Source organism: Patagioenas fasciata, chromosome 2 (genome assembly GCF_037038585.1).
Source record: "Patagioenas fasciata isolate bPatFas1 chromosome 2, bPatFas1.hap1, whole genome shotgun sequence".
Taxonomy (NCBI): domain Eukaryota; kingdom Metazoa; phylum Chordata; class Aves; order Columbiformes; family Columbidae; genus Patagioenas; species Patagioenas fasciata.
The window spans coordinates 127,382,554-127,497,746 of NC_092521.1; the positions used below are offsets into that span (position 1 = coordinate 127,382,554).

At 38.3% G+C, this 115,193-nt stretch overlaps 1 protein-coding gene across 8 annotated transcripts; it reads left to right on the top strand.

Annotated features, from left to right (window-relative positions):
- The first annotated feature begins 15,489 nt into the window (after positions 1-15,489).
- Positions 15,490-110,720, top strand: SLC4A7 (solute carrier family 4 member 7). 8 transcript variants are annotated; one of them, XM_071804937.1, is made up of 27 exons: positions 15,490-15,687; positions 53,470-53,551; positions 66,574-66,717; positions 69,017-69,152; positions 70,149-70,309; positions 72,320-72,508; positions 75,297-75,665; positions 81,041-81,156; positions 81,954-82,013; positions 82,600-82,757; positions 84,629-84,716; positions 86,306-86,452; positions 87,662-87,765; positions 89,306-89,480; positions 91,808-91,941; positions 92,492-92,737; positions 96,142-96,247; positions 97,042-97,203; positions 98,206-98,319; positions 98,772-98,933; positions 99,196-99,447; positions 101,028-101,096; positions 101,540-101,713; positions 102,060-102,191; positions 102,912-103,009; positions 104,777-104,884; positions 106,337-110,720. In XM_071804937.1, exons 1-27 carry the CDS (start codon positions 15,640-15,642, stop codon positions 106,416-106,418), a joined length of 3,816 nt encoding a protein of 1,271 aa, XP_071661038.1. In that variant the 5' UTR covers positions 15,490-15,639; the 3' UTR covers positions 106,419-110,720. The 8 variants fall into 8 exon arrangements, with proteins under 8 accessions (XP_071661038.1, XP_065686859.1, XP_071661035.1 ...); XM_065830785.2 differs by lacking the exon at positions 81,954-82,013 and having other exon boundaries at positions 15,491-15,687; XM_065830786.2 differs by lacking the exons at positions 15,490-15,687; positions 81,954-82,013 and adding an exon at positions 43,974-44,131.
- Positions 110,721-115,193: the final 4,473 nt, after the last annotated feature.

The following is a 115,193-nucleotide window of genomic DNA, read 5'->3' on the forward strand; positions in this document are numbered from 1 at the left end:
CAATGTATATTTGCCATCAGGGACAATCCTTCAAATCCATTCTTGGTGGGCGCTGGCAACAGTTCTCTTCCTGGGTTTTATGATGCACGAGTGACAAGACTGGGACAGCATCATTGCCAGGTTTGTCAAGGACTTTTCTATTTTGGAGGAGAGTAGCCTGGATTGTGTGTTCTCCTCACTTCTCAGTCAGACTCTTGCTGTACCTTTGCCTGCTGTGTTTCTCAGCAGAGTCCACTTTTGGTTTCCATGCTGCACCAGCCGTGTAAACATGTTCCGCAGTGGGGTGTAAGAGGCACTGCAAGACCACAGGCCTAAGAGAGCCAAGAATCCTTTCCCAGGCAGCAATACAGTTTTGAACTGAAGATTTTTATGTGGCAAGGTGGACTAGGTAACTGGGCTTTGCAGAAAAGAGTGACAGCTGTGGTGTCTGAGTTCCTGGGTGGTGGAGTTCTAGCAACTGACTGAGGCAGACGCTACCTGGAAAACAAAGACACTGTGGGATAGTTCCTGGAGGATTGTTCTTATAAGCACCAGTCAGGTAGCACCTGTGCTGGCAATCTGCTGTCCAAGCATGTCTGAAGAGTACTTGGTTTCTGCTATTTTATTTTAGTAACACAGTCTAGACTTTGTTACCAGGAATCATGTTTGGGCCTGTTAATAAAGGTAATTTGGGCTGCCAAAGATTGCATCTTGCTTGACAACTGTAGGAAGGATAGAAGGAATGGTCTTTTATTTGTCCCTACCTTATTGCTGAAAAAAAACCTCATGCTCGCAGTGCTGAGTTACCACTTTTTCATCCCAACAGCTTGGTGTTCTTGAGAAATCTCTACATCTGAAATACCATGGGAAACAGTGAGTCATCTGGTGTCAGCAGCATGCAGATGACACGCAGGGCTCTTTCACCAAAGCCAGAAAGTGTGGATTTGCTTTGCTAGAATTGGGCTGAAAGTGGGCTGGCTGCTTGTTGTTGTTGTTGTTGTTGTTTTTGCTATGTATCAGTCATAGTAATGGCAACAGCAATAGGTATCACCACTGGAAGTATTGCCACTGATACACACATCACATAGTCTGGGAATGAGTGCTTATAGGATCTAGAGTATGTCATTTTTGTTGCCTTGTGTCTCCAGCTGAAATGTTTGTTCTGTATTTGTACGGTATCTAGCACACACATAGCTAGCACAGTCACATAAACAAGTCTTACAAATGAGCAGGGTAAGTAAACAAGAGGGATACTTTTGATCTCTGTTTACAGGAAGTTGCCACTGTAGGTCAGCAATTTCACTCAAGTAAAGTGCAAGGAGATTGGAAGGGGAAGAATACGGTAGCTCAGGGGATGCTTATGGAGAGCTTTGGCTAACTGCGAGAAAGTGCAAGAAGTTCTGGATTGAAAATCTAATTGAAGGAATGGAAGAGTCTGATGTACTGGGCAAACCCGAGATGAAAATAAAGGTGCAGTATTGCAGCAACTGTAGTTGAACTACTGGGGGCTGCCATGGTCCTCTCTCCTTCAAGGGCTGAGCCAGCCAAAAATGAATCCCTTTTTTTAAGGTTAGTTTTCAGCTGGCTCACCTCTCTTAATTGCAGAAGCAGCAGTGCAAGCACAAGAGAGGTAAATGGTAGCATGCAGAGGAGAGCAGGACTGCAGCAGCCCAGATTCAGATTAAATTATAGAGCTACACGACCACAGGCCAGCCTTCTGACATCGAGTGAGAAATAATAGGTGCAAAGGAAGGATTTTCCCTAGTCATGAGTTGATTTTCCTTACTGCTGTGAGCTCTGCAAATAGCTAACATGTTCTCGCTCTCAGGGACTGTTTGAACAGAGCATTTCAGTGGTAGAAATAAATTGTGGGACATATTTCCTTGTATGGAACAACGTGCAAAACTCAAAACTTGGTAGTACCAATAAGCACTACGATTTTAACTTGTCTCTGGGCTAGACATCTTGAAAGGGCAGTGATATAATAAAACACTTGAGATATTTTGGGTGTAGCTTCTCACACGGGAAAATCTTTTCCCTCTGTAGCCAGAGGGAATCTATAGTAGCTAGAAATGTCTGATTACTGTTGCTCCTGCTCTAAGACATAACGGAATTTATCATCTCTGCTGCAAAGCTGTCCTGTTTTGATGGAATCATTTTTAGCCACTCTGGATCTTCTCCAAAAATACTATTGGCAAAATAATTTTGCTTTAAGTAAAAACTGATATGAGGGAAAGCCAGATGTGCTCTTGAAAGCTAATCATTCTGGCTCTAGAAGGAATTGTTTTCTAAATTACATTAGCCTTTGCAGTCTCTTCCTAGTATTTCCAGAGTTCTTTGAGGAGTTATTGTAAACTCTAGTCCACAGCAAAGTAAGCCTTCCTGTAGCCAAGTGTTAGAATTAACCTCAAAGATTTATTTTTATCTACAGTTTTCTTGGCAAATTATGAAGCTTATATTTGGCATTTTATTTCCTTCTACAATCTTCTATCCTTGGTTCGTATTACACTTTGCAGAGCTTATTGTTTATACAGGGTTTTGGGTGGATGATATAAATTCTAATAAGTTTCTATAAAACCTAAGTTAGAAGCTTCAACAAAGAAAGCCATACTCTGTACTGGAAGATTTGTGCAGAGCTTTGCTGAACAGATGTTAGTGTTGAATGAACAACTATGTTCAGTAGTGTTTTGTTTTTCTTTCAAATGAAACTGTAATGGAGAAGAAGGTGGAGAGTAAATTTCTTACTGAAATGCAATATAACAGTAACACATGTCTCGGAGGATCTGAGACTAGAGGCCAAACTAGGGGCCCTAACATTGTCAATATTGTGTATTTTCTTTGAGAAATCAAATCCTAGCGACTTTGTTTTTACAGACAATTTTGTTATTATAGATTTTTGGAATGTATTTCTCTACAGCTACCATAGTAATTTTATATGACATAGAGCTACATAGAGAAAAAGTGTGTATAATGATTGCAAGACTGTATGTTATTGTACCTTGCAATTAGGGAACAAAAAGTATGTTACAACCACTACTTGGCCTAAGAACTGAATGTGTAAACCCAGTTTCTGTATCTGCTGGTATAAATGGATGTTCTGTTCACAGCTGAAGCAGGACTGATCATAAATGAAATTGCCAGAAATGCTCCAAATCACACCACACAGCTGAAGATAAAAAGTTGTCTCTGTATGTTTTTACTTTGACAGAACAATATAAATAAAAGCTTAAGACAAACACTGATGGGGAGATGAGGTGGAACGGCAAACCATTGACAGTGCCCGTTGCCTTCAAAGTTCAGCAGGGTGGTGGCAGGTTTAAACTGGGAAGTCTCATACGGGTTTGTTAAACAGACTTCTAGTACTGGTTTAGAGCCAGAAATTGGGAAGGAATAAAATAAGAACTGTTTCTTGGCTATAAATGGCAGCTCCCATAAGAGGCAAAAGAGAGTCATTAAATGTCAGCAGCTCTCTGAGGGTATGCCTATATGAACTATTTCTCACCAGGGTGATTAGCTCCAGTAGATGCCATGCTAACGTGCCAGCTTGGTTCTCAGTTCAGAATGGCCTCGTGTCTGGTAAGCTTTTTACCCTCATTTCCCCCTGCACACTTTCAAGATGATATACAGCTATTGCTTAAGCTGTTCATGGACTGCTTGACACAGATGCTGTCAAGCCAGGGTAGCCAAAATGATCTATATGAGCTGCAAATCTTTAGTAAGGAAGACTTTTGCTCAGAGTATATCTTGTCTAGGGAAGAATGAAACAGCAGAGGCTGTATTTGGCTTTTTCTACCCCTTCTACATCCAGGCCAAGATGTTCTGCTGTTTGACTATTTAGTATGGGTCTTCATGTTCAAATAGTTTTGGACTATTAGAACTATAGATGTGGGGGAAAAAATAAAGAAAAGGAAAAAAAAAAAACACCAAACCACTTTCTAATCTCAAATAAAACAGATAAACAGGCTGAAGGAGAGTTAAGGGCTATAAATGTGATCTTGAAAGTGGGTATATATTAATTATAAGTGCAAACATGGGTTGAGATCACTGGTAGAAATCACCAAAGTGATTCTTCCTTTGGTGCCATAGGAATTTCAATTGTCTCGGAGGTGGTGATAACATTTGTTTAAAAAATCCTCTTATTTTAATTGATAAAATGCTTAAATCAGGATAGTGACTATTATTTTTTTAAAATAAGAGAGAATCTGAAGGTTAACAGAAGGCTAACAGAAATTCTGTGCAACTCTTCACAAAATATTAGTGAGTCTGCTTATGTATCTCAGAGCTACTGCTTTTAGTTAACATTACTATTAGGGAAAAAATACTCATGTCACTATGAATAATCCTGTGAAAAAGTGAGCTCAGTGTTTGGGGTAGGCAAAATAGCCAGCAGAAGGTTAGAAATTATTACAAAATGAATAGTAAATAAAAAGAAGGTACCGTTATGTTAGTATTATATTAGAAACCTGCTGTACACAGCTGTGCCTCAGAGTACAGCAGAGCTGGAGATGGGAACTTGGGTTCAGTGGTACAAATTGGCTTTTGTGCCACAAGACCACAGTGACCTGGACCCACTGGCCACCTCTGTCCTCAGGAAAAGATAGCACCTTTCTCAGAGACATAAAATGGCAGAAATTTACAAAATCATATGATACTGGGATTTTTTTTCTTTTTCTTTTTTTTTTTTTTGCTAAGCCTTTGCTGTGGGTCAGTGTCAAAAGAAGAACATAGAGAACATAAAGAGCTATGATTCAATCCAGTACAGTGTTTCTTACCATTTTACATTTCTTCTTGCGGGTACACTGAACAATGAGCCCAAATGAGATGTGTGTCCTACATGATACCACAGCTAAGGGAGTAATGCTAAGGATCTTTGCTTTGTTTTGCACTTTAGAATGGGAATACTTTAGCAGATACAACAGACACCAAAGTCAGCAAGCATTTTGTAACTAGGAGCTAACTTAAAATGAGAGTTGAATTAGGTTCAAGATTTCTACCTATTTTCTGTTTGTGTTTTTTTTTTTTTTTCCACAAGTTCAAATTGTTGCATGTGCACTAAGTAAAGAAACTAGATTTTCTTAAATTTTAGAGTAACTGCTATAACCCATTTGGCATATGTGGCAATTTAGTAACTAATATGGACATCTGGTCACAGATGTAAAGCATTTCAGGTTAGGCAGCCTGGTTTAAAAGACATAAGTAATTTTTTGTGTCTTGTAAATCTCTTTCCCAAATAATCCACTTCCATATTTTGTTTCCACGTATTTTCTCTTGCCTTGTTATTCATTTTAGGTTAATTTCTCTAGCTATTGATTCTATCTTAAGTTTTTAAAAAAGGAAATCTAACATCCTAGAACTACATTTGCACACAGAAACTTGCCAGAAAAATAGTCAGTAAACAGTATTCCATAAATAGCAATTCAAAAGTATTTCATAAGTATCTAATATCTGATTTTACTAAAGTCACTTTGAATGAATTCCTGAGTGAATGTTGTGTGTAAAACTTTCTGCTATGGTAGATCAGCTGCATGATCACAAAGTTTTGTCTTTCAAGAAACATGACTTTCCTTTTATCAGACAGGAATTTGAGACCTTTCAACTATGGTGCACCTTTAAAACAGACCATAGTAAAGAAGCAGAACTGTGAAGAGTATAAAGAGCATTTTAGCAGCACAAAGATAGTATGTTGTATCCCATGTACTTGTAAAGCTGTGCAGGACAACTTTTAAAAATAAGAAATAAACAAGAAATGAAACTTATAGTACAAAGAAATTTTGAAGGAACCTATGTGGAAGCTGAATGTGTAAGAACAACCAGGTGATTTTTGGAGATGGGGAGACAGGACAAAATTTTTATTTTTCAAATTCAGAGGAAGAAAACCCAAGAAGCTCTTTACCTTTTATGTCTGAATTTTGATATGTATAGACTCCAACTTGCCTTCTCACCTCTTCTGCTACTAATATTAATCAATTAAAAAAAGAAAAGACACTTTTGAGAAAAAATAATTATATTTTACTGAAACTGAAAATCCATGTGGTCTGGCTATAGGCATTTTAATCCTTTGCTAGACAAATGCAAGTATATCAGTAAGCTTTTGCTGATCTTCTAGAATTTATTTTCCCAGATTGGCCTGTGACTTGACAGGCAAATTGTTTCACAATAGCTGCTGAATTAAGGTGAGGTCCATAATTCAGATGTGAAACTCTTACATGCCACTTCTCCATAATTGGAAATTCAGTGCCTCGATGTCTGTCAGGGACACAGCTATTTCTATATTGCCAAAAACAACTTGGTGGTTCGTAATCACAAGGGAAAACTTAGCTTCTCAGTTGGCTGATGGGTTGTAATCTGACTCCTGCTCAGTTACCAGAGTGCTACAGAAACATGTTCCATTTGTTGACAGAACAGTTGTCCTGGATAGCATTTACTTACAATTCAGTACTTTCATAAATATTATAAGAAACTATGTTGTATAGCAGGTAGCAGTTTCCATTTTCCCTGCAATGGCTTGGGGCCATCACTTCTGAGCATGCTGCCAGCTCACTCAGTAAATCCTCTAGACAGGAGTACCGGCAATTTAGGAATTGAGACAGATCATACTGTACCTTTCTTTCCTTAGCTGGCCGTTCTCACTTCTGGCTGCGTTATTCTTGCTCTAATTCTCATACCTTCCTTGCTCAAAATTGCCTAATGGGTGGGATTTGTGCCACGGCAATATCTAAACTGGAAATAAAGTCGTTAGAACAGGAAGCACATGTGTGGAAGAGTCCTGAATGACAAGAACAAGCGTGTACCTTGACAGTGGCTCAGGAAAATATTCAACTGTGATCTGATTTTTCTAGACACTTTCGTGGACGTAGCACCTCTTAGAGCAATCGAATGACCCTTCTTCATTAGGAAAATGATACAAGAATAAGTCATATTACAAGGACCTGGGAAGTATTGCTATGTTTTGTGTTATCTATTGGTGATTTGAGAGGAGTCATCCTTGCTAAGAAAAATATTCAGAGGGACAGTAATCTCTGGATTTGTGCTGTAATTGCTTTATCTCCTGAACAATGCAGCCAAATTTGCCATTGGTTCTTTTCCCTTTCAGGTGGGAATCTTAGGGTTGTATGGCATTATGGTATTTACTCTATTCTTTAGAAGTCTCAGATGGGAGACTTGAACTTTGCAGAAGTCGCATTTACACAAGAGACTTCAACGACAGTCCCCTCATGAGGAGGCTATAAAGTTAATAATTCCTAATCTGATTTGCATTAGGGAATAACTACAGCTTATTAACAGCACTGTTGGCTTAAAGTTAATTACAACATAACAATATGTGGGACATGAATTTGACTTGTAAATAATGGTTCCTTACATCCATCCTCCTCTGTCAGTGCCAGAAAACCAGAAATAGTGGGAATGATGATCTATGCAGTAAGTATTTCTCTTTAAGTGAGGGAGGAAGCAAAGTAGGCCACCCACTTCCTCCCCCAAAATATCATAAAGCTTTGCCTAGTGGGATGCGTAACCTCATTTACATCAGTCATGTTCTTCAGCAACAAACACATTTTTCACTATCCTTTCCACGCTCTGTTAGAAAAAACATTTAAAAACATTCTCTCTCAGGAGGCCAGGAGTGAAAGAGTTGCCTCCCTGTCTTATTGATATATTCTTGCTAACTCCAATCTTGCATAATTCCCCTTTTAAAGTAAGGGTTTCGTAACTCTTGTGGAGGAAAGAGAAATATTAATATATAGGATTATGCTTGAACATAAGAGTTGGAAAAGACAATGTTTAATAAGTTTGATAATAGTCAGTAATTAGATAATATTTTATTGTGATTTGATTTATTATAATGATTTATTTAAATAATAAAGGCCTATGACTTTGTTATGTTGCTGTTTTCTGTCCCTAAGTACCTTACTTCTCAAGAGCTGAAACTTCTGAAATACAGAAGAAGGGTACCTGAAGTTAGACATGCTTTTTGGCTAAGTTGTTGGTCAGAAAGCAAAGACCAGCAAATTGAAAATTTAGTACTCAGTAAAGATACTTGATTTGGAAAGGCAGTGACTGCATAGTCTCTATTTTTGCTATTATTTTTTTTAGCCTGGTTACACAGTTTCATAAACAAAAATTAAGCTACTGATAGCATACTGAGTAAAGAATGGTTCTACTGATAAAAACTCCCCACTTTTATGTTTAAGCTGATTATTGAAAGGTGAATTATGTTAACATAGACGTTGTTAACAACTGTTTTTAAAGGTATAGTCACCAGATCTTGGATGAAGACCTTTGGTGAGACATTGTGAAATAGCAATGCCAACTCTGAAGGCATTTTGTATGTAGATAATTGGCATGTAGTTAATTGGGTGTTTTGGAACTGAGTCCAGAGGGTGTCCAGACTCATTTAGAAGTTGACTTTTCATCACAACAGGTATGATTAAACTCCCTGGGGTGATGGAAGAGAAGTTGTGTGGGAAGAATATGATCACCTAAAGAGCCGTATGGGAAAAGAGATTTGGTGTCCCATATTGCGCAATTTACCTCAGCTACCTGTAACCCAGGATATATGAATATCTTCAGTGTTTGTTTTCTATCTTCCTTCTGTGCGTGTGAAAAAATTTTACAGAAGTTGACTAACCTTCAATATTCTTCCTTGGCTGACAAACTGGTTAAAGGTTAAACTTGGGACTTCAGGTTAAGTAATGTTGTAATAAAGGGTGCTGATTGTTTTGATGATCTGAAGGCCTGCATAGGTGAGGTTAAAATACTACACTGAGAGCCTGTATAGGTAACAAGGAACAAGTGCAGATGTGAAATGTGTGATACCACAAGACTGGAAAGAACTTCTTGAAAGCATTTCATGAAAGAGTCCTCTCCTACTGCAGGCATTTACATGCTAAAATCCTTTATGACCACTTCAAGGTCTTTCTTACACTAAGCAGTTTCTTGCTTTCCCAAGGTTGCCCTAGACTTGTCTTCAAAGGGTTCCTTAGACCTTCCTTCTTCTGGTGTCTAGAAACATTTTCTAGCCTAAATTGTGTCAATGTTGTCTTTTAAGTTAAACAACTGTTCCTTTGTCTATTCTAGCGAAAAAATAAGTATGTTGGCTACCACAGAGCTAAACAATATGAAGGCAGAATGTCAGGAAGGCCTCTGCTTGTAGGAAGACAGCCATGGTGATGCTGAGTTGGTGCCCTGATCCAGTAAGCATTAGACGTATATTAAGTCCGAGGATGGATTTCAATGCTTTTCTATATACAGGGCTGAAATTTCTTACATTTTAATTATTACACACCAGCTGGAGGGGAGAAGAAATACAAATTTGTGTTAAAAATCAGCTGTATATATTTTCACATGTATGGAAATGTAACTGAAAATTTTCTTTGAAATCTGTTACTGCCACTTGGTTGCCAAATTCCGTCTTCGTGTTACCATACTCGGACAAGGTAAGTATTGTGTATAAGTAAAGCTGGTACTAAAGAGGGATAAATAGCAACAGATGGACACACAATCAAGACAGCTAGCAGTTTGTTTTAGACCTTTCATACTATCTGACCATGCCTTCTAAAATGGCCAGGTTCTATACACTGATGCTAGTAAATGTTTTCCTTCTGTCAGAGGTCTATGCTGATATCAGTACTGCGACGTACCAGAAAATGATTAAGCAGTAGATTTTTCTTTTTTATTTTAAAGACAAACTGAAACCAATTTTCCTAGACTAAAAGCTCTTTTTGAACTGTGTAACAACTCAAACACATATCCATTTTAAAATCTGTATTTTTTCTTTATGTGCAAGAAAAAAGAAACTTAAAGACAATTGATCTTGTAAAAGACAGGAGAACTGAGGAGTGAAAATGAAGTGGAAGTGATTTTATTTCCTAAGTAACCTGTCTTGACTTGCTATATATACCTTGAAATCTAATTTATTCATCTGAACCTGTGCTCGTTCAAGCTAGTGACTGTAATGATGGTGACATCACTGTTTTGTTTACACTGAAATCTCTTTTGAAGGCATCACAACACAGGTGGTTTTAGGAGAGGTATTGATTACGCCTCAACTTTGGAACTGGTAATTTTGGTGTACCTCAAAAATCCTGCACTTGTCCTCTAGTCTGCTTTTTTCCTTATCTTTAGATTATGAACTCCCCAGGCCTGTGATTATTTCTTCATAAGCATTTAAAAACCACACAGAACAATAAATCTGCTGGAAAGAAACAAGAATAACTTTGATCCCTGACCATATAAATATACAAGAAATATTTAGTCACAATTCTGTATTTAATATTACACCCACAAACTGTGCAGAGAAAAGAACTCAATGCTTGTAAATCTTAGTCTAGGATCTGCCAGAATGCAGGTTGCTATTAGTTTTGATTTGACCCTGATGTTCTTGTGCCTTATGAGATGGCCTTCAGTTACACAGCTGCTTGAGTTATTTTTTTTCAAGATGATTCTTAATGCATTCAGCATAAAAAAAAAAAAAAAAATGACAGCATTCACTTAATGAACCAACCTCTCAATGTTTTTTCTTAGTCATGAAGACTTAGGATGTATTTATTACTTTATTATTTACTGCTTTGGGAGTTGAATAATCCTTTTTCTTTTGTGCTTTTTACAAGTACTCAGCTGTATATGTCTGGTTGCTTTATAAGCATTGACTTTCATAACACAAGTAAGGGAAGGGGTATTTATCCTTTTACAGATGGCTAGCCAAACAATGTCAAGAGCTTCAACTAATCTTCCGTACCCAATTTTAGACACGTGCAACTGGTAATTATTTAAAGTGTTAAGTATTGTATGAAACTCATCTTCAAAATGCAACATCCTCTGGCTTTATTTGCAAATGTCTTTGGCTTCTTTGCAGTCTGAACCCAGCAAACAGGTACCTAGAATGTAAAGAATGCACAGTTTAGTTGATCATGTAGGAGAAAGTGTCATTTTTTAAAATTGTGATGTAGAAAATACATTGGCGGGGATCCTGAGACTCTCCATTTTTTCTGCTATACTCAGCCTCCTAGCACAGAACTCTTCTCTCCCTAGACCTTGGTCTTTCAGAAGCACTAGGCCAGAATGCTTCTTTTGCCTTTTGCAGCTCTAGTTTGTGTGTTTCTTTCCTCACTCCTTCTCCCCCACACCTCCTTATTTTAACATCTGATCCTTACCTTTCTGGTCCTCAAGAGATTACCATCTTTCTCCCCAAACTTACTCCACTTCTTTACTTAGAGTCAGTCTTTTACCCTACCCAGGTGTTTCTCTTGACTGTTTCCTTCTGTACCTGTGATTGTTTGCACTAGAATTTGTGTCTATTTGCTCTTATCCCTTTTGTTTGACTTTTGTTCATTTGATTAAAAGATTTGTCCTAGTGCAGCTATAGGAACCAGCTGTTTGCATATTGTATCCCTCTTCTCCACAGACAGTGATTTCATTTCTTGAATTTCTGTTTGCTTCTGCCAGCATCAGATGCTCTAATGAGAAAGAAGGGCCAGTCCCCTTATCTTTTCCCTGCTCACCCCCCCACCCCCAGCCCCTCTCTCCTTTTTTGTTTCCACTGATGGTTCCTCAGTCTAAGACACTGTTCTAGCCATGGAAATGATTTTTACTTTTTCTGTGGAGAAAATGTAACAAGGACTATGGAATACTGACTCCTAGCATTTTCTTCCTTCACCATTCTTAGGGCTCTTCTTAGGGGCACTGCTGTTGCCAAAATAATCTCCTCCTGTGATTACCTGCACCAGGTACTCCCCACCAAAAGTTGGCAATGCTTTTATTAATTGTATTGTGTCAGCCTGTAAGAACAGCCAGTAGTAACAGACAAAACCCTGAGAAAGAATCTACTGTGGTAGAGATAATGGATATTGCAGTTATCCTATCAAACACCATCTTTTCATCCTGTTTGGGAGGTCTGTGGTGACTTCCTCCCAGGGGTCATACTTGCCAGAGCAGCTTATGACTGGAATGGATCGGATGCTGGTGTCAGACTGGATGGAAGGTGCTTTTATCAGCCCCTAACTTGACTTCCTTTGAGCCCTATGAATGCCTGATAATTGGCAAGAAATTAAACAGCGGGAGAGTAAAGTGTAAAGCTGACACTGATGGCTCTGTCTTGAGGAGACAGGCAGTTTCCTAATCAGAGATCTGGCTTATCCAGTAATTTCTGCTTTTTCCATCTGTGTCCAAAAATTTGTGGGTGGGTGAAGGGAGGAAAGGGAGGAAGAGGAGTGGAGGAAAAGCACCATCAGGCCACTTGTTGTGGACCAGGTACATTGTCTTACTAAAAAGACTGATGATCCACTTCTTCAGTGCCACACAAGCTCTATCCATCTCGTTTCATATGTCACCTGTTGTGTCAGTGACAGCTGTGCTTATGCTCATAAGCAGAAAGCTGGTCTGTTTCTATTTCAATAATGGCTTTTGGAAAAGGTAGGTTTTGAACACTATGAATTTCTGGTCAACTTGATGAGGACAGAGGCATCACTTTCTTTTCACTCAGGCAGCACAGCATGGGGAAGCTAGGTTGGCCTTTTCTGCTATAGTGATACATACAGTGACCAGATGGAATGCAGTGAGCAAACAAGTTTTTCAGCTCAGCAAATGACTGGGTGTTCACCTGGAGATATTGTTCTCAGTACAGTGTGCCAAAAGAAGTATGATAAATGAATGCTGGGCCCTACTGCCCTACTGTGCCTTGATCTGTCTGTCTGATGCCAGGGAAAAGAGTGTTAGAGCATCTCATCAGAGATGCCTCATCAGAGCCCCTCTTCAGAGATCAAGAAGAAAACGGAAAAAGAACATCCTTTAATGCCAAAACTTAAGTGGAATTCATGTCAGTAGGCTCCTTTCTGATGGACTAAACATTCTTCACACTGTGGATGAGTTTTTAGAAACACTCTGTCTGCTGTCCCCTGAGGAACATCACCAAATACTGTAGTTCACTGCACATTACAGGAAGTCCTTACTTTAGATATAATTGTTCTCTGGGCTGAGTCCCCAGAGAATGGAGAAGTTCTGTGTTGATGAAGATGGGTTGTGTTCATCCCAATATCAAAGGAGGACCTCCATGACCTGCCTCGCAAGATACCTACTCAGCACTAATTATGTGTGATGCAAAGTTACTATCCATCCCTGCTATACCTGTGCTGTCTACTGCCAGATAACTTTCAGTGGTTTATCCGAGTTGAAACTCTGCCAGTCCTGGTCCTGGAAGAGGAAGGGACAGAACAGGTCACAGTTATACTGCAGGTGTATCAAGGCACTTTATATCAAGGTTATTATTTTTGTGGTAGTTGTGCACAGTGCTTTATTTCTGTCTGTTATCAGTTCAAACTCAGCTGAAACCCGATCCAGGTCATAACCTTTGATGGAAGAGTGTGTTAAGACTGCTCCCTGTTCAATCAGTCCCATACAGCTTGCCTTACTTCACCTGTTCAGTACAACTAGGCAGGTGTAGCTTAAACTAATGATATGTTCCTCAAAATACAGGTTATAGTGACCTGGTGCAGACTCATGCCAAGTCATTCACTTGAAAGCTTCCTCCAAGTTGTATGGGTCAGGATCTCTGGCCTTATGGCCTGAATTGCATCTGTGCCCAGTGTCATCCAACAGTCTGTGCACCTGCTCTTCCTTCCAGGACGTCTGCTTCTGTTCAGAGAAATAATGAACTATTTTCATCTGCAGAAAGATCTGTCTCTGCCAGTGCCTTTCCTGAAAAGCACAGAGAGGACTACTGGTCACGAGCCAGCTGTTCTTGCCCATACTCCAGCCAAGGTTCAGAGCCCTTGGCTAGCCTGTGGCTAGTGGGTCTCTATGGTTGAGCTAAGCCTCCTGCTGGTAGGCAGTAGGAAAGGCCTGGTTTGTCTCTACAGCTGGGTTTACATTTTTGTCTGCAGGCCCTGCAGAGCCTCCTTTTATAGTGTTCTTAGTCCAGCACGGTGTTTGCTGATTCACATGTTCCTTTCATTTGCTGCTTCTAAAGCTACTGATAAGACCAGCAGCTCTCTTATCTCCAGGGCTTGTTTGAGACCCAGTCTAATTCGCATCCTCTTGTCTTGATCTATCTTCATCATGTTGTATCTGCATCAGTCAGCCTGCCTTCTCTGTTACACTGTGTCTCCTGTGATCCCACGCTCATCCTGAAATCTGCCTCTCTTTAAATGGCCCATCCAGACTTCATTTTCAGAAGACAAACTGGGACTGCACCTGCAGTCTGAAGTTACTGGTATTTTCCTCCTGATACTTCTGAGCCAGAGTTCACATGCTGCATGTAACAAATAAACACTAAGCCTAAAGCACCTCAAAAGTGGGTACTGGCTGTATTGCACATGTTGTGGAGCCATGTGGCATCTCTGTCCCCCTGGTGCAACTTGTTGCATTCATGGTATTAGAGCTTCAGTGACAATTCAGTCCAGAAGTCCTGGGCGAATAAAAGCTGCCTACCAGTCTGGCCAGGCAGGGTTTCAGCGTGGAAAAAGAGGCCATAGCAGAGTCCCACCCCCAGCTGCAGTGGGTGTAGTTGGGAGCCCCAGCATGATGTAAGCACACCATCAAGCACAGGAAGCGTGAAGGGACAGGGCTCTGAGCAACCTGATCTAGCTGAAGATGTCCCTGCTCATTGCAGGGGCATTGGACTAGATGACCTTTGAAGGTCCCTTCCAACCCAAAATATTCTGTGATTCTATGATTCATCTGCTGTGTATGTCCATCTTCAGTCATGTTGGTTCAAGGTGTTTCAGAAGTGAATGGCTCCCAGGAGGGTGTCATCTTTGCGGAGGCAAACAAAGTAAAGTTATCTCTACTAGACAAGTGTAAACAGCTGCTTCTTTCTAAAAACTTTCATGAGAGCAAAGCTTTAGAGAGGCAGCCAAAAGTACAATCGTAACACTACCCGCCCCCAGCCTTTTGAATAAAGGATTGTTGGAATATTTATACAAGGGCAAATAATATTATTTTTGGAAATAAGTGGATTATTTGGTTACTTAAAAAAAAAAAAAAAATCAGCCTGAGGCAAGCACCTGGCGTGGAAAATTTCAGCTTGCGTGGTAAAAGCTTGTCAGTAGTTACCAGCCAGCGAGAAGGGGTGCTATGCGAGGCAAGCGTCAAACACCCGTGGTCACCGGCAGCGCTGCCGCTCTCCATCCGCCGCCGCCGGGCAGCGCCGAGAGCTCCCTGCTCTCCCGCGCGGGGGTCGCGGCGCTGCTGGGGCGCCGTTCCCGCCGCGCCGGCCCCACCAACCCGGGACTTGACCGTTTCCGTCAGGCGGAGCTCGCCCGCGGGGCGCGAGTAGCCGCGCCGGGAACGCGTCCCAGGCGAGCCACGGCCGCCCGCCACGCGGCTCCGCGTGGGACGCCGCTCGCCACCGCCCCCTCCCGCGCCGCGCTCCGCCCCGCAGCGCCGCGCCAGCCCCCCGGGGGGCCGCGGCGGGCGGGGGCGCCGACGCGCCAGGCGCTGCGCTCCCTGCCATTGGCTGGCGGCGCTGCCGGTCGCACGCGGGGCGGGGGAGGCGGGCGCGCCGGGTCGGTCTGGGCTCAGCCCCCGGTGCGGCGGAGTAGTCGCGGCCGGCCCGTCCTGAGGGCACCAGCGCTGCCCGCCTCTGCCAGGCAGCCAGCCGTGCGGCCGCAGCCCGCCGTCCGCCTCCCGCTCCGCGTCCCCCTCCCGGGCGATCTCGGCGGGGCCGCGATGGAAGAGGAGCGAGCGGGCGAGCAGATGAGACCGTTGCTCACCACGGTAACGCGGGGGTGGGGTGCGGTGAGGGGGAGCACAAAGGGCCGCCGCGGGGCAGCAGCTCCCGTGTGGAGCCGTCCTACTCCCCTTTTGTCGGGGGGCATACACGACAGGGTGCGGCGGGGGACCCTCCTCTGGCTGCCCAGCCCCCGACGGCGGCAGGACGCGGAAACCGCGCCGCCGGTACCTCAGCGCTCCGGGGCTCGCCGGCCCCTCTGTCCGCGGGGCGGGAGCGCGCAGGTGTGCCCGCGTGCCGGCCTCGTGTGCGCGGCCGTGCTCCCTCTTTCCCCCCCGCGGCGGGCGGGCGGCGGGGCCGCAGTCTTTGTTCCGCCGCCGGCTCCGGGCGCCGCCGCGGCGTGCGCTGGGCGGCTGCGGCTGCCCCGTCCCCCCCTTCCTTTGTGAGATTCCCCGCGGGGCTTGTGCCGGCGGCGGTGGGCGGTGCGGCCGCCCCTGGCCTCGCTGTTCTCCCGGTCCCGTTCGCTGACGAGTTCCTGGGCGAGGGAGAAGTGCGCACACATGGCAAGCAGCGAGCTTCCCCTTGTCCTCATGTTGCACGGCCGCGTAGTCGGGTCAGGTGATGGATACGAATCCCTGGCGGATTTCTAGTCTTTGGCTGGAGGGGAGAAGGGAGGCGGGAGTGATGGTGGGGGGAGATTAATAAAACTACGGCGCTTGGGTTCATTTCCTTCCCGGGCCGGTGGCTAAGTAAAGCAGACATGTGTTGCCTTACTTCCTGTGCTACTGAAAAATGCATGTGGTTCCACAGTTGTAATTTCCCCTCCCTTCAGATGACTCAAGGTCTGGATTTTGTTAATGAGCCTCTGAGCCCTTACTCTGGTACTGCCCTTCAAGGCCTTTTCCTAAAAGGTGTCACATAGCAACTTGTTTTCAGTGCCTGAAGAGAAGGGATATGTAGTTTGTGGCACAAAGAGTCCTGTGACGGACAGAGAAATAACACTGAAAACATGTGAGTTATCATCCTCTTTCCGCTGCTCTTCGAGGAGAGACTGGAGTCACGTTTGATAAAATTGGCAATCTAATGAAGTGCTAGCTTCCTGTGACATCAGGATGTTTAGTGTGCCTTTCCTTTGTTATAACAGGAGTGTTGATAACTTAGTGGTTCACAGGTCCATGAATTTTGCCAACTCCTTGGATTGTTACAGTCTTTATATGTTGGCTTCGGAAATTAATGTATGTGCTCTCCTCTAAAGGTTTTGTAGATTTCCTCTAGACTGCTTCTCCACTTTGTCTCTGTCCTGAAAGGGTGTATTCCTAATTCCTGTTAGCTTGTTCAACATAGTTTCTTGGTAAGAGCAAGACTGCTTTATAGGTTTAATTCTTTAATTCTACCTTGTCTCTCTGTAGGAGTTATTTCTTAGCTGGCAGGAGAATACTCCTATCTAGTAAAGAGATGTTAGGCTGTATGGAAAAAGTTGCAAAAGCTTTGGGCTTCAAGTTCATGGGTTTAAAGTGGAAGATGCTAATGACTACCCTCAGGTGAATCCAAGTGAAGAGCATTGCAGGCTTCCTGAAAGTTGGTGTGCCCTGAGCACATCTTTGTCAGGCCTAGCAGGTGTCATTTAGGTTCTTTTGTAACAAAAATTAACTAGGAGCTTTTGGGACAGACACATAAGCTGCTGTGCTACTCCATGGTCATTTTTAATGTAGGTGTTTCAAACAGAGGTGCTCAGTGAAGTGGTCCAAGTTGATTTCATTGCAACAGCAAGGCCTAGTCAGGAGCCAGATGAAACTGAAATAGTTAGAAAAGTGAAAGAGCAGAAATATTGGTAGGAAGTAGAAAAAAGGAGTTTCTAGGGAAAACCCTTCAAGTAAATGGCTTAAGGAAAAGCCAGGACATGCTGATTTTTGGGCAGTTACATAGAACTGTAGAATCATAGAATGTCTTGAGTTGGAAGGGACCCAGAAGGATCATTGGGTCCCACTCCTGTCCCTGTATATGACAACCCCACAGTTCACACCATGTGTCTGAGGGCATTGTCCAGTCTCTTCTTGAACACTGTCAGGCTTGGGGCCGTGACACCTCCCTGGGGAGCCTGTTCCAGTGCTCCACCACCCTCTGGGTGAAGAACCTTTTCCTAATGTCCAACCTAAACCTCCCCTGGCGTATCTTCCTGCCATTCCTTTGGGTTCTGTTGTTGGTCACCAGAGAGAAGAGATCCGTGCTTGCCCCGCTTCCTCTTGTGAGGAAGCTGTAGCTGCCATGGTGAAGTTGCCCCTCAGTCTCCTCCAGGCTGAATAAACTAAATGACTTTAGCTGCTCCTCATATGGCTTCCCCTCCAAACCCTTCACCAACTTCATGGCCTCTTCTGGACACTCTCCAGTATCTTTATATCCTTTTTATCTTGCGTTGCCCAGAACTGCACATAGTGCTCCAGGTGAGGCTGCACCAATGCAGAGCAGAGCGGTACAATCACCTCCCTCGCCCAGCTGGCAATGCTGTGCTTGATGCACCCAGGACGCGGTTGCCCTCTTGGCTGCCAGGGCATACTGTTGGCTCATGTTCAACTTGCTGTCAACCAGAATGCCCAGATCCCTCTCTGCAGAGCTGCTTCCCAGCATCTCGTTTCCCAGTCTCTGTGTACAGCCAGGGTTGCTGTGTCCCAGGTGCAAAATCCAGCAGTTGCCCTTGTTAAACTTTGTGTGGATGGTGATTGCCAACATGGTATAGCAGTGTTGGATTTGTTGTCATTTTTGTATGCAAGAGGTGTAATTTTATGTACATGAAAACTACTTAATCCAAAATATGAGTATTTTTGACAGCACAGCTTGACTTAATTTTTCTAATCCTGTGCTTCTGGTAGTGCAGGCCACCTTCCTGCTAGCAGAGCTTGCTGAAACTACTTACATGTGCATAGCTTTTTTGGAAACAAACATGTCAGTAAGATGAAAAGACTTTGTCAAAAGTGTGAATCCAATCAAACTTAAGTGCTGCAGTTTAAAAATGCTGAAGCATAATCAAAGAATTTCCTAACACTTCCTTCTTCCATTATTTGTAAATCAAGTGATTCTGTGTTTCTGTAGTATTAGATATGTAAGTAAGCAAGCTCTGGTGGTGTGCTTCTTGTATGGAGGAGTGCCCCTGTCAGTCAACACCCCTCTTCCCCCTGGATTTATTTCATCAAAAGTATAAAGTACCCTTTAACCTTGCATGTTTTGTATTTTAGGTCCAGACTTAAAGAAGAGAATCATGAAATTTTAGCACATTGATATTTTGAGGAGACTGCTTGGTGGCAATGTGTACAAGAAAGTTAGAAGGGGGAAGTGAAACAATGCCTGATATAGTTATTCCGACCAGAAAGCAACTGATGGTCAGAACATCTAGGATGAGTGGACAGTACAACAGGAAAAAGATATATAACTGCATAAATCCATGGTTCTTTCATACCTTATGTACTCTAAGCTATCCTGCCCCTTATCTTAGAAAAGGTGTGTTGTTATTGGAAAAGGTTCACAGAGTGGAAACAAAATGTGAATTAGTTCCTAGATGAGAAATGATTGAGCAGGCTTGTCAGCCTAGCAGAGCTAACTTGGAGGTAGGACAAGGATATGGTAAAGCTATAAACTCCTGTGGAGAGAGCAGATGAAGATGGAAGAAGAGGCACACAGTCAAATCAGAGGTAGGTGCTAGGTTCAGAACAAACAAAAAGGATGTGGTTCTTCACTCAGTGCAGGGAAATCATAGTTGTACTTGCTATACGATGTATGCACAAGAAGCTTTTGTGGACTGGAGGGGAGATTACTCAAGTATTGGATGACGGTTACATCGATGTTAGTAAATGGATGAGCAACAGCCTCAGGAAGTCTGAGTTGAAAATAACTGCAGGTTGTGAGAGTGTACGGAGGAGTTGTTGTTGTATGCTTGTCTTGTTTTTCCTCTTCCCTCAACAGCTACTTACGGTCATTCTTTTTTTGGTTTGTTTAAATACAAGTGGAGTGTGTTAGGAGGTTGCTTTCTATACAGCGATGAGTTTTGACAGTTACAGTGATGGTATTAAAATGCTTGATACTGTGTACCAGGGATCTCAGTTCTAGCTTTTGTCATTATGGTGTTCATTAGTGGATAGTTTGGGTTTCTTTGAACAGCTGCAAGTAGCATCTAAAATAATGTATATTGTAGTTCTGTCTCTAGGTATTTTGCAGGTAATGTTTTCAAAATGATTTATGTTAAAAAAAGTAGATGGAAACTTCTTTACTATTTGATACTACTTGATGTATATCATAAAATGTTCACGAGGCTGTAGACTGTGCAGGATGGTTAAGTAATGGGTTTATGTTTCTTTATGTCTTGTTTCTTTCAATGAAACAAATCTGTGTTTATCACTATTCTCTGTAGATGGTGATAGAACTGAAAGTGGCTCTTGTTGGAGAAGGTTATACTTCCAGGCTTCTCCTTCCGGCTTTCCTTATCAAAGCATTACAGTAATGTGGTCTGCCATATCTCACTGAAGAGGGCATTAGTGTCCCTGTGCTTTTTCTGAAGCGGCTACGTGGTTTGCTACCACTTCTGTAACAGCTATGTGTGCAGGTTATCAGGTGGGTTTTAGACTTTCCTGCTCAACAGTGGTTGTGTTTCAATGACAGCTTTGGGCTTTCACTTCAGGCTTAATTTGAAGGCTCCCTCAGGTACAGCCCACTTCACCAACATACATCATTGCCTCACTGGGGTTTCTCCATTCCTTTATACCGATGCATTTTCTTAATGCAACAGGGTAGTGTCTTGTACTCCCAACATCTCAAATTTGTAACAAAACCCAGGAAGGCTGGAAGGAATATAAGGTAACAGATGTCAGAGCTACTCAAAATAAAAAAAATATACACAAATAGATCAGAAGTATCCTAGCTATCAGTGTCTGCTGGTAGTTACAACTTCAACAGTTTAATAATCAAAAATACAAAGTACTTTTTCTTATCAAGAAAAATTTTAAACTATAACCGTTAATTTTCATGAATGGATTTTGAGGGAGAACCAGGTATTTGTTGGGAGCTAGATTGGAATACAGGATTTCTGAACCAAGCTTTGGTCTGGTTACTGGATTTTGGATGGCTTGGTAACTTTGTCTATCTATGTAGTACTTCTCTTAGGTGACTATTGAAACACTTTATTTCAAAATATGTTCTGAGTCTTGATTTACCTAGGTGGTACTTCATATGTAAGAATGTGAGTAGTATCAGTACAATAAGAGTTTTACAGAATAGACTACTTCATATATTTGCACGTATCTTGAATGACTTACTGGTTTAGAAATATTATCAGCCATCTTATTCGACATGTGGCTTTTGCGATGGTAAGTCATATGACAGATCTCTGGAGACTATTATGCTGGTACATATAAATTTTTTTGATATTAATATAGTAAGCTCAGACTGGTGTGTTCCCTTTGTGGCTGGACAAGGGTAACTGAGGGTATGTTTGTACTACGTAACAGGGCTGTGCAGGAAACTGTCCTCCCACATGAGTTCGTGGCATCTGGCCCAACACATGCTCTCCACAAGTTAAAGCTGTACAGTTATTGCGCTGGCTAAATAGCCCTGATGAGAGAGAATTTTACTAGCTGCACAAGCTTGCAGGTGTGGATCTATGACTTTTGAGACACAAGTTGCTTTTCTGCGTGGTGCTGTTTGGGTAGGGTGCGTACCTCATACAGCTTACACCCTGCAGTGGGCCATGGACAATATCTCTGGTCGCCTCTGGGTTAAAGTGCTGTAAGGTGCTATTAACTGTGTGTGCCGGCAGCCTTTTTCAGTTCTTTCAAAGTTACCATGGCTGTCAAAAACTTGATGTGTTAGTTAAAACTTTCATTAGGCTTCATTGCAATAGTTTTATTTGCTGTCAAAAATAATCTGTAAGGTGTACTGCTTATGTAGGTGACTTCTGATATGTCACCATGATTGTTTTTGGATTTAGAATGTTGATATCCTTTACACAAGGATATCTGTTACACAAGATATTTAGTGTCCCTAAAGTAGTACTTAGTAAATAGAACTGCTCTGTAACTAGTGGTTGATAAAATACAGAGTATAACTTGAATGTACTTGAACTTAGCGAGAGAAGGTCTCCAAAGAATACTGTCATGCATTTGCTTTAGCATATTCTGGAATGATGAAGTTCAGGGGCATTTCAGATTTTTTGCTAAAATTGAGGTAGCTGCCTGGCTAATGTTTTGGAATAGTGATATGAATAATGAGATTCAAACGAGGTTTTTGTAAATAAGCACAAACTACTTAACTCTGTAGATCAGTAAACGTCTGAATGCAAAAATGAGACTATTCTTCTACAGATGATCTTAAAATTTTCTCAAATATGTATTTTTACATTTGTATTTGCACAATCAGCAGTAGGTGAAAATATTACAACATTATTTTTAAAAAAGCACAACATTTACATTTAAATAGTTAGTCCTGACATCTTAGAAGCCTCTTTCTTTGTATCTGAGAATAAACATCAGTTATGCAAGCATCCCAAATCTACCATGCCAGCATATCCCAGTTGTTATTAGAAGGGATTATCTGTTTAAGAGTCTGTGTTAGTTTGCACTTGGCACCCTCCAAGCTTCTTGTTTAACTGGGAGTTAAATTTGCTACAGTAGAGAGAGCATGTCATGATAACAGAAATGTATATTTTAACCAGTAGATGGAGCCATTTTAATTACATATCAGCATGCCTATTTATGTTTTTGAAAACTTTGTTTCTCAAAGTCTTTTCAGTCATTTTGTTGTTACAGTATGGCTCGTACTTATTTTATAATTTCTTTATCTACAGATAAGACTAAAAGTTTTATTCTTCCAATAACAGTGCCAGGATTGTACAGCAGGAAGATTATTCCATGTTCATAATTGTAATTCCCATAAAGCAAAAGCATTCACTCTTTTTTTGTACATTTATCTCTGTAGATTGTCCAGCATCACTTGTTTAGAGCTCTACAGACTTTGTACACCTTGTTTTGATTGAAGTAACATTTCGGAATATTGATCCCTGGTGTAGTATCTGACAATCTGGATTCTCTTGTGACTTCCATCCAGGAAAGTCTGCTTAGCTTGAACTGAGATTTTTGTTTTTCCTACTCCAGTGCCTTAGACTAAACTGACTCAAAGCTATGTAATGGAATGGTTGTCCTATTTGGGTATACTGGCACAAGTTGTCTTGTTTCAGCAATGCTGGAGTGCTTCATAACCTTGAAACACCCCTGACTTATTAATTCTAGCAAGTCCCATTTTAGCAGAAGTATTTGCAATGTGTTACTTGTATCATCTTGTATCGTGCTTCAGCATCCACTTTTCTAAAAGGTATATTTATGTTTTTGTTAGAGTTTGACTCTTTGCCCCTGCATTTGTACTTAGTAATGTACCTGATAGACCTTCCGTCCTCCCTCTCTTTCAAATATTTGGCACTGAAGATTATTTTTGGCAAACTCAATAATGAACTCGAGGAGTAGGACCTAATTAAAATCTTTGTTTGGAACTCTCTCAATATATGGTATTTTGAGAGATACAGGTGTCTCATTTTCTTCCGTAGATTGCTGTGAGAGATTTTGCAATTTCCTGTGGCTGTGGGTTGTTTGTTTGTTTGTTTTTGTGTGTGTGTGTTGTTTTTTTCTTTTTTCCCCTCTGGTCTACTACTTCTTCAGTCCCATTGGAAGTTTAAATTTTCTACGAATGACATGAGTGTTAATATTTTTCATAAGACCTAGCTGTGCTGGAAGGCATCTAGACTTGTCTGGCAGTATAGCTAAGACAGGATCCTGGAATACCAAAATATTTTTAAAGTTTAGAATAGGCTTGAAGATTTTTTAACCAAAAGAAAGTCTTCGTTAGAAGTTTCCAGATTGGACAACTGTTGTCAATCTGTTACCCCAGTTTGTATAGAATTTCTGGTGTCTGCCTCCGAACAAACTGGAGCTTCTTGTGAGTGAGGCCTGTGGGCAGAGGCTGTAGAGAGGAAGGAGGAATTACAGACCAGTGTCCCCCGTTCCCCCACCATCTGATGTATGTTGGAATTCTGCTGTTTGACCTACTCTGCCTTCTGCTGCTGTTCCTTCTACAGCACTGCTGTACTACTGAGGATCTGTTAGTTGAGGTTTGCATTTAGGTGGGGAGAACTGAACTTTACTTGACTGTTTTTTTTCCATCATTATCTTTTCACTAGGCTGATTCCTCTGCATTTTCCATTACTAATGTCTACTAAATATATGCTGGCTGTGTCTTGACTGGGATCTATTTTGAGATGAAGAGAAAGACAGCTAAGTGATTGTAAATAGCTAGGCTACAGCAAGAGTAATGACATCAATTACTCCTTGCTAGAAAAAGCTAAGAATTTGCTTCAATGAAAGGTGCCACTTCTGAAAACCACAACTGCTTCACTAGCAGAGTATAATCAGAAGACAAGAGAATCTCAAATCAGTCTTGTTTGTCTTGTATTGTTTATGTATCTTTGTTACCAAAGAGCACAAAGAGGTTAAAGCAAACGTGTTCATAGAGTTGTTGTAATAAAATGGTGTCCATTTCTGGAATGGGATTACTTCTCAGTGCAGACGTTTTCTTAGCATGTCAAGAGATCAAGAGATGCGGGCTGCTGTGTTCTGGATCTCAAAAGTTACACCAAGAGAAAGCATATGTATGTTTTTTTTTTGTGTGTTTTTTTTTTTAAGACGGTTATGAGCAAGCTATAGTACAGCTGGTAAAACATGTTTATTGCTGACTGATCAGACTTCAAGTTAACATTTAGAACCCTGATTCCTCAGATTTTTCTCTTAGATTTGTAAGAAAAGGGTGTGTAGCAGATGCTAATGTGTGTAACACCTTGTTGTACAAAGATATATTTTCTGTTTCTGTTGTATAACTTAAATTTTGGAGAAAAAAATTAAAATGTGTTTTCTCCCCTTTGTACTACCCTCTACATCCATTGATAGTTTCAACTCCAACAGAGCTTTGGCTTATCTAACTCCAACCCTGCACAATTACATAATATCTGTATATTCTTCCCACCCCTGCTTTCATCTTCCATGTACTCTGCTTTGCATTTGAGCTCAGCCACAGTTTCCCTTTTCTTACATGACGGTCCATTGTCAGGCCTGCTTGAATTCCTGTGTGAAGAAATGGTCTTGTGCTTTCAGGAGGTTGTCCTTGAAGATAAACCAGCTCTCACAGGCTTTCCTTTCACCCTCCATGGTCATTTTCTGTGAGATTCTACCAAGAAGATCTCTGAACAAGCTGAAATGTGCTCTCCTAAATGCAATGTTGTAACTGTGGGTACTGGGTCTTACACTATACACTGTACTATTTGTCTTTTTCACTTCTGTCAGGATTTTAAACTCCAGTTTCACAGTTGCTGTGGCCAAGGCTGCTCTTGATTTCCACATCTCTGTCTAGTTCTTCCTTGTTTGTGAGCAACAGATCCAACAGAGCATCATCACTAATTGACTTATTGATCACTTACACCGAGAAATCATTTTCAATACACTCAAGAAATCTCCTGAAGTGCTTGTGCCTGGCCACAACCTACCAGCAGATACCAGTGGTTTTAGGCCCCAATGTGTACCAGGGTCTGCAGCCATGAAGCTTCCTCCAGCATCTGAATGAAGGCTTCTTCTACTTCCCGTTCTTGTTTTGTAGCAGGCATGTCTTACGGCATCACTCATGTTGAACTGATTCTTACCTGTAAAGGTCTTTACTGTCTTGCCACTCGTTCCAAGCAAAGCAGTGTGTGTGTTGTAGTCAGTCCTCTGCATAGATTAAAACCCATACTTCATAACTTCCTAGCCTGGCTTTTCTCAAGAGCTTGTCTCCATTCATTGCAGCACTCTGACCATGTGAGCTGTCCCACTGTCACTCTGTAATTCCTGTGAGGCTGTAGCTCTGCAACTGTGCATGGGGTAAGTCCTGCTGTTGCTTTCCATGCTGTGTGCACTGGTGTGCAAGGCTAGAAGTGGGCCCCCAGACATGGCTCTTTCACAAGCAAAGTGTGAAAGCCTTCCCTGTCATGTGTTCCCCTTGTCTTCTCTTAAGTGTGACAACCTTTTTCCACCATGCCTAGTTTGAAGTCTGATGCATAAGTTTAGTGAGCTTGGTGGCAAAGATACTCTTGCCACACTTGGTAAGGTGAATCCTTGCTTCTGAAAGAGATTCCTGGGTCACAGCAGTAAAAACTCTACTAATAACCAGATATTGACCCTCTGGGTGCATCTGCTGTGCCCTGAGCCTTTTTCTTCTTTCTGGAGAGCCTGAGAAACACCACCTGGGCCTCTCCACCATTGCCCTCAGTGCTCTTGATTTGCTCAGTAATTGCTTTGACAGTGTCACTGGTGTCCACGTGGATAAGCAGGAAAATGCAGTAGTTTAAGAAGCCTCAGTCTTTCCAAAACTGTATTCAACAAGCAGCAGACCTCCCAGGACCTCGTGTTTATCTTCCCTGTTGTGTGGTGTGCTTATCCCCTCCTGCAGTGCTCTCAGCTGGCCACTCAGTGCCTCAAGATAACGCACCACCCTCAGATGAGGCCGTTGCTATCAAAGCACCAGGGAGGAGCAGTGGGAGATCACTGCATCCTGTCACCTGAATGATGACATCCTCCCTGTGCAGTTCTTGGGGTTGGGGTCTCTAATGTGCGAAGGACAGTTGCTTGAGCTGTTGGAGACTTCATCCTGTAACATGTTGTGCAATCTTGAACAGTGTTTCGCAACCCTTTGTAGCTTTGTTGTGTGAACTGCTGCGACATCTCTTACCTGTCTCTGTTGACTGGGCCTTGAGAGGTGTGATGTGCCCATGTTTGTTGTTGAACTATTATATAAAATTTTACCATCTAGTTTTGTTCACAATATAGATTTAAAACGCACATTTATATGAATGTTTTGTTCTACTTGCAGTTGGTTTCTGTTAGACATATCAAGTCAGTGCAGTAATACCTGCTCTGAATTGCCTGCTGACCATTTCCCCTGGAGAGCTGTGTTCTGCTTGTAACCTTTTGTATTTTGACTTACCACTACTGAGTTATCCAATTATGCTTAGAATGCTCCAATTAATAAATTACATCCTCTTTCTATATGCGGGATGAGAACTGGACATTCTTTGGTCATTATCTGAGGTCTCATTTAATTCTTAGGGTGTTGTCTGTTAATGGGTTTCATTTTTATTATTTATAGGCAAAATAAAGCTAACATTCCATTTTCCAGAAGATCTGAGAGGTGCTGGAAGTGGTGATGTCTGTTGTAAATGTCTTTGGCGCAAGTCACTTTTGTGCTTCAGTGTGCCTGATTGTTAAAAATGTTAAGACGTTTGAAGAGTACAGATTTTACAAGCCTTCAAAGCAAACTAATGGAAATCTACTTAAGAATGCAGTAGAAAGCACTGTAACTCTTCAGATCCTTGGTAAAGTTGTATTTGGTGAAGCAGGTGGAACAGGTGAAAGCTGCTTTGTATACCTGACTTTTTTATGCAATTGTGACAGTTACTATGTGAAGCTTAGAGTTTGACAGGTCATGGCATTTCGGGGGTATTGAGTTTCTTTTGTGCAAACCTGGATACAAAACCTTGTAATTTTCACCAATAGCCTAGTCTTTCATGAACATTCATTTTATGCTTTGGTTTTCTGTTTTCTGTAAAGACTCTGTAGCAGTCTGTCTTGCTACTGTTACAGTTGAAAAGCTACTGCCAGCTTTTGTTTTTCTTTTATATTTTGCCACCTTATTGTATGGCTATGTTAAAGTTATCGTAGCTTATGAGCCTTACTTGGACATAACTTTAGCTTATGAAAGATGCTTTCTTCTCCCTAATAACTTGTCATACCCTGTTTTATAGGTGTGCTGATTTATCTTTTGGCACTTTATCTTTTCAGAGGAGTGGTATGCATTTGATTTGAGATTCAGATGCAATGTCTACTGAGTCTTCAAGTTACCTGCAAACATATGGTTTCATAAAAGGGAACTTCAGTAAAGAAAAAAAGGAGGAAGTCTATGAAAAATCAACTCTTCTCAAAAGAGCATCAGGAGTGGTTTTTTTTTTTTTTGGTTAATGGAATGATGATGAGTATGTACGTGGTATAAAAATGTTGTTGGGCAGTAATGTTATGAACTAGCTTCTCAGCACTGCTCTAGACCAAATCAAGAATAACTTAGACTTCTAGTTCTCTGACTAACTTATGAAGTCAAAGAACTGATTGCAAGCTCTTTAATTAGCATTCTAAACAGTAAGGTAGGATTATTTAGACTACTGCTAGATTTATTGCTTCTTTGTTGCTCTTAAAAAAACCCCCAAACTATTGGAGATAGTATTTAAACTACTGCTTGTTTTAGGGCTAGTAATTTTTGCGTTTTTTTTTCTTTGACTTGTACAGCACTATTGTGGGGATATACTATTATGTAAGCACATGCATTTCTTTAACATATCAAACATATTTCCAGACAGACTTGCATACAAAAAAGGAAATGAGAAACTTCTTAGTGAATAGCCACAGTTGGTATTACTGTTGGTGGTAAATTCTTCATTTTGTTTGTCAAATGACTACACCCTAAAACTGTTTGTCTAAAATCAAACAGATAGCATCTAAAGATTGTTATGACTCATTTAAGGAAGTCATAAAACCCAAGAGCAGCAGAGATCCTTTCCTTTTTCAACTTGATTTTTATTAACATTGCTGCACTTGCCTGCCATGGAGAAATATCAAACAGGAAGTGAAGGAGGCAGATACCTTTGTAATTAATATTTGGTTGAATTGCAGGTAGCTAGATAATGATAGGATGGAGAAACACTTTTCAGTTTATAAATTAAGTGTACAAAACCAGTTATTGGACTGTTTTAATTTTAGGTTATAAATACAAGCAAATGTTTTAAGCTTTTCTGGCCAATTTTTGTGGAAATTTTTCAGTTTTGAAAACTGCTGATGTTTGCCAATCAAAAAAGGAAGAACAGAAATAATTTTTGTGCGCCTTTTTTTTTTTTTTTACATTAATGTTGCCAAATGGTGTTCTTCAGGGCTCAGTATCAGGGCCAGGTCTGTTTAACATCTTTATAAGTTATCTGGGCAAGGTCATCAAGTGAACCCTCAGTAACTTTGCAGATGACACCAGGTTGGGTGGGAGTGTTGATCCGCTGGAGGGTAGGAAGGCCATACAGAGGGATCTGGATGGGCTGTATTGTTAAGCTGAAGCCAGTTGTATGGGGATTAACAAGGCCAAGTGCCAGGTCCTGCACTTGGGTCACAACCACCCCAGGCAGCCCTACGGGCTTGGGAAAGAGTGGCTGGAAAGCTGCCTGGCAGAGAGAGACCTGGGGGTGTTGACTGACAGTGGCTGAACATGAGCCAGCAGTGTGCTCAGGTGGCCAAAAAGGCCAACAGCATCCTGGCTTGTGTCAGAAACAGTGTGGCCAGCAGGACTAGGGAAGTGATGGTCATCTTGTACTCAGCCGTCGTGAGGCCCCACCTGAAATCCTGTGTCCAGTTTTGGACCTCTCACTACAATAAAGTGATTGAGGTGCTGGACAGAGTTCAGAGAAGGGCAATAAAGCTGGTGAGGGGTCTGGAGCACAAGTCTGATGAGGAGTGGCTGAGGGAGATGGGGCTGTTTAGCCTGGAGAAAAGAAGGCTGAGGGGAGGCCTTATCACTGTCTACAACGACCTGAAAGAATTTACCATGGAGGGTGTTGGTCTCTTTTCCCCAGTAGCAAGTGACAGGACAAGGGGAAATGACCTCAAGTTGCGCCAGAGGAGGTTTAGATCGGATATTAGGAAAAATTTCTTCACCGAAAGAGTTGTCAGGCATTGGAACAGGCTGCCCATGGAAGTGGTTGAGTCATCATCCCTGGAGGTGATTAAAAAACATGTAGATGAGGCACTTAGGGACATGGTTTAGTGGTGGACTTGGTAGTGTTAGGTTAATGGTTGGACTCAGTGATCTTAAAGGTCTTTCCTAACCTAAATTATTCTGTGATTCTATCCACCTTAGCTGGTGATGCTATATAAAATGCTTGAAGTTACTTTATATGTTTTAGAAATGTAACTGGAGTTTATTTTCAGCATATTTTATAATGTACTTTCCTGGATTGACTCTGCTTGCTTTTACTGAAATAAATAAATGCATATGATTCTGTGTATGGTAAGGATAAATATTCTTGGGCCTTTTTTTATACCCAGATGCTGTAGATAGAGCTTCACCTGAGGAAGAACAGTTTATGGAGAAGTTTAGAGTATTTTTCCTTAAAATCAATAGAATGAACTTTTATTTCTAAACTAAGCATAATTGTAGATCTGAGCCTTCAGAACAGGGGACTCAGAAAAGATTAAATAGCTTATCTCCAGGAAAGAGAACAAATTCCGTAGGGGTAGGATGCTGCTCTTTTAATGAAACAGCTGTTTACCAAATGATTTTGTTTGGCATGATTAAAGGTACTTAAATTACAGTACATTTATAGACCAAAATAAATTCCATTTGTTTATAACTTTTGTATAGTGCAGATCTGCTTGGGTAGGTAGCCTGTTGGCTTATAGTTAAGGAAGGAGATGGCCTGTTCTATTGAATGAAGACAAATAGTGTGAGGCTTTTAGTTCTCGAGCATGAGTAAGTTGCCTTTGCTATGAGGACACAAATGAAGAGCTAAACTGAAGTAACTTGATATGCTCAAGGCCAGAGAACATACCTACTGCTGTATTCTGTGCTGTGGATGGATGGGACCTTTTGAAAAGACAGGCAAACAAGAAAGGTTCAGCATGTGTTTCTCACTGGTAGTGGGGCCAATTTACTGTAACCCTTTTGGTGTGGGGGATTGTAGCTAATCCTAATACAGCAAACAACTTGGAATGTACTGCTTTGTTAAATAAGGTGACTAATTTCTCTCTGTCACATTTGGTGGTTTGTTGTATGACTGGATACTTAGTGTGTTTGCATTTGTGGTAGCCCAGGATGGGTGTCAGATGATTATAAACATCCGGATCCTGGAGGCAATTTAAAGGTGAGAATTTGCATGTTAAAACAGTAGTTCTCAAACCAGGTGTACTTTTCCAAATCATATTCCATATACTTCAGTGTGCTTCAGTAGCTGCTAGTTCACACGTATCAACTCTATAGCTGTATTTCTTTGAAGGGAGGAGTAGGGGGAGTAGGTCTATACTTAAATTTTGTGGATTAATGCATTCACAAATAATTAACTTCAGCTTATTGAGAAAAGGCTTATGTTTCTTTGGTTGTCCTTGGAAGGAATCTATAGGGCTTGATGATCACTGGTTAGATAATTAAATTTCAAGCAGCTAAGGCTGTAGTCTTGTCTGTTGCCGTAAAATGTTGCTGCAGAATACTTTTGAGTTGAAATTACCACTGGTGTATATTTTGAGTAAAGTCACAACTGTCCACATCCAGGTGCTGAGGGCACTTGGTGGTGGTAAAGGCACCAAGGAACTGGGAAAATGTGTATCTATTTTCAGAAAAAACTGCCAGAGAATGGTGGCATTATCTCCAAACAGAGGTTTAAGTTTGTTTTTTAGGCTGCAGAGGTGGCAAGAACTGGGGAGAGACCCGAACGATGGCAATACGTGTTTTGGGGCTGGGAATGGTGCTGTGGAGGCTGTTAAGAGCTCAGGGGAATTGTAGCTGGGTACTTGTGGAAGTGACAGAAAGGGCATCTATGTTTGTATCCCTGCTTATTTCTGGAAATGTAATGTAATTGTACAACATACATGAGTAAAGAATGCATACCCCCAAAATGGCTTATCTGCTTCTGTGTTGTGACTTGCATTTGTCAAGCTCAGAGGATCAATTGTGTGTTTGTGGTGGTATATCACAAGAGTGTAAATAGTTTCATGTATTATGGCCACATTATGATGTGGAGAACCTCTTTCTTGCTTCATTCGTCTGGCAGCATAAAACACGCTCCTGGGGCCAAGGCAGAAGAAAATTTCTCTTCCTGTCTTGACAGTTACAAAAAATGTATCTAGATGCCATGAATCGGTACAATATGCTATACAGTTTAATGAGATCTGAACAATGATTCTTAATTGGTGAATGGATTGTTCGTGCATATGTGTGTATTTATCTTTAAGATGAACTACATTTGAATGGAAGAAAATATGTATTGTTACAGAAAAGTAAAGAATGGACAAAGTCTTAATTTTGAGAACTGACCTTCTACAGAGTTGTATATCAAAACAGTTCTGTGTTTTACAAGTCTAATATTTCACTAACAGACCATTGATGAAGTATATTTTAAGTCCAGTAGTATTCCTGAAGCGAAGTGTAAGATGGAAAAGAGGAGAATAATCTGGGAACTGCTTTCAACCTCCTCTTGTTTATATAGGAATCATTAAGATAAGATAATGATCAAGAAAGTGGCTTCTTGTAAGAAGTGATATGCTACAAATGGGGGCCTACTCATGTCTTGTAGGCCCTGTGGCCAAAGTAATTTTCAAGAATTGCATGGGAAATTCATGGGTAAGCAGCTGGGGTGAATTTTAGGTATGCCTTGACAAGGCTGTTGTGCTCTGCTTTCCCCTTTTATTTTGGTTTCCAACTTTGTTGTAAAGTATCAAATGCTTTCCTTTGTTAGGAGGAGCTTTCCCTGACTTTATCCTTAACCTCATCTGTTGGGAGATGGCCTTAAAGGAATTGGATTGTCACAGAGTGCCCTGTTCTGTGTGAGCAGAGAATGTATATGCAGTGATGTGGAAAGATTTCCATGGGATGTCTCCTATAAGAAATGTGTTTTGCAACTCTGCAAAACTGGTGTACTTTGGCTACATACCTGCGAAGATTGACAGTGATTTGTACCTGCAGCATTGGAGAGAAGTTTCTTTTGATGGTTGTAGACAAGTGCCCCTCTGTTAAAGTGAGGGAGCATTTGCAACTCTGCAGTACTTCTGTGTTTCACATACTGCTTCATATATAACTAAACACCGAGTTCCTTCTGAGTAGTAAAATGTCACCTTTCCTCAGGTTACCGTGCTGGTATCTCTCAATTTTGGCATGAATTGCTAAGCTCTAAATGAAGTGCCTTGTTCCTTTTGATGAACATGATTTGAAAGTGTGGCTTCTCTTTAATAAATAGTCAGAGACCCATAGCAGCTTTCCAGTGTATTAATTCTATGCAGAGAGTAATGAAAACTGAACTGTAAGTGGTGTCCTGGATGTGACTTCATTGTTTTTGGAGTTTGGTTCTCCCTGCCTTGTGTTATTTGTATTACTGAAGAAAATGCTTCTAAAGCCCATAGATCCCAAGAAAGCAGTTTTGTTAGAAGTACCAGAAATTCAAGAACTTATAAAGATAATCCTGTTTTTCCTTTGATATATGATAGTGATGATGCTTTGAGACAGTTGTCAGCAGTGATGTCCTGATTTTGCATTAGCAGTGTGGACAAAAGTTTCGAAACAAGTTACATGCTTCATATTCTGATAGGTCAATGATCTTGTATCAATCCAAGTAATATAAAATCTGAACCTGAAGGCTGTTTGTTGGAAGTGGAACAAGAAGACTCCAAACGAGTTCACATAGTGTTAAAGGAGCAAAGCTCTTGGTGCAGTTGATCATGGCACTCTTTGTAGAGAAAGCTGGTCTTTGTTAAGTGTCCTCTACTGATTATGTAAGTTAAACTTACTGGTAGCAAGTATTTTGACAGAAGTCTTATTAATGGGAATAATGGTTTATATCAAAGTTGTTCAGAGACTAGATGCAATGAAATGGAGCCAGAATTACTTGCTTTAAACTGAGTAATTGAATGTACTCCTGTCACAGCGTTCCAAGACCCCACTTGTGCATCAAGCAAGTCTTTTTATCATAGAAAGTGCCACCCAGGATACAGCTGCAGCACAACAGGCAAGTCTAGGATTGGGCACAGGGCAATTTGTCTTCCCTTGCAGCTGAGCGCTGAGTGAGGTATCTGCTTTTAAATATTAACTGGTGGCCTTTTTTTTTTTTTTTGTGAGTCTCTGTTACTGTAAGAGAGAGCCTGTAATTCAAGGCCTGCTCATGAATTGTTTGTAAAGAAGCGGTCCCTGATTGATAAGAGGATATAGCATGGGAGAGTTATGTTCATGGCTTCTTGGATCATGTGTTAGTATTATCATGTTATGAATGGTAGCTCTGTCAGTGGCTTCCTAGTTTAGAATAAATAGAATTTTCCTCTGTAGTTTCATACATTTATAATAAAAGCAAATTAAGCTGAGGGATGTTTTGTGTTGTGTCTTTATTGCATTTTGTTCATAAAATCGTGATGAATAGGATAGTGTTTGAAAAAATGTATTTGAGTTAATGCTTCAGAATTAATGTAAAATGCTAAAGATGTTCCACTTCGGTAGTGTAAGAGCTGATTTGTCTCCAGTAGAATCATAAAATCACAGGTTGGGAAAGAGCTTTTATATCATCAAATCCAACTGTGTTTGTGTATTAATATGCATTATTTGACAGTTGTATTGATAACATTAGTAAAAAAGATCAGTCAGGTTAGTTTGCAACACCCAGAAAATACATAGTTATCTGATTTTGGGGGCGGGGAGGAAGCTTAACTGTGGAATATAGTACCACTTTGAATTGTCAATAAGTATCCAGAGCTAGTAAAATAACAAAATTGTTATTTAAAGGAAGAGGTGAGTTTCAGGAAACCATTGATGAGCTCTCTCTTCCACCACTCTCTTCCTCCATCCTTCTTCTTGACAGATGTTAGACTGTGAATGGTTGGTAACCTGCATCTTACCTTTGTCTCCTGATGCTACTTAATTCTTTTAGAGCTTTTAGGAATGTGGGGTTATCTTGCAAATTCAATTTAAGACTCAGAGTAGATGCTAAGCCGGCAGACATGGTGGTTCCAAAAGTCCCATTAATGGGAGAGCTGTCTTTTGGTACAGTTGTTGTGTCCCAGTGAGAAACCTGTGCATTACCCTTTCTTTGAGCCCCTGTCAATGCACAGAGGCCTCAGACAACATATAGTATTTAGTAGACAGTTGACCTGGTTATAAATATTTTAAAATATGAGTTTGTCTCATTATGCTTGAATGGTTTTGCTTTATATACTTTTTTCTTTTTTCACTTGCTTCTGCTACTGTTGACTTTGATAATCAACAATGAAAACTGATTCACATTTTAAAGACAGATCTTTCAGAAACCCTAGTTTTTGAGAAAGTCTGTAAAAGGTTCTTAAAATAGCATACAAAATTATTGCTTCTATTAAATTAATTACATCTCAGTCAAAAGATCTGAAACTGATGTTAAGATCACCAAAAGCTATGATGTTGTACTGCCCCAAATATCAAGTTTTATTCAAATTTCAATAAAAAGGTATTTTTTCTACCAAAATTGAGTGCCTTATTGTCATTCAGATATGATCTCATTTGGTGAAGGTTACCATGCAGTATAAGCCAGTTTGTTTCTGTTTGTTGTGTACATAGGAGATTTTTAGAGCATGCTCTTCAGTGACACACTTCCAGCATGGTTTACAGTCAGTTGATTTTTCCCTGTAAAGTCAGTCCTGTGAAGAAGTGTGACTTATACTGAAAGGGTAGGTTAATTTCTTTGTGTGTACCCTGAGTTAAGCGTAGTAACACTGGAAAAAAGCTATTGATATGTTTATAATATGTGTGTGATCTAGGCAAATGGAAACTTTACCATTAGAAACATGGGGAGTTGCCTAGAGGACAAATGTATTCAAATTTTTCCTATTTGAATATTTCTTTACATGTTGCTTTTGGCTGTAGGTGGGAAAGTTTTGATTTTATCACTCTTGTTTCTCATAGATCTCATATTTCACTTTTCAAATTCTATCCTGAATCAATTGGAGGTAGAAAACAGCCTTTTTGGAATCATGAAATGATGACAGATTGGTTTGGTTGCTAAAAACCCGCTAGTGAACATGTTTTTCCTCCCAGAAAAACCCACTTAAGTGTTTAAAGTTATATTAGTGCATATGTAATTAAGATATCTGATTGCAGAAATTTGTTTGATATAGTAACACATCCTCAGGGTAGCAAGCTGTAGTTGTTCCTATTTGATATGCCACAGTAAAAGCAAGTCTTGAATTCTGCATAGATAACTTCTCTACAGATTTGTTAGTATCAGAAAGACACATTCTGGAGGCTTGGTTTCTAAACTGTTAGAGATGCAATGCAATTTTTTTCCTCTATTTTCCCCTATCTGATGTTTGCAGAAAATTCTTTTGGCTGCCAACTTTTGGCATTGTCTAATCAACTTTTGCATTTTTTCAGCATTTAAAAATTCCCCACTAGTTGTGAAATCCTGAACTACAGATGTTAAGATAAAGTTTTTGTAGCCATGAGGTATAACATATTTGATTCATATTGCTGGAAAGTCCTTTGCTTAGGTTTCTAGTCTGGATGATGTATTTTAGGTATTTGTCTTTAATGTCTGGTTTACTGTGTATTTGACTTAGTTTTCGGATCAATTATGTTTGTAAAACCATCTTAAACCTTGAATCTCTTTTCAATTTCAGGCAGAGAATGCAGGAGGAAAGTTTATCTAGAGGCATGACTTGCTATATTGAACCCAGACTTAGAGTTCCTGGGATTGATAAAAATTTCCATAGTTGCATCTCGAGGAGCATGGATCTGGTGTAAGCTTACTCTGCAGGTTCACTTTTACCTCACAAAAATATCATGTCAGAAGAATTTTTGTGGGTAGACTTTATGCAAGGCTAGATAATTGTCTGTGCCCCAGAAGTGTCCATGTGAGAGTCAAAAGCCTGTCTGAATTCCTTGTTGTACGTGCTCTAATTTAATTTAGAATCAGTCTTCCCTTGGACTTCTATTTGTGCCACTGGATGACTGTGTACAGGTGAAGCTGTGTGGAACTGTGATCTAACTGTAGCTATATTAGAAAGGCAGGTAACTTCTGTTGCTTATTCTAAAATGGTTTAAAATGCCTCTGTATTGTTTGGGTAGCTTTTTAAGTGAGCACCCTTTTTAGTAGTTCTTGGCTGGTTAGAACTCCTATGCAAACTCAAATGTTAATGCTGTCTAAAGTAGAGAATTCTAAATGTTTGTTAAACAAATCAAGGATATGTAATTTGCCTGCCCTGTGTTGGATGCATTCGACTTTTTATACTAAATAGCCCCTTAAGTCAAGTTTACAGTAAGAGTCCTACGGCATTATTTTTTCTTCTTCATAAGAGGAATGCATGTATCTTCCTTAGAAGTACTGTGATGTAGATTGCCTTTTACGTGGTTACTCGCAAAAGGAGAAAAGGTAATAAAGTACAAAAAAAAATTCAGTAGTTCTTCAGAGAAGCTGGGTTTTCTTTTGTGCCTAATTTTTAGATCTCTGTATCTGTTTCACCTTGGATTTTGTCAATTGAACTTTGCTGTGAAATGTACCATGTACGATGACATGCATGGATCTGTTGTGCCAGAATCAGCACCTTACTTTTAAACTGACTTGTCCCAAAACCATCTAGTCAGACACTGCAAAAACATTACACTTCTTAGTACATCAGAAAATCAGCTGCTTTCTCTCTTTAAACAGAAACAAAGGGAGCTCATCTGTGTAGCTTTAAATGATATTAGATAAGTGAATAAGAAATAGAAGTGGATCTCCTTTTAAATGTCCCTTCAGTGATCCTTCCAAAGAATCTTAGGCTGGCTCCTAGTAGTTTAAAGTTCTGACTTTTAAGGTATTATGTTGTGCTTTAGAATTGCAAGAGGAAAATGGAAGAAATTTTGGCAAGAAAGTCCGTGTTTCAAGGTATGGCTTCATGCTAAGGCTGAGGTGGCCTAATTAGCTTGTGGTCTCTGAAGGGGAGGTGCCATTCCCACTTTGTCCTGTCTCTGATTCAACTTGTGAAGCTGACAAAACAAACAAACAAGCACCCCAAAAAACAAAAACCTCAAAAAACATCCAATGAACCAAAACAAAACGGTTAGTTTTCTGAAGTAACTTTTAACTGAGTTATCTGTTTACTATGTGATCAGGAAAGTATAAAATCTAATGTAAGGCAAGGATGTTATACTGTGAGTAAAAGAAGGGAAAGTGACATGAGTGGTATCTCTCCATTTGTCCAAGCTGTTAATTTTGCCCAAGCTAAGATGTGAAGCCACAACACTGAAGTGTGGCTCTGCTGCAGGCCAAGTTGGTCTTGGCTGGAGTTGTCCCCTGGTCCTGGCCTTCCTACTCTGGGCTCAGCAGTCTCATCTGCTCCATGCACCACCTATGCCTCACCACTAAAGAGCAGCCTTAGAGCTGAAGGGGCAAAATATTGTCAGTATAATTTTATTGCTGGATCGGTTCTCTAATCTGGTATGTGGTTGGTTCAGATGAGTGCCAGTACTAGCACAAAAAAAAAGTAATACCAGCTTTTTGTTGCTGACTGTCCTATTATAATAATAAAGTATATGTAGATTGCTAGAATATTTTTTGGTAATTGTGAATTTATCATGGTAGAGGCTTGCTAATACACTACTGACTCATTGACATTCAACATGTAACGATAGTAGTCTGACACGTAGTTTTCAGATGTCTTTAAGTTATTCAGCATAACTTGGGAAATGTGATATGTGGAATGTACTTTGTATTGAAAGAATCTGCAGACAACACCACCTGAATCCTGTATGCTACACCACTTGGAAAGTTATTTTTTTTTTTATAAAATCCACCCCTCACTCAAATTGCAATGATTGTGAGCAGATCCAGAATTTTACTTCCATTCTGCCTGCCTTGGTTTTAAGAAGACATCTTGTGGGCCAGCAGAGAGCTGATACCTCCTGCTGTGTCAGTCCTGCTACTGATGCTGGAAATGTTGCCTTACCTTCTTGTCATAGCTTGCTGAGCTTTGATTTGTAGGTAGTAATTTTTGTTCACTGTAACAGTAAACGTGTCAGTAAATTCTTACGCAGATACTTGATTTGAGTGGAATGCAATTACGTGAATAGAGGAGAACTCGGGAGACATGTAAAGCTGAAGGTGAAGAGTTAAGCCTTGAATTCGTGTGAATTGGTGACATTCATAATCTTTCACATTTCTATAAAGAGAAAGATATGTAGGCGAAGAGACATTCAAAAATTACAGCATTCAATGAAAGACTAATTTTATTTATTAGCTGCTGATGATGGTGGTTGTTGTTGTTGTTTTTTTCCACCCCCCTTTCATTTTTTCTTTCTGAGGATCTGCAGTCAGGGGAAGGCTTTTGTGTGCCTGTAATTCAAATAATGTCAGTACAAACCAGATAGCATTATCTGCCCCATATTTTGCTGCTTCATATCTGGACTCAGTTGTTCACTTCTGTGCCATCTATTATTCTAGATTAATGCTTAATATTTTTACAAGTGATGGTAGAGCATTTAAACGTGCGGCCTTGGCTAGGTGGCCTTAATAGCATTGAAACAGCCCTGATTTGTAGTTCTTGTGAAATTACACAGGGATCTAAGTTATCTTTAGGATAAAGAAAAATTAGAATGTCTCTCAAAATGCTGGCAAAATGCCTGAAGATGAATTTAGGTAAAAGCATGCGATTACAAGAGATGTTTTTGAGTCCAGGAATAAGTGAAAAACTCTAAAACTTTACATACATCTTTTGTTTTTCTGCTTCGTCAATGTATCCAAATCAGGACTGCAGGGTGATTAATGAAGTAGTTTATATCTTGCTATGGATGCTGATTCAGATTACAAATTTCAGTGGTATCCTCTCTAGTGAATTAGTATGCAGCTCGCAGAATGGTGTGTAATTGTGTAATATCAGGAGGTTTCAAACTAGTTGTCGAGGGTTTAGATTGCAGGGTGACAATAAAACCCTGGCAGATGTATTGTTAACCTCCTCTCCTCCCCCGCTTCCCCCTTTTGCCCCTTCCTCTCCCCCCTTCCCACTAAGGACAGGGAATCGGGAGGGAAAGAAGGACAGAGAGAAAAGAGTTGGAAAAATTAATGCTACTAATTTTACTAATGCTACTAATAAGAATAGAGAAAATAATACAAAATATACAAAACCAATCTTGTAAGTCCCAGCAACTGCAGAGCTGGCACCCAAAGTCCTGGATTGGACTCTGCAGCAAACCGGAGCTGGATTCAGTCTGTCACTAGGCCTCAGTTCGTAGGGACGACTAGCAAGGTCCTCTCCTAATGTTGGCCATAAGCAGAAGGACGTGAAAGGGCAAAATGGACGAGAGCCTCATGATCTCCCACTTTTATATGAAGTATTCACATGAATGGAATGTTATACACAGTTGGTCAGTTTCTTGGTCACCTGTTTCTCATTGCCCCTCTCACTAGATGTCCATCTGTGCTTATCAATAAGTTTGCATTCCATTGCTGTGTTTACCAAAACGTGTATCTGGTTCTCCAGGAAAATGCAGATAATATGAAGGCTTTAGCTGACAGGCAAATTCACTAGAAGAGAAACTTGTTTTTAACAAAACCAGGACACTAGTGATCTGCCTAGTGCTGGCTCTCAGCATCCCAGTGCCTTGTGACGGCTGTCCTGCAATGTGCTAAGAAACCCGAGAGTCCACTACTGGGGCAATACACCAGAGAATATCTGCACAGAAAACATCTATCTTTTTTTCTTCCTATTTTTTTCCCTTTTTTCTTTTTTTTGGAAACGCTCTTTACCATGCGTACGTGCTGATACAAACTGAAGCAAGCTGAAGCATGCTATGCATGTGTACCTCTTGGGAACTAACTGTTACATGGAAATTATATTCTGCAAAATACTTGTAGGCAGTCAAGCTCTTGGCTTTTATGGGTAGTTTTGATTCATTAAATGATAAACCACTGCCTGCAAAGGTTTCTGTGTTCCCTTGCTAAGAGAACAATATTTCCTTAGTGGAATAGCTTATATTTAATCTATATATAATAGGAAAGTTGTAGAAAGCTGTTCTTAATACGAGTTAGTAAGTTCCCATTTACTAAAAAACTGAACAGAACAATGTGTAGTGGTATTTGACATACAAGCATTAGACAGATTGTGTCATACAACTTGCTCCTACATCATGGTAATCCCATAGCACCTTGCCTCCCTTCACAATCTCCTCCCTACCCCTCTTCCCACTCAAAATAAATCCTCATTTAGAAGTATCATCTTATTGCCTCATGGGTATTTATTGGTTTTTGTATTCTTTTCTAAAGAGAGGTGGTTGTTTGGATTTGATAGGTGCCATCCTTCCAGATACATAAAGAAAGGTGCCAGTGAACCAGGTTGGTGTTGTTTGTGGGTTTTTTTTGTTTGTTTGTTTGTTTGTTTTTTTTTAATGATTCATTCATATGAGGAAAGGTTGAGTTTAGATTATGGATGCAGCACTAACACCTGACACAGCCCCCACTCACTAAAACAGGATTTTAAAGTACCAATAGAAGCCTCATACCAGATCTACCAATTTACAGAGTGAGGTGTGTGGGCATGTCAGTATGGCCTCTCTGCAAGCAAATGAGCCCTCAGTTTCCTTGTGTTCTTATCTGGCTAAGTCTGGCTCTGGGCTTGAGCTCACATGGTAAATCTTGCTGCTGCTTTAAATAAAAATGTTGCTTGTGTTCTGCCATCTCGGAATAACAGATTAAGCACAGCTCTGTCTGCTAGAGACTGTGCAGACCCCACAGTAAGACAGTTTACTGCCACTTCATAATAAACTGGGATCATAATTGCTTTCTCATTTTAAGAGCAAAATTTGGATAGAGAAGAAGAGCTTGTGGCTGTAGTAATACATTCAGCTTGGTGTTGAGTTAATACTAGTGTTGCTATAAGATGTGATAGGGGATATTTTTACAGACTAATCCAGAAACTACTAATAAGAAGTGACATGAAAATTGATCTTCTAATTCATTTTAAGAGTTTTTGCATTCCACCCCATGGTTATCAGAGGTTTTGGTTAGTCCGATTTAATTGATTTTGAGGAAATTTTTAATGGAAGCCTGTACTGCTTGCAAGGAAATAATGGACTATACAGGGTATTTCGAAAGTATTCTATGAACCCGATTTCAAAGCGAGTCCATATACACCCTGTATATCTTTTATGAAAAGATTAAAAATTTTGCCAAGAGATTAGAGCTCAGATGAAATCTTCCTTTTCCATCTGGAGAATAGATACTTTATAAAATTTTTGGACCTTTGTTTCAAAAAAAGTGCTTTTATAGCCAGAGATAAGCTCAAATAAGTGGAACTTGAAGGGATATAAAAGTGAAAACTGGGAAGGAAAAACTGATGGACAAAGCATATGTTTCACGATAGCTACTCCTGTTTTTTAAAAAAATTCCTCATCCACTTAATAAAGATTCTTTTGCATCATGAAGCATATGGTTGAAATGTTGCTGCAGCACAAATAGTTTTGCTCAGAGTTCTCACGGTGTTGTCACTGAACATGATCAAGGATGTGCTGATTTTGAATATATTTGCCTACGGTTTGTTTTAGAATACTTCTGTAGTTAAGCATGTTGAGACAGTTGCAGTTTGAAGTTGCTGTGGTGTTTTCCAGCTAATGCAAAGCTTTTCCCTGGTATTTATTCTTAGGTAAGAGCAGCCGTTTCTCCACCAAGTATTTTGGTATGAGACTTAAAAGAGAAAAACTTCCATCTGTTTGAAAAAGCCTTGTTTATATATTAGAATGTTGTATTTTTAAGCTGGGCCCCACATGAGCATGTTCTTTGCTTTATTTATTTATTTATTTTTAAATGAATAAAACCTCTGCGTGTTTGTTTTTATTCCAAGACTGACTGTTAACTAGGAACTGGCTGACTCCAAACCAGAAAGAGATTTCAATAAACTGTTTCAGAGTGTGGTGTTTTTTAAGTTTTCACACTGAGTGAGTATTCTTTCCAAAACTTCTAACAAAAAAATCTAAGATGCGATTCCCAGTCCTGTCTGCCCCCTTCCACTACCCCAAAGGAACAGACAGCCTCTTCCCCCTTCACACACACACACACACACACACACACACACTCTGCCACCCTAAACAAACCAACTTTTGTACTTTCAGAAAGTGAAGTACTTGTAGTATGGATTTATGCTAAGAAGGACTGCATTAAAGTGTGGGAGAGCCACCAGAACACAATTCAGCATAGCTGTTTTATCAGGGTAGCTGAAGAATTGTATGAACCTGTGCTCAGCATTAGGAAAATAGGTTTGGTTTAGGATGCTCAGCTGAGGAGGGTTCACTAAGAGTTAAGGTATTTAATATTTTGTTTAACTTTGTTCTTCCTATATGAATCATTTAGTTTATGGTCATTTACATATAGCAACAGAGAGGCCTTCAATAGCTTGGAAGTGAAAAGATTCACACACGTTAGAGCGAGTATCTGTTTACAGAGTGGAAGCAAACTTCTTTTAAACTCTCTTGTCAGCACTATCTGAGAATATTTTTATTAGTCTATGCTTAGAGAATTTTCTGGACTGAGAAAGGCAGCGAGGGGAACTGAATGTGATCTTGTGATTTCTGATCTACTAGGTGATAAATACCATCTTCACAGTGTGTTTCTTTGGCTGGTGGTATTTGCCCCAAGTTTATGAACAGTATATTTTTTTGTTTTGTTTTGTCCAAGTTGTTTGTTGGTTGGGCTGACACCAGTCCAGCTTCATTAGTAGGGTTCTTCTCAGCCAAGAACTGAGAATAAAAGAAGAAAAGGGACAAGGAAGGTAGTGTCATGTCATGAAGGTTAAGTTAGGGGTAATGCGTTAAAGACCCATTTTCCTACATGTTACGTGATGGGACAAGGGGGTTAAGGTTTGTTGGTGATGATGATAAGAGTGAAATGAAGCTCTGAGTTTGATCTGCTAGGGTGGAGGTTGCATTTTTCCAAGATTGGCTTAAACAAAGAAAAAGTATAGCTGCTCATATTGTACCTGAAGCAGAGATTAATCTTATTCTGGAAGGAAATGTGAAATTAATCACAACTAACAGCATGGCTTTTTTACCACTTTATAAGGAGAGAAAAAAAAAAAAAATTTTTTCTTAGTAAGCCTTGGTTTATTTTGCTGGAAGAGAATATATGGCTTATGTCAAAAAACCTGCTTTGGGATGAGTATTCAGTGAGAGGTTGATAAAACAGCTATAAACACACTTAGCAGATGTTTGACTTCTGGGTTGTTCTGTTCTGGGACTTGAAGTACAAATGTGCTTTCATTTTGTTGTGCTAATGAAGTCTTGGATCAGAGCAAAAAATATAACCTTGGAGCTGTCCTTAGCTGCCATTGATGCAGAAAATGTTAAGTCTGGACCTCTGCTTCAGTTCCTTTTTTGGTATTCTCTGAGCTGGAATCGAAGGCACGCCGTCTCGCCCGCCCTGCTCTCGTGTGACCCTGCGGTAGCTGCAATGGGTGGCCTGGGAGAGGGGAGGCTGGGGAGGGACCGCTGGGCGGCGGGTCGGGGAGCGATTTCCCGAGTACGTCTGTGCTGAGCGGAGCGGGCTGGAGCAGTCATGTACGCGCAGCCTCTGATCCCTCGGGAGGTTCCTTACAGGGTCTCAGACAAGGGCATTCTCCGCTCTGGCACATCAGCATGGAAGACGCTCGTCCAGGGAGGAAAATGCAACCTGTATGTAAATAGCAGCTGTGTAAATTAACAATGGTGTGGATGTGCTTTGATGGCAAGTGATATTTATCAGCTGTGTCTCAGAATGGTGTGCTACCTTAAGATGTGTTAGTTGTGGAATAAATTTTTGAAATATATCGTGATAGAAATAATACTTGAAGTAGAGATTTCTGTGTTAGGGAAGATATTTTCTATGTAGTTAGAATTGCTTAATCATAGTAACTGGTTGAATCCAGAAAGAAAATGTACTTTTACGGTCATGAGAGTATATACTACCAGATTTTGAGAGTGCTTGAATGTCACTTTTTTTTTTCTTTCTTTATTTTGAGTCAGCTTTTTTTAATTTGGACAGTTATCAGCTGTGGCTTTGAATAATTCTGTGCAAGTAAGGCAGGGAAGTTTCTGGTAAAGAATTTTAAAATAGCCTATCGATTATTCCTTTTGACATTAAAAAAAAAAAGTGAACTTAAAATGCTGTGTAACTGAGGTAGCATGATCATGGAGATAGTGTTTTTGTCAGACTTCAGTGGCGTAGCTACATAGCTTGATTTGTGGGCATTTCTACAATGAAGTGGCGAACTCCAGTATTAGCGTTACAAGCTATTGCTTAGTTCTTGTATGGGTAACCTTTATCACTGCCATTTAACTGCAATGCGGTATGTAACAGGGGTTACTACTTTAGAGTTCCCTGGAAACAAAAATATGAGATGGAATTTTCCTAGCCTGTAAAAGCTGTAAAGGCCTCCTAATTGTTTTATATAAATTTTATAAGATGACCACTAGATTTTCTGTTTCCTTTTGTGAGCATAAGAAGTAAGAGTTTAATTTATACATGTTAAAATGCATCTGATTGCAGTGGTCTTGTTTGTTAGGGTCTCTGTAGTACAGTACATGTGTTTTTTAATTTTCATTTTGGTGCTGCCTTCACCTGTGGCCACAGAACTCTATCAGGCATGCATATGCTGAAAAGACTAGGCAAAGATCAGAGGTGACTAGTTATAAAAATTCTACTACTTTGCATACTATAGTCACAGGACTGTTCAATTTTGAATGAAACAGTGTGACATATAAACTATATATTTCACTCATTACAGTGTTATGTCTTAAACTTTAGAGAAACTTCAGTTTGACTATTGGGAAAACTGATTTTATTTATGTATTTTTAACTGTAATTTTAGAAACAAGTTAATGGACTTATGAATATTTTGAATGAAATTTAGTGCTGTGAGGCAGTGATAAAATGCAACTTTGTAAAACGACTGCTATAGTGTTAGATATGCAACTTGATATCTTGTATTGAATTGGTGACATTATTTACTAACTACGCATGATGGTAAATTTTCTGGCTTGCAGAAGACTTGGATTGAGTTCAAACAGGCATCTAATTTTAATCGAATATTCTCTTGTATTTTAGTCATGCCTTAATATTAATCAACCCATCCCTTTTTCTTGTGTTCATTCTAATCCCCCGCCTATCTATCTGTTTATTATTATTATAATAATTATTATTATTATTATTATTTAAACAAATTGCAGCAATATGCTGTAGTTGATGGCCAGTCACTCCTGTGACCTGTCTCTTTTCAGTGTTTGTTTCCTTTCTGACTTTTTCTCCCAATTATTTAATTTTGGGTTCTGGTTAACACCACCGCTATGTATTTTCTGACTGAATACAAGTGTCTGATTTGTCTGAGACATGGCTTGTCTTGCAGGTGGTGGCACTCGTGACAGCGGCCGGTGTAATGCCTGCTAGAACCACTGAAATAAAATTAAATATTCAACTGTGCAGGAAGCAAAACACGTTTAGAATTGCTTGTTTTAGTAGCACACATACATGTCTTTCTTTCCTGTCTTCCACATACGGTTTTAGAAAGTAAAAGTAAAATGCACCTTCTGGAAAGTCTCGTTGAAGACTGTTGATGTCTGTTGGACATACTTGTCCGAACTGAAGGTTTGTATAGCTCCTGTGTTTTTTGTAAGTCTTCTAGAAGCAGATTGGTCAGATGTATTTAGTAGGGTAAGCTGAGCACTTAATTAGAGGATTAGCAGACTAGAAAAACTTCCCTAAGTACTCCTAACCTCTTGTTATAGCTATGGTCTTACTGAAATCTGAGTGTCAAGGCTTCCTGTGAGGCTCCGAGTCTTGGTTTGATTGGGAGGGATCTTCCTTTCAATGTGTGGATATTCATATAAAATAGTATAATAACTGTGTAACCACAGATAAAAATCCCAAGAAAGGGAGAGGTGACACTAAAACCCTTGAGCTGTGCTATAGTCTTTCCTTAGTGCTTGAGCAATACCCACTGCTGTGATAGTAGGAAAAAAACAATAAAAATTTCTGGAAAGCATCTGTTCCTGTGTGAGTGAGACCATAGCAAATGCACCCAAGGAAGAACCCATCAATATGGTATGCTTCCTATTTTAAACCTGGCAAGTGTTCTGTTTGGGAATTATTAATAATTTCATTCTCGGTCATATATATTTAGAAGGCAAGGCCAGCTAAAAATTGTATGCTGATAAAATGAGACAGGGCTCATTTATATTTGGTGTGTTTCCCTTGGGTGTTAGGTTGATGAACTTGATTTAGAGCTGGTCGTGTTTCATCACTTTGGCAGCTTCTGAAGATACAGTATTGCTGTGTATACCAATACTGTGCCCAAAGGAAAAACTTCAAATGCATTTATAGAACTACTTTGCAGTTCTGCTAGAGACTGTTTAGTAGGCTGGATAATACCGTCATTTACTACTATTTAGAAAGAACTTTGATTTTTGGTATCATGGTTGTCATTCAAGGAGGCAGCAACTGGAGATGCCTGCCCTCCTGCCCACCATAGGCTCATCTTACCTCTGGTTTAAAAGCAGAATCAATCTGACAGAGAAGTAAAACAAGATATTTAGAACTTACCAAGTTCTGCTGTTAGTCGCTTGGCAGGTGAACCATGTCAGAAACCCCTTCCTAATTTACGAAGGCTATGTGATGCTCTGTAGCAGTGGGAGAGCCATAGCATCGACTTAGTGCTGATGTTTGCCAGTGGTAGAATGATTGTCATTGAATTCTGCCTACAGTAGTCACAGGTGGCATTAACAAATATACTGATTTTCTGGTTTCTTTTCTTACCGCTTCCATGGTTGCTGACAGCAGTAGACTTAGAGTCCTACAAAATTAGGAGATGTATGTGCATTCTGTAAATCAGAGATGTATTTTATTTCTTGACTACATGTAGCATTATGTGACCTTAGAACAGAAAAGCAGGCTTCTGAAACAACACACTCAGGAAATGCTGCTGTGAAAATGAGTAATAAATTACCCTACTGATTCTTAATTATTCTGGACAATATATTTTAGTAGCTGTGTGACAAGGTCAATGAGTTTGTGTGTGTCTATCTACCTATAAAAAAAGGTCAGTTTTAACATATTTTATATATGTACATACACATATCTGGAAAACAGTTGCAAAATCAGGTTTTGTAGTTCCACTTTAGTTACCTTTGAGATATGTGATCAAAATAAAGGTTTAAATTTATTTTTGCAGCTATACTTGTGTTTTTCAAGCAGAGCAATGTTGGTAATTTTTCTGTATTGAATTTAATTTTTTGTTACTAGAACCTTGATGGCTATCATCTGTTTTCTGAATGCAGATCCAACAAAGTAAGGGCTGATGATACAACAAAAATACTGCTTGGATTATGTTTCCTAGGTCTAGGTCAAGACACTATTTTGCAATCTGTTTGCATTGGTTGCTAATTTTATTGGGCAGGTGGTGTAGGTCTCTACCGTTGTGTCCTCTTGAAGACAGAGTGCGGGGTTGGATGGTTTGATCCAGTGTCACTGCTCCTATGTATAATGATGAAAAAATAGAGAGCGAAGTATTAAGAGTGAAGTGCACTGTGCAAAAATTCTCATGTATGCTTGATCTTAGTGTGTAAATCTACAGTGCATGTTACGTAGGTTTACCAGTTGGGTCTGTGAGCAGCATGTGCTTATGTTTTCAAGAGGAATTGTTTGTTGGTGCCGCATTCCAGCTTGAGAGCTAAATCCCATCTGCCAGATCTGATGTCTTTACAAAGGCAGAGATGTATCCATGGCTTTTTGTGGGAAGGAGGAGGGGGAAGTATTTGCCTTCTGTTCAAGCCAGAGAGGATGGAATATCATAGAGCAATATGAATGTTTGCTGTGATGGTGTGGGCAGTTGTAGCAGAATAGTCTCAAAAGCAGAAGTTTTGAACTCTTGGGTTGGGACAGATGTATAAGTCAAAAATTAGATATGAACATCTGCCTGTTGTTGTGATTTTTTTTTTTTTTTGAGCATTTTTATCTACTTAAATAAATGTGGCAGTGAAGGTTGCTTGTAGTAAAAAAGTTGTAATGTAATGTTTTGTGGGAGGGAGGTGGTTTGTTTGTGTCCTTTCCTGTGCCTGACTCATTCCCATGAGGACTGGTGCTACCTTCTGGTGCAGCAAGTAGTTCCTCAACTCTGGGGAAGAACTTTGGGCTGAGGGGATGTAAATGGAGCAAATGAACATTGACGTAGCTAAGTTTTAGATGTTGAGCTCGAATTCTTCGTAACACAATTATTGTATTACTCCTGCATTTCAAAGGTTTACAGTTAACTGTATCAGCGATTTGTATTACTACTGTCTGTTGCCAGAATGAATTGGTTGACCTACATTTCAAGTACCTTAAAAATGTGTTGCTAGCAAGTTGTATCTCTTGGAAGGGGTTGTTCAGTAATGCCCTTTTGGCAGTGTGCCTGTCTGAAGTCTGTCATCTGTGATCTGTATGTGACTGCATAAGGTTAGGCGAGAAGAGCTTGTACAGATGACCATGGAAGGTTTCCTTTAGATTAATATTCCATGCGTCATATCTGTGCTGGTCCACTGGACAGTAACTAACACATGCTGCTGGAAGCTGACAACTTAATTCTTGCAAACTTAAATGCCTTCCTTAATGATTCATGCAATTTAGGATTGACTTTTTTTAAATACTACTTTTGAAAAGTGACTAGGGTTAATATTTTAGATATGAAAAATGTGCTGTACTAAATGAAGGCAGATTTTTGAGCAGGTAAATAAGTGTAAACAATTCCTGGATACTTGTCTGCAATTAAAAGGGAATTACTCTTTTCTCCTGGACTGAGAAAAGACATTTGAAAATCAGAGGTGGCAGGAGGAATCCTACTGGGCTTCTGCTAGAGCAAAGAAAGTCTTGTCTGGTGTGCAATGGTTGAAAAGGGATTTCATTTTCATACTGGGACAGTTGGAAGGCCGAAAACACATGTGGTATTTGTAGGCACCTTTGGCTTAAGATGAAGGTTTTATTGGTAGGTTGTTTTTTCAGTATGTTTGTGAGTATCCACGTATTTGGTGTTAGGCAGAAGTATATTTAGTGTATTTTAATACAAGGTACTAGGGTTGTGGTGTGTCTGTACTGTGTTTATTCTCTCCTTGAAGTACTCTGGATTTTTTCTGTTTTTATAAATGACCATCGCCTTGTGAAAAAGCAAACCAAAGGTGAAGGCTTGCTCTCTCTCTGGGGCACACTGGTTGCTGATTGTTGTTTTTTCCCCTTTTCAATTGTTCTGTCTCTTGACTGAAAAGAGAAGTTACATACGTTCCAAGTTAGTCTTAAATTTTGTTTGGCTTGTCTTGATCACCCATTTTTTGTGCATCAGTGGGTGCACATAAAATTTCACATTAGATGGATGGTAAACGGCAGAGGAATGCTTGTGGTAAGATGCAGTGATTCTCCATGCCTAAAAAGGGGAAGTTGATGAGTTTTAGAGTGGGACCATGGGGGAACCATTCAGCAACTGAAAGAGTTTTCTCTCACTTTTGTGTCTTAAACTGACATGGTAGATCTTCTATAATTACTGGAAACCTATGCCCTACAGACTTTATTTTTAGCCAGAAAAAGGTTCAAGCTTCTTGGAGTTAGTTTTATAGTGTAATTGAATATTTCGAGTTTTTTACCTGACCTAAAGCAAAAATATCTTAAAGTGGGATTTGCTGCTGGCATCATAAATGGTTATGGTAAAATGATGCTTTGTGTTTTTTCTAAACAAAGGCTGTAAATGATATTGTTTCTTCGTGCATGATATTTGTGGCTGCTAATGGTTTATTCTTGGAAGAGTCTTTGCATATGTTGAGTACTTTGAGATAGTGATGGGACGGTTTGCAAGGGCATGCATGCCTTTCTGTAATCTAATCTCAAAAGACATGTTACTTTCACATGATGTGGTTTTGAAGGCTGCTTCTGTATGTATAAGGTTGGCAAAGTACCTCTGTTACTAAAGCAAAGGGTGATATATATTGATAGCATGGTATAAGGCATACAGGAGGTATAATTTCAAAATGTTATTTGAATATGAAATATTTTCTGTATGTGTATTTTCCACAGTATGTGTGTAATTTTCTACCAGTATGCAGTAGTCTGTATAATCCAGAGGAAAACTTTGTCTTCCTTTATTGTTCAAAAAACTGTGCTTGGCAAGCTTCCAAGTGTCCTAAAAGTACTGTTAAGGGTGGTGGTGCTGGGGGAAGTTAGGTATCACGTATTTCAGCAGTCTATGGCTGTAGCTGTGAAGTTAATTGTAGAGGAGGTTTTGATAGCAGTTTTCCTAGTATTAGGTGTTGTTTTTTTCCTCTCTCAAATTATAAGACACTTAGGATAACGTAGAGGATTTGTAATATTTCATCTGTCTCCATCTCTATTTTGAGTTTTCTAGTAATGTACAGGGTTTGTTTGTGCATCTGTTTCTGTGAACCAGAGTGTACTACAGTCCTATAATTTTCTATTTCTGTATCACTGAGATAAATTGGAAAGTAGGTATGCTTGACTCCTCTGTGGTAGTGTTACGGCCTTACCAATGCAGTTAAATGTTTTGCTGTACTTACATGGTGCCTCAAAAGATTGGTAACTTAAGCTTTTGAATGCTGCTGCTTAGAGACCTCTTTTTGCTATTGGGTTTATGCATGTTGTGTTGGAAAATAGATCTTCAGTAAAGATAAAAGCCAAGGCTCACTTTGTTAACTGTGTTTTTTCCCTACCTCTGGAGTGGTTATCAGATGAGAGGCCAATTACATTATGAAAGTGTCTTCTGGAGGGCTCTTCAATTTCATTTTGGTGTGCAGGAGACAGGGGTATACTACTCCCCGCCCATTATTACCATGACATTTTCTAAATTTCTGTCACTTCTTTATTAGTAAGTTCTTGTAACGTTTTCAGACATCGGACATGACTTTGGTTTAATCACCTGAATTGTTTAATTGTAGCTCTCTGGAGTGTGTAGGAGTTTCGATTTTTCTGGCATGCATACAAAACTCTGCTTTTGCAATGCAGTAGTGTAGTCAGTAGTGACAAAGTTGTATTGCTTTGTAATGCCCTTCTTAAAAACCCGGCTGTTAGGGCCACAGCTCAGAATTGACCTTTATTTAGTTTTTGGAAGTTTATTCTGCCATATGCCACTCTTCCCTTTTCCATCTTGCTTACTTAAATAGTGCCAACTGATTTTATTTTTTATGTGTTCTAACTCTTTTTAACCAATTTTTTTTTAAGCCTCATCTGAATTTTTTTCTTATGTGTGCTATTTGTCATCTTCATATCCTTTAGTCTACTTTCTTCAATAGTCAAAGATTTGGATTTGTGTGTGTGTGTGTGCGCACAATACACTATAATAAGTATCTATTTTAGAAAGACAAAGGAGTTATGTGTTTTGTTTTGTTTTTTCGTTTTGGTGGGGGTTGCTACAGTATGTTTTAAGTTACAGCTGTTACACAGGTGTGTTGTTTTTTATCCTTGTCACTTCCCTCTGAGATGACAAACCTCTTCTGTATTTAAAGCATTGCACTATTGAGTAATTCTAAGATCAACATTTAGGTGAATATCAACACCATTAGGGTTCCCAGTCCTTACAAGACTCTTGGTATAGGCTTCCATTTTTATCTCATGAACCCATGATCACAGATCCCATGTTGATCAATGTAAATGCACCAGTGGGCTGCTGCCCGAAGTGGTGGTCAAACAGATTTATTTGTGGTGTATGTCTCTGTATGGCCACAAGAAAGTCAGTTTGGTGAACTGATCCAATGGGAAACTTACTGTGTTGATGGTCGTGTGTGGTGTTGCTTTTTTTTGTTTTTTTTTTTTTTTTTTTTTTTTTTTAATAAAATCCATTGCTTCAGCTCTTTCTATTTGACTTCACAATTGATATATCTGACTTAAGGAAAAAAATGTGTGCCTAAGGGAGCAGAAAGAAAAGGAATAGCATCCTCTAGCAGTGAACCTGCCCCTATACATAGTTAGGTGTAAAGTAAAGCATTACCCTTAGGGTAGGCAGCAGTTCTTTTGTTCTTTTGGAGAGCCAGTTCTGCCAGGAGGCTGTAGTTTGTGAGCTGTCAAAAGTGGACTGTATTCTAAGGAGTGCAAACATTTGGAGAAAAGCCACTTTAATGGTGTTTTGATGTCAAATCTGAGATGAGATGATGAGATTTCTACTGCTCAGTTATTTTAAGGTTTATTTTTGTCGAGACTGAGCAAACGGCAGTGTTTAAAGGTCTGCTTTGATGTGTGAAATACGATTACAGGACATGGTCACAGAAAAGACTCATTCTTGAGCCTGTAGCTATTTCAAATACCGTGCTTCTGTGTTATGAGTGGTATGGTTTCAGTAGTAATGGAATCTGAACTGATAGTCTTGCAACTGCTGTTCTCTAACTTTGTGCATAAAAATGTGCTTTAGATAAGGGGGTGGTTAACAAGCTTTCTGTTGAAACCTGAGATAAGCAGTTAATTTGATCTCTCCAAATCTGTTGGTCTAGGAGAGACCCCCCACGTTGTGTAATGTAATTCTTTTGCCACCCCTTTGTATAACCTTTGGTTCACATAAGCTGCTTGCTTGTGATGGAAAATCTCACAAACGAATTGCCACTGAAGCAAATGTTCTGAGATTTCTGAATGTTAACTTTGGCAAATTTATAAAAAGTTACATGTTATTTTATCACAGTAGATTCATTGCTGTTGAATGTAAAACTAAAAGAATATTGCACTCCTGAAATGTATATCCTGATCCTTGATGTGATGACATGAAGAGCATTGTAAAAGGAAATGGCATGATGTTTAGCATATCTGTTGATTTACTGTTTTTCCTTCAATACAAGGAAATATTTTCTTGAATAATTGGATGGGTACATTTTCAGTGACATTTTCTTTCTCAATTTCTGAGATGTGAAAATGTGTTATTTTAGAAAACTTTGAACAGCTTCAGAACTGCAGAAAATACTCAGGAATTTAGAAAAAATAGTTCTATGTAGTTTTAATTTATACTTGTGTCTTGTTTCCTCAGGGTCATGATGAAGAAGCTGTTGTGGATATGGGCAAAATCAGCTCTACTATCAACACAAACTTTGAGAAAGAAGAACTAGAGAGTAAGTTTGTGGCAGTTTTGTGTTTGCTTAATGTCTTTTTTCCCTTGAGGTAAAAGATCTGTGTTTCCTCAAGTGCAACCAGTATTGCTAAAAAGAATCAGAGTTTCATGGCCATAATGAAATTCTAAGAAGAAAACCAATAAATAGCAGATGACCTGCACCATTTTTGTCTTTGTGCATGCTAATAGAAACTTATTTCAGTTGTGTCACAGGAAAAAAAAAAATTATGAAGCTTTGTAAGGAAACCTTGCTTCTAAGATTGTAGGCTTGAAAAAAATGGTTACTGTAGGTGAGTAATTTCCCAGCATGAATGATGTCAAGTTCTGCAGAATCAAAACTCAGAGAACAGGGGTGATGAGGTAGATATTTGGTTTTGTTTTCTACAAGTTTAGTGTCCTTGTGAGCATGCTCATGCACTTTAAATACTGAGAGTCTGAACAGATAACAAGTTCCATGGTAAACTGTACATTCTGCAATCTGTAGTCAGTTAAAACGTGGAATCCTGTTAGTTTTCATCGCTTGACTCAGGATCCTGCATTTAGCAATAAAAATAGCACTGCATTAGTGTCAGCAAAATTAGATAGTTCATCCAGGCTACAATTTCTTGCTGACTTGAAAAAGAAGTTGATTGGGATGAAGATTCATGGATGCTACTTAGTGAATCCAGAGGTACAACATAAGGAGATCCAGTGTTAAAATCTTGTTTATTCACCTTTCACGTAGAACGCTCTGAGACTTAATGAACATTTGCAAAATTGTAGAAGACTGTCTGTAGATTTACTAAGAAGTAATTCGCAGCAATACTGACTGTTACTGCTTCAGAACACCAGAGAGCCATTATAGCAGTAGTTTCTAACTGACAAAACTTGATTTAAGTTGGGGTCGCATTTTCTCATAATGTGGTCTAACAAGAGACAGTTTAAAGTGATTAAAGCTCTTTGTTACTGTTGCAGTCCAGCTCTTGCTCTGTTCCCTTCAGTCTGTTACTGCTCTCCCTCTTGTACTGACACTCTTGTTTGTCTGGCCGTACGTTAAGCCTGGTTGAGTATGTTAAGCCAGCAGAAAACCTGACAGTTCTGACAGAGGAAAATGTAAGAAAGCTCTCAGCAGTTGAGCAGCCAAATGAATTTGCCACACAGATGGATGTGTGCTGGTGCTGAGCAGAGGGAGGAAGAGCGAATGCGAGGCTGAGCGGTGGAGGCTGCAGCAATGCCAGTTTAGATGGGGTTGAGCTGTGGTGAAACCACTGCTGTGACTGTCTGCAGGTACATCTTCAGTGCAAATTTAAGCTGTTTCCTCCTTCATTTCCTTCTCTTGCTTTTCTCAGGGAGGTGACCCAGAAAAAGTATATGTGTGTTTTGCAGGCAGGGGTTAAGGAGAAGCAGACATTCAGCTGAAGTGGTTTGCTGTGCAGCAGCATGAACAGCTGCAGTGCCTCAACGATGAAGAATGACATGGGAACGTGCAGCAGATCACTTCCCCAGTCTGTTTCGTAGCACGCTCGCAGGAGTGCTTCAGCTCACACAGCACTGTAGTTAGACAAGATCCTAGGGGGAAAGGCAGGGGGTTCAGGCTGCTTGAAGCGATTTAAGCACTTGTATTGCTGACTATGGAAAATACCCCTGTCTTACCCACAACCAAAGAATAAATCAACCTGGAGACAGGACTTCTGTTTCATGAGCAATTGAGTCAACGTAACAGCTGTTAAAAGGAGAAGATGAGGAGATCTCACTGTCCTCATCTTGCTCTTAGCCATGCACCGTTACCTTTCACTGTCTTTGGTATAAGCATCTCAGTGTGAGAGAGGTCTGGTTATACAGAGGTTAAACAAGGAATCACAGAATCACAGAATGGTTAGGGCTGGAAGGGACCTCTGGAGATTGTCTTGTCCAACCTACTACTAAGAGGTATCTGACAAGAAAAATGTATTCCAGTAGGATTATCACTTATCTGAAGTTTCATATAGGCACACATTTTGACACATAAGTAGGAATTATTTTTGGAAATTATGTATATTTGTAGTATCCTATATATTTGTAAGACAATTGGTGTTTTGTGGGTTGTTTTGGTTTTTTTTTTTTTTTTTTTTTTTTTTTTTTAATTACTGGTGAAATGGGGAAAAGGAGGGATAGCATGTATTTTAACTTTTATCAGTGGAAACTGTTCCAAAGTAGGAACAAGAAGTTTTTCCTTTCCTGTACAAAAGAGAAAGGCATGTAAGTACAGTTTATGACTCATATACTTATCTTCTCCGAGGTTCACCAAAAGAGATTCTTTCGATTCAGTGTGTTAGAGGATAAATTTATGTAAACTTACAGCTCTGTTTATGACATCATTGTTTATAAGCTATTATGATTGAAACAGGTCTGTGGAATTTTTGGGTTTTGTTTTTAGTTCTGGTATTAAAGTGTTACAAGGAGAAAAATGGAGTTGTTGGCTGCAAGCAGTAAAAAAAGCTCTGGATAGGATTAGATTTCATTGCTGACTTGTGGATGTTTTCTTACAGGCTTAGGAAGACCTATAGTTGAGCATTAGATACTGTAAGAGTTTTAAGACCTGCAACTGTTTCTGTCCAGTCTTCAAAATTGTTTTTCTGTTGACTTGAAAAGGGGTTCTAGGAATTTGAAACCTTTCCAGAACTGTGTGTTGATTCAAGGAGAGGCAGCAAGCTGTTAATTCAGTTCGGCTATAATGTGAAGCACCAAACCTTTAAGAGCCAGTGCAGACAGGTGACTCTGAAGCCTGTACAAACTAATGTTGATTGATTTGATGCTGTAGAAGGCATACAAAAGCAAAGGTTTCTTGGTATTGTCAGTACTGGATACTTCTATTTTCTGGAAGTTTTGGGATGAAATACTAATGGAAAGAAGGCCATATGCTAAAGGGGAAAATAGATCTTGGAGTCAGAGCTTCTCAAGCTCTGTATTCTATTTATGGTGGCTGGGAAAGTGTGGTACATAACCGGAGGGACAGTGTTTGGGTTAGAAACATTAAGCACAGGCTACTTGTTTCGTAACTTTCTTCCTGTAAAACAGAAATGGGTAGAGATGGTGGTAAACTGTAATTGTGGGCAGACTAAATAAAGGTACTGATCTTTACTTAAGCTGCAAGACCTTACTTTAAAATAACAAATGTCAGTTTACAGAAGAGGAATAACATCTTAAAATAACATTTTTAACAACACCTAATGTTCTTAACTTGATGTCAGACTCTCTGAGCTGCAGTGAATGAAAATAATAACAAAGGAAGGAGTTGGAAGTAAGGCAATAACAGTAATGGCAGAGGTCTTTCATGCCATCTTGTAAAAGGCATTTTCTGTTAATAACCATGTTTAAGAAAACCTTTCTTAAGTCTGAGTTAATATGTTTGGCTTGATATTATCAGGACCTATCTTTTTAAACGTGTAGTTACTTTTCCACCTTGATTTGAGGGCACGTTTTACTAGATACAATTTAGCAGACCAGTTACACGCATAGCAAAGATAAGGAGTTTACACATAACAGAAGTCTTGTTCCAAAAACAATCTGAGGTCAAGAGTGTGTGTCTCAGCAGACTAGTTTTCTGTGGCATAAATCCAAGAAGCAGCTTTCAAGAGTTAAGATGATTTAATAGCTACTCTGCTCTCACACTATCCTGTGGCAGGTGTAAGTAGTGTTTACATTTCAAGTGACCCTATTATCTCTGATACGTTGATGGTTTAGAGCCTTATTTTTTCTTCAAGAAAGCAGCTGTGGTTTTCAGTTAATCTTACTTGATACGAGCAGATAATTAAATAATTCTGTGGGTTTGTGTTTTGTTTTTTTTTTTTCCCTCTAGAAGTGCATATTCTAAATCGAAGTGGAAAACTTTTTCTACAAGTGTTTTGGTGTTTAATGTGTTATGACTAGATAGAAATTGTTTCAGTGTTATGAAGGGGTTTTGGGGAGCTAAGAGAACTTTTATGGCACCCTGTAGTAGAATGTACTGCTAAGATTTGTTCCATGTGGCAGGTTTACTATTATTCTACCTTTTAGATGCATCTAAATGGCAACTGTTTGAAAAGGCGTCAATAGTTCTTGTAAAATCTTTCAAGAAAATTTGTACATGAACAGGTAAGCACAAGTAATACAATAGGACATTGTAGCTGCTGGCACTTTAAGATTGTTCTTAGTATTTACATTTTTATGTTCTGTAATAAGCTGTACTAATTTAGGCAGTGCAGAACAGGTTTCTTATGGTTCTCAAACTACAGAATGACTGCTTGAATCTTTGAGACCCCTTAGTGGTCTAAAAAAGAACTGTGTTTAACAGACAAAAAAGAGAAATGCTATTACTTATGAAATATCTTTTTATGTGGTCAAAGAGTAGAAAAATGTATAACTGCTTCTGAAAACAAAAATAAGGTAGTCATTAATGATTCTTGCAGACTTATGTTTCATCCCTCCTCTTGTATTATCACAAAATTGGAAAGATCTTGCCTGCTTGTTGATTTGGGTTGAACTGAGTGCAAGAAAAACATGTCTATTCAAATATAGTATCACTAGTTAGGTCTATGAAACATGCTCTGTCATATGCAACATCAACAAGATATTCACTTGCACCAGTTGTACTGGTAGCTGGTGCAGGATAAATCCTTTCATCTTTATCCTTCAGAAATAAACATTAGCTGTGCTCAGCACTTATTTATAAGTCACAAAAATTTTTAATGCAGCCTTGATTAAGTGAATTTTGGAATGAGGTTGCAGTGCTTCACCTTAATCACGTGTGTTGAAAATTTAGTTAAATATTTCTTGCTATGGTAATCCTGCATCATACAGTCCACAGGCAAGTTCCTTCGGACTTCTTGCCCTGTTCATTTATGCAATATTCAGACTTCTTTATAGAGAGAATAATTGTTCTCAACTTATTGGATTGTTTGTGGTGTTCATCCCAAAGGTAAATCCTTAAGAGATGTTACCAGAACCATTTTCAGACTGCCTTTTGAGAGGGAAAGTTGACAACCTGATTGTGTCCAGTGACTTTGGGTGCCCTATTGAGTTTTATGTCTACACAATTTTCAGTGTTGATGTGTCATTAGTTTTGGAGGCAGGGGGTTATTTCTGATTTCTAGAATAATTTTCTTGGAAGTTGCTTTTGATTTTGCCGAACACGGTACTACAAATTCTGAAATTCTTATTTACATGTTAAGTTACTTGCAGATTACTGGGAAGACATACTGTAAGCTCCTCGTAAGTGAAGCTTAATAGAAGTTACTTGAGATAAGAGACTTTTTTTAACTTTTTTTTTTTTTTTTTTTTTAACATTAAGAGGCTCTTTGATGGTAGCCTAACAAGAGCTGAGTATACTAAAAACCGTAGGCTAATTTACCCCAAAATTAATGTTCTTTAGCTAGATTAGCTAACAATTTTAACAGTTTTGATACCACCCTTGTCCTCATCCTTGAGGGACATTATTCATTATTCTACAAACAGCTTTTCTTAGTGAGTGTTCTTGACACACATGTTAATTTCTTATTTATGGAATGGTCTTAACAGCTAAGGACCCCCTCTGCAATCCCCACCTGATGAATGGCTGTTGACAGGAACTTTTATCTTGCTACAGAAGATGTTATGCAACTTTACAATCTTTCTGGCTGAGATGGGACTGAGCAGTAGTATTCATACTGAAACTAAGTCATCAGTTTTGTGTGTATTTTAAGTCATTCATTAGAATAATTATAGTATTATTATTTTGATTTTGTTATTGGTTAAAACACGTTCTGTAGTGTATATATGACGTATAAATATGTATGCTATTCTATTCTGCTTTAAAATTACTTAGATGTATTTAATATTATGTTTGAGGTGTTGCTTTATGGGACTTCAGTAATTTCAGTGACTTACGCATGTGAACTGGAATACGTGCGTAGGGAATCATAAAATTCACTTTAGCTGTGCTTCCCTCCTCATGTAGCCAATTTAAAGTAGATCTTTATATAAACACTGAACTTTAAATGAAAATAATCTTTGAAGGAGGTGATACAGCAGCGTATAAGTTTTTCAATACGTAACTACTTCTGTAGAGGTAGAAGGCAGTACTGAATGTGCATACAATTTAATTGTTACAATTTCTAACAAGTGAGGTTAGATTACCTAATATTCATCCTCCAAAAGGGAAAAAAACGCTGTTCAATCGCATTGCCTGTCCTCTAGTAATGGTTTTTCAAAGTGAATCAGCATTTAAACTTGAATGAGTTCATGAGAATGTCTGCAGCAGACTATAAATTTGCTTATATTTAAATGTCTAAAATCCATTTTGGGAAATGTCCATGCTAATTTCAGCATTTCTTCTCAAAACAGAGTTGTTTTTAAAATGGATACCATTCGAAACAAATGGCTTTTACATGAGGATGTACAATAAATATTTAATGTAAAATAGACTAAGATGGAAGCAATGCTTTTAAAAAGTTTATGAATAATCTGTGACCTAACTTTAATTTATTTTCAAACCTCTTTTATCCGAGATAACTTTTTGTAATGTTTCTGCTCTGACTGGGTCAGCAATTTTGTAAAAGGGTAACTAGCTGTGGTTTTATAATCTGAAACGTATGTAAAGTTGTTAAACAAGCACTAAGGCCATAATACTGAAGTTTTACCAAACAGCACCAATAGAAACTTAAAACTTTCAGTGAACTTGATGGTGCCAGATTGCTCAAATTTTAAATTTTTGAGATGAGGCAGAAGAGGCAGGAGACAGTGCTTGATTCTACTGCCTGTTCTTTGGTCACTTTCCATAACATTTGTCTTCCTATTTTTTAATGCCTTTAAAATCAGTTGTACCTAAAATTGGCTGAACCTATGACTTGATGGATGTCAGAAATCTTTCTGAATGGATCACATCTCCATTTAGAATCTCCTGAAAGCTAATGTTTCACAGCAGTTAAAGCTTTTAAAGTGTGAGGGTGTGTTTTATTTCTGAACACTTATTTTATAAAGAAAGTGTGACGTTTGAGTCTTTCTCTGAAAGGGTAACCCTTACATAAGGCAAGATTCCCTCTAATATTTTTCATATGTCAGGAAATGGATGCATTTGGGGGCAAGCTGACACACTTAAAGATGTGTGCAGCAGTTGTACAGGAGATGTGTGCGATCATCAATGGGTCACACACACACATTCTCATTACAAAATTGAAGTGGGGATATCTTGCAGTACTTCACGAGCACGGTATTGATGAATGGGGAAGCCTCATATCCATACAGGCTGTGGCATCTGCGAATAGCTGAGAACATTGGTTTCTTCATGAGTGGACGAAGAGCCAATTTGAGATCTTAATGGGACTTTTCCTTGAATTGCATGTTTCTCGGTTTTCTCCCCTCCAAAATAAACAACTTTCAGGTTATCTCGGGTATATATCCTTTTTCCTGAGCCGTGGTGCAGAGAAAAGCTGGACCAAGGATGTCCAGCTCAGATAAAGCATGGGCCTAACGGCGGTCTGACTGGGACGTGCGATGTGAGGGCAGCGAGTCTCCCTCCCACAGGTACCAGGTGGTGGCTCCTTCCCCAGGACAGGGAGGTGGGTGCTGGCCTTGGACCACCAAGACCTGGGGTAGACCTGTCCTGCTAGAATCCCTGCGTAGCTCTGTCGGCTGGCACTAAGCTTTTCTTTTCGTTACCACTGGTGTCTCTCATGTCATTACTGATAATGCCTTCTGGAATATTGTTGAGTGTGTCAAATAGAAATATTCAGTGCATTTTTCTCTTCTGACTACCAACTCATATTTGGTTTTAAGTCAGAAAAAAAAAATCACTTCTGTGTGTAATGAGGAATGTGGCATTTACTGCTTTTGCCCGTCAGTGTAATATGTTATCTGTCTTTCATTGTGTAGCGAGAAAACACTCTTACTGAGCTGCTATAGCATATGCTATGCATACTAGATTTTTGGATTATACCTCTCAATTTAACCTGTCCAAGTATTATAAAGAGTGTATTCCTAGATATACATAGTTACTAGGAGCAACAGGACATTGCAGAATAGAGACCATGAGGTTTAACACGTTCTAAAACATCCTTCACTGTGGAGAACCTTTGGGGTCCAGCTATGGCATGTAACTGTCCCATGAAATAATTTTCTTTGCTCATTTATTGGTTGGAAAATGTTATTTCAAATGTTTTATTCTGAAAGCAAAAGAGAATTTTTGTCAATTCTGTTTTAAAAGCACAGAAAAAGAATTCTGGGTAACAATATAGCTTTTTTATAGTCAATTCATGCATGGAAGACTAAGATCACATTGAAGTATTTTATGTTCACTTTTACTACATTAATTCCGTAGAAAATAATTTGGCTGTGTCTTGGGTATGTTATGTGTGAGAGAAGTTCATAAGATAAGCGAAAATGATACTGCTTATTTTGAAATATTTAGTTTGTGTCTCACACTAAGGACTTCAGTACAAATATTAAATTGGACATTTAATTGCATACTTCAGAGATGTGGTGTTACTTTTAATTAGAAAATTATAGGCTTAGTAGCAATATTTTCAGTGAATTACTGACTTGAGTGAATTTTCAGAGTTTTCATTATAAATAAATTAAATGAAAGAGCTGGATTTGAATGAGGGATTCTACTTGTTCCTTAAGTTTCACCAGAGCAAAGAATATCTGGAGAAAGCCTTTGGGCTATGGAGTTTTTGGGGACATGAAAAGAGTTTCTTGTTCTCACTCTTTACTTCTTCTATCTGCTTCCATCCACTCTTTACTTCTTCCATCCACCGTTTTTTTCTCACTTGTGTGGTTCTGTCTTCAGACCAGAGCTGTGACAGAAGAGATAGGAGTTGTGCTTGTAAATTAAGCTAATTTTTGTGCCTATGAGTACTTTCTGTGATGTAAGGGGAGTTAATGTCAAGGCATAAGATGATGATAGATTAAAAGTACTTCCTAGTAGAGGAATGTTTTTGAAGATGTGAGTTAGAAGACACTGAACAGCACATAGCTTCCTTCCCACTACTTTCTTTCCTGTTATATGGTCTTAAGGAACAGATTAGAATCTCTCATGGAGATCCTCCAGTTTTTCCGTACTGGAAAGCCCCATGCTGGGACAAGATGGATTATTACGCTATTTGATTAAATTAAAGCTTGCATGTAAAATAAATGATATGTCTTCAGATTATTATCTGAAGATTCTTGGAAAAATAGTAACTGAGAATTCACATAGGTATTAACTTGATTTTCTTTGCTTTCGCTTGTTAACATGGGGAAGAATGTCCTTCTTTGTACGAAGCTTAAAAGACATCTAGCTAACAAAATGATAGTTAGAAAAAAGGAAGTTCTGTGTAGAATTGCACTTATGGGGTTGCCACATGAAAGCATTTTTGGATAGATGTTTTTGATCTCTCTCGAACTTTAGAAGTCTCTATTACCATTTCTTAGGGATTTCAGGGAGAAATCAGGGAACTTAGAGCATTTTCTATTCTGTCAGTTTTATAGGACTTGATGTAAACTGCCTTTCGGAGGTGGCGATGTGATGGAGACATGTGGCAAGCTTCTAACATTTAAATTTGTTTCATACTGATAAGGACCTTAAGCAGTAAATACCCTTGGTGGCTTTGAACAGCTAAGCTTGGATAAAGTCATGTTAGATTAAAATGAACAATTATCTCTTGAGCTTTGTATTACTAAATTTAGTATCGGGCTCTCTGCTAATTCTATTGGTTATTGGTTTAAAGAAATTCTATAACAAGCTTTGCTTGAGAGTGGTACTGTGCTACAGATGTTTTTGTGAATAAAGCTTTGAAGGTCACATAACTGTACCTTTCAAGATTTTACAAACAATGGTCAAGTAAAAGGTTGTGTTCCTTTTAGAAATAACACTGATGCTAGTAATATGAATTCCAGCCTTTTCAGAATTAACTTTTTTCCCATTGCTATTATATTACTTGCCTCTCTGTTTTGGTGGTGAAATTTTTGTTGTTGTTGTTTGTGGTGGTGTTAGAATTAAGGTTAATCTTGTCCAACATTTATTATGCAGTTTTGCCTAACCTTTTGAAGTTGAATGTACCTGCAACTTGGTCTTAAGTGATTGCAGTAGTATACTCAACGGCAGTAGTTTTCGATTTTCTGGGTACTAGGGGAGATGTCTTTGTTTATAAATGTCCATGATATTTTTAATAAATAAATAAATCAATCCCTTTCTTAAGGAACAGTCTGGTGTATTCATAAGCTGCTCTTTGCAGTAGCCAAATTTTTCTTGGTTAGTCTGTAGTATTGCCACCCCACATGCCTGCTCTGGGGTGTGGAATCAAAGGCTCTTCAACATTAAGTTTTTGCTTGAAGCTATTTTGATAGAATTACCTTGGACTGTGATGCATTTTACTTAATCCCTGAAAACTATCTTGATCATCAGCATTTCACATTAGTCCCAAAATGAAGTTGCAGGTGTAGCTGTCTGATTACTTTGCATATACAGAAGTGATTTGGGGAAGGTATTTGTGTTACATTTGCTTGCAAGACAGTGCCTATGTGAGGAAATAGCCATTCACACCCTGGGCAGTGTGGGCTGACGGGTAGAATAACCCATTGCTTGCCTGCTTCCACATCTTTGTGATACCCTAACCTGTTGGGGTAGTGGGAAGGCGCTTTTAAAGTTTCTACAACGTACCTGCTCTCCTACAGACTTTTCTATTGCAAAAGTTTTTCAGTCAGACTGCAGTTCTGTAATAGGTGGTATAGTTCTTATTTTCCTTGTTCTGCCTCTCCCCTGTGCAGCAACATGGTCTTAGACTATGGAAATGATTTTTGCAATAGAAAGGTGAATTGTGTAAGATGGAGGGTCTTGAAAAATGTATGGGATTTTTGTTTGTTCTTTGGTACAGAAAGCAATGTAGGACTTTGTCTTAATTTATGGGAACAGCAAAAGACCAAAATGTGGGTGTTATCCTAATATTTCAGGAAGTAAAATCTTGAACAATTTCAGATTCCTGAAATTTTCTATAAAGTAATCACCTGCAAGTTTTTTTATGCAAAGATCAAAACACATACTTAAAACAGTTTTATTAAGAATATTCAAACAAGTTGATAATAGAAAATGTTCTATTACTAGAAATATGTTCAAATTTCTCTTAGGAAAAAGTAGTTCATGCAAAAAAATCAAACGCTTTGGTGAATAAAATTGTGACTGTATATAACTGTAGTTTGTTACTTGCTAATTGAATACATAGAATAAAACAGAAATCCTAACAGGGATGATAATGGCATTTGCACTGGGTGGGGGTTACCCAGTTGTACCAGGCAGCATTGAGTCGAGTGTGGTGAGTAACACGGCTATTTTTGAAACTAATACTTTTCTGCTTTGCCTATACATAAGATTGTTGTATCACAATTGTATCAATAACATGACCATTGTTAATGGTGTCACCTAGTCACATTATATATCAAGTGCATTAATTTACGTTTAAGTGTTAAGTTTGCATGGATTTCTCAGGGAATTGCATTGTGCTCAGTAGTTGTGGAGAGTGGAGCCTGACAGGCGCTGAGTGTTCCTCTTGGAAGAAGCTGACAAAACAAAAGTCTCTCGCTATAAATAGGATTGATGAATGCTTCAACAAATTAATCTGTTTTCCAGTCTTACATGGAAGCAAATAGCTTTTAATGGGCTTAATTTCAGAGTTGATCATAGTGCCAATCAGACAACTCTAATTAAAACTAGTGTTGGAAGACTGTCAAGAATCAGATTTTGTAGTTTGAAAAGAAATCCTGACCAATTAAATTAAATATTGAACTTACTCATGCATTATTACTGATTTTTGCTTAGTTTTTTTTGCTCATGTAGCACTGTAAAAATACTGCTTTATGAAAATTTTAAGTATCTTTTTGAGCTTAGAGATGCTTTGCTTGGAAAACAAGTGTGACATACTACCACTTTTTATTTCTTTAAAGCTCTGTAATTGCCAGAATTTTTCAATATCTTTAACTGAGTGTGCTATACACACATCTATACATGCATGAATGTGTACAGTCACACCCCTAGGACTTTCCTGTCTTGTATAAATATGCTGAATTTGCGTCTCTATAAGAGCTGGAAAACTACTTCCTTTTTTCTGTTTTTGTGTCAGTCTTCTGTAATAACAATCCTACAGTATGAAACAAAGTATTTAGTGTTAACCTCCAGGCTTATAGTTAATGTGTCTCTTCCTGAGATTGTTTGTTTAAAAAGGAATTGGAAAAGGTTATTTTATATGCTAAGTGTATTACAGGAGACATGATACTAATATGTTCATAACACTCTGATTTGTTTTGCCAAGTTGTTGATGCTAGTATTGCCTTGATGTGAAAGGTCAAAGGAAAAAGTTGAAAGTACATGTTTTGAAGAGCAGTATGTATTGATTTGAGGATGTGCTACTTAAATTTACTAAAAAATTCTAGAATAAAAGAAAACCCGAAAATCAACAGCCTTCTCTGTACGGTATGGGATGTTTTGGCATAGTTTTCCAAATACAAATTCCTCTTATGCTCCTAAACTGATACTAAATTAATGGTATAGTTGAACATCAGCTTCACCTGTGTGTGTGATGTGCTGCTTGAAGAAATAACTTGCAGTTCATTCAAGTGGAGAGAACTGCTTGCAGACTCTAAATGATGGGTAATTTATTAATGAAGTTCGTAAGCTGAACTAGGAGATTATATCTTGCCATTGTAATAATTATCCTGATATGACCAGTATCATGTAATTTCTGTCTTGCCCTGGTGTTTATCAAGTAGCTTCTTTCAGTATTATAGGTCAAGCTTGTCTTTCTATATTACTTGTTTTACAACTGAGTTCTTAAACTGAATAACTATATAAGAATATGGCCCAGTTTATCTGGGAAATGAGTGTACTTGTTCCTTGACACTGGGGAAGAACAGAAAGGACATGGTAATATTAGTTCACTAAAGGTGATTTTGCTCAATGCTTTTAGTTTGTTTTTTTTTTTTTTTTTTTTTTTGAACTTCTTGTCTTTTTTGACTAAGATGCTACATTTGTGCAGGAGGTTGGTTTTTGTTTAATTGTATCCTTTTAAACTTTCTGAATAGGCCACAGAGCTGTGTATATTGGAGTTCACGTCCCGTTTGGAAAGCAGGGCCGTAGGCGGCACAGGCATCGTGGGCACAGGCATCACAGAAGGAAAAAAGATAAAGAAACTGACAGAGAGGATGGCCGAGAATCTCCGTCTTATGGTAAGAAATCCGTTGTGTGGGTTCTTTGTGTCTCTTGAAAATAAGCTTGTAGTAGTTATTTTGCGTTTAAGAGTTGTTTGCTTTGTGCTGTTTCTTGTATTCTCACTGTAATTAATGTTTTTCTATGTACAATCAGGCAAGGATTGTGTGGTTGTGTTTTATCTAAATCGTAAGTTGTTGGACTTCATCCAGGTGTCTGCATGAATGTTCAGCAGCCTACACTGAATTGATTAGACTAGGGCTTCATAATACTTGCCTGTAGCATAGAAGTCTGTGTTATTTAAATTGGACACCACTTTTCAGGTTGTGTAGTCTTGTCACTCAGGTTTTTTGGAACTATGGATATAGCTGTGAAGCAGTATTTACCGTGGTAATTCAATCTGTTAAAATATTTGCTTCAACCTTCTTCTGTCTGCTAATAACAGTAAGGCAATTGTACTGCCTCCTGAGCTTTGGTTTTGGATCAGGCACTGCCCCAACCAGCCTGTTCCTTGTTCTCAAGAGATGACAACTTGGTCATGTAATTCTCTAAAATGAAATTATTTGGTAGTACTCATGGCAGTTTTTCTTTAAGACCTTTAATAGGCTTTTATTGCTAGATTGTAATGAATGGGAAAGTTACGGTTCGGTGTTCCACTTCAAGCGCGGACACCATGCTGTTCACTATCACCTTTCTATGAATAGAACCATGTTCTACATGAAACCAGTTCACTGAAACAAGGGAGTTTTCAAATGAGAATGCCTCGACGGGTCTACTTTTACCATTCTCCTACAGTTCTTAGTTTCATCCATCTTCAGAACTTCCCCTCCCAAATACGAATTATTATAATTTGATCATATGTTTGTAGAGCCTTGCCCTACAGGTTCCAAAGCAGTAAGGAATATTAAATAGATAGAAATAATTTTTCCTCTTCTGGTCACTTCTCTGTCCTGGATATGCAGGATATTGTAGGATTCTTGGGATATGTTGGTTTTGGGACAGAAACAATCTGCTGTACATCTTCATTGATAATCAATGATTTTTGTATTCAAAAGCTAATTTCAGAATTATTTTATTGGATGATGATGTATGCCAGAACAACAAAGCAAAAGCAAAATTCAATTCTGAATGAAGTTCATTAGTAAGTGGGATTTTCTGTCTAAATCTAAAAAGCAATCTTCCTTTTGCAGTGGAAGCATACAGTTGTCTGTTCAGATCTGTTAGCTGTGAAGGTGATGTTTCAGTGAAAGAAGTAAAATTTTAAAAATTTAGATTTACCTGGGTTTTTTATCTCTGAACTTCGTTGAGATAACATTGCTGTTACTACATTATTGAACGTTATCAAACCTTTGTAATTTAAAAGCTTTCTCTTGAGTTGAAACAAGATTTGTGTGTTAGTATTAAAAATATCTCTAAAACCACCTGTTTTTGTTTTTTTTATTGTTTTTTTGTTTGTTTGTTTGTTTGGGTTTTTAAGTTTTGCTTATACCAGGGAGTCCGCTACTTATATTTGATCACTAAAGATAGTTAAATTTTGTTACAAGTTATTACAGAGCTTGTTTCACTAGGCCTTATACTTTGAGAAGTTAAAATATTTCCTCAACATTTTAGGTGTGTTATTTCTGGTTTCCTATGCTAATTTATGTACGTTGTTCCAAACATGTAGGATGGAAAAAATTTAACTTGCTCATAAGTAGCAGTGGGCCATTTGGAGAAAGAAAACAATCTGCTGCTCTAACAATAGGAGTGATTGAGTACCCACTATGTAGAGCAGGAAAAAAAAAGCTGACTGTTTAGCATCTTGAACTATTACTAGGGCAACCAATCTGTAAGTCAGGCTAATTTTTTCCTTCAACATCATGTGGGTGTGGTGTTTTGTTTGTTTGTTTTTTATATATATATATATTTTTTTTTTTTTCTCCCCTCCTTTAATTAGTGTCTGTGTCATGGTGGTATCATTTATTTTGTTCTCAAAGCGAAAACAAAATTTCTAGTCCCTTGGTATATGTTTTTATTTCTTTACCAGTTTTGCTGTTCATGTTCATTTTCATGTTGTCACTCTGTAGAAGAGCTAAAAATACTTAATTGCATTATGTAAGCATAAATTTCCAGCTGTTTTGTTTTCAGAAACAATGAACAATTTTGAAAGGGCCTCCTTTTAAATAAATGTCCATGTTTCTTTTGTTTCTCTTCCCTCTTGAAGAGGATATTATGCTGCATATTTCTAACCGAGAGCAGGAGGTTTAACTGTTATGTGGTGTTTTGTACATAATAGACATACAAGTTCTGTTAATTGTTCGTTGTCTCCTTTTCTTCAAGATACGCCATCCCAACGAGTGCAATTTATATTGGGTACTGAAGATGATGATGAACACATTCCCCATGATCTCTTCACTGAAATGGATGAACTTTGCTTCAGGGATGGAGAAGAATATGAATGGAAAGAAACGGCCAGGTATGCTGAAAGTAAATTGTTTCAAGGTGTATCTTTTAGGGATTTTATTTCTAAGAACTGCAAACCAGGTCTGGGTTAGAATTTTCACAAACAAGAGGAGTAGTTCACTCAGTTCACAGTCAGCAAATCAAAAGTTTTATGTGGTTTCTCAAGACACCTTCAGTCTTACTGGTGCTGTGTTGACCTTCCTAAAGCTGATCATGCCAAGCACTGTGAAAAGTCCAACTGTGTTTAATGATAAATACAGGTGTTCAGCCGTGGGGTGCAGTGTTAGAGCATCAGAAATCTTGTTCTATTATTGCTGATATATTAGTGTCATATTTTTTTTGCACTCAAACATAAAGAAAATTGGACATTTACGTATGTTCTTCTTAGGTGGTATTTGATTTTTTTGCAAATTGCCTGCGTGAACATTACAGCATGCCATTGTTATTATTGGCCCATATTGTTTAAGTTGCTTCCTTCTGCATATGCATTGTAATAAATTATTCTGCATTCAGTACTTCTAATTGCCTTATTGCATGTTAGCTTTTTCAGAATTCACATAACATCCCTGAGTCAGAATCAAGATCGATTTGTAATTACACATGCTGGTATTTCCAAGTTCTTAAATGTCTGACTTAGCAGCCTAAGAGACTTGTATATGGTGTGTTTCAGACAGTTTTCTAATCCTAAAATACCAATGAAACTGAGATATGCAAATCAAGTAACAAGGCACAATCCCACACTGCTCACAAGAACTTGTGAATAGACAGGTATTGTTCAAACCAAAAGAAACCAAAAGGGTGACAACTATAAACAGTTGAGTGTGGTTAAAAGGCCTGATAAACATGTTGTAACTGTCAGTCCTTTGGGTTGTCTTGAGAAAATGAAAGCCGGTATGAGCTAGTAGGATTTTCTGTTCCATGTCATACAGAAGCCACAGGGAAGAATGAGATTGGTTACCAAAGTGTGTCTTTCAGAAGAAATGTAAATATATGTATGTATGCATTTCAGGTGGCTAAAATTTGAAGAGGATGTTGAAGATGGTGGTGATCGGTGGAGCAAGCCTTATGTAGCAACTCTGTCTCTGCACAGTCTCTTTGAACTGCGAAGCTGTATTCTCAATGGGACGGTCATGTTGGACATGAGAGCAAACACGCTAGATGAGATAGCAGGTTGCAACAAAACTTTTTTTTTTAAAAAAAAAAAAAATTCCTAAATTTTAATCTATAACTTGAGATTTTTTTATGGTGGTTTTTTATGTTCTTGAAAATATTATATCTGAGAAAGAGGCATGTGCATATTTACTACGGTTTTCTTCATCTGGTTGTGAAGAACTGATCATGCAAGCTTTGCTTACAAGGAGCTACACTGGGCGAGTAGGACCTCCTTTATTACATATTTTAAGATGAGGCCCAGAATTTGCCTTTATATTCTAATACCTGAATATGTTCTTTGTTTCTACAGATGAAATGTAAATATCTGCCAAAACATTTTATGACTTATTTGTGCACTTTAGTACCATAATTATTAATCATAACTTGGCTGATGTTAACTTGATGCCATTAGTGCAGTTGACTGTTGCACATCTGGTATTTTTTTAACCTTTATAAGAGGCTAGCACTAGTTTTACATTATTTTCCTGGTATCTTTTGCTACAGGTACCACACAGTGTAATGCCTTCTAAGGAATCATGCTAGGCTTAGGGCTGACTGACATGTGGGTGAAGGACAAGGCATTTTGGCATTAAAAACTTGAACAATGCCTGAAATGTTTTCTTGTTTTGTTTTCAAATCTTTGAAATTCACTCAGGATATTGGTGTTCCCTTCCTATTTTCCCATCTTACTGAGCAGGATTGTTCAGTACATGGTTTGTAAAAGTAATGTTTTGGCTTTTAATTTATTCTTAATTGAATTTAGCAATAATCTTAGGAAAATAGTTATTGCTTAATTTTGTGTAAACAGCGTTCTTTTAATAGCACATGTTTTAGTTGAAACTAGGATGTTTTAAGAGGTTGCATGAATTTGTTTCAGGTTAATTTTAGGTGCCATTATGAAGCATGTAGGATAACAGTCCTTGGCATACAAATGCATTGTCTTGTTGCCCTGAGCCAGGAATATGTAGCAGGTATCCTTGGTTTTTGCTGAAAACACGAGGGAGAGGCTGGCTGGTTTCCTTTTAAGAAGCTGTAACAGAAAGTTGTGTGTTGCCAGTAATCCCAGAAGGAAGTTGCACTGTACTGACAGAGACTTTGCTGCATGTAATTTTGTTTGTAAAGTATTCTGAGCCATCCCCTTTTTCATTGTGAAAAATTCTCTGTAATTGCAGTTTACCAATGCAGTTAGGTTCTCAATACATCAGTTAAGACTGGCCAAACACATTTTAGAACTTGCCACATAGGTTCATGTTGATTTGTGCAGGTTTTTTAAAATTTTAATTAATTAAACAAATAAATCAGCTGAGAAATCGCAACAGTTGTTTTCTCAGACATGCAGATGTTCTTTCCTGGTGTGAGCAATTTTGATAAGACACCCTTTTGAATCTTGATGCTCTTTGAGAGCTGATTAGTTTGAGAGGATATAACTAGCTTTTGTTTTGTACTTCCTTTTCTAAAACATCTGAATCGCATGAAGTTCAGTAGAGGACCTCAGGAATTTAGAGGATCTGAAGGTGACAGAGGAGTTAGGGAATTAATCCATTCTATAATAACTTTCACTTCTATATAGTTGTATACTTACAAAATGGGAAACACCAGGTTAAGACTGTTGTAAGAAGTTTGTTCTCCATTGTGTTTGTATCTTTGTGCACTCACTTCTAGTGGAGGGTTGTTGCCTTTTTTTTTTAAAGGAAGTCACCGTTAAAAGTTGAAGTAAATGACAATAAATTATAAAACATTAAGTAACTTATTTCTTAAAATGATGCTACTACTAAATACTGCCTTTTGGATCTGCCTGTTATGCTTTCCTCATTCTCACATTAGCTTGCTTAGTGACATCTTTTAAAATTACCTGTGGATTCTTGAAGATGACTTTGCTGAAGAAAAGACCTTGTTGTTTGTTTGTTTGTTTTTTTTTTTCCCGATAGATTTAATTTTTTGCTATTTAGTGCAATTATAGTTTTTGAGTGCGGTGAAGGAGGGATTTGATAGCTATATAGAAAAAATGTATTTTTTGTTGTTATGTAGATATGGTTTTGGACAACATGATTGCCTCTGGCCAGCTGGATGAATCCATAAGAGAGAACGTGAGAGAAGCTCTCCTAAAAAGGCACCATCATCAGAATGAGAAAAAGTTCAGCAATCGGATTCCCCTGGTTCGGTCTTTTGCAGATATAGGCAAGAAACATTCTGACCCTCACTTGCTTGAACGAAACGGTGAGATAAGTTGTAGCATCCAGTTTGTTCTAACCTGTTAAATAATGTTCTCATTGGGAGACAAAGGAAAATTCAGCTGATAATATCAGATAAGTGTTTCCTTCTTGATAAGCAAAGAACTAATGATAACAATGTGTGCCATGTGTAGCTGTGGATGATGTTTCTGAATATTTTTGAATTTACTCAAACATTCTATTCCTGCCTGTATATGTAGCATGCATTATTGGTTTGGGGTATAGAATTAGACCTACATGGGTCCTAATGGTTTTTAGGATATGCTTGAATAAAAAAAATGTGTAATGTTTGAGGAATTTCAGCATCGTGGCATAACTTTGTGCTCATCAGATCGATCCTACTTGCTCATTCAGTCTTCATACTGGAGATTTACTTTGTGGTCATGTCATGAGTTCAGTGATGCTGACAATTACTGTGTTTTAACATGGCTAAAAAAAGTTCACTCTGCTAATGGTGAAGAAATTACTTTTAGCTAGGACACTGTTTGTTTTTGCCTTGTTTTGTAGAGAAGGATCTAACAGGGCAAAAGTATGCCCAAAGCCAAGAAAGGTATTAGCAATATTTTTACAGGCTGTACCACGTGTTTTGCTGAACCAATTCCTGAAAATATTCTGGAATATCAGTACATTTAGTCTAGACATCCAGTTCCAAAATCTAAATAGCAATATATACTGCAGAACAGCATACTTTTATTCTTGTATTTCTTATGACCTCTACTTCTGTCTATGTTCTTTGTTTTCCTTTGCCTTACATTAACTAAGATATGTATAATTTCAACTGAAATGTTTTAGTGTAGTGAAAACTTAGTACTGATTTCATGAATCGCTTCTTGAAGTTCTTTTCCTGTCTTAAAAGATGCCTCACTGCTTAGAACATATTCCCCTTAGTTAAGTGCTGTTGGGAGCTCTCAGTTTGATAAATACTGGGAATATGCTCTAGCAAATGTCAAAGCTTACTGATACTTTTTGTTAGTTAGTGAGTGCGTGATGCATGCTTAAATATTTCACTGGTAGTTTGAGTTATTTTTTCTAGAATGAAGAAACGACTAATGTATATAAGAGCATAATTTTCTCTGTAACTTCTGACTTCCCTATTTTGTTTAGAAAATGTGAAAATTTCGCATATAAACTTGGTTTTACCCATTCTTGAACACCTGTACCCCCAGCGTGATTCTGAGAATTTTTGTATTTGAGGTCTCTTGCTTGTCAGTTAGTTTCAATGTATGACTTCCACTTTCCAGTGCAGTTCATTCTTTATACTATTCCTATAACAGAATATGGGATATATGCGTGAATAAGAAACCATCATAACATGATGAACTCTTTCCCAGCATATACTGCTTTACTTTTTTCTTTATAATTCTATGGTTAACCTCTAGTAAACTGGTAAAACAAACGTGCATATGTGCATAATGCTTTTTAGGCTCCTTTTTACACCTGTGTCTGTTAAGACATCTCATGTTCATGATTCATCATAAATATACTGAGAGAAGTCTAGTCATTACTGTAGTGATTAATATAGACAAAATCAACCAATTTGCTTTATTGGACCTCTTTACTGCACTACCGTTTTAATAGTTCATATTTGAAGCTTTTGTTCTTAATGTAAATCAAGTTTGTAGGATCTACTCTTCTATTGTTAGAGTGGAGGGAAAAATCTATGTGACCTTTTCTTAGGCGTGCTTTCAGCACCTCCTTGTTGTGAATTATTCTAGAGTTGCTCAACATACTGACCTCTGTAGTGCCCAGTGTAAATGTGAGATGAAACGCGTCTAGTTTGCTGTTTTCTTGCATGAGGGTATCGCACATGAAAACAGCATGTTTTTGATTTCAGGGATTGTAGGAGAAGTAATCGGTATTCTTCTCAAGGAGACTGCCATCCCAGGAAAAGCGTGTGTGGTAAACAGAAGGGATGGTATCGCTAAACCTTCTCATGGAAGTGCCGGGATGAGGACAGTCAGTCTCTCTCCCTTCCTGCTTAAGGAAGAACTGGAATCCATTACAAGCTTAAATCTGAGGGAAACATGACAAGACTATCTTGTCTTAATATATGAAAACAGTGGGACATTGAGACTGGATAAAAGAGCATCAATGGATTTTTGAGAAATGTGTTTGGTTTTAGGCACATGGGGACATTTGGTAAGTCACAGCAAGAAGGTCTGGAGAAGGGACTGTGTATCTCATTCTCGTGCCCTCTTCAAAACCATATATTGAGACTTCAGCTGGTCAAGGAAGCTCCTTGTTAAAATGAGTTTTAGTGGATAGCAGTTGCGTTTGACATGATTAGATATGTTTGATCATGTTCGTTTTGAAAATATTTTAATTTTTAAAAATTAATACTTTTTTGTATATAAAGGTACAGTTAACAGAAGTCTTGTAATGTTTTGTCTGCTAATGATTTTTTTAATATATTTTTTGGATGGCATTAAAGGTAGCTGCTGTGCAATTTGGAATAAGAAATTCTTCTAGGAAAATGTAAGAGTCAGTTTCAGGAGGATTTTTTTTTTTGTTATATTAACAAATCTTACTGACTTTAAGATAACTTCTCTAACATATCTTTGATGTTCTAATTAGTACTGATCAGTAATTTCTGACTTCTGAAATCAGATTTGCTTTTACCTCTTGTCTTACTTGCATGAGTATGACACTTCTGGCCTGTAAAGCTTGCAATTTACTATGTAAATTGTTAATGCATATTTGTATCTGGTCTCTTCTTTGTTTTTTTAGCATATCCATGTTGTAAACCTCATGGTGTTTCATTTTTTTTATCTCAGGGGAAGGCCTTTCAGCCTCCCGCCACTCTTTGCGAAGAGGTCTCTCTGCCTCAAATATTTCCCTGAGAGGAGAAAACCGTTTGTCAGTTCTTCTCAATTACCTTCTTCCTTCTTCAAGAGCTGGAACCCCGGCAGCCTCGAGGTGTACAACCCCCGTAACTACCCCTCAAAACACACCACCCTCCAGTCCTACCTGCAGCCACTCGCCAACCACAAGTGCCCAGTCAAGTCCACTTCAGGGCAAGGAATTGCTGGTGTCACCTGCCAGTGATGATATTCCTTCTGTAGTAATCCACCCACCTGAGGAGGACTTAGAAGTGCAGGAAAGCCAGGAAAAGAAGACAGAGGAAAATGTTGACAAAACACCAGGCAACTATCGAAGCTTAAGCTGTCCATGTGTGATGCTCTCCGCATCTGGGTCACTTGCGTTGCAATGTTTTTCGCACATAACTTGGGCACAAAGGAATATAACTGTTACCTCTGCCTGCATGTTTTACTTCTTCTCAGTTGTGGCTGTTTTTCTCGTTCAGCATTTTTAACTTTTTAGCTTTTAACTAAAGCCAGCAAAAAAATTATTTAACCTTTGTTTGTGTAATTAAAAAGGAATATGGTTTTATAATATATAAGCAAAATGTCAAAAATGGTGGCCTTTTCCTTTCACTCACCTACAGTCCATGTTAGGTTTTGTTGTTTGTGTCAGCGGTTGAGTTAATACTTTAAAACCAGTGTTTGATACCCTGAGATAGCTGCAGCCAAAGACATAGTGAAGTATTGGAGATGAATATGAAAAGAACGAGGATGGATGCAATAATCAGTGGTGTTTCTAGTTTAGTTGTATCATGAAGTCTTTAAGCAGTATTATTTTTGCTTTTGTGCTTTTAAAAAACTCGAGTTATTAAAACCAGTAGTAGTTCATGATGGAACTAGCATGTTCAGTTCACCTACAGCTGTTTCCAGATAGCTCTTCATTAGTGCACTGCTTCAGCATTGGACACTTGATTATTGTTTTGTTGTGTTTGATATGTGGAATAGGATAAGGTAGTTAAGAGCTTATAATTGCAAGTCAGAGCTCAGCAATTTATTAATTTGTTGTCTGGCAAAGCTATTGTAAAAAGGTATGTAGGTGTATAGAGAAGTTGAAAAGATGGAAAGTTCTGAGGGTTTCTTTAACCGTTTCTAGTAAATGTTTCATAATTCATGCATTCTGTATACATGCAGTTACACTTGATTTACTTCTGCAAAATTATCACCTATTTAGATACTGTGGGATTCTTCAAGGTAGATTGTGATTCTAAGGGGATCACCTTTCTTTTTAGCCTTCAGGTTCCTTCTGCATCCCCCTGCCCCCCACTCAGAAATTTATCTTGCCAAAATCTAGATTGTAGGTTTGTCTGCTCTATGCCTATGTGTATGGAGGGGAGAAGGGAGAGAACTGATTTCACTCAAGTCTTTCATCAGTGAGGCTTTTGTTTTTCTTCTTGTTTAAGTAAGCACACAGATACATGTGATAGTGAAAATATGCTGACAGAGAAAAGGCTGCGGTTATCTGCTTTTTCACATTTTGCAGCCCAATTGCTGCAAAGCAAAGAGCAAATTATGTTGTAGGCTGTCATTGTGAGTTGGACTAGGGGCCCCATCCTTGCTTAAATTCAGAAAAGCAAACCAAAAACTCTCTGACTTATGGAAAACTAAGAGAATTCACATGAAAATCATTCTCTCTCATGAGTGATCTTTCAAAGGTAGCTAAATACCAGAAGTAAAAGAACAGCTGTAATTGGTTTTCCAGTTCTCATTTTTGTGCTCATATGACAGGAATGACAGCATGCCAGATCCAAGGTCTTTAAACTCAAGAGAAGGCAAACAAAGATCAAATACTTGATGCTATTGCTATCACTTATAAAGCTTTTCACCAGAATCTCCAAGTCATGTTAAAATTGTTTTTGTGCCTCGAGGGGATGTTTTTTATAAAGGAAAAATCTGAAAGGGATGATTTCCTAGTTAATCCATAAATAAATGTCTTTCCAGAGAAAGATGAACACCAATAATGATGGAAGACATTTTTCTTTTCTGGGTTTTTTGCCCCTTTTTAATTAAAGTAATCATCTGACCACAGAAAGACACATTTTCCTTAGAGGTGCCTTTGAAGACATTCTCAGACTATGACTTCAGGGCTGCAATTGGACTAATCTCTCTCTTGGGAGACAGACTCAGAAGGGAACCCTGAAGAAGCAGTAATCTTCCTTGTATTAATTAAAAAAAAAAAATCTTTGGTCCATTTTGCTGTAGCTTATGGTTTGTATTACCTCTCTAGTAATTCAGAATACTGCAACTTGAATACTTTTTCCACGTCTGTATAACTGAGTTGGTTTTGCCTCCTGATAGCATTAGGAACTGTGTTAATTTTCTGATAGATGGCTTTCTTCTGTTTCACATTCATCTATCCTTGCCTTTGTGCTATTCAGACTATTTTTTAGTCCTTATAAATAGCTGGAAGGTTGCTGAACTTAGTGTGAATTCCTGTAAAGGGAGGAAAGAGGGGCACACTTTCAGTCTACCACTTGATGTTTATCAGGCAGTCATCAGTTCATAGTAAGTCAACCAAGCAAAGGGTTCTTTTTAACAGTTGGGTTTTTTTTTTTCACCTTTTGTTATCAGTTCAAGAACAGCTTTTGTTTTGCCATCTTTGAAACTTGAATGATGAATTCCATAGGTAGAACTAGGAAGAGAGCTGTGTCACAGCTAAAGGTGAACACTATTAATTCACCAGCATCATTAAGCTTTATTAATGTCTATGAACAACAGCAAAGCAACTGGTTTTAAGGGGTCTTTGGTTCAGTGATAAATGTGCTTTAAAACTGAGTAAAATATTTAGAATAGCTTTGCTCTTATGATAATTGCTTACTGAAAATAGTAATTGAGAAAGTCTTATATATTTGCCTTTTAGGAGTAATTTTAATATTTTTTTCACATTAAGGCCACATTGGAAGTTATTTTTTAACAGAGCGCTGGAACAGGCTACCCAGGGAGGTTGTGGAGTCTCCTTCCCTGGAGACATTCAAAGCCCGCCTGGACACATTCCTGTGCGACCTCACCTAGGCGTTCCTGCTCCAGCAGGGGGATTGGACTACATGATCTTTTGAGGCCCCTTCCAATCCCAAACATACTGTGATACTGTGACTTTGTATTTAAAAGTTTCATATTACATAAATTTTGCCTATATAAACGTAATTATATTGGAGAAGTTACGCTTAGGTGTTGAACTCATTTCCCTCAATGTGTGTGTGTGTGTATATATATATATATATATATATATAATTTTTTTTTACTGAAGCAGAGATGTGAAGCAAATGTCTGCATTCTTCTTGCTTTCTCGTAGACTTTTGTGATCACAATATTAAACTAACTGTAGGTGGCTAGAAAAATACACATGATCTTTAGTGAAGGTGTAGTTACAAGTACTTAAACTTGAGTGATTTTTATGAGTTTTTTTTTAATCCAGTCTTACTCAAGACTTAATCCACTGTTTTTTGATGGAGGCAGGTGATATATCGGCATAACAACATCAAGAAGGGTACAGCGTATTTTTAATGATCCCCTTGGCAGCTTGGTAAGACTAGATGAATTTCTCCCTCTCACAGTCTTGGAAAAACTACTAGGTAGTCTTCGTTTTAGCAGTAGCCTCTGAGTTTGTATCTACTAAACCGGAGAAGAGAAGGAAATTAGTTATTTTATTAGTATGAGATTTGACTAAAAGTGTTTTGCTATCAGAGATTGTAATTTCTTATGCTGATTTCCCCTGAAAATATCTGATTGATTGATATGCATAGGGAGATGCAGTATCAGACAAAAATGCTCGCTCAGGTCTGCAAACCTGTGAGCTGTGTTCTCATGTGAGCGCAGCAGTCTGTCCAGCAGCAGAACCGACACAAAGGAAAACTATTTACACGTGGTCTAGGATCAGACAAATGTTCCTGTGTCAGTGCCAAGACTTCTGAACCATAACTGTGACTGGTTGGAGACATTTTGAAGGCAAACCTTTTAGAAGAATTGGTATCATTTTAGTACTGAAATAATAAATTAGTTCATGCTAATATGTAGAGTCCTTATTCTCTGTCCTCCTCCTTGATTGCCTCTCCACTTTTTTCTTTCCTAGTCTCTGCTTGCTTTTGCTCACAGGGCATTTGCAAAATGATGCATTATTGCTCATCTTTCACCAGTCGTATACATCTTCAGCTACCTACATTGTTATGTAAGGGGAAAAAAGTGAAAAGAGTTTGTGTATAAACTTATATTACGCTCTTATGCAACAATTGTTTAATAATTTTACTCTATTTTTACTTCTACAAACACATCAACTCTTATGCAGTTAAATACTTAAGATTCACAAAAGAAATTACAGCTTATTAACTTCATTTGGTTTTTTGCTTCAGGAAAAACTATCCACACCACTTACATCCCTATGAACTGTAAGAACGAAAATCAATGGTAAAGGCTTGGACTTGCATGTTTTCCAGTGATCTGATGGCTCTTTGAAAGAGCTTTTTGGAAATAAATTTGGGGATGAAATAAAGTGAATTCAGTTGTAATTTGAAATGCTAAAAAATGTCAAATTGCTAAGCTATAAATACGGAGGGATGCAAGTAGTTATGTAGCTGTAGTTTGGTAGAACAATAGCTGAAAGGTGAGGACTTCAGTTTTATCTCAACTAGAGTGCCGCTTAACCTAAATACAAACTTTCTGCATGTAATACAAAGTTTAGACTTCAGTCTTTGTCTGGATGTGGTTTTGGAAGCATATTTGAGCATGTTTTATCACCACATCTAGAAGGTCTAGTGTAAACAAGCAAGGTAATACGCTCTTGTAGTGCATGTTCTAGTGCATGAACAAGTAAAAGCTGTGTAATCCAAACGATGGGATTTGGGCTTGATTATGCATGCATAGACCAGCTTTTAAATGATAGCTTGGTAGTGATAACCGTGGTGCAATGTGGAATTCAGAGTGTATGAACACGTGGGTTAGTTGTCGTTTGCATCCTCCACTGGACATGCTATTCAGTGTTGCTAGTAGCGTTGCAAGCTACAGCAAGCGTTTTTGTTTCGATGCAGGTGTTGGGGGAAGCTGTTATGTTACTTGAATAATGTGCCTCTTCATCTAACATGTTAGAGAGATCATTTCATGTAGTAACATCTGGTCAGATCAATAGTTGCAGCTTTGGTCTGTTGATTGAAATCATGGCTGGCAAGCTCTCTGTTCTTCATGTAGTGCACTATTTGCTCGTACAGGTTTAGTTAACTGCCAGGGTGTCATTCCTTGTAGTTGTAGCCTGAGGCTTGCCGAGGCTTTTTACAATGGAAATAATTGCTACATAGCAGACTAGATAGCAGAGGTGTTTGAGGACTTCTAAATATAGTGAAGATTCTATCTACTAACTACTAAAGCAGTTACAATTAAAATGTCAACAGTTGGGGTTTTTTTTGCAATTAAAGTAGCTCTTGTTTTCTTTCTGGTGACTGTTCTGCAAATGGCCATCATTTGGGCAATATTCAATTTTATTTTTAATGATGTCATTATTTTGGCAACACGATGACTTTTTAATGTTGCATTTGTGATACTAATGTAGGGCACTCTTACTGAATAACTTGCACATTTGCTTTAAGCGAGCTGCCACATTGAGTTTTGGTAGAGTCACGTATTCAGTTCCCTTCATACACCATTTTGAACTTACCTCCTTTGTTTTAATTTAGGGCTACTAGCATCTCCACAGTCAGCACCTGGAAATTTAGACACTGGGAAAAGTGGAGACGTTAAAGGTACTGGGACAGGAGGAAGCAGAGAAAACAGCACGGTTGATTTTAGTAAGGTAAATAGCATTAAATACCTTAATGTTTAGCACAAAGCTATGTAACAAAAAATGTGATTGTAGTAATTGCCCTCTTAGTTACAACTAAGACACATACAGGTATGCATTTGTACAAGTGTACACAAGACATGTACTAACACATAACTTATGTGTATGAGTGTCAGAAAATGGTGTAGGCTAAATGTGTTAATGTCTTGAAACTCTTCCCAGCGGGACTGAACTTTCTGTTTAGTTTGATCTTTACAGTATTTTGGTAACTTGGAGTGCAGCCATTGTACTTTCTCATGCAGAGGGAGATATTTTCAGATCTGCTATAAAAACTCTTAGGAAAACAATTTTGTAGATGGTGTTTAAATGTGTTTTTTTCTACGACTGTCTTTTTTTTTTTTTTTTCTTTTCAAAGAGACCTTTTAAAGGGAATTTGCTTTATTTGTGTTGAGAATTTATTGTACAAAAGTTATTGTACATCTTAATCATTAGGAGCATATAATACCACTTTCTGACAAAAATCTTGTGTAATACTGTAAACCCCATGTATTTCTTTGATAATTTAAATTTGCTGGGCAAGTTCCATTATGGCTTGTACTATAAAACTCAGTCTGCAGTGTCATCTGCACTGTGAAACACTGTAAGACAATTGGTTTGCCAAGTTAAATAATTACGTTTAAGAAAAGCTAACTTATGCTGTAGTTCTCAGCTAATCATGGCAGGTGCCATTTATTCCTGGTCCTCCGTCACAGTCTTTGTTTTTGTTTGGCCTGTCCTTCTGTACACCTACCTTATCTCCTGTTGGGCAGGAGTCAGCCTCCTGGCACTGTAGTTGTGGCACACTTGGTGTGGGACTCAAGAGGCCATCTGTAAGTCTTCTAGATAGCAATGTAGCTGGTGCTTGTTTGTGCGTGTATGTATGTGAACACAGAGTTCATGTGCTGTACCATTTTCTAGTACTCTAATTATGCACAGAAATTGAAGTTAAGATTTTCAGTAATCATATTCTTTACGGATGAAAACATAAAGGTACAAATTAGTTTTCAAAATTATGTCATATTTGAAATACACAGCTGTGAAATAACTAACTGCGTTTTAAAAACCATGTGTAATTACATGAACTCTCCTTAGTTAATTGTGCATAGATTTTGTTATGTCCTATCATGGAATGTTTGTCATGATAAGTAATACTAGAAAGGTGGTTATTAGTCTTTTAGGATATAGTAGGTGGTAGTAATTCTTACTTTCAGAAAATAGTTTATTATTAGTTTGCTGGCTGACTGACAATTTCTACATATGTTTGTGTTTTCTGTACTGTGGGATGTTTAATTTGCTTTTTTATTTTTCTTCATATCATTAATGTGTAGTAAATACTGATAAATTTACAATTATGTTATAGAACTTATTCTAACAAATGTAAGGGAATAAACACTTGTTTCATCTTTGTATGAATAGGTTGATATGAACTTCATGAGGAAAATTCCTTCAGGAGCAGAAGCATCAAATGTGTTAGTGGGAGAAGTAGATTTTTTAGAAAGACCTATTATTGCTTTTGTGAGGCTCTCCCCTGCTGTGCTTCTCTCAGGTCTCACAGAGGTTCCGGTTCCTACACGGTAAATAAATGCCTGGAAAGTGTGGCTTTACTTATACAATAAGATAATATTTAAGATCTCAAATAATTGTAAATTTCTATGCATACTCTATTAAGCTCAAGAAATGTAGACTTCTGTTTAACAGGATGCCAGTCATTTGCTGCAAGATTTGAACGAATGAGATCCACCATAAAATTGTCTGAATGCTTTAAATATAACGATGCTGACTTAAACAAGTGCAGAAGTTGAAACGGGTAGTTGACCAGGAGTAAAAGCAATGAGTCTTCCAAGCTTGTGTTGCCACTATAAAGATGGGCATGGAGATTGTTCCCTTCAGCGCAACACAGCATGCCAGTGGGGAGGAATCCATTAAGCTTAAAAGTCTGTCTAATCTGAAGCTCTGCTCTTTGCATACAAATACTCTGTGTATGATTAAGCTAGGTGGTGGAAAAACTTAACTTTGGTATTACATGCCTGGATCTGCATGATTGACACTGCAGTAACCAATCTACAGCTAATACATTGAATCGGTTTTAGCTCTGCAATATGCCATCCAGACTGGTGCACCTGCCACCACCCCCAAAATCATGGGTCTTGCCAGTATCATACTGTGGGTGCATTTACCACAGATGATCAAAATGTGAAACTAAGGATCTCATGATGTAGATAGCAGATCATTTCATCAATCATCATGGAGGACACTTCATTTTCTGTGCACATTGATGTACTGGGCTGTTCTCTGGTGTTTGGCATAAATTTGTGCATTTATGTTTTTTGGTGGTTTTTATGTTTTAAAATGATCAAAGTGTTTGTTTATATTTGTAATTTTCAGCTTATATATTCTAATGAAAGGCAAAAATAATCTTGGTGGTGTTCTTGCAAATACATATGAGAATTTTCAGAAGGTAATTGACATTAGTGCTCATAATGTTTCTTGGGAAATTCCAAATTTTCTGCGTACATATTATCATATTAATATAACTAAAATGATCCTCTCCTAGGTTTTTCAAAATGGTTCAGATGTGCCAATTTGGAATAATATACTTGACTCCGAAGATGTAATCTCAGTTTCCGTTAGGGTAGTCAACTTGCAAAGGAAAAATAACATTGAGCTTTGTGTACTGTGAGGTGAAAGGAAGTGCTACTTTTTTCAAATGTTCTACTTAAGAACTTCATGGAGTATAGGAAGAAGGTTGTAAAAATAATTACTGAGTTTCACTCTTTGGTTTATATCCTTTTGAATTTATAAGACACTAGTCCTGTTCAATTTTCTTTTTTTTTTTTTTTTTTTTTTTCCTGAAGTGTAATAACTATTGTTGTTATTGGAAATTGAGACTGTTAACATATTCTGTGATCTACCCCAAGACTGGATCTCAGAATGTCACGTTACCATCTTAGGTGTTCGAAGTGCAGGTTCCCTTCTTTTCCACTGATGCAGAGCCAGGATATGAGGGTGCCCAGTGTGTCATACCCCATCACAGCAAGTGAGAGGTGTTTGACTCCCATAAAGAGGACATCAGTTATCAGGGAGGTCAGAGCAGGTCCTATAGCCCCTAGGCCAGTGGGAATGTCAGGAAGGCTTAGAATCTGGAGGAAACACACATTGAGCTCTAGCCTGTGGATTTCTACTACATTTACAGCATTATATGAAGTTGAAAAATTAGGCTTAATTAAGAAGGCTTTGAAATAATTTTGGTTCAGAATTCAAATTCATTCCGGTGATGACATTGAGGCAAATCTTTTCTTAGTCTTGCAGCAGACTTTAAGATCTGAAATGGTGAAGATGATATTTTTACCTCACCACTAAATTGTCTTTAAACATTAGTTTGAAAGAATCGTATGAGTGTATTCAGGTGAGTCAGCCATCATCATCTTGATTGTTTTCTTCACAGATTCTTGTTTTTGTTGCTGGGACCAGCAGGAAAAGCTCCACAGTACCATGAAATTGGGAGATCAATAGCAACACTTATGACAGATGATGTAAGTGATGTATTTTAAATACTTGTAGTCAAAGAAGTCTAGAATAATAAATTTACCAACTGTTTTCAATAAATGTATTCTGGAGTGATAGCTAGAAGAAAAAAACACTCGCTGAATGAGGAACTGTAAACTTATTTATTTTTTGTGTTAGTGAGCTAGATAATGGTAAATCAACTTTTCCCCTTGTCTGTCTTAAAGAAATCCTAAATGTATTTCTGAAAAAAATATTTTGGCTTTGTGCAGATTTCATTTTTGTACCAAACTAAGAAATAAAACTATTAAAGAGGATTGTGTCTGCTATGAATCACCATGTGTTGAAAAGTACGCAGCAACCTGTGTGAGTGTTCAGCACAAAATTTAAGAATGTGTGCAGTTGAATCATAGAATCAGTTTGGTTGGAAAAGGCCTTCAAGATCCTCGAGACCAACTGTTAACCTGTCACTGAACCATGTCAAATTGAGTCATCATAGATATATCTTTATCAAAGCGAGGTCAAATAATTAAAATCAGAATTTTATTAGTCATTTGAAGTCATATGTTTAGGGCATTGGTGGACAGTTTTAAAGAGCACAGGGGAACTGGGACTTTTTAAGACTATTATCATCTTACTGAGCGAAATTAGGGTGTTCTAATTCTGAATTTGTGTTGAGCGCCACCTAGTGAATTGCTGATAATTATAATATTAGGGTTATCTACCAGAAATTCTAATACTACTTTGTTCTAGAACAATTTAAAATTTGGAAACCTTAGCCAGAAGTTGATCATTTTACAATTGGGCAACTAGTCTCTGAATACAGTATTTGTTCAGTGTGAGAATTGAATATTAGAAGCTTTAGTTGCAGCTCTTAATTTTTTAGGTAGGCTAATTTTAGGAATACTGTAGAACATTGAAATAGAAAAAAAAATTCAGTGGTCTAAGAAGACCTAAATAGGCTTAAAAGGTAAGACTTAAAATTAAGAGTTAACAGGTTTCACATGTACAGAAGCCATTTAGGAACAACTTCTGCAAACAGTTTTTACAACAAAACTAGCTTTTTTTTTTTCCCCCTGTGTGTGTATAGAATGCATCTGGAGAATCAAAGATTGTTTTTTTAAATACTACCTGTTTGTCAGCTTGGAATTTGTGTTGTAGTCTGTAAAACAACATGGGGGTTTCTTTGAGCAGTAGGAGGATAGCTTTCATGTGCTTTTTAAGTAGTCTTTTAAAATGAGTGGAGCTAGAGCTATACAAATGAAGTTCTTATTCTTAACAAAAACATATGTTCTGGTTTGTAGGTTGTTTGAAGTGTTTTTAGCCTGATTTAGCACAGCGTAGTGGCACAGTGATTGTAGGACGGAATTATTCAGGCAATAGTACATGAACTTGATTTACTGAATAGCGAAGATTAACTTTCTAATTAGTTTTAGACATTTACTCAGTATTCCTTTTGAATTTTAAGGTACAGCTTCTTTATATTATGTTCAATTAGGGGTGTACATACAGAAGTAAAATCCTTAACTTTTGAGGACCTTTAAAATTTTTCCTATGCCTTGTAATCTGCTTTTACTTTAAAAAAAAAAAAAAAATGTTGGGTACTTTCTTCTTATAGGTTTTCCATGATGTTGCCTATAAAGCAAAAGACCGAAATGATTTGTTGTCAGGAATTGATGAATTTTTAGACCAAGTGACGGTCCTGCCCCCAGGAGAATGGGATCCATCTATACGAATTGAGCCACCAAAAAGTGTTCCTTCCCAGGTAAGTGAAAAAAATAAAAGTCCACGAGAGAGCTCCTTTTTACTTTAAAAATGCCATTTCCAAATGCAAGTAAATTGTGCACTGAGATTAAACGTCAGTAAAGCATCAGGAAAGCCACCACAATAATTTGAACGAAAAAGTGGATTGTCCATTTTAGTTTAGGAAAAAAAAAGTGTTAATCAGTTATCTGTTTCCTGCTATGCTTTTAAGTAAATTTTATTTACTATATTTCTTTGTGTAACACTGAAATGAGTTCATGTGACATCTAGGAGAAGTTGTCCAAAATTGTACCTGAGTTCATGTTATAAACTTCGTAATTAATCTAAGAATGATCAGGAAGAATATTTAATTTTTATAAAGACTTTTATTTGCATACAACATTGATTGAAATGTTTTAGTGTATATTGTCTAGCTTATAATGTTCACAGAATGTTTGAGAAATAAACAAAAATGGATCATATCACTCAGTTGTGATGCAAGCTCAGAATGAGAACCAGAGGAAACTGAACCGAAGAGGGACTCAGGTTTCTTTCCTTTCTCTCCATCTTTACAGCTGAGGGGAATTCCTGACACCAGGATCAAAAGTGGGTGGAGAGCCCAGTGCTGGTGGTTCAGCAGGTTGACATTGGCCTTTGAATCCTGTAGTGGTTTGGGGGGAAGGGGGGGGTAGAAGGTAAGGGGTTACAGCATGGCAGTTGGCCAGTTTATTCATGAATAGCCTGTGGCTACCACTTAACTCATTTCCAGTGAGCAGGGCTTGGGGTTTTTGGAGGGCAAGCTCAGCTGAGAAATTTATGGGGAGCTGGTGAGCAGGTTGCTCCATAGAGGAACGACTTCTCATTTGTACTTTAGCTACATTCTGTGTGTCATGAAGTGAGGTCCATTTCTATCAGAAGCTGAAGGCTTCTGCTCTGAAAATGAAGGAGAAAAAAGAAAAATGAAAAGTTTTCTAGGCCTCATGTTTGAGCCTTTACTGTGTCTCGAAAAGGTAGACTTTACCGTGTCTCAGGGATGTATTTCCTGTAGAAAGAGGGAAGATTAATACTATTGCACAAGGGAAATGGTGTACAGTTCTAGTTGTCTGTACTCAACAAAAGCTGAATTTGGCAAATGGAGGACTGCTGATAAGCTGGAAATGTGGAAGAAGTTTGGAAGGCACAGAGTCTCTGCATGCCTCAAATGATTTTTTTTTTTTCCTTTTTTCTGTAGGAGAAAAGGAAAGTACCTAAATTTCCAAATGGATCTACTCCTACAGGAGAGCCTCTCAAAGAAGAAGGCCATCATGCTGGACCTGAACTTCAGAGAACTGGAAGGTGTGTTCGCTTCCCTAAATTCTAGCTACCATAAAGAAATAAAAATGATAAATCGTCACAGTTTTTAATGGTGACATTTGAATATAAAAAATAACGTTATAAATGTTAGAGTGCATCTTTTTTTCCTTTTCAAGTGTTGGATTCTTGCCTACAAATGCTATTCCACTTAAAGTATTTTCAAGCCTATGGCAATGTTTCTCAACACATTTGCAAAGGATTTCATATAGATGCTGCCTAATTTAACTAACTGACTTTTAAGACTTGGGGTTTAATGTTTAATTGTCAAGAGAATGCAGTTATCGTAGTTATAGCAGGAATACACAATTTTCAGTATTGGGCTAGGTACTAAAAATTTTGATCAATGCAAATGTATTGTATTAAACATGTATGAAAGGGAACAACAAGGAATGTAAAATACTTTGGTATTGATTAGGTTTTGGTCTTGGTTAGATTTCTTTTAGATCTAAAATAAAATGAAAGGAATTTCTTTCAGTTGAGTTGCAAAGTTGTTCTCTGTTAATTTGGAAATACTTGCCAAAGAAGTCCAGAACATTGGAAATATCTGGTTAAGATTAAACCTTAATATCTCAGAGTAGAGATTAGATCAACTGAGAAATTCTAGAAAAGATGTACAATGTTGTTATCCCCAAAATTATAAACTTCCAAATGAAATGCATCTTTCTCATACCTTTGCAAGAAGGACTTTACAGCATTTGTGTTGATTTTTTTAATCGTTTTGGCTTTTTTGTACTTCCTTTTTGCAGACAGTATGTGGGGCTGAAAAGTTCATTTCTGCCCACAGAATTATCTCTAGATGAGACTGTTGTCTTTCTTAGGAAGTAAATATTTAAGGGATTTTTTTTTATAGTTCAAAATAAAATCAATTTTTGATAGATGTAAATTTTACCTCGTATTTTGGAGTCTTAATTTTTTTTTTTTTTTTTTGAAACTGCCAAAAGCTATTTAATTTCTTGCTAATAACTTACCCAGTTGATCTGGCTTATATATGTTTGGTTTTGTATTTGTAGAATGTCTTTGTACTCTAGATGAAAACACCGTTAAAAGTGATAGACGTAAATTTACTTTTGTACCTAACCATATGTATGTAGAGAATTTGAATCAAAAAGCTACAGCTACTTATTTGAGTAATAATATTGAAATGTATCAATGCAGTGGTCTTGGTTGAGGTTTAGCATATTTCTTCTGCTCCTTGTTTTGAATATCATAAACCAGATTTGGTTTGAAACTTTATTTAGGTAAAATAATTTTCGAAGATATTTTTTCAGTATCTAGCCCATATACAAAAATACCTAGCCAGCTTTTAAAAATGTGAATAACCTGCTTGATTGTATTTGGAATACTACTGAATTGGAATAGATAAGATTCTCATTTACATTTTAAACTGTTATGATTTATTTTGGATTATGAAATAGCTAATTTGTGCTGGCAGTAGGCACTGGCAGTCATGTGTAGCCCATAGTTTTGAACTGGCTAGAATCCTTTAGTGTACAGTTTGATGAGTTTCATCTCACCTATTTAGGCTTTTTGGTGGTTTGATACTTGACATCCAAAGGAAAGCACCTTTTTTCTTGAGTGACTTCAAGGATGCATTAAGCCTGCAGTGCCTGGCCTCGATTCTTTTCCTATACTGTGCCTGTATGTCTCCTGTAATCACTTTTGGAGGGCTCCTGGGAGAAGCTACACAAGGCAGAATAGTGAGTACAAAGAATGGTAGTGGCCAGGCTTTTAGACCTTCAGAGGCAAGTCACTGTGTGCATTTGTCTCATTTATTTATACTTGTATTTGAAGAGTTTACCCACATAGCCTGCCCCAAAGCAGATCTTCCCCAAAAGGTAATTGCTGTGGAAAATGTGGGGAACCCATGTGAACAGGAGAAGATGCACAGTGGAGGTAAAAAAATGTTTATCCTGCCTTATTGGATGAATGGCTTCATGAATTGAGAAAGGGCTTGCATAGCCTTCTCTTTGGCTACTTAAAAATAATGAAAAGCAGTAAAGGTGCACCATCCCGCTAGGCCTACTTTAGGCAAAGTCAGAGGCTCAAGGTGGACAGCCAAGAACATGTACTGGCCTTGAGTAGTAGGCCTACGAGGATGATAATGTGTATGGGTAGCAGTCAATTGTGTATTTAAGTAATGGACAGGATATGTATTTGCTTTCACTAATGGTATGTTGTTAACACCAAAACAAAGTGGGTAAGGTTTATAAACAGAAAATACTCTTCACTGAAAATGACTTGGATGTAAACCCTACATGTACGAAATTTTGGTAGCGTTATGTTGGGCAGTAGATAACACCAGCACATTTTTAACCAAAAGATCGTTGCACTTTGGTGTTTGGAGAGGGAAACAATACTTAACATCAGCAATGTTAATAACTTACTGTTTGTGTCAATTGGCTTGTGAGTAAACTAGTTGGAAGTGTATTTTCTGTTTGTAAATCTATCAGGAAGGAACAAGGCTCTGTCTATTTGCGGGAGGGAAGGATGTATTCAGACACATCCTTAACAAATTTTAAGATTCTGGGAAAGCTTATGATACTATAAAATTGTTCTGGATACTTAGATCAAGTTTTTAGGGTTGTATTATATTAAAATTTAGTTAAATATTTTATCTCTTTCAAGTAATGCTACTGACTCAGTTTTTCGTTTATTGATGTAGCACTTCAAGCAGATAGCAAATACAGAAATAAATTGTATCTTTTCTGTGCACTGTTTCTGCTACTCTAAATGTAGGAATGCTTATCAAAATGTTGATGTAATTTTTGAATGTGCGTCATGTATAATTATGAAAACATACTCTTTTTAGAACTTGATTCTTAAATACCTTCTTTCTTTTAGCTATCTGGAAATGTTAGCAGGTTTGTTCCTGCCTTCAGATACTTGGTGTACATCATTGAATATAAAATTTAGTTACTGCACACACATGTTCAAGCACAGTAGCTGACATTGTAAGGTACACAGTCTGTTTGAAACCTTCCCTCACATTCCCAGAGGTCATCACCTCCACAGTACTCCTGTCCCTGCCACCCTGATTGAGAGCCCCAAGGTTAATGCATTGACTAACCAAAAGCACTAATTCAAAGGTAATAGAATAAGAACCTGGGATTATTTTTTTCCTAACGTAACAAACAAAGACCTCATGTTTAATAGCTTCAGTTCAGCAAACCATTTTGCCCAGTTATAGATGCTTTCCTGAATTGGAGCTTAAGTTTGCATAAGTTTTCTTAGGCTTGCAAAATAGCAAACACTTAAAGGATTCCTAGTGGAATTTTTAATCTGTAATACGTGACTTCTCATAGTTGTAAATCTTAACTATTTTCAAGTAACTTTTGATATCATTTCAGGATCTAAAAAGTCCTGTCCCTCTCTTTTGGGGTGCATTATAACTATTTTTTTTTTAGCAGAAAATGGTAAAACATTTAATTCAATAACTGAAGTAGATATCTTACTTCAATGAAAAGAAATGCATTACCAGGTGGGATGTTGGTTTACTGCTCATCTGTTTTTGGTGTCATGTATACATAAGCCAGTATTGTTCAGTAACTTCCCCTGCACTTCCGCCTGTCAGTTTTTTCTTTTGTAATGCTTGGTTGATGCAGGTTTGATACGGCACACCGTATCATGTTTTGGTACAGGTATGTTGCTATGTATTTTCTTTACAGAGACAGATAATTTTTCCTGTAAACTACATGCTGAGTAACTTTTTTTTGTTATTATTATTTGTAGTAATTATTGGTATGTTTTTCTTCCATAGCTAGTAGGACTAGTAACATATTCTGATGTTTTTGGGTGGCTTTCTGTTTCTCAGGAGTGAAGTTTTCAAAATCTTTTGCCCATGGTATTGTTACTGCAAAGCTGTGTTAAGTTATTCTTGTCTCAAACATCAATATTAATGGCAGTGTTTTTACATCTTGTCTTGTTTCTAAGTTAATGCATCTTAAAACTGTGTTGATGCAGATGTGATGGTAAATGGTAACCTGAAAGGCAGCATCGTTACAGCAGTTTCTTTTCCCCCAAACAGAGTGCAATAGAGTCTCTCTTTGGAGCCTCATTAACTGGGATTGCCTATTCTCTCTTTGCTGGGCAACCTCTTACTATTTTGGGAAGCACCGGACCAGTTCTAGTATTTGAGAAAATATTATTTAAATTTTGCAGGTAAGTGATGTTTGTATTAGCTTGGCACACTTTCTAACTTTCTAACCTGTTAGAATAGCTGTAATTGAAAACCAGATGTGTGTTTAAAGTGGATGTCCGTGAAGATGTAGATGCAGCAGCAAGAGACTGAGAGATGGATGTGCTTTGGCAAAGCTGTGAGGTCCTGGTGAGCCTTAATGAGAAAACTGGTGATAAGAAGTAGCTAGGACCTAAATGAAAGTTATATTCTGACTGTGTGAAGATGTTGGTTTTGATTCTGTAGGGATAAACAGGGATCTGCCCTCTAGGAGAAGGCATCAATGTAATTCTGGAAAGATGATCCCCATGGTGCTTCCCAAGCTAGGTAGTTGCACCCTCAGTCCTGGAAACACCTTGCAGTGCTGCTTTGCTTTGGTGGAAGATGTGAGATAAAAGCTCCTGCCTCCTTCAGAACTAACATCAAGGATGAGAAAAGTGGTGAATACTTCTAGAGCTTGACTTCAGTATGTTGTAAAAAAAAATATAGGTAACTTTTGGCTCAGTTAATACTTCTGTTTCTTTCTTCACACAGGGATTATGATCTTTCCTACCTCTCCCTGCGAACTAGCATTGGTCTGTGGACTGCATTTTTATGCATAGTGCTTGTAGCCACAGATGCCAGCAGCCTTGTGTGTTACATCACTCGATTCACTGAGGAAGCTTTTGCAGCGCTTATATGCATCATATTTATTTATGAGGCATTGGAAAAACTTTTTCATTTGGGAGAAGTGTATGCCTTCAATATGCACAATGATTTGGATAAACTGACTTTATACTCGTAAGTATCACATTTCTGTCTGTTAGTAAAATACATAGGGAAAATGGTTATGGTATAGAGACATACCACTTACTAAACTGCAATGTGTGCCTCTCCATGGCAGGGTAGGAGGAATGCTGGGGGTGGTGTGGGCATGAGAAACCTCAGAAAATTTCTATTCAGGATACTGTGGAATTGAATTTTCTGTGTTAGCTATGGGTGGTTGGAAGGAATGAGGGGCTGTGACAAATGCCTGCTTTAATTGCAGCTTTCTGAAAGGTCAGCCTGGAGATTAAAGGTCAGAACAGGAGTTCTGCCTTGCCACTTGCAGAAATCATTATAGTTTACCCCACCTGGATGAGGATTATTTCCAGGTAGCTGAGGCATGGAGAACTTCTGCAACTTTCACGTCCATAGGAGTTTGCGTCTTTAAACAGTGTTGCTTTCTACTATAGTTATGAGGAAGGAATACTTGACTTTTAAATTATTTTTTTTCTTTTTGAGAGGGAGAGAGGGGAATAATAGAAGGTACAATAGAGCCTTGTTTTTTTTCTTTCCTGATAAAGTATAACTTAGTTCTATTCATCACAGTAACTAGCAGAAAAACTACCAGTACAAAAATAACTATTTCATTTAAGGAATGCAATAAGCAAGCTCTTTAGATGTATCTGTTTTACATTTGTTTTATTTCTGTGGCAGCTGTATATTATCTGCCTGTGGTGGGTTGACCTTGGCTGAATGCCAGGTGACCGTGAAACTGTTCTCTCACTCCCCTCCTCAGCTGGACAGAGGAGAGAAAATATGATTAAAGGGTTGAGATAAAGACAGGGAGATCAGTCAGCAGTTACTGTCACAGGCAAAACAGATTTGGGGAAATTAGTTTAATTTATTACCAATCAAATCAGAGTAGAGTAATGAGAAAATAAAACCAAATATTAAAAAACCTTCCTCTCGCAGCTCCTTTTTTCCCAGACTCAATTTCATTCCTGATTTCTTTACTTTCTCCTCCACAGTGGCACGGGGGACAGGGAATGGGGGTTGTGGTCAGTTCATCACAGGTTGTCTCTGCTGCTCTTTATTCCCCACACCCTTCCCCTGCTCCAGTGTCCCTCCCACAGTCCTCCATGAACTTCTCCAATGTGGTTCCTACCGATGGGCTGCAGTCCTTCATGAACTGCTCCAGTGTGTGTCCTTCCCATGGGATGCAGTCCCTCAGGAACAGACTGTGCCAGTGTGGGTCCCTACTGGGGTCACAAAAGTCCTGCAGGCAAACCTGCTTCAGCGTGGGCTCCTCTCTCCATGTGTCCACAGGTCCTGCCAGGAGCCTGCTCCGGCATGGGCTTCCCATGGAATCACAGCCTTCTTCACACACATCCACCTCCTCTGGTGTGGGGTCCTCCCCAGGCTGCAGTGGATCTCTGTTCCATCGTGGGCCTCCATGGGCTGCAGGGAACAGCCGACCTCACCATGGTCTGCACCACGGGCTGTGCAGGAACCTCTGCTCCAGTACCTGGAGCACCTCCTCCTCCTCCTTCTTCACTGACCTTGTTTTCTGCAGGTGGTTTCTCCCATGTTCTTGCTTGTCTCTCTTGGCTGCTGCTGTGCTGCAGTTTTTTTCATCCCTTCTTAAATATGCTATCCCAAAGGCACTACTGCTGTTGCTGATGGGCTCAGCCTTGGCCAGCAGTGGGTCTGTCTTGGAGCCGGCTGTCACTGGCTCTGTTGGACATGGGAGAACCTTTTGGCATTTTCTCACAGAAGCCATCCATATATTCAGGACCAGGAATACAGCAGATAAACCACAATGCATGACACTTAAGAAACACTAGTAAGAACCTACACATTTTTAAATTGTCTTCTGTTGCTAATCTCCAGAAGTTCTCATTGCACCCTTACCAATATTTACCCTTCATCCCCAGACGTGTGTTACAGTCACACACCACTTTTGAGGAGCACGGGTTTCTCTGCTAGTGCTCCACTCTAGTTGCAGAAGTGCATCCTCCAGCTTTATTTTCACTTGTGTGGTTGTCTATAGCCTGCCAGGTCACACGCTGGTGAGTAAAGCCCTGTGAGGTCGTGTCTGCGCACCTGAGGAGGGAGTCCCTCCTGGTTGCATCTGTAGTCAGTCCCTGGCTGGAGGGCAGATGACAAACTGTCCTGCTGGGTGGCTGCTCTGCCTGGCCGAGGTGGAGATCATGATACATGCAGGTTGACTGCTGGCAGTGTCAGACCAGACTTTGACTCTGTTTCTACTCAAAGATCTGTTGTCACTTTTACAAACATTCACACTTCTTTGATACTTCCTTTCAGGGAGTATTGTGTCCAGTTCTGGGCCCCTCAGTTCAAGGACAGGGAACTGCTAGAGAGAGTCCAGCATAGGGCAACAAAGATGATGAAGGGAGTGGAGCATCTCCCTTACGAAGAAAGGCTGAGGGAGCTGGGTCTCTCCAGCTTGGAGAAGAGGAGACTGAGGGGTGACCTCATTAATGTTTACAGATATATAAAGGGTGAGTGGCACGAGGATGGAGCCAGGCAATAACCAATGATAGGACAAGGGATAATGGGTACGAACTGGAACACAAAAGGTTCCACTTAAATTTGAGAAGGAACTTCTCAGTGAGGGTGCCAGAGCACTGGAACAGGCTGCCCAGGGAGGTTGTGGAGTTTCCTACTCTGGAGGCATTCAAAACCTGCCTGAACACATTCCTGTGTAACCTCATCTAGGTGTTCCTGCTCTGGCAGAGGGATTGGACTGGATGATCTTTTGAGGTTCCTTCCAATCCCTAACGTTCTGTGATTCTGTGATTCCTTTTAATTGCAATGGTTTCAGTTTCTCTGTTTTATGTTATTGTGCAGTTTGACTCACTGTGGAATATTACACTGTATAGAAATCTAAAAACCTTAATTTGTACACAGTCATAGGAAACTATTTGTGCCAAGTTAGTCAAATTACATAGAAATATTTAGAAATAACACAATGTATGTTAGTATAGGCCTGTTAGAAAGTGGTGTTGTTCAGACTTTTAATCCTCATCTTTTATTCACAATATGTAGAGGCCCACGTATGTTGTCTATTTCATTTTATTTTCAGGTGTCATTCTATTTAAAAACTGGGAGATCAATCAAATAGTTAAGTCAACATCTTACTTGCTTCTGATTCTTTAAAATACAGAATTTATTTTATTGTTGTCCAATATGTTAAACCTCCTGAGCAGTCACTTCTTTCATCTTCATTTCCTGTATCCTACCTCCCAATAATCCTAGTTCATGTCATGTAAGGAGGAGCCTTGGACTTTGTGTCTTTTGTAGAAGGTTGGGATAAACTCTGGTTTAAACTCCTCAGGATTTTTTAAAATTACTGCAGATCGCTGCATTTTGGTACATACAGCTTAAAAGCATGCAAATGATTTTTTTCTTCTTTCCAGATGTGTGTGTTCTGAGCCTGAGAAGCCCAGCAATGAAACATTGCAGGTGTGGACGAAAATGAATATATCTGTGGAAAATATAGCATGGAGTAACCTTACAGTTTCTGTGAGTTCTAAAAGCGATGTATATGTGTGTGTGTATATATGTATATGTGTATAAAAAATAAATACCCACAGAGTACCAGTCTTCCTTAATATTTTTTGTCTGGTTTCTTTCTTATTTTGAACCTGTACTGTTTTCTTTAAAACTGTATGGTTTTGGACTCTCTTGTTTGTCCCATACTGCTTTAAACACTCTCCTTACTGAAGTGCAGATGAATATGATGAGGTGAACAAACAGGAGATTGCTTCCTTCAGTTTTCTCAAAAGGATGAACAAATATTTTTAAGATGATGTGGAGATGGATTCTGCAATTAAAATTTGATAGCAAACACATTTGATTAGTTTGATAGACATAGATATAAAACTACAACAGAGCCAAAGAAACTACTTAAATATTGGTTGGAAGAAAATACTTGTTTGGAAATTGAAGGACTAAGCCCAGGATAAGCAGGCTATTCAACATCAACTTTCAAGTTGACTAACATAAAAAAAAGGAAGGGAAGAGGGGAGATACTTGGAGAAATAGAATAGAAATTGAGTGAATGTGAAGACGTTTCTTCTTGGATACCTCGCAGCGTTTTGACATCCTGAAATTATCAGTAATGGGTACTATGGGTCTTCTGGAACAGACAGCAGACATTTTTTGACATTTCAGGGTGAGGTACTGGTAAATGAAAGAACCCCTTTTTTGGGATTGTGAAAGTTCTTAAGTGTGTTATTTTATTGAAAAGCTTTAAGTTAGATTGCATGTACTAAATGAATAAACCATAGAAATTTAAGAAGTTTTTCTCTTTGCAGCAATGTTTAGAATATCATGGTGTGTTTCGTGGATCAGCGTGTAGCCATCATGGACCATATATTCCAGATGTTCTCTTCTGGTCTGTTATACTATTCTTTACAACATTTTTCCTTTCCTCTTTCCTTAAGCAATTCAAGACCAAACGCTATTTCCCAACCAAGGTAATTCTGATTAGAGACTATTGTTTTGCTATGATAAATACATTAGTATAACTTAACAGAGTTGATTTTTTAATTCTGCTTCGAAACTTTTTATTGAGGGAGTTCTTTTAAGACACAGAAAAAAATTAAAACCAGAAAATTTGCTAATAATTCCAGAAATTAAGCTATTAGATATTAGAGTAAGTAAATTAGCTTCTGAAAATTCCGTGCTTACTCTGTAATTGCCTATGGTTACAAGAAGATGTTCTAAACATTAGGAGACCTAGGCAGTCTGTCTGCCTACATTAATGGGTCTTCCCAGGTATCATTTGGGGATATAGTATTGCTGCTGTTTTCCTCACCTACCTGTACAGAACAATTGATTGCCTTCCCCAAAGTGCTGGCATATGAAGGGTTCTGAGTGGTTCCTCAGGGGAACTGTTTCTAATAGAGGCTGGTGTAATTATTATCCTTGGACTAATTTACACAACTTGGTTCTGCTCTCCAAAGTAAAGTGGTTGAATTTTCTCTAAACCTCAGCTCGTCCCTACAATGTCTCCCTAATGTTTAATAAAATCACCTTGATAACCCGCATCTGTTGCAAATTATGCCCCTCCTACCTATTAAAACATAAAATGTATAAATATTGATTTCTGAACAATTCAGTTATGTTATTGAATTAAACTGCAAGAGACTAGCTGTCATGGCTCAGCCTCCCAATAGGGTTGGGAGGAGAGGAAGATGAGGAAGGATTTTTTTTTTAGATCATTTGTTGCTTGCAGTAGATCATTTTTAATGAAATAATTTGATGCACAGTTGTACAGAATACTTACCTTCTGCAGCTTCATGCTATGCTGGCAGGCAGCTTAAATTTTAAAATAAAAAGAGAAAGTATGTATGATGTTCAGTGGTGTAGTATAGTATAAATAGACTTCACTGTTCATAGGGGAGAATGTTGTATTTCTATACCTGAAAATTATAATGATGAAAAAGCAAGAGTTAATGCAAATCTTTTCTTTATAGGTACGTTCTACCATCAGTGACTTTGCAGTATTTCTGACCATAGTTATCATGGTTTTGATTGACTATCTTGTGGGAGTACCTTCTCCTAAGCTTCATGTTCCGGAGAAATTTGAAGTAAGAAATGAAACCTTTTAAAACAACTTAGTTTTTTAAATGCTTGCAGTTTCATAGACAGTAAAATAATTGAATTGTATAGAAACAGAAATTTGTCTTTTTTTAATTACAATGTAGTTGATAAAGTAATCTCCCATTTCAGTTTTTGATATATGTCTCATCTGACAGAAGAGACTATGCTCTACATTATAATATCACTGAAAAAGGAGCATTCTTTTGTGCAAATGCGCAGATGTGAAGGAATGAAATTGATTTGTTTCAGTGTTTTCCCTATAATTGTCACATTCACATGTAACAGCTGAATCAGTCTTTTGGTCAAAGCCTTTGGGAAAAAAAAAAAATCTAAACACATATTTAGGAGACTGTTGACCTGTTTATTGCAGGTTTGTAGCAATAAATTCTGCTTCTTATCTTAGTCATTTAGTTCTCGTTGTTGATGTTTGTTTTTTCAGCCCACCCGAAAAGACCGAGGATGGTTCATAGATCCTCTTGGAAGCAATCCTTGGTGGACACTCTTGGTAGCTGCTGTTCCTGCTTTACTGTGTACCATTCTCATTTTCATGGATCAACAAATAACAGCTGTTATTATAAACAGGAAAGAGCACAAGCTGAAGGTAAAAGTCTATTTCACAAAAATTTAATGTTTTGTAAGTCAAGTTCATTTTAAATCAGATTCATTCTGCAAATCTGTGAAACATTACCTACAACTACTAAGTAAACATATATATTGATCTAGTATAGGAAAAAGTATAATTTTGTGGACACTCTCAAAGAATCTTAACTTTTGTAGTTATCTGTTATTTACCAGGTAAGTTATAAATATAGTATCGCATAAATAAGAAGCGTATCAAATCATTTGTTTGCTTAATTTTACAGAAAGGCTGTGGTTATCATCTTGATCTGCTCATGGTTGGTGTTATGTTGGGAATATGCTCTCTCATGGGCTTACCGTGGTTTGTTGCTGCGACTGTACTGTCTATAAGTCATGTTAATAGCCTGAAAGTTGAGTCAGAATGCTCAGCACCAGGAGAGCAACCAAAGTTCTTGGGAATCCGGGAGCAGCGAGTGACAGGATTGATGATTTTTGTCCTGATGGGGCTGTCAGTGTTCATGACCTCTGTATTAAAGGTAAAATACAGTTTTTCAGAAACGTTTGTATTTTCTTTGTGCTTTTGATTTTGATATTGTGATTTAGCATTTCATAATGTTAGGAAGTTTTATTAAGTAAAATATGCCTGTTCTCATTCTCAAATTGCATTTTTAGAAACAGGTGTTAGTTGAATAGAAGCTGTGGGGGGAGATGCAAGGAAATGGAATCTGAGAAAGCTAGAAGCATAGTGAGTAGTGACGAAAACAAACTTTGTCCGTGTTATTTGATTTTTCTTGCCAGCTATTTTTCAGTTTCTCAAGTCTGTGTTACCTAAAACAGTTCTTCTGTAGGGTGTTTGGGTTTTTTTTGAGTGCATAAATGGAGAGAAAAGGAGGGCAATAAAGATACAAAGTTACTTGAGTGGAAGTAATGTAATGTAACAGAAGAAACAAATATCTGGTTTAGAAAGTGATCGTCGGAAGTGACATTCTTCACTTCTCTTTTTTCAGCTTATTAGACTTCCTTTGATGTTTAAAATTCCAAGATTAGCTTATGCATCATCATGGTGTAGTAGAGATTTTGCAGGTCATATTGTGGCCTTAATTTACGCTTTGTCTCTTAATTTATATCCGTAGTGCCCTTCTGAAGACTTTGGGAAGAAAGCCGATCAGTTCAGTTGGCTTTTTGCTCAGATTTGAGTAAAATCTGTTCAGCTTCTACTTTGTTGTTTCAAATCTAATAGTTAAAAGGAGAAATTAAAAAATGTCTTTTTATTATCAGAGTGTCAGATATGGTATAAATTGCATAATTGCTAATACCTTGAAAGAACTTTGTAAAAGTCTGTTTAAAGACAGATCACAAGTCTGTCTTCACAAAAAGATCGGTTCTTATGGCTGTTTAAATTTAGATAGTGGGAAGAAATAAGCCTATGAACACACAGCTATAGTTTAGTAGTTAGAGCTACAAATTATAAATTCTTAATAGTTAACTATTTGTATATTTAAACAATGTAAAGGTCTGAAAACAATAAGGCAGTAACAGTTATTAGAAATCTCACAATCTTCACAATCTCTGGTTGGAAAGCTGCCAAGAGCTCAGCTGTATAAGGCTTATAATCAGAAGCAGAAATACTGAAATAGATGTATTGTTGCTCAAAAGCAAAAGATAAAAGTGCTGATTGCTGAAGCTAGATGTTTACCCCATGTTTTGACAGCTGATTCTTAGAAACTAATACTTTTATTTTTTATGGAACCAAGGGTATTAGGAATGAAAACATTACGATTTGCTCTTTATGAAATGTTGATAGTCTCAATGCAATACCTATCAGATAGCAATGTAAAGCAGCATACTTAGCATTAATGGACATCGTGGTTGCAGCCGAGAAAATTGAATGAATGGGCAGTGAAGACTGAACTACTTTTTAATGTGGATAATAGCCTTGGTTTTTTGCTGCTCAATGATGCACAAATTTTCTCTATAAATAAAGAGCTTCCACTTTTACAGATTTCACTGAAGTAAAATATAAAGTAAAAAATAACTTGCTCTGTCTCTTTCACTACTGTGCAATGTTATGCCATGTTGATTACACAAGTAACTGTGGGTATTTTTTCCTCCCCAGTTTATTCCAATGCCAGTTTTGTATGGTGTCTTTCTTTACATGGGAGTATCTTCGTTAAAAGGCATTCAGGTAAAATCTGATGTTAATGAGGAATTTGCTGTTGTTTAACACTATATGAAAAGGAAACAGTAACACATTACTTTTTGTGAGCAAAAATAAGCTTAGCCCATATTGTCTGAATAGTATGTAGGATAACTTCCTGAGTGTTGTGTTCAGATATTTGTTCCTACCATGTTGTGCCTTCACTTCTCAGTTCTTTTGCATTTATTCTTTCGGCAGTATAGCTGGGCAACAAATTTTCTGAAATATTCTGAAATTATGTAGTAGTAATGAGAGGTGGGAAAAAACCCCAACAAAACAGCCCTCAGCCCCATCCTCTTGAATGTTCAGTGGCCTTCATTAGTATTTTGTTTGGGATTAACTTATGTTTCTGGAGTCCTTTGAAAATCTTTATTTCCTTATGGAGGGGAAGAAAACGATTAACTGAAGGATGATTTTGTTTTTCAATGCAGTTTTTTGACCGTATAAAACTGTTTGGAATGCCTGCCAAACATCAACCCGACCTGATTTATCTCCGTTATGTGCCACTCTGGAAGGTCCATATCTTTACAGTTGTTCAGCTCACTTGTCTAGTTCTGTTGTGGGTGATTAAAGCCTCTGCAGCTGCTGTTGTTTTCCCTATGATGGTAAGTTATCTGTTTTGCAAGTTAATAATTTTCCAAGAGCACATGCATCATCCAGCATCCCTTCAGAACATATTTGCTGCCTTAAGAAAGGAGTGGGAAAGAAACTAAAGAATATGTAGTAGAAGTTGTTCACTTTTGAAACACAAGGACTTTTCATTTCCTGAAAATAAGCAATTCATTTGTGAATAGCTGTTGAAAATGGAAATTAAGTTAACTTTGTGGTAAGATAAAACTAGTACTACAAAAAATACTTCAGTTAAAGATTTTTAATGTATTGAAAGCACATGTGTGTTTTTGTTGATTTAAATAGATTAATATAAATGATTGAATTTCTGGTTCCCTTAAGGTTCTAGCCTTAGTGTTCATTCGCAAGCTTATGGATTTGTGTTTCACCAAAAGAGAGCTCAGCTGGCTCGATGATCTTATGCCAGAAAGTAAAAAGAAGAAAGAAGATGACAAAAAGAAAAAAGAGAAGGCAGTAAGTCTGAAATCAATAAAACTAAGCATGTTCTAAATTACTAGAAAATAGTGAGAACTTTAAGTGGCCTGAGCATATGACCTTATATACCAGATATACATTTTGAAATTCTTTATTAATGAGATTTAATGCTAGAGGAACTATTACTGGCAATTGAGGAAAAGTCACTGTTTCAATTATGCTACTATGAACTATGACTCTTATTTGTGATTAAAATTAACAACTGAAGTGGAAAGAAACAATTTTTAGCACAGAATGTTGTTTTGTCTTTTGTCAGGTTAGAAGGTGGGTATGAATGGGAGAGAAAAGCAGTCACATAGGGATCTCTACCCTGTTTAAATTAATCATGAAACTGTTCACCATATCAGGGACATTTTTCTTGTGTGTGTTTGCAGAGCTGTAGTTTAAACCAACTGTTAGTTACCAGTAATACAGTAATATAGCACATATAACTTCTTCATAAATGTCATACCTAACTGTAAACCAGCTAGCTGAATTCCTTACAAAACTGGTAACACCTTCCTTCCCCACTCCCTCATTTCCCCTACGTGGATAAAATGCTTCTGAGGAAAAAGGTCTTAAATTATATCTCCTGCATTCAACTCCCGTACCTACAGGGAAACACCCCTTACCCCTATGAAAATTAACAGTCCGCATGAGATACTCTTTTGATTTCTGTTGCATGAGTAATGTTATAAACTTTTAACTCACAATTTACAGGAAGCAGAGAGAATGCTTCAGACAGGGGACAATGAAAGTGTACATCTTGCATATGGAGAAGCAAATTTGGATTTTCCTGTAAAAACCCTAAAATACAGGTACAATAAAATGTCCCCTTTTAGGAGTTTTTGTATCATATGCTGTGATTTGGTTTATGTTAAGTTGTTTATGAATGGAATTACTTTTTTCTCCTAGTCTTGTAACTCGGCCATGGTTAGGAATTATGAAGGTATATCTGACAGTGGTATAGAAGCATTTTTATGTTGCATTGTTCTTTAAAACTGCATCTTAATTATAAGTTTACATGACCATCTTGAACAGATCAGATGACTCAATTTCGACCAGCTGTACTCAAGGTGAAGAAGCTTCCTTGGTCAGTTTTTGTGGAATACTTGTGTGTTACTGTGCATGAAATACTGAGTATTAAGCAACTAATAGCATCAGTTGAGCTGTGTGTTTACCAGCCACTTGGATTTTTCAGAAAAAGTCTTAAGTGTGCAGTTCTTTGTTCATTTAAGTGAGGGCTAAAGTCTATGATTTCTGTGATATAAAAAAAACTTTTTACAGACAGCTATTTTTACTTCAAAAGGTCATTTTCTAAAAATAAATGTGAAGACAGGATTACCGGTTCTCTACCAGAAAAGGAAGTGCTGGAATTTTGCTGATGGAAAGTTGCTTCAGCACTGGAAGGTGTTTTGTCTCAGTACATCTCTCCCTGACCGAGGATGTATTCAGCTTAGTTGTTGAGTATTCAACAACTGTTCAACATACCCAGAAGATGTGACAGATAAGAGCTTGCCAGTTTTTTTGCTCTCTGATACTACAGGCTTCTAGGTTAAAAACTGGCTTTTCTATGTTTCTAGGGTAGTATCAGGTCTACCCAGATCTGAGTTGGGAAGAGGCAGATTTTTGGATTAGACATAGATTCCTGCTGAGTGCTACTGTCTACTCTAAAGAGCAGCCTTAATCAGACTTTACCAACTCAAATGCTAAAGCTTTTTTTAAAAACAAGTTTGAGTTGCTAATCGCTCTCACAGTATAACTGTGATTTCATCAGCTGTGTGCATGTATGTTTGCTATATATTTCACTGTCTTGCATCTTGCGGGAATTCCTGAGGAAAAATGGCTTTGAAATATTTCTGTGCAATTTGAAGAACTCTTAGAGGTACCCTGGGGTAGATTCTGAAGCTTAAGTATGGAACAGAACAGAAGACATGCCTATAGACAACACCCAAATCTGCTGTACATATAGATGTGTGGAGTGGAAGCAGGGGAATAGGTTTTGGAAGCTTACCATCTGCGAGGGTGAACTTAACTTCTACAGGACTGAAGGGGATGGTGGCAAAAAAACCTTGAAAAATGTCTACTAAGGCTCTGCAAGAAAAAATATAACTTGATATCTGTCTAGAATGTTGGGACTTCTAGATTTATATTAGTTTTAAATCTCAACTGAGTTACCATTTTAAAAATTTCATTAACATCTTCTCTTTTGCCCTTGGTTACTTCTTGGAAACAAAATAATTCTGATTTATGAAAGCCGTAGCAGAACAGTGTGATTCATTTCATTATTTCTAAGCATGCAAAAGAATTTTCTAAAGTTACAGGTAATTTAGAAATGAGAGATCTGTCAAATATTCTCAGTGTCTCAGTGGTATCTATGTGGAAAACTTTTAAGATGCTGTGTGATTAAGGCAGTGCTGGTGAGTTTTTGGATTTTTGTTGAAATACGTTTTTGAGAGATGAACTCAATTTGTGGCTGCGTAAATATTGAAAGCAAGCACAACTGATGTGAATGATGAGTGACAATAAGTATAATGCTGTTGCAAGGTATTGAATACTAACCAGACAGTATGTTTATTCTTTAGCGTTGATCCCTCAGTTGTAAACATATCTGACGAAATGGCCAAAACTGCACAGTGGAAGGCTCTTGCCATGAGTACTGAGAATGCCAAAGTAACCAGAGCTAACCTGAGGTAGCTATAATTACTCACGCATTTTCTAACTATGATCATGTGTTTAGCAGCTAATAACTGTACTTGTATATCTTGAAATGTATGTCAGAAAAATGAGCATACATGGTTTATAAATCTGCTTTTTGCTTTTGAGGAACTTGAATTTGAACTTAATTTTTGCTCTTTATTCTGAAGTTAAACAATTTCTATGAGGAATTCCAATTATTTGATTGAATATGTTGTTACAATTTTAAACTTACTCTTTGTTTGCTTAATACAATTGTATGCTACTCTGACGGGTTTAGGATTTCTAAAAGCTTTACTAGAGAGTATAGCATGGGAGTTGTTTGATCCTGAAGGTTACAAATGCCAATGAGAATAAAAGGTAAGTCCAGCACTTTCATTGTTTGTGCTGCCCTGGGATCTGCCCCTTGTTTCTGTGGGTCGTTTTGTCTCTGAAACTTAAACCTGGCTCAGATATTATCTTCACTGGATATGAAATATATTTGAATGAAGTACTGGGCAGATTAGGGGTCCTCAGTGCTATGAACATTTCCTGTAAGCTGACGTGCATCTTCTGTGATGCCCAGGAGCATCTTTCTCAGTGAGCTCCCCGTCAAACAAGGAAGTCTGTGTGCAATGATTCATTCTGCTATTCTGTTCTAGTTTCTTCCCTGTCTGGCCAAATCTTCTAAGAGTAACAAATGAAATGCTGAATATTTATATGGAATATCCCCGACTTGCTGGGAGCCTTGTAATTTGCAGAGACTGTTATCTGCAGATTCTTCCATCATAATGAAACTATTGCTTAGTAGTTTTTAGGTAGGAAAGAGGGGAGAACAGCCCCAGTTGACTCAAAAAACTAAGCTTATGCACTCCTGCTATCTGTACATGCATCATACTTTGGTTGATCCCTTTCAGCCAAATCTGTCAAAGGAAGACGGGTTTCAGGATATGAATTTGTCAAGTTTTGTGTAAGATTATGTGTCTGTGGAACGAGTTGGTGGTGAGGGAGTGTTCATGTGTCATTGTCCAAGCTATCTGGTACTGTCGAGCTTGCATCATGGAAACAGGAGTGGTGACTGACCACTTAGCACTTGCATATCATCTATTTATTCAACACATGCATTGCTCCAGACTAGATGTGGAAATATACTTTGTTTTGTCCAGACAGTAGGTCAGCCAAGGATGGTGAAGATGGCAGAACTTGCGGGTATTGTAACAGAAAAAGCAGTGGGACTGGCAGTGGTATTTATAGATTTATATTTATAGATCTTGGTGATTCCTCTCTTTAAGCTTGTACTACTCCTGTAAATAGTATTCTAACAATCACTAGAATGTAATAGAAATACATCACTGTAAAAGTATCCTTACATAAATACTTCAAATGTTCATTGTTAAGTATAACATGTTTTAAGTTAACCTTTACTAAAGCAAACCAGAACTTAGATTTTCCTCTTTGCTTTCAAACAGCCCTGAAAAACCAGACAGTGTGAAAATAAATGTGGAAGATGCACCTGTTGTGAAATACGTGGACGCCGAAACATCTTTATAGAGGGGAGTTGTGTGTATTTGTGTGTGTATTTATATCACTTTAGGATATTATACCATTGGAGTGTGATTTCCAGTTTAAAGAACAATGTGTATTTAATTCTGCCATTGTTTAGGGCACTGTAGATATGCTTGCATAATGAGAAGATTTTCCTACGAATGAGTGGTAATCACACTTCAGCTATTTATTTTATTGGAAATTTTATTTTCATTTTTAAATAGGAAGATTGTAATGAATGCTTCTTATTTTCAATAATCAATATGGGCATAAAAGTTAAATCAGCTTTTGCTGATTATTACTGGTCCACATTGCTTAGAATTTTGCAATACCTCTGTTTGTAATGTGCGCTATAGAAGTTTGTTTTCTATGCAGGCAATTACTTCTTGTTTTTGCAGGGTATACTTTTTTTGTTATTTCATAGAACGAATATTAATGTGCTGTTGACAAGAACTACTGTATTTTATGTTTCCACTACATGCTGGTGTTTTCTGGATTCCATCTCCTATTTTACAGAAGTGGCCTAGAGCCCTAAGTCAGGTGGTGAGCTAATTCTTAAAATACACAAATACCCTGTTCTGCTACTTTTTTTTTTTCTTCACTCTTTATTTTTCATTATTGTCCAGTAGCAGTGTGAGTGCAGTAATTGTAGTTACAGTCCCAACTCAGTATTTGCCATTCTGGACACTCCATGTTTACACAATATAATTGGATTTACAGACAACAATTTGGTCTATAGGAAGTTATACATACTTACCACACTAGTACTCTTGAATTCTATTGTTCCTGTTTTTGCTTACAGTTTTACATTGATTTTCAGGGTCTGATTTAGTCAGCTCTAAAACTGAAACTTTAGAGTATTTCATGTCCTCATCAAATATCTTTCTTGCATAATTGATTTTTAAATGTACCTTGTATTTGATTAAATTAGCTGTAGTTTAATTCTGTAATAGGTTTATGATCAGTATTATTTTATGGGTTACAAATTGCTTGTGATATTTGTGTGTACAGTTCTGATCCTCTCCATTGTAAAGGGCATATATGATAGTACACCAACTTATTTTTAAACGTTTTATTTATTTTAATTAGTATAAATTTTTATCATGTAAGATGGTTTGAAAAAATAAATATTCATTTATTAAAGTAAATGGGATTTTGGGGGGGCTTACTGATAAAGATGCAGTCAGTGCATTTATTGTACTTTTTCAGGTTCTAGTGTTTAGCATTATAATATTTGAAATAATGAGAATTTTATGTATAAATGAAAATCCTGATCACTTACCTGCACAGTTTCCATTATTAATATTTTTTGCCTTATGCCTTAGTTATTTGGCTTTAATTTCTGAAAGATCTCTTTACATTCTGAATTGCCACCAGTCCTTTCTGGATTTATTACAATGGCTTTAATTAGAATCTGTGCTCATTTAAAAACAGAAGAGGCTCTTTGCACAGTTCCGCTTTTAGCAAAATTGGAAGTTTTACCATGGACCGTATGGTAAAATTCTCAACAACTGCAAAAGCAGCAGATTCTGGAAGAAGGCAGATTTCATCTGAAAATACCACTTGAGGTAGAATTTTGGTGCTCTTCAGCCAAGTGTCACTTGGAGACAAAGTAATTGTATATTACAGAAACAAAGCAGTCAGTGGGAATAAAAAGAAATACTTAAAAATAGCATATAAGTTACATGGACTGTTACTGTTCCCTTTAAATATTTTTTTTTTTTTTTAATTTGGCTAAATTCTGGGAAGACTGTTTAAAGAAAGTAACTCATAGGGTACAGCAAATAGAAATAATGCTATCCGAACTGTCGTAACAAAAGCTCAGGTCAGTGGCAAAGCAAGTGAGGTCTGTATTACCAATTTGACTCCTACTGTGTAATGAACCATATTGATGTTCCCTTATTCTTGTAGCTGTAGCTTGTGCCTTAGTTTGAGTACTCACTCTTTCAGAAAATACCCACGTTTTCCCTCTAGTCAAACGGAGCTAAAGTGAAACTATAGCAGATGGTGTCCCAAAACTTTCTGCATTATTTAAAAAAAAAGTACTCATAAATTAGTTGTTGACTACTCAGTAGCTGTTGCAGAATCAGAGGGAAGGTATTTTGGGCAGTTTATGTAGTGTTATCCACAATATGTTACTTCTGTGTTAGTCCTCCCAGTAGTATTTTTACACTTCATGTTCACAGTCCTGCAACAATTTCCAAAGACCCCAAAAATTACTATAAGCCTCTTAGATTTTTTTTTTTTTTTGACTCTTCAATGCTGGAAATCAGGGTTCCCTGGTGCTACACACCTCGTGTCTGGCTTCTACTTCAGAAGGGTTAAGTTTTGGTCAATATTACAGGATGTGGCTATTTTTTGGGTAAAGATTAAAGGAAACAAAACCAAAGCCCTGCAAGTCTCATCACAGTATTTATGTAATTTTAATTTTAATTGTGTAGACATTTTTAACGGTGCCAGAAATACCATGACTTGCAAAGCAGTTTACAGTGACCTTTAGTTTCAGTGTTCTTGGTCAGTATCATGTTGTGCTTGCACTTTTTTTTCCATGTGAATAGAAGAAGGTCTGGTACTAAGTGCATAAAAGCCCATTGATATTCTATGGTTAAGTGACTCGCTGCTCATTTTACACCTTCTCTGCTTTAAAATCACACATAGTGTTAAAGTAAAACAGCTAAGGATGTAATTTACTTTATGTAGATATACGTATTGCCTTAACAGATGCAAAAGAACAGTGATAATTGCTGTGCACTGATCTATTTCATGGGGGTTAAGCCCTGTAAAAACTACGCCAATGTTTTTCCATTCCAACAGTCAGAGGAAAATAAACAGCCCTGCACTTTTCTTTAGATGCCTTGGTTTCCCAGAATGGAGCTTAGTGCTACTGTGTATCTGGCTGCAGAGCCACCTCAGGAAGTCCCTCTTTTTTTTTTTTTCTTCTAATTTATTTATAAATATGAATGTTTACATAAAGTGTAGGTCTTAATTTTGACCACTCCATTTAAATTATCATCTAAAATATTTCACTTAAAGTGCAGTCTCGTGTTTAAATTATATCCTACAAAACTCATTCTTAGTATTTTCTTATGTATTACAATGACATGCTTTTCATTCTGTTTACATACGTCCAAGTCAATTATACTTTATTCCTGGAATGATTTTGCAGCTATAATATCTTACGATTCAGTGAAATGTTCCAAATTGCCAAGCTGTCATCATAAAACCTGTTAGAATTTGGTTCCCTGGTGGGGGTTTTTCAACCAAATGTCTTGGCCATTTTTTCTACATTTAATGAATCATCTCCCATAAACTTAACTGTTTGCTTCACCCGCATCTCTGTCTTTCCATTGTAACTTGCGAATTTGTGCCCTTTGCAAAGGCAGGTTTGACAGGCTGTAAGATGTATCTGTAACAAATAGGTGTGATGTCGCGGAGCCTGCACCGTTTTGATGGGTTGTCTTGTACATACATTCTATAAATCATAAGCTAAACGGTTCATGATTTTCAGTTCACCAATGTAGTCTGTTAGGTGAGCACCACAATGCTTTTAGTTTTCTTTTTGCTTTATGTGATTAGTAATGTTTTAATTACTCATCTAGGTCAAATTCATTATCAAGTACAGTACAAATGTGTGAAATACTTTGTTTATACCAACAGTAATTTATTTTACAGCTAATTTTTAAGACTAGAGACACACAGCTTTGAGTCAGCATAAAAGTAGTGCTACAAAGCAAATTTCTTAGTAATTTTAAGTCAATTTTATTTTGTAACATTTTTAGTGAAAACTTGTAGGACTTCTTAGTTGGCATAAAGTTAATCTGAAGACACTTTAATATTGAATTTAGTATCTGTTGACTTTTATTTGGGATAATGAATGTGTTTTGAAAATCAATACTTTTCTAAATGATTTTATTGGCAGGACGCATAATTTTAAATATTTTTTTCTCTTGTTGCTGATATTCCTGTGCATAGGTGTCTTCCAGGGCTCAGCATCTGTAGCTGAACTGCAGTTTTGATTTTAATACTGATTATTTCAAATGCAATTACATGCTCTACGGTTCGAATTTTTTATGAAAGCTTTTCTAGTTACAGTGATGTTTTCTTACTCTACAACACAATCCAAAGCAAATGAAAACGTTATTCCAAACGTGGACTCAATGTTCAGTTTATACAGAAAACACAACTCTCAGACTTGTCTTCGATGTGAAAGATCCAGCCTTTGTTGTTTTAATTACACCGCTAGAATAAAATTATCTTTTGTATCGTTTCAGAAAGTTGGTAAAAGCAATAAAAATCTACTGAAATATACGGTGGGTTTTTGCTCTTTTCATTAAATCCATGTAGAGGGGGCGGGGGGTGCAGCGCTCGGACCCTTCCGGGAGTGGCTGGGCCCTCCTGTCCCAGCCCTGGCGTCCCTGTCTCCATGGCGACAGTCGCCGGCGTCAACGGTTGCTAGGGTTTCCCAGGCGCTTCCCAGCACGACGGTTTGCGATTGGCCGGAAGCCCGGCTCTTTCCGAAGAAAGTGGGACGCGATTGGCCACGTGGTGCGCGGTGGAGCCGATCGCGGCGGGACGGAGCGTCGTCGGACGCCGAGCGGAGGTTGCGCGGGGGCTTGAGTGGGGCGGGGGGAGCCGCCCGGGGGGCGGGAAGGGGGCGAGCACCGTCCGTCTCCTCTACGGGGGGTGGTTGGTTGCCCCCTCCCCGGGACTGGCCTCTGAGGTAGCCCCGGCGCGGGGCGGGGGCGAGGGCTCCGTGGGGGCTGGGAGGATGAAGGAGGTGACAAAACCGGGCTGCTGCCTTCTGAGCCTGCCGGGGTTTTGTCACAGAGCGGCCGGGTGATCACCACATACTTCAGCCGCGGTATGATTTAAAGTTATGGAGCGGTGAAGGTTCCAAACTTGACGCTGAAAATGTCAAAAGGAAACGTTAACGTTTGGGAATGTACGTAAACATGCAGCTTGCCATAAAACACTTCAAAAAAATTAAGTGATGAGCCAGGCCTGCTTTGTTCTGAATAAGATGTGAAAGCTCCAGGTAATTAATCTCTGTGCTTCTTTATGAAGCCCGGTTTGTGCCAACCCGAGAGTGCGCCTCAGTCCTGAACCCTGCCTGACAAACTGTGAGTGACGCCTCTAAAATAAGGGTTACTCTGTCCCCGTCCCTCCCCCTGTCCTCCTAATAACGCCTTTCTCAGCCCTGCACCTTCATCAGCGCTGTGCCTTCAGAATTTTTCAGTCTCTTGTGATTCCCAGAGGCTATAAGTCATGGCAGCATAGTTCTCTAAACAGTCCTGCCTGGCAGCAAGGGCACAGAGGATGGATTTCACAGAGCTAAACTATGTATTATCCTGGGGTTGACAAGGAGCTGCTTGCTAGACCTCAGAAATCCTTTTTTTGTTTTCCTGCATCTGCGAACTGCAGGTTAACGTGGTAGATTTAGGTAGAATCTACAGATGAACTTCATGATCTGGAAAATAGCTTGGAGACTTCCATAACACGGGTTCTGGAATCTGAGAACAGGCCTGGCCATTTATAGCTCTACTGGAACAGGGGTGGTGCAGAGGGAAAACAAACAAAACCCAAAACCAATCAACCAACCAAACCAACAGCAACAAATAACCAAACCAGCAGTGGCTTGAATATCCCAATTTGTTGGAAAAACATTAATCTCATGTTGGATCCTACTTAATCTCCAGAGAACCTTCACAGAAGATATTGAACAAAATAATATTTGAGGTAAGTATATGCATGTGAAAGTTTTCATGTATAGCAAACAGGCAGGTTTTCATATTGATGTACTCGATAAAATCTGTAAGAAGTAGTTTGTGGTGGTAGATTTGTCTGCTAACACGTCTTTCTGGTTTTATTTACTTTGGGTTTTGTTTTCACCTTCTGAAGCTTTCTGTGCCTGTGTCATCTGAGACAGATACTAGACTGGACCACAAATCAAGTCTGGAGTGGTATTTCCTTTGTCTCTCATTTCTGATCATGTGAATCCTTTCCTTTCTGATAGGGTTCTGGGAGCAATTCTTGTCCTATCCTGCATGCTAGTGCTATCTGAATGCATCTCTCTTCCTATGTAATTGAATTAACATAACTAATTAAATGTAATTATTCTCCGTTAAAATGAATTAGCTAATATTGCTCTCATTTCATTGTTTTAAATAGAATTCAATAAGACTCTATACTGTAAAGACATTTTTCTTTTTATAGGTTTCTGTTCTTTTAAAGAGTTGTCTGATCTCAATCTTTTTCTGACACAACCTAAGTCAAATGTGAGCGTTATTTGTTTGTCTCTCATACATTACTCATGGGGCTTGCTTAATAGCTGAGGAATAGTTATAAGGGTAGTTAATAGCCTGGCTCCATGGAAATTTTTGCTGGCATGAATAAAGAAGAAACAAGGTGGGTGCGGGGGGAACTTATTCAGTGATTTCAAGAAAGTCAAATAACTGTGAGAATAGGTAAGGAAATATTTCAGTGCCTGTTTTCTCTCAGGTTTATGGCTGATACAATGAAAATGGGGGATTGCTTCCTTTTGCCTACCCCTCACTCGGGGTGTGGTGGTAATTCACCTGCCTGATTTAACGACTGGCTGCCGATAAAAGGGTTTTCTGCTCTTCTCCCTCTATTTACAGCTGTGCATTCCTGCCCTCTGCCTTGTCAGCAGAGATACTCATCAGGGCACTGTAACAGTAAGCTAAATTGGTAGAAAATTAACTATACAAAGGGGAGGCATGTTGTTTTCTGCCTGTTTAGCTGTCTAAAGTGGCTCAGGTTTGGCTCAGATCAGCTGAAGAAGTAGAGGGGAGTGGCTGAGGCTGGGAAGGGGAAGGAAATGGGAAAGGATGCACCATTTTCACCATCAGCTGGCTGTTAATTGGTTTATCTCTGTAGTAAAGCTGATGCACACAACACCTCAAGCTGCATGTGGACAAATGCTCCTTTCTGCATATTGTACCTGTCCTTGTGCAGCGGAAGCACTTGAGGACAAGCTACAAGGTAATCAGGGTTAAAGCACGAGAGATTATTTGTAACCTGAATCAGGTTTCCCAGTCCGGGCAGCCATGTACCCGTGGTGATGTTGAGCCGGCAGACCGAAGAGGTTGTGCAGGGTCAGTTTGTGTCTAGGGCTGGCCTCTGTTTGTTGGAGTGCTTACTGACTCATGCTGGCTTATGGACCTCTACAGAATAGACAGGTGACCTCAGGGTGAGTCCTCAGAGCTGGGTGAGGGCTGCGTCCTCAGGTGAGCTGCACCTTTTCATTCTCAGGCAGCAGTGAGGGGAATTGGGCTTGATATTTGTCGGGTTCGATTTTGTACAGGGACATTTGGCTCTGTAGTGGTAACAAACCTTTAAAATATTAGTCAGCTGTTATTCTGTTTCATCTTCACTAAAGTACCACGAACAGCAAAAGCATCGGACTGGCAGCCTTAAAGCGAAGTTGGTCTACAACTGGAAGATTTTGTAAATAACCACAAAAACACAGCAATTTTGTATTAAATCCTAACCATACTGAGAATCCTGCTGTCTATGTTTTAGAGGTTTATCCCAAATATTACTTTTTTTTTTTTTAAATTGGATGCTGAAAATTTTAACACTTAACTGTATTTGCTCATGGACAAGTTTTGTGTGTGGTTTTGTTTAGAGATTCTTTAATTGGTTGAAATCTGTTCTTTGTACACACTCATGAGCAAGTTGATAATTTGTGAGTTTCACAGTATTTCTTAGTGTAGAAATGTGAAGTGATGATTGCATCATGTCATGCCTCAGCAATATGCCAAATGGATTTGGATATTCAGGAGAGGGTATAAAATACAAATATCATTAAAACAATACATGGAAATTTTTGCTCATGAAGATTCTTAAACGTACTTAGCAAGGTGCTTTGCTTCTCTTTTACTGCTTTTGAAGCAAAGGAAATAAATTAATTGGACCAACTTTGTTTGGTTTAGTCCGAATTCAGGATTTTTATCTGCTGACCGGTAGAACAGATCTTGTTTATATTCATTCTCTGAAGAGAACTGGTACAGCAGAAGTGTTCTGAGGTGTTTTTTAATAACCGTGTTGAGTGGATGCTTGGAGGAAGTAACAGGAATTTCTTGGGGATCCAGATCAATCATTCTCTATGGGGAGATGAGTGGTAGGATAAAGGCTCATTCAGAAGAATAGAAACGGATGAACTGGGCTTACAGGCCGCTTGCAAGAGTGAGTTAGTACAGTGCATGGGCTTATGCTGTCAACAGTTGCATTTTGGGTAGTTCTGTGTCTAATTTTCAGTTGAGAAGCAGCAGCTTCTGGTAGTTTATGGTGCTTTTGTTTCCTGCCAGGTTTTTTTCTTCTTTGCCTTTAGAGGAAGAGGAATAAAAATCAATAGCAGAGGAATTCTACACTGCACAAGAGAAAGGGGAGCCTATCATCTCTCATATGGACAATCCTATTAAAAAGACACCAGAGGGAAAACCCAAATGGTCCATGTTTAGTGAATAGTAAAATGGGTAGAAAGGATCAGACAGTGGATTTACATCCTTGTTTTTTTTAAATCCAAAGTGCTCTACTAATATGCTGCAGCTGTATGCGCTTCTTTGGGATCATTCTTCAGTCCCAGTCTGCTCCTGACAAGCCTCGTGTCACTCAGAGCAGGATCTACATCAATATAATTGCTTTCACAGCAGCAAGAGATTCCTCTTGACTATTCTCTTTCTATCTCTTTCTAGGGGTTTATAAGATTTTCAGTGAACAAATGTTGTACACTACACAAACAACAAGCTGTGGGCTTTT

Coding starts and splice junctions, on each gene's coding strand:
- SLC4A7 (XM_071804937.1), top strand. CDS start 15,640: ATGGAAGAGGAGCGAGCGGGCGAGCAGATGAGACCGTTGCTCACCACG. Junction 15,688..53,469: donor TGAGACCGTTGCTCACCACG/GTAACGCGGGGG, acceptor TTGTTTCCTCAG/GGTCATGATGAAGAAGCTGT. Junction 84,717..86,305: donor CAACACTTATGACAGATGAT/GTAAGTGATGTA, acceptor TTCTTCTTATAG/GTTTTCCATGATGTTGCCTA.